The sequence below is a fragment of the Lissotriton vulgaris genome, chromosome 12 (genome assembly GCF_964263255.1).
Source record: "Lissotriton vulgaris chromosome 12, aLisVul1.2, whole genome shotgun sequence".
NCBI classification, from domain to species: domain Eukaryota; kingdom Metazoa; phylum Chordata; class Amphibia; order Caudata; family Salamandridae; genus Lissotriton; species Lissotriton vulgaris.
In genome coordinates, this window is record NC_141700.1 from 811,465,534 (window position 1) to 811,588,007 (window position 122,474).

At 47.3% G+C, this 122,474-nt stretch overlaps 1 protein-coding gene across 4 annotated transcripts; it reads left to right on the forward strand.

The window, feature by feature from the left end:
• The first annotated feature begins 1,326 nt into the window (after nucleotides 1–1,326).
• LOC147678853 (uncharacterized) lies at nucleotides 1,327–93,982 on the forward strand. 4 transcript variants are annotated; one of them, XM_086946283.1, is made up of 6 exons: nucleotides 1,327–1,592; nucleotides 17,163–17,277; nucleotides 18,002–18,642; nucleotides 23,139–23,948; nucleotides 90,293–91,102; nucleotides 91,376–93,982. In XM_086946283.1, the coding sequence occupies exons 3-6, from the start codon at nucleotides 18,231–18,233 to the stop codon at nucleotides 92,167–92,169; spliced, it is 2,826 nt and encodes a 941-aa protein (XP_086802409.1). In that variant the 5' UTR covers nucleotides 1,327–1,592; nucleotides 17,163–17,277; nucleotides 18,002–18,230; the 3' UTR covers nucleotides 92,170–93,982. The 4 variants fall into 4 exon arrangements, with proteins under 4 accessions (XP_086802409.1, XP_086802410.1, XP_086802408.1 ...); XM_086946284.1 differs by having other exon boundaries at nucleotides 18,161–18,642; XM_086946282.1 differs by lacking the exon at nucleotides 17,163–17,277.
• The last annotated feature ends 28,492 nt before the right edge of the window (nucleotides 93,983–122,474 follow it).

A 122,474-nucleotide genomic window follows, 5' to 3' on the forward strand; every position in this document is an offset into this window, starting at 1 on the left:
TTGAATACTCTGATCCCCTCCGGACCTAGATCATGTAGTAAAATTGTAAATTGATACTTGTAAATCCTTCTTTTCCTTACACTCGTAAATACCTCTTCATTTTCATCTTCCAGGACTTCAATGTAATTCGAGATGTACTCTCTCCAGTCCTCCCACTTCATTAGGGGCTCTCCCGGTTTTGGTAGGAATGGTACTGGTGCCGTTATCGAGGATGACTGTGCGCACATGGTTTCTCGCTTCCCTGGCGTTACACTCTGGCTCTTGGGGCTGCCTGGTGCACTGCTCTCCTCTCCTTTTTCTGGCAGGAGTTGGGGACCTCCTTCGTCTCCGCTATCTCTGTCCCCTGATTCTGCCAGTGCTTCTGCCCGGTCGGGGTCTTCCCACAGAGTGTAACCCCTTTCCTGCCCTTCCAGCACGTGGTGGGCCTAGGGTGTCGGTCTCCCTCTGTCTCTCCTTCCTAGGGGCGCTCCTTCCTCCCTGCAGCCCTGGGTGGTGAGTTGTGCCCCTGTACCTGGGCTCCTCGAGCTGTTCTTGTAATTTGCGGAGTCCAGCAGCTTCTACCGCGCTCTCTGTGCTTCCTAACCCCTTCCTGTGGCACAGCTTCGTGGTGCAGGCCTCTCTGCCTTCTTGCTGTGCTGTGGGTATAGGGGTCCGTTTTTTTTTCTCCTCTTCTGTTTTTTTCTGTGTCCCACTCTCGTCGCCACTGTAATAATGGTGCTGCTGTGAATAAGTACAGTACCCTTCGTGTATATTTAAAGGGGTTTATTTAGTTAAATCACTATTTGCACAGGAGCGCCGAGCGTGCTGCCTCTGCACTGCTCTGGCACCCGACTGATCGCGCTCGGATGCGCGATCCCAAAATGGCCGGCGTTCACGCTTCGTGATGACGTAGCGTGAACCACTAGAGCGGCGACTCTACAAATCCTCGCCTCCGTGTCCTTAATAGAATTGAAACTTTCCTTCGTGCTAACTAGGAAATTTCTCATTTGTATCTCTTCCTTGAGTGACTTTACAACTTGTACATTTGCAATTTTCTCTGTTTGTATTTCTTCCTTGAGTGACTTTACAACTCGTACATTTGCTTTTTTCTGTTTGTATCTTTTATGTAACTCATGTGAGAGAGAGAGAGAGAGAAGAGAGAGAGAGAGAGAGACGCGTCCCCGGAAGTAAAACACTCATTACAGAGGGACGAAGAGCCAATTAGAGCACTGGAAGAGACACGGATCATGTGCACATGCGCGCTGGACCCATCGCGCAAGGCTCACAGGAGACACGATCTCCCGCACATGCGCAGTGCCACCTACCCATGCGATTCCGCCCCGGGAAGCCTTTTCCCGCGGGGTTACTCCCCAGCCCCGCGGAAGCGTCCGACTGCGGGGAACAGCCTCGTCTTTTCCGGGTTATTCCGCATTCTAGCGGAAAGAGCAGTGTCTCTTCCGGGTTATTCCGGCTCCTATGACATGGTTACTCCCCATTCCCAGCCAGGAGGGAGCTGCGTCTCTTCCGGGTTATTCCCCATTCGCCCCGCTTGTCCCAACGAGGGAGCTCGCTGCAGGGACCGGAGCCAGAAGCCGCCGCCCGTCCCGGCCGAGGTAGGGAGGGGCCTGTGCCGAGGGTCAGCGCCCCAGAGTGCACATGCAGGGGGGGGGGCGCTGTGTGTGCGGGGGCGGGGCAGTGGTGACTGCCCCTCCCCCGGCAGCAGACCGCCCCCGGGGGCCCCGAGAACGGAGAGGGGGTGGGGTGGGGCCTTCTTCATCCTGTGTGTACAGTAAGAGGGAGGGGGAGGATCCCTTCTGCCCATCAGGCCGGACCCATGTGTCTACACATGTACTGGCCCCTCCACATGTGTGTGCATATTTGATAGCACCGCCCACTGCACTTGTGTGTCCGTGTGCGACCATGTATGAGGACTCTCCCAGTGTGTACATGCATCCCCGGACCATACCACTGTCTGTGTGAATGTGTACAGGGGCTGTTTCACTGTGTGTGTACATATGTGACAGAACCATTCCACTGTGTGTGTGTGTGCATGCGTTATAGAACCATTTCTCTGTATGTATGTATGTGTGCGTGTGTAAACACATAATAGGACTACACATAACAGGACCATTCCAGTGTATTTGTGCATATGTAAGAGGACAATTCCACTGTATGTGTACATATATAATTCCACTGTGTGTGTATACATACATAACAGAACCATTCAACTGTATGTGTGTGTGTGTAAATATGTTATAGGACCATTGCACTATATGTGTGTACATATGTAACAGGACCATTCTGCTGTGTGTGTGGAGTGGGGGCTGGCCCGTGACCCCTTCCCCGGTGTGTACATGCAGCGGCCGGTACGGGAGTCAGGACCTCTGTGGAAGCGGGGGGGGGGGGGGGGGGGGGGGGGGGGGGCTGTGGTGACATATGTAACAGTATCATTCCACTGTGTATGTACACGTGTAACCGGGCTATTCCACTGTTTGTGTATATACATATCAAGGCAATTCCACTGTGTGTGTGACTATATATATTCTACTGTGTGTGACTATGTTGGCTTCTAGAACTGTTTCAGTTTATAAACGTCCATTAAGAAATGAGGAATTACAGAGGGAATCCGTAATCCCTGGTCCAATTTCACAGCTATTTTCATTTTCCCCTGTAGTTTTGGCTGTTTTCAGGAGCCAGAACCTCTGGGTGAAAGTAATGAGATCCACGGTTTTCCACTGCATCTCCTTATTCCAATGAGGCCAGTAACTGTGTTAACAGCCCCATTGGAGTTAAGAAGCCACTCGTTAACGGTGGCATCAGATCCTACTTGTTACTGTCCTTTATAGTGTTAGTAGCCGATAATCCGTTATGAATGGCATAGTCATGTTACCATGGAACCCACCACTACAAAATACCTCTTGGCCTTCGGTCACTTTCAGATTTTTACATCGACCTTGGAGTTTACCAAACTTTGGAGGGTAAAAGTGTCACATGGTCTGCCATGCAGCCTGCTATGTGTGTAACACGTCTTTAGTGCTGTTTTGTCACCGGTAACTTTGTAATGTGGTCCAATATTGCCATTGAGGGGTTCTGGTGACATCATAAATCACGAGGCTGGATGGCTTCTATATGCTGCCAGGACCTTTAAGATGGCGAACAGAACCATAGTGCACATTTTACACATTGTGTTTTTTTCTAACATTACAAGCTTATTTTAGGGTGGTTAGCTTGAAAAGACTGTTTTCTCCAAAGTGCAGTTAACAATGGGCCCTGATTGACATTAGGTTTCATTTTGTTTACATTCGGTGAATACATTGTTAAAACAAGCATTTGCAATGCAAGAGGTCTCGCATTAGGAAAGTTTGAGTTTTAGGTCTTGTAAATGACAATTTTTTTATTTGTGTTGTTTTTGAAAATGGCTAAATTAATAGCTTTGTCATTTACAATGCCAGTAGTTATAACTTTCGCAAATGTGACACCTATAGCATTTGTAATGCAACATGTTTTGTATTTACGTGACTTATATATAATGATATTACAAATATCAATGGCTTGTAATTTTTTTAACTAAATTAATACTTAAATAAAAGTGATTGTCATTTATAATGGCAATAGCTTAAAGTTTTGTAAATAACTTTTGTGAAGATTATGTCCAGTGTATTTTATTGTGACGAAAATCCAAGAACAGAAGTGAAATATTAACATCTTTTTGTGACATTTGTAATAAAGCTTGAAACATTGAGAGAACATATTTGAACCAGTGATGCTGTGGTTGTGCTGTGGTGGTGCTGAGTGATGCTGTAGTGGTGCTGAGTGATGCTGTAGTGGTGCTGAGTGATGCTGTAGTGGTGCTGAGTGATGCTGTAGTGGTGCTGAGTGATGCTGTAGTGGTGCTGAGTGGTGCTGAGTGATGCTGTGGTGGTGCTGAGTGATGCTGTGGTGGTGCTGAGTGATGCTGTGGTGGTGCTGAGTGATGCTGTGGGTACGCTGAGTGATGCTGTGGGTGCGCTGAGCGATGCTGTGGGTGCGCTGAGTGATGCTGTGGGTTCGCTGAGCGATGCTGTGGGTGCGCTGAGCGATGCTGTGGGTGCGCTGAGTGATGCTGTGGGTGCGCTGAGTGATGCTGTGGGTGCGCTGAGTGATGCTGTGGGTGCGCTGAGTGATGCTGTGGGTGCGCTGAGTGGTGCTGTGGTGTTGCGCTGAGTGGTGCTGTGGTGTTGCGCTGAGTGGTGCTGTTGTTGCGCTGAGTGGTGTTGTGGTGGTGCAGAGTGGTGCTGTGGTGGTGCTGTGGTGCTGGTGAGTGTTGCTGTGGTGAGTGGTGCTGTGGTGAGTGGTGCTGTGGTGAGTGGTGCTGTGGTGGTGCAGAGTGGTGCAGTGGTGGTGGTGCTGTGGTGGTGCTGTGGTGGTGCAGAGTAGTGCTTTGGTGATGCTGAGTGATAATGCGGTGGTGCTGAATGATAGTGCGGTGGTGCTGAGTGATAATGGGGTGGTGCTGAGTGATAATGGGGTGGTGCTGAGTGATAATGTGATGGTGCTGAGTGGTGAGGGGGTGGTGCTGTGGTGGTGCTGTGGTGGTGCTGTGGTGGTGCTGAGTGGTGCTGTGGTGGTGCTGAATGATAATGTGGTGGTGCTGCCCCCTTCCCTTCTTGCCTCAAAGTGAGAAAAGACAGCCCCTGCTGCTGTTACACTCTCTAAAGAGCGACCAGGGAGGCAGGAGGCTCTTGTGTGGGACCTCCAGTATGGGCAGGGGCGGGAAAGTCACCAACTACTCTTCTGTTGCGCTTGGCCAGCTCTCGCCCTTGCTACTCCAGTTATGCTTCTGCCATAGCATGAAACAGACAAGCAGTTCCAACACTGGCCTAGTCCCTCAGTCTCCTGGGCAGCTAACAAGAAGGCTGCTTAGAAGCTAGGGGAAACTATCTGCAGGAAGAAGCCGGGGCAAATAAAAAACCATACCAGATCCCGCAGTGGAACAAATGCCTAGATTTATATGTGCACCAATACCAGCAAAGGGCAGAGAATTCAGTTATTAATGGATCGAGGTGTGGTGGGGTTGGGATTGTGATCAATGATATCCTGGAAATGTATGAGCATGCTGACGAACACTCAGCATCTTGGTGCTAAAGTAGCAACATGTAACATGATACTGAATGTGCATTGACTCCCTGATTTCTCGTTGTTTGTATTTTTGTCTAAATAAAGAGTTATTGAAAAAGAAAAAAAAAGATACCAGGTTCCAACTATTCATGCAAACAGGATACCTTCAAAACTGCCAGTATTCCATCTTGAGCAACCACAGCTTGCAAAGACAGCCACAGGCAGTCACATCTGTGCACCTAGGATATCCTTGAATTAAGCCACAGTGCTCCAAATCAAACCTTTTACCTCTTTGAGTTAACCCCAGATCTGTTGTATACACAGGTTTTCTCATACTGCCAGGGTAGATGCTCAAGCAGGTTCTTGCATGCCTACAGCTTGGAATAACCCCCTCCCTCCCAGAGGCACCCTCTGTTACCGCATCCTTGGGGAGGGGGAGGTGGTGGGAGAAGCGCTCAGCTGCATGCTGTGGTACCACCCTCCCAGGCCAGCAGGCTCCAGGCAGAATGGATCTTTAGAAAGACCTCGTTAGCGGCATAAGGCAGGCCAGTCGGTACAGGAGGGCCCGAACGCTTAAGGGGTGGGCCCCCATTCAGCCCAAGATCAATGAATACCAGTGAGATATGGGAGACTCAGGGGCCCCATCACTTAGCCTTACGCCAATGGACCGAGGTTCGCAAAAATGTTAAACTGTGAATGCACACAAAAGCAAAAATATGCACAAATATCTCAAAGTAGTAATCTGTATTTGATGGACAAATTGAGTAAACCTGTTCGGTGACATTCATGCAGCTGGATAGGTCCCTGTAAAATATGAGGCAATATTTTCAGACAAGAATGACAAAGTGTTTTTAAAAACAGGAGAAACCGAAATGCAAATCAGTTTTGAACATAGCAAATTCCCATTTGACTAATACATCCATGCTCTGAGAAGATGTTATCTCCTTTGCAAAAAAAAATACAATGGTGTAAAGAAGTACATTAGAAGCTTAAATATCTCACTAACATCTTGGATGTAGTAATTTAAAAATAACAGTAAATGAATACATTTTAGGAGGGCTAGGTAATAAAAAACACCCCTCGGAGTTCCATTTTCTCTGCTCAACCGAAGAAATTTAGGCTATCCAACAAATAAAAGCATGTGTGCTGGGAGGGTCTGAGCGCTGCAGATAGAAGCCATGATGGTTTTAAGTTAGTTAAAGATCAAAAAGAGATGGATGCCGCTCTGCTTTCCTTAATCTACATCATCATCTAGATCTATTTAAAGATACTTTGTGCATTAACAAACGTAGTTAAAGGCTTCGATAACATCAGCAGAATAATCTGCATCATTACACCGAGTCGGTATCAATCAATACAATCACTTGTACTGGGAAGGCACTGTTAGGCGCGCGCATTCCGGTCATTAATATTGTTTAACACTGTTCCCAATCCCTAACCAGGGCAACAAAGGTTCTGTCTCCTTACGCCGGGAAGTCAGCAGCACAGCTACCTTTTTGATAGCATTTTGAGATATTTCACAGCAGGCGAATACAAGCACTGGGCAGAGAGTATTCGGGCTGCGAGGAGACGTGGGAGGGCAGGGGTTGCCCGCGCATGCGCCATTCATAACTTTCGTTATGAGGAGCCCGGAGCCTGTGTTGCAAATTGCGCACCTCATCATTGTTGTACCCTGCGCAAACAGTAATTAGCATGCACTTACCTTGCAATCGGGGCCTAAGCGGTGATATTAACTTGGTGTGTGAGGCACCTCCAGCAACTATTATGTCGGGGTCCAGTGTGAGTTGGACTCAGCACCACCTCAAATCTACTACCCTCCTATATGCGCACACCATGTTTACAGCTGTACAGTGGCTTCGTGTCATGTGTGACACCTCCTCCCGATCTTGACTTTTTAAAAAAACCAACAGTTAGGCACACTCACTTTACCTCAGTCAGATAGGGCAAAGTCTTTGGAAACGCCATTCTCCGATCTCGCCATTCAATGAGGAGCCTAGTGCATTCTGGGAGCTGTAGTCTTTGCTAACATCGAATGAACCAACTGGACTAAGGTATCAGACTAGTATGGTTTCTACAATGAAAGCCCAGTATTTGAGCAGCATGCTGTCTTAAGTGAGATGACGTCATGGGTCACCCTACAGAAGGGTAATCCACTCAGAAGGTTGTCCGGGAATCCTTCTGTAGGCCTGTTAACAGAATAATCCCAGCGGTGCAGTACTGAACGTTATTCTAAAGCAACACAGGCCTAGCGCTTTCTAATGCTGTGAACCCCGAGCCCACCACGTCATTTCCGTTGAGCATTGGCCTACACGTCCTATCGTACTAGTATTTGAAAATGAAACATTTGGTTAAAAAAAAAGCACTGGACAGAGAGTATTCGGGCTGCGAGGAGACGTGGGAGGGCGGGGGCTGCCCGCGCATGCGCAACATGTGCCATTCATAACTTTCGTTATGAGGAGCGAGCCCGGAGCCAAAACGAAGTGCGGGAGCAGAAGTCCCGGGTCCCAGGAGGGGGCCCGGGTGAAGAGCAGCGGATAGCACGGCGGGGTTCCCATGCCTAAGGGGAGAGCCCCGCATTGTGGTAAATTCTAATTACCGGTGCTTAATTTCTATGCGGTAAAATCAATAAGAATAACTCATAATAAATAAGAGGCAAAATCCGTGATATTTGAGGTTTCTCAAAAGGGTTTTATTCCTATAAAAGGAATTGGGTGATTAGCATATTGGCTCGAGCCAAGGTGGCATACCATTCCGTCACCACATGGGTTCGGGAAGGGACTGACAGACAGAGTCAATGGTAATATGCGAGTATGCAAGTATGCGACAATACATTATTGACAGACATTCATATATATAGTCAATGCATTACAGTAAAGGCATATGCAGGAGGCGTAACAGCTGAGAAGAGAGATAAGAGTGCATGTACGTAATACAAAAGGCGTTACAATAGGCGTGCATGAAGGCGTGAACAAGAACGTCATTGAGCATGATGTCACAGATAGGCGGATCCATGAGTGAATCCGGCAGTGTCAGCAAAAATACATGGCAGAGATGCGCGCGCAGCAGTATGACGTGTAATGTACGTGTAACTCGAGGGGTGAAGGGGGGCTTGACATTTGGCCCTACAAGTGTAGACGGATGTCTGGATGTCAGATCAACCTAATCCCAAATCGTATCTAATATCTCATGTTTAAGGAACTGTATTATCTGGAGGGAAAAGGTCTCTCGGACAAGAGGCTATTCTATACTGGCTATGAGTGCGTGTATGAGCGTCTACGTGTCTGCATGAGACGCGAGGGGTGCGAGGGAGGGCATGGGCCTACCATGGAAACAGGGCCATGAATTACTTGCATAGAGACAGTGAGGCCTAACCCTTTGCTCTGCAGCTGGAAGGATGTTGACGTGAATCTCCCAGACAGGAATGTATTTTCAAGGAGTGGAGCAGATAATTCGAAGGTTGAATACAGTCTTGGCAGGCAACGGGCTGAGCCGAGCACCGTTAGCCGCGCAAGAAGTAAGGCAGGGGTCACTGGTACAGAGGTAGCCTGGGCTGAGGCTTTCAGAGTCAGAAGGCAGGAAAAAGGCTCGATGGCAGAATTCAGGCCTACTTCGCCAGAGCTGAAAAACATGTGCAGTATACCACAAAAAGACGTTGGCATAGCATATTTAGAAACTGAATATTCAATCCGTTCATGGCGGATCTGAAAGAGAACATGTTAACGTTGGACGCAAATGTATTTGCGTCTTCATAGCTAGCACAGGAGGGAAGTTACATGCACTTCAAGCTAGTACATGGAGTCGGTGGGGTCTAAGATAGGGGACACAATCGATCATAACATTTATTTTACCTCAGCATCGTGCTGCCAAAGGAGCTGGAGTACAGAGATGAGGTAAGGGGGGGAGCGTGTGTGTATGCAGTGTGTGTGTGTGCGTACGTACGTGTGTGTGTGTGCCTGACTGCCTGCCTGCGTGTGTGTGTGTGTGTGTGTGTATGTGTATGTGTGTGTGAGTGTGGCTGTGTGTATGTGTGCGCGCGCGACTGAGAGAGGCATGGCTGACTTCCTGGGAATCTGAGATAGGATATGTGCATGGCGCCGGCCTGTGCGTGCGTGCCCACGAGGTGCAATCAACGCGTCTGGCCGAACCCTGTCTCGGATTCCCAAGAGACTGACAACAATAGTTGTCGAGCTAGATGCATGCTTCGCATGGGAACTCTAGCTCGACCTAACAACAATGGATAATGATGAGGGCTAGTAGATTTATATGATTCCTTTGCTGCAAAATTGACTGCATCTTTACAGATTTACCTCATATTTTGTTGATTTGCAAGACATGTTGCTTCTAGCTCCATTGAGTCTAAATCATACTGGTAGAGAATGTGTGCATAGTTTGCTCTTTGTGCCACAAAATGCCTTTTTAGCACCATTTTGTGCTCTGTGACGCATAATCTGTTTTTCAAAGAGAGCTGTGAAATAGTTTACATAATTTGTTCCCTAGTATGAAGTCAACAAAAATTAATTATCAGAACAGTGTATCTGTGCTATGGGCTTTAGATGCCTACTATCTCAATGTTTTCCATGCTGATGGCGGGTGCAACTGTTCCGTAATCTGTGTTCAGCTCATATGTAATTCTTAGTCCCAGGAACAAACTAGCACATGCTGAAGGAAGACTGCTTTCTTCCCAGCATGTCTCTCTGTTGAGCTGTCTCCAGTGGTGTCCGTTTGAAGGTACATCTTTAACCCCTCAGCGTTGTCAGTGTCATCTGTGGTAAGCAGGACAGTACGTTGCGCTCATAATGCTAATGAGGGAAAGGAGGTGGGTGGATGAGTCATAAGAGTTAGGAGTGGTTGTCAGTTAGAGGTGAGTGCTTGTGACTAGCTTTGGATTCTTGACTGATAATAGCTGTAAGTGCAAGGAGTTGGGTTTGGGTGGTATGGCTTATTGGCTGTGGGTGAGAGGTGTGGAGGACTCTGGGAGACATGTTTGTGGCTGCGCTGTTAATTCATGAGTTGAAGTGAATGCCTGAGTGATTAAGTTAAGTATTGAGATGTAATTGTATTTATATAGTGCTTACTACCCCATACCAGGCGTTAAAGAGATTTTCGGCGAGTGGCACGCTACTCCGGACCCCAAAAAGAAGTAGTGGTGGATTAGTATAGTGAAATTTGAGTTAATTTGAGCCGTGGACAGGTGAGTTTGTTACTTGGATTGAAAGGGTAATAGAGGAAGAAAGAAGAATCTAGAAAGTGTGCGAGAAGAAATGTAGATGGATTTGCCTGAATGAGTTTGAGTTTGCAAATGGCTAGGGTTGTTTGGATTTTTAAGAGGAAATGCAGATTTTATAAGAGGAAATACAGATTTTATAGCAGTTAGCAATGTTGTGTGAGTGGATCGGTAAATGGATGTAAGGAAGTTTACATTTAAGACACTTGGGCCCGATTGCGAGTGAAGAAGAGTGGTATCACCTTGTGGGATACTCCTCCTCACAGTCTCATCCTGCACACAGACTTTCTTGGGGCGGAACACTGTGCCAAACTTTGGACATTTTTTTTCCGACTGTTAAAATTCTGTCAGTAAAAAACACATGCTGTTCGGGCAGAGACCGTAGCCGCAAGCGCAGCCGGACCCTCAGCCGAACCTAACCTATGGCACAAGGGGACCGTTAGGCTTGGCCCTATCTGCAGGGTCGCCCCCAAACGTTTTGCCTTCACCCTTCCTGTTTTTTGCTGAATTCGTTTTTGTAGGCCTTAGGACTCTTGCACTGGTTGGTAGCATTAAAGTGCACATAGTGGGCCACCAACTCAAGTAGCCCTTTCAAAATGTCTCATACCGTCCATTGCAGCCTGTGTGCAGTTTTTAAACTGCCACCTCGACCTGGCAAAATAAACCTTTTGCAAAAGTCCTAGGTTGCCTGGAAACAGAGTGCAACAACAATATACACCGGTAGGATAAATCTCTACAGTTTGTACAATTTACTCATTAATAGCAAATATATTTGCAAGAACGACTCGTGTACAAATGAGACAAATCGTCTGTTTACTGAATCATTCCATAAACCAAGTCCATTCAATATATAATGCAGTTGGAAGCTGTGATTGAATCAATCCCAATTCATTTCAGGTGGCCTGCACCATTCTCCAGGGGTAAATGCGAGATAATGTGATGTATGTATCGATCACTTATTTTTAGGTCAAGCCTAAGCGTATGACCTCTTGTATACTTCTCTTGTGGACTTAAAGCCATCTCCTTGCTTTTGATTTGTTTGTTTCAGTGTCCTTTAACAATCCTTGCTTGCTAGTAGTCAATCCTGCCTTTTTGTCCTGGGACTAACTACTATATCACTTTTGTCATATTTGTGTGTTCTTTAGCCCCTTCGAGGCTGATGACGAGCTGGGCTCGTCATGGTGTAGCCTCCTCAAACACTGATGACGAGCTCAGCTCGTCATGAACAATGGGTTTTTTAAAAAGTCAGCATAGAAGGAAAATCAAAGCAGCGCGCATGTGGTTAGGGGTCTTTTTTTCGTGGTTTCCTGCTTGTGTTTAGGGAAGCTTCCCTTTTCATTTGCAGAGCATTCTTGCTCTGAGCTTAGCTTGTCTGCAATGCTGTTTCTGTAAACTGGACTGTAAATCATGCTGTTATCTCCGTCACAATTGCAAACACTTGCTTCACTTACGTTTTATTTATTATGGCAAAAAAATGCACTTAACTGTTACCGCCAAGTGCTTACAAATACTCAGCGTTTGTAGATAAAATGAGTGTGATTTATCTCTTTAATCTCTCTCGCTAGCGTGTGCATCGCCCACCATCTCCCAGAGGCTTCTTTTCATGTCAGAATATTCCATGGTGCAGTAAATAGTGCCCAGCGCTGTCTTTTGTGTATTGTTGTTTCATCGCATCAGCTTCTCTCCTTATTACCACAATGACTCCCCTTTGGCATTCTTCCAGTGTAGCTGGGTCCAGCTGAAAGTGGGTACATTTTTGCCACACCGTATCAAGCACTTTATTTTTCTCAGCTTGCTCTTTATTTGTGGCCCCACAGATGTATTGTCTCGAACCTCCCCCCCTCACTCTTCCCACCGCTTTAGGAACCAATCTGGTCCGAGAATGCTCAAAAGTTGACAGTAAAAAGGAACAATTAAGCATATTTGAATATATTGTATACATTGACATTGACCTGACCTGACCTGGTCAGACCCGGTCGCTCCTCCCGCCGCCGCTGCCAAGCCGAGTCTCTGCCCCTGTGTGGAGTGGCCCCCTGTCCCTGCCCGTTCTCTTGTGCCTGCTAAGGTTTGCCTGTATCTATTCGTGTTTCTGCTCGTGTTTCGTTTTTTATTGTCGCTCCCCTGCCGCCTGTGCTCCCCAGAGTGTTCCCCTGCCCCTCCGCCTGTTGTTGCCCTTCTGCTGTGCCTATTGTGAATTTTGCTCCGTGTCTCTCGTCTTAGCTTTTGTGCCGTATTTTGCCAGCTTGTTCCCCTGCCCCACCCGCTCCCTGCCGCTGCTCCCCCGGGGCCCCACCCACGCTCCCTCCGCAACACCTCACCACTCCCCACCCCCCACTCGCCACCCCGCTCCCACCTCCCAGCTGCCCCTCCCTCCCACTAAGTAGTACTTAAGCTGGGCGCTCGGGGCGAGGAGCTGTGACCTGACCTGGTCAGACCCGGTCGCTCCTCCCGCCGCTGCCAAGCCGAGTCTCTGCCCCTGTGTGGAGTGGCCCCCTGTCCCTGCCCGTTCTCTTGTGCCTGCTAAAGTTTGCCTGTATCTATTCGTGTTTCTGCTTGTGTTTCGTTTTTTATCGTTGCTCCCCTGCCGCCTGTGCTCCCCAGAGTGTTCCCCTGCCCCTCCGCCTGTTGTTGCCCTTCTGCTGTGCCAATTGTGAATTTTGCTCTGTGTCTCTCGTCTTAGCTTTTGTGCCGTATTTTGCCAGCTTGTTCCCCTGCCCCACCCCGCTCCCTGCCGCTGCTTCCCCGCGGCCCCACCCACGCTCCCTCCGCATCACCTCACCCCCCCACTCGCCACCCGGCTCCCGCCTCCCAGCTGGCCCTCCCTCCCACTAAGTAGTACTTTTTTTTTTTTATAAATTTTTATTGCAGATACACAAGGAGCCAATAAATGGAGCAGTCTGAAGGTACAGTAATGCATCACATTCAGTGTGGTTCACTTATCTAAAAGAGATACACAGCCGTGTAGCCCACATCCCTGAGGTTGGGCGGCAAACAGAATTAGTGCGATATGTGTACCAGAGCTGAGCTAGCTGTAGGTTGTTCCTGGCAATTCCTGTGTCTCCTTTTTTTCTCTTCTTGATAACGCAGTAACAAAACACCCCTCCCCCCTCCCCATAGCTCCCCCGAAAAGGACAGTAGAAGACATACAGGCCGGGAGCCTTCACAGTGTTCAGAAATTGAAAACTAGAGATACATTGGTTACGCACCCTCATCCCTCCCCTTTCCTCCCTTCTCTCTCGTGTGTCCGAATGGTCCCATCCCTCAGAGTGGTGGATTACGGCTCTCTACAGGATCAGCATAGTCAGTCGTGAACTTAAAGGCCAATGTAGTGTGTCCACCCAGTTGCTTCCCTTTTCCCCACCATTTGGAAGCCTCCTACATCCCCCCATCCAGCCCACGGGAGTGCCTCCATTTTGACCAAACCCTACGGAATTTCTTTGGACAGCCCCTTGCCTTGTAGGTGAACCTCTCTGCCGCCATATATAGGTCTAACCCTCGTCTCCACTCCTCCAAATCCGGTGGGTCCGGCGCGCCCCAGCGTTTTGCGATGTCTCGTTTGGCAACCACCAAAGCAAGGACTAGGAAAGTGAGTAGTGGGCGAGTCAGGTCCACCTCATTTGTCATTCCAAGTAACGCTAACTTGGGGTCCCGTGGGAGTGAAGCCCACTAAGTAGTACTTAAGCTGGGGGCTCGGGGCGAGGAGCTGTGACCTGACCTGACCTGGTCAGACCCGGTCGCTCCTCCCGCCGCCGCTGCCAAGCCGAGTCTCTTCCCCTGTGTGGAGTGGCCCCCTGTCCCTGCCCGTTCTCTCGTTCCTGCTAAGGTTTGCCTGTATCTATTCGTGTTTCGTTTTTTTATCGTCGCTCCCCTGCCGCCTGTGCTTCCCAGAGTGTTCCCCTGTCCCTCCGCCTGTTGTTGTCCTTCTGCTGTGCCTATTGTGAATTTTGCTCTGTGTCTCTCGTCTTAGCTTTTGTGCCGTATTTTGCCAGCTTGTTCTCCTGCCCCATCCCGCTCCCTGCCGATGCTCCCCCGTGGCCCCACCCACGCTCCCTCCGCATTACCTCACCGCTCCCCCCCCACTCGCCACCCCGCTCCCAGCTGCCCTTCCCTCCCACTAAGTAGTACTTAAGCTGGGCGCTCGGGGCAAGGAGCTGTGACCTGACCTGGTTAGACCCGGTCGCTCCTCCCGCCGCCGCCGCTGCCGAGCCGAGTCTCTGTCCCTGTGTGGAGTGGCCCCCTGTCCCTGCCCGTTCTCTCGTGCCTGCTAAGGTTTGCCTGTATCTATTCGTGTTTCTGCTCGTGTTTCGTTTTTTATCGTCGCTCCCCTGCCGCCTGTGCTCCCCAGAGTGTTCCCCTGCCCCTCCGCCTGTTGTTGCCCTTCTGCTGTGCCAATTGTGAATTTTGCTCTGTGTCTCTCATCTTAGCTTTTGTGCCGTATTTTGCCAGCTTGTTCCCCTGCCCCACCCCGCTCCCTGCCGCTGCTCCCCCGCGGCCCCACCCACGCTCCCTCCGCATCACCTCACCGCTCCCCCCCCCCCACTCGCCACCACGTTCCCGCCTCCCAGCTGCCCCTCCCTCGCCCCGCCCCCCTCCATATATGGCAGAGCGCATGCATACGCGCAGCGGGTGTGCCGATTGTACGCAGAAGACGTGCCAAAGGCAAGCCCGTCTGCGCCTGGACCGCGCACAGCGCCAGAACCCCTGGCCCCCGAAGATGCCAGCCCACCCGCCGGACTTACGACGCCACCACCCTCAACGCACTCAACACCGACCGGACCCCGGCTGCCACCGAGCCACCCCAGGACGCACCCATGGACCCTTCACCTGCCAATCCTGCAAGTTCTCCTGCATCCGGACCTGCATCGAACCCGCCTGCTCCTGGACCTGCATCGAACCCGCCAAGACGAGCACCAGCAACAACCACCTGAAGTGCATCCTGCTCAACACCCGCTCCGTCCACAGACACGCCGTCGAACTCTGGAACCTCCTCGACTCCACATCTCCAGACGCCGCCTTCCTCACGGAAACATGGATGAACGCTTCCTCAGCGCCCGACATCGCCATCTCCATCCTGGACATCGTCAAAGAGCTCTCGAACCCTAGCGCCGGAAACAACGACATCTCCCCATCGCGAGAACTCTGCAACTCGCTCGCCTCGTTCTTCCACAGCAAGATCGCAGACATACACAACAGTTTCAGCACACAGCCGAGGCACCCTATGACCACACCAACGCCCCCCACCACCATCTGCGCCTGGACCCCGGTCAGCAGCGAAGACACCATCCGCACGATGAACACCATCCACTCTGGATCACCAACCGACCCCTGCCCTCACCACATCTTCAACAAGGCCGACTCCATCATCGCACCCCACCTCCGAGACCTCATCAACACCTCCTTCGACACCGCCACCTTCCCAGAGAGCTGGAAGCACACCGAACTCAGTGCCCTACTGAAGAAACCATCAGCGGACCCCACCGACCTCAAAAACTACTATCTCGCTCCTTCCTTTCCCTGCCAAAGTCATCGAGAAGACCGTCAACCGACAGCTGGCCGTCTTCCTCGAGACAAATGGATCCCTCGACCACTCACAGTCCGGTATCAAAGCCAACCACAGCACAGAGACCGCCCTCATCGCAGCCACTGACGACATCTGAGCCCTGCTCGACAACGGGGAAACAGCGGCACTCATCCTCCTGGACCTCTCCGCAGCGTTCGACACTGTCTGCCACCGCACCCTAGTGCAGCGCCTCATCGACATCGGAATCCAGGAGAAGGCACTGGAGACAAACATGACGTCCTGGGGTGGTAACGGCCAATGGCTGTCAATATCCGGATGGATCTCATATGGGTCAGAGAGTTGGCGTACTGGGTCCCTTCCTGGGCAGCGTGATGGCTGGAATCACGCTGCCCAGGAAGGGACCCAGTACGCCAACTCCATATGAGATCCATCCGGATATTGACAGCCATTGGCCGTTACCGCCCCCGGACGCCTTGTTTGTCTCATCGAAGTTTAATCAGGCTCCAAGTCTCTGCTTGAAGGCGTACTGAAACGATCGCGCTATCCCCCAAGACGCCCTTAACCAACATTGCTTGGAAAATGCGTCACAACAAATCAGGCAATAGTACAATAACTGGTCCTGAAGATGATCCTAGTTTATAATTGGAGCTAGGGATCGAAACGTCACGTCGATTTTCTTGACAGAACTGCATTTTATCCAATGTGCAAAATGTATTGTTGTAACTGTTGGGTAGAGCTTACGCTAAATTGTATCATATTGTAAGCCTCCTTTTGCTCCACCCTGTTTGCCTGTTACTTTGTTCCCTCTATTCCTTTTTCTCCCTTAACTCGGTACAGGCTTGTGCCCAGTTTATATTTTGTTCCGTGTTCCACGTATGTTCAAATTCCTTGCATTGTTCTCAAAATAAATATTCCCTTGTCCGGCTGGACATTGGAAAAAAGAGCCATAGGTCTTATTTAATTCTATGTTTGAAATCCCCTTTTTTATCAAAAGCTAAGCCAAGGACCTTTGTTCTTTATAATAATCAATTACCCGAGGTCCGCAGCTACCTAATCGGGTTCCCTTGTTGATTATACTGTCCTATCACCTTAGAGCGTAATGTAACTCACCAAAATCTTGCACGGAGTCCCACTGTAAGGATCATGGCAATTCCCATTGCTATCTTTCTGACTGATGATGGGTGAGAGCGTGCTAAAATAATTCACAGTAACGGATGTGCCAGTTAAACCTTTTCGTGGCACCAATTTCATCCCTGGATCATGTGTGCCACATTCTGCTTTGATAGATTTTTACTACATCTAATGTTAATTTCTTAACATACTGTATTGTTTGTGGAACAGGAGAGAAAGAGTGATTCCTGACAAAGTAAACCTTTTCCATGTACAAATGGAACATGTACAAGTGCCTGAACCATGGTCGTGTTTAAGATGGTCGTTCTGCTTCCATCCCAGAAAGGTACTTTTTGGTGGGTTCTGTCTATTTAAAAATGTACATCTACCTTTGAATGGTAAGAAGTGAAAATGAATGTGGTTGAAGCAGGAACCGTAGCACTTCACAGTAAAGCAATAGTCATTGATACCAATATTGTAAACTTGATCAGACATTGGATAACAAAATCGCAGTGCCAACTCTTAGAGACATATGCCAACAGCTCAGATTAAAAAAAAAAAGTAGTTCGAGATAAATTTCATAAGTATAAACGTGGACATCTCTAATAAGTATTTACGAAAAATCCGCACATTTTTACATCGCCGTGACGTATTGCAAAATTATTGGTGGTCTGATAGATTACCTCTTGAATAAGCTGAGCACAGATTTATTTGTGTAGCTTGGACAGATCACGTTTTTATGTACTAATAGGAGTGTCTCCTTATTCTTATAACTGTTGGTCCACCTGGACTCTTTCCATCTTGAATCACCTTCCATGAGGTGCATGGGCTTAACACAGCTGTGGTAGCAGATTCAGTGTTGAACTGCTCTGGTGCTTCTCCTAATCTTTTAAAGGAGGAGGACATGGGGGACAGATAAAATGTTGAATATTAGTTCTCAATATTGGCACCTGTGTACAGTAAATTTAGCCTCATACTTGTTGGTCTGACTATGTCTCTCTTTTTCCCTCTCTTTCTCCCTTGTTGTCTCTTTTTGTTTCTTCTCGTTTTATTGCCCTCTCCATTGTCAGTTTTTCTCATCACTCTTTATCTCTTTCTTTCTCTGTCTCTCTTTCTGAATTTCGTATTCACCATCACTCTCATGGCTGCTTTTTCCTTTTGCTCCTTGTTTTTATATTTTCTTTCTCTTCCTCTCTTCCCCTTTTTTCTATGTTTTACAATTAATGTAGATCGAGAAAAGGATATCTTGACTGGCAGAGATAGTTGGAGGAAGAGCACAGCTGAACAAAAGAAGACTGGATGAAGCTGGCAGAAGAGGTCGAGCCATCTGCTCCGGATTCTCCTAGCTCTATGGACCAGCCGAAGAGTGACAAAGTGCAGCATCAGCCAACAAGCGAGTGTGGTGAATCCCTGGTCCGGGTGAAGACTGAAGTGTACAACGAGTCCTCTTACAGTGACTGTGAGAACTCTATGAGCTCTCTGCATATTCCAGTGGAGGAAGAACCTCCTGTTAATGAGAGACATCCCTCCACAGGCTGGGTGAAGGTTGAAGTAGCAGAAGATTCTGCACGCAACGATTGTCAGAACCATATTGTCCTGGTGAAGATTGAAGAAGAGGACGGGGCTGAAAGGGAACCTCTGGATCGGCTCCGTCATGTGAAGGGCCCTCAGGATTTTGATGAAGGAGCCCGGTTTGATAGCTCGGCATCAGGTAAGAAATAAACACATAACTAACGTGTTCCAATAATATGTTATAATTTTCCTTCCATAATATCCGGGATTCACCAAAAACAGGCATTGAGTAAACAACTGTTTTACCCTTAAAGCAGGCATTTTGTGCAAAATGGAGACAGGTGCGCAGTCATCTACTGGATAAATTGGCTGATGCTCCTACCAGTTTTCTTGGTCAAGCCTTGCTACCCAGGAAGGTTGGGGGGGGGGGTATCAACCAATCTTGTTGGTGCACTGCTCCTAGTCAGTTTGGTTAATGTATGTAATTGGGGCATGCCAACGTAATTATTATGAATGTATTCATTTATTACAGCAGTGTTGTAACGCACTGGCTTGTTAACTTCATGTTGTCTAATATGGAGAGGTTCTTTATCCCCTTGGGCTGAGGGTCTGCTCAGCAGCATGTGTGGGGCCACCATGTCTTCAGGTGTTGGGCAGGGGGATCAGTGTGATGATGAGGATCTCGTTCCAGGGCAGGCTGCCATGAAATGCTGCCAGATTCCCTTTTTCCATCTCCAAGCAGAAATACCATAAACCTGAATGATGCATCTTGGGTGTTTTCTCCTAAGTGCCAGAAGTAAGCCTAGACTTTGCCTTCGCAGGCGCAGCACGCAGTGCCCATCCATGAGAACTTGATCTTGCATTCAACTCAAAGCCAGTGTAGCAATGTCTGTGTGGCTGCTTTGTGGCTGCCTGGTTATGTATTTTTTGATTGGTATTTGTATCACACAAACCTAGTCAGAAGGCAGCAGAGCCTGGGTGCTCTGGAGATATAAAAGCTGCGCTTTTCGCTTTGGAGTTGTCTTTAATGGAAGTCAAAGCGAATCGTGGTTTCTATATCAGGGCAGTGCCTTTGAAGATGGGCAAAGCAACGGAAATTTGTTTTTGTATTTGCTGCACCCCTGTAATTGCATACAATTTGTAAAGCATGTTAAATGGAGCAAAGATTCAAACAAACTCCAGGCACAACATTGAAATAGAAGGAAATCCAGCAATGAGATGATTAACATATGGGCTGCAGCCCAATCTTCGTGATATTTTATTGATTAGCCAATTGCTGATGAAATCCATCAAGTGTTAATTATTAGAATTTGTTATTAAACTAATTTTCTTTGTTAAAGACTCGGAATAGAGTAGTGAGAGTGAGACTCTAGCAGGTGGCACCTCAATACTTCTCTATTTCTGTCCTATCGCACGTCCTCACCTCCTAGATGTACTTTTTTAGGCTGTTTTTGTTCTGCATCATGATTTACTCGTTATTAAATAGAACACAGCGTAAAGCAGGGAAAGGAGCACTTTGAATTGGATCATCAACCAGTGTAGAAATGGCAGTGATTTGCGTACTTTACATTTTCAGTTTTTGAGCTGTGATCTTGAATTATTACCTATCCCAGCTTAAATCGGACACTCATTGGTCTAGAACAGGGGTACTCATAGTACGGCCCGCAGGCCAGTGGCGGCCCGGCAAGCCTTCCCCGGCGGCCCGCGGACCTTTCAGACATCATACCCGAGTTTTTTTTTTTTTTTTGGTTTAAAGGCTGTCTGCAAACAGAGCTGATTCCGAGACTCTGCTGCCTGTGGGGGCCGGGCGATTTCCGCCGTAGTCAGAGTGGGGCTGCAGGGGTGCTGAGAGGTGAAAATAGCCTCATTAACATGCTAATGGTCTTTTAAAGACCTGTGAATGCTTGGGTGCGGCTGTGTGCGCGCGCCTGGAAGCTGTCACAGCCCGGGGCTATCTGGCTTCCCTTGCCCTGGGCTCCTGCTTTGATATGCTAATCCGCCCGAGTCCAAAACTCTGCAGAGATCATATTAATGTTGCTAATACCGAGCCCTGTAAAGCGCTTCAGCCGCAAAATCTCAAAGCGCTGTATTGGTAGTTGGTGTTATGTAATCTATGGATTGTCGACTTCTTATTGGCCCCAGAGAGATGAAAGGTCGAGGGGGTGCGCTAGAACTGGAACCGGTTGTTTGCAGGCTGCCCACTTGCAGCATGTGCATTATTCCACTGAGCAGATTTACATGGTTCCTTTACATTCGAAGAAAGTGTAAACTGCCTTTAACTATAGTCGGGGCGTTTAATACTACTCCCTTGTTATTCTGCATGAAAACTCTGCCGCCTTTGGAGCGGCCACTTCTAAATATTTGGATAAAAAAAGATAACACGCTGATACTTGGCCCCTGTCATTTGTGATGTGAAGTCTGGATGACAAACTCCAGCGAAAAAAAATCAGAGAAGCTACGGTTTGTCTGTTTTTGTGATCACGCAGCCGTCCTGCCCCAGGCATCTTTCGATGCTTAAACAGCGCTGTCGCCCCTGGCCCAGGAAGAGAGGCCCCGACAGCCACGAGAGCGCAGAGAGAGAGAGAGCTAGAGGGAGGGAGACAGAGAGAGAGAGAAAGAGAGAGGGAGAAAGAGAGAAAGAGAGAAAGAGAGAGGGAGAAAGAGAGAAAGAGAGAGGGAGAGAGAGAGGGAAAGAGAGAAAGAGAGAGGGAGAGAGAGAGAGAGAGAGAAAGAGAGAAAGAGAGAGGTGTGTATGCCGGGTATTGTAGCTCAGTGGACGAAGGCGTCCGCTGCAGGGACCTGTGTTCAACCTCATGGTCGCAGTTTTTTTTTTGTTGCTCTAGGCCCGCCCCTCCCCCACTGATCCCGCCCCCACTGGTGCGGCCCTCGCACACAAACCACACTGTAAATTTGGCCCCCGAGAGAAAGTTTGTGAGTACCCATGGTCTAGAATCACATCAATCTCACACTCTGTCATTGTCTGGGATCACATCGCAATCACACTTTGTCATTGTCTGGGATCACATCGCAGTCACACTCTGTCATTGTCTGGGATCACATCGCAATCACACTCTGTCATTGTCTGGGATCACATCGCTGTCGCACTCTGTCATTGTCTGGGATCACATCACGATCACACTGTCATTGTCTGGGATCACATCGCTGTCACTTTCTGTCATTGTCTGGGATCACATCGCTGTCACTTTCTGTCATTGTCTGGAATCACATCGCTGTCACTTTCTGTCATTGTCTGGAATCACATCGCTGTCACACTCTGTCATTGTCTGGGATCACATCGCTGTCGCACTCTGTCATTATCTGGGATCACATCGCGATCACACTCTGTCATTGTCTGGGATCACATCACGATCACACTCTGTCATTGTCTGGGATCACATCGCTGTCGCACTCTGTCATTGTCTGGGATCACATCACGATCACACTGTCATTGTCTGGGATCACATCGCTGTCGCACTCTGTCATTGTCTGGGATCACATCGCGATCACACTCTGTCATTGTCTGGGATCACATCACGATCACACTGTCATTGTCTGGGATCACATCGCTGTCGCACTCTGTCATTGTCTGGGATCACATCGCGATCACACTCTGTCATTGTCTGGGATCACATCGCTGTCACTTTCTGTCATTGTCTGGAATCACATCGCTGTCACTTTCTGTCATTGTCTGGAATCACATCGCTGTCACACTCTGTCATTGTCTGGGATCACATCGCTGTCGCACTCTGTCATTATCTGGGATCACATCGCGATCACACTCTGTCATTGTCTGGGATCACATCACGATCACACTCTGTCATTGTCTGGGATCACATCGCTGTCGCACTCTGTCATTGTCTGGGATCACATCACGATCACACTGTCATTGTCTGGGATCACATCGCTGTCGCACTCTGTCATTGTCTGGGATCACATCGCGATCACACTCTGTCATTGTCTGGGATCACACTGTCATTGTCTGGGATCACATCGCTGTCGCACTCTGTCATTGTCTGGGATCACATCGCGATCACACTCTGTCATTGTCTGGGATCACATCGCAATCACACTGTGTCATTGTCTGGGATCACATCGCTGTCGCACTCTGTCATTGTCTGGGATCACATCACGATCACACTGTCATTGTCTGGGATCACATCGCTGTCACTTTGTCATTGTCTGGAATCACATCGCTGTCATTTTCTGTCATTGTCTGGAATCACATCGCTGTCACTTTCTGTCATTGTCTGGGATCACATCGCAATCACACTCTGTCATTGTCTGGGATCACATAGCTCTCGCACTCTGCTGTTGTGGTTCTTGTATTGTCTTCTTACCCATTTAACGACTCAGTGTTTATGCTTTTTTTTCAGTGGGCTTTGAGTGTACAATTTTGTATGTGATGGATAAAGACAGATGGCTTTAACAGTTGCTTCCACAACATCTTGGTTGTTGCTCGTGACTTGTGTTGTGTGCGTGTGTGTGTATGTATGTGTGTGGCTTATTTTGAAAAATATTTGATGCATGTTAAAATTTCTGTTCAATGTGTTCTCTTGGATGTTAATGTGTGCTGTTTTGTGTTTATGTGCAATGGTATGTCTAAAGAGCTCTGTTGGATGTGTTGGTCGTGAATCTTAAGGCTGTTTGTTGACATATAATAATATTAATACATTGAATATATGCTTATTTGATCAGAGAATGAAGCCTTCACCAAAACCCAGAGCTTGTGCATTCACCGGAGCATCCACACTGGGGAGGATCTGGGCCCGTGCACAGAGTGCGAGAAAACTGTTGGTCAGAGGTTGGACCTGTACATGCACCAGATGGGCCATACTGCCGAAGGACCCTATGAGTGCACAGAACTTAGTAGGAACTCGTGGCCGGCGACACAAATCATGGATAATCATAGTTCCCACACAGGAAACGGACAATTTGCAGAGTGCGAGCAGAGCTTCATTAATAGCTCTCATCTGAGACGGCATCAGAGGATGCACTCTGAGGAGGAGCCCTATTTGGGCATACAGAATAGTAAGAACTCGTGGCCAATTTACCAGCTTGCAGGAACAAGAAGCAGGCACGGACTTGAGTTTCCACAGCAAAGAAAAAGGAAAAAACGGTTCAGTGAAGAGGAGCTGAGCATCCTGGTGGAGGAGGTTTCCAAGGACCATGATAAACTTTTTGGTAAATCTGCTATGAAAGTCCCTGAACGTACCAAGAAGGCCATCTGGGTGAGGATCCAGGGTATGGTGAATGCAGTTGGCATCACCCACCGCACAATTGATGAAATCCAAAAAAGGTGGTACGACATACGCCGCCGTACCAAGGAAAAAATCTTCACCAATATAAGCGAATCAGCAGGTACAGGAGGAGGGCCCAGCCAACAGTTGCCCCTCACTAACGCAGACAGTCATGTGGAAACAATACTGGCCAAGGAGGCCGGCCAAGGACTAGTGGGTATCGACACGTCTGCACTGGAACACTTGGATCAACGCTCTGAAACTGACGGTGAGTGCAGAAACCCCTTTAGGTTTACACTGTTTGTTGGGCATATGCCCCCATAACACGTGCCAGGCTACCTTGAATGTGCATATATTTTTTGAAAATCTGAAACACGCCTGGCATCACTGTCACACATCATGTGTACAAGAAACTGCTGCACAAGTTATTGCATACAAAGCAATTATCCATCTATCTAGTATATGCACCATGCCAACATGCTTGTGCCTGTACAACCTGTTTCAGGATGTGAAGTGCGATGCTGTGTAGATTTTTAAATCCATTCCTAGTACTATCACCTCTCACCCCTCGTGTGTAGATAATGCTTGTTATCAATTCAATCATTTTTATTTGATCTAAAAAAAGCATAGATCATCAAATTTTACATATTAAAGTAATATTGTCCTTCTTAATGCAATAAACATTAATAAGAACTAACAATTAAAAAGCAAGATAAAAATTACAACCCGACAAAGAGTATAGGATTAAACTGTGCAAAGGTTTGCAGTTCAGTATCTATAGTTTGTGTAATACGCACAATAGAGGGTTAAATAAAGTGCTACAGCTTTCCGATTACCATATGAATTGATAAATAGTTAAAAGGAAACGTATAAAACCTACCTGTGTCACATAATTTTCATTTTATTTTCGGAAGCTCGAATGAGGGTAGCACTAGGGATTAACACGGCTTTCCATTTCTAATGTCTCTTTCGCTTGCAAGCCCAAAGGAATGAGGCTGCGCAGAAACATACAAAAGGATCATAGATTTTTTCCGGGAAAAATAGGCCGACTCGACATTGCTTAAAATTGTACCGCCTTAAAAGAGGTAAAATGTACTTGGTTCTCTAAAACAGTCCCCACGCTTTGAGACAAGGAGACATAAAAAGGCTAGTTCTAAACAAAATCTGTTCCCTTCATTGGGGCATTGTTCTTAAAGAAAAATATGAGCCTTGTAAAAAGTGTTTTAAAACTAGTGTAGTGTTCACATTATCAGCAATAGTAGAGGGAATTAAGAAGAGATTATCGGAAGAGAATTCTGGTCGAAAGAAAATCTTGTTACGCAGATCGAATACACCCTCCGAGTGTCGTTGAGATGAGTTTGCTGCTCAAGATTCAGATCTAATTTAGCCCACATATACCTGATCTTTTGGGTTAAATTACCGTGATAAATGGCCTGCGGTTCATTACAGTCAATCATTGCAAAGTGTGATGGAGAATGAGAAGGGCTCTCAGGCCAAGAATCCTCTTACTAATTTACAATTTGATATATATATATATATAGTGCTTATTACCCCTGTTGAGGCAGTGAAGCACTTTACAGTAAGTAGCACGCTATCCTGGCCCACAAGAATACGGATGAAATCCAGTGGTTATTTATTATTGTCATTTCCTAGGATTAGTTTTGTGCTCCCCATAAACTCATTCTGTGCATTTCCTTCAGTGTTTTTGTGGCAGGTTTCAGTAATAGGGATGGGGTGTGATCATTAGCAGGGGACAGGCTCGTTCCTGCGCATGGGTGGTGGATGCAGAGCTGGGCTGGATTCATAGGTATGGTTTAAAGAAGAGGAGACTGGTCAATAAGATCAATTTGCAGAAATACAGTAAACAAGATTAAGAGAGACCGGCATGGGAATTGGAGTGGGTGACAACCAGACCTATATAATGCAATGGATGGATGCAAAGGTGGGTCATTCAAAAAGAAAAGAACGAGGCGCAATTGAAAGTTTTTATGTCCAAATCACATTTCTATGCAGGTTTTAGAAGCTTAATTGTCGAGGGGGCAATTTGGACAGCATGCAATCTGAAGATGTGAATCTGTAGAAAAAAATGATGTGCATTTGAAAGTGCTATAATAAGTATGTTTGGTTAGCATTAGTACGAGGCAAATTTCTGGTGCGACTGTCATGTCCCATACATTGCATACAGGCTTGTGCCCCTGCTGTGAGCACCTAACCAAGTGTGTATCTGATATTCCGGCTTTTTGTTTTGGCTCTTGTGTTGCACTAATCTAGCATGTGCGGTGGAAACCTAGGCATGCCCTGGATAATGTGAAGCCCAGGGTCGGCTTGAGACATGTGGGGCACAACAATGGTGTACCCAGAGTGGACAAATGACTGCCCTCCTCGTCTTGGTGTTAGTGTGTTAGGCAGTGGTTGCAGCATACCATAGTTTACGGTCTCCTATAGATGACCAGACCTTTCTATGTGTGACCGGTCAGGTGCTGGCCAATGACACCCCTCATGTAAAGTTAGCTGTAATCCTTTGTGTTTGTGGAGAGCGTGTGTGAGAAAATAGGGTTCTGTTGCAGTAATCCCACCACACACGTTTGCCTGGCATTTGATGCAACTTTGACTGTAGAGTCCTGGGTCCCTGCTGTCCAGGTTCCCAGTACCAATGTTCTTCCCCCTAAAAACACATGTCCACAATTGGTACTTCTACCTTCTGTAAGTCCATAGTAAGTATTACCCATGGTACCTAGGGCCTAGAGGCTGAAGAGGGTACCCAGGGACCCCCTCAATAGGACCCTGCCTCTGCTCCTGCAGTTGGCATGCCGCTGTGAGGTGAAGAAACGACCAAGTCAACATGGCATGCTACCGCTGTGTTTCTTTTTAGAATGGGGGTTACCTGCCCTGATTGTAGGAAGTCTGGAAATGCCACTCGGAGTACTGACTAGAAAAGAGAATGGGAGGTGCACAACTGGATAGTTTAGAAAAAGTTCACGAAGTGTATATGAGGTGCTGGGTGCACTTGTGGGCGGTGTTTCCGTCAAAACACCAAATCTTGACAACCTAAGTAGTGTAGGCACAAAGGTGCTAGTACATCCCCACGTTAGGCACGCCTGATATGGTCCCCTTTGCTCATTAGTACACAAGACTGATTCACTCCTTCCTTTGTTAATTCTATCACATTTCCCATTGATCGGCACGTTTAAAAGTAGTCGACGATACCCCAGCTTGGCCCCCACCCTGACCCCAGTCTTTATCTTCCTTTCAGCGCTCCGTGATCAAGGGCTGTCCACCCGAAATGCATAGGAGGAGTTTATGTTCTGAATGAATCAAAAAAAACGTTTGGATTGATATGATGCTAATATCATGAAAATAATGATGAAAACAATCTTCTAAGAATAAAAAACATTTAAGTCAATACTTTTGGAGTCATGTTTATGACCATATCAGGAGTGCCTAACGTGGGGATGTACTAGCACCTTTGTGACTACACTACTCGGAGTACTGAAGCATTCCCTATCTTAGTCCAGAGAGGGAGTAAAGACTTTTTAATGTCATTGAATAGGTTAGCTTGTAGAGGGTCGCAGAAGTGGTTTGATGGTTTGTGTTGTTGAGATATTAAGAATGGCATTTTCATCAAAGGTTTTGAAAGTGTCCCACGACGCTTTGTTTTTGAGGGAGAGTCCGTATGGGTCTTGGTGCTGAATGATCATATGCTGACCTGGGGTATTCGGGGGTATCACTGGGAGGAGCTTAATTACTGTTTAAAGATCACTTTCAATCCCCCTGTGCTTGTACTAACCTCCAAAACTAGGCCCCTGAAAGCAATTTACTTACAATCAAGCAGTGTGGCTCCAGACAGTCGCTGCCTCCATTGGAAAGCATTGGGTCAAACTGCAAGTTTTAACTCTACACCCGGCCGCCCCTGTGCCGCTGGTGGCGCAGTTTTGGTACTGACCTGAACCCTGGCCCTTGCCGATATTTGGCACCCAAAGTCGATTTCCAACAGCCATTCTGTGTCGGAAAGTCTGGCACAGAAATTCTGTCAAAACTGAACATTGTAATCCATCCGGCGGAAAGAGCCGCTCAAAGGATTACTGGCTGCATTCTGACTGGCTGAACGTCTCTCCAAGCCAGTCGGAATGACAGATCGGATCCCTTTCCGAAGCCTCCATCATAATGAGGCGGTCGAAAAGGAATCTGACCGGCCTATTGCGATGCGATTGGAAAGGCTCTGACCAACGGTCGGAGCCGTTTCCAAATGCATTATATTATTCCCCTTAGACGTCAAAGTAGTTAGTCTGTAGAAAGACTTAGATTTTTTTTTTTCAAATCTCTAATGAGACTCTACTTACTTCAAACACCATGGCTGATACTCCAGGAACCAGCCAAGAATCCAACTTGGGTGCCTATGCACCTCTTACTGTTTCCTAACTTAAAGATTTGTGCAAAGCATGGAAAATTGAGTCCTAAACCAATAAAGCCCATCTTCAGCAGTTGCCGCCAGAGCATGACAAGTTCCTGGCCACACAGGGGAAGAAGTAGTTGAAGATGATGAAGTCGATGGCAAGGATGTTGATTCTGTCACTATCCCCTCAGACAGCAACACTTCTGGTTGTAGTGACACCAGTAGTGTCCCAGATGAAGCAGGAACTGAAGATGCAGATCTCCAGAAACTGGCAAGGAGAATAACTCTAGAAGCTAAACTCCTAGCCATAGAAAAAGAAAGAGCGGCGATGGGCCTAGAACCAATCTCTGGTGGCAGCAAAATAATAACTAGGGAGGCAGATTCTGCAGATGCCAAAATCCCCAAAGGGATTGTCTTTAAATATTTTGATGGTGATGATATAAGTGGGTCATTGCTTTTGAGAGAAACTGCCTTAGTAGACCGGTCCACAGGAAGCTGCGGAGTGCTATCCTTTGAGAAATGTTCTCAGGAAAGTGCATGGCTAGACTTCTGACACTCACTGAGAAAGATGCTACATCCTATGACCTCGGGAAGGATACCCTCACTTAGGGCTTTTGGATTCAGCACTGAGGAATATAGGATCAAGTTCAGGGAGGCCAAGAAAACCCAAGGCCAAACCTGTCTATGGCGGTGCAAATCTGGAAAGTGACCAAGTAGTTAAATCCTCTGCACAGCGCCGCCTGTAAATCCTCTGGGCAGCACCGACTCAGATCACGGCAAACCAGACCCCTCGTACATGAAAAGAAGATGGCACGTACATGACGGCTCGCCGGATGACTCCCAGTGCCTCCATGCAGCCAAGTGTCTCGGAACTGTGAAGATTGAACACAGCTTCCAAGACGTCACAGAAGAACACACTGCGGCACTGAGCGACAACCGAAACCAGGCAAGGTGCACACGCTTAATTAGTAATTCAAACCAAGGAAAAGGTTTAAACGGCCTGACTGGTAGATCGTCAATACAATGGAAAAACAAAATAAACCTTTATAAAGAATTCTGCTCGCGTTGTTTCAGACACAACTGTGACCATAAGACATTCTTTTTTTTTGTTTGTTTTTTTTGTTTTTTTGTAAGACCTTTATTCATAGCAACAGCCAGGAGCCTACAACCCTGTGGCCGGCTGCGATAGAATTAAAGTGCGTTTTCAACTTGAGTTATACACAGCCATACAGCCGACAACAACCGTCCAGCGGCGTAAAGTACATAAATGAGGCCTTGTTTTTGGTAATTTTGTTGGTGTATTAGAACATACACATTAAACACTAACAATAAACCCCAACAATGAGACCCTCACATTTCAATCGTCCATATCAAGAAGTACAGTGTAACCGCTTTGTTTCATCTTCCCTGAACACCTCCCTCTTCAACCCCTGTCTGCTTCAGTAACTTTCGCACTGATCAACAACAGTGCCCCTTGTCACTCCGTGTCAGTCTCCAACGTGACCAAATATTCAGTCAAGTATGTCCAAAAATCTTTGGGCCTAGATCGTGGTGGCAGACTTTCTTCGTATGTCAGTAGTTTGTCCCTACAGCTGGACATATCCTGGAACTATTTTTTTGTAGTGGGCACCTGTGTAGAGTGCCAGCATTGGGATACTTGCCGCTTGGCCAACAGTAGGGCGATAGCACAAAATTTGCGCTTGGGTGATTTAAGCTGTGGCACAATGCCCAATAAGCAGCAACGGATCGTGCACTCCACCTCAGTCCCCACCATTGTTGTTAGCTTAGTAGCCACCTCTGTCCAGTACTCCTGTATTTTAGAACAACACCAGGCCAGATGGATAAAATCAGCAGCCTCAGCACCACACCTTTTGCATCTGGTGTCATCCCTCATGCCGAACCTACCCATTCACGCTGGGGTGTAGTATGCCTGGTGCAGATACTTGTAGTGTATGATTTTGAGATTTCCGTTAGGGTTCAGAATCTGTGTAAGCGCACAAGCCTGTTCCCACTCCCTCTCTGTCAATGGGCAGTCTAACACCAAGTCCCACCTAGTCTTGGCCTTGTCCGTGGACTGTGGGATGTCAGCCTGTGCAGCGGAATATAACCTCGATGTTAGGTGGGACAGATCTTGTGTTGTAATGATAAGTTGTAGTGCATCTAGTGAAGCCGGTTCCTCCGGAAAGGTAGGGTACAATTCCATCATGGCTCTCTTTAGTCTGTAATGAGTGAAAGAGAACATCTGTGTCTTGTTGTGTATGTACTGTAGTTCTTCCACATCTACAAATCTACCCTCTTTAAATAAGTCACCCATCTGCTCAATGCCCACCCGTTGTAGTAACGACATTCCCACCCTCTCACATGTGACAGATAGTGCTGAGTGATTATGTAGTGGCATGTTACGTGCATAGAGCGGTATTTTGTGCGCCAATCTCCCAAGTTCATGCCATGCCTTGATGGTAGCGTCCACCGTGTTAATGTCGCGAGCGTGTAACGGTGGGCGTTTGTACGACAGGATGGCGGTGAGAGGGACCGGGGCCGCATCACACTCCTCAATCGCTTTATGGGTCAGATATGGCACCACATGGAACCAGTAAGCTGCATATTGCGCCTGCGCGTACAGGTAGTACAGTTTAAAATCTGGCACACCAAATCCCCCCCTGGCATATGGGAGCGTCAATGTCTGAAGGTCGATCCGTGCTTGCTTCCCTGCCCAAATGAGCTGCAGTGTCAGTGACTTAAGTCTACGGAATATCTCACCGGGTGGAGTAATGGGGATATTAGTGAACAGATACAGCAGTTTGGGCAATATATTCATTTTAACTATTGCGATACGGTCTGCCAGAGACAGCGGTAGCTGTATCCAGCGCCTTACTTTGTCCTCCAGCTTGGATATAGTTACGCCATAGTTTGCGCGCAGCACTATGTCCGGGTCTCTATGGAATTGCACCACCAGATAACGCACCGGTTCGTTCTGCCACTCCAGTGGGTAGTCAATATCAAAGGGAGCCGTAGTGTCTGTGAGGGGAATGATGGTGGATTTTGACCAGTTTATCGTTAATCCTGAGTGGCCGCCGAATTTGATGTACTCTCTCAATAGCTGGTTTAGGTGTACATGTGGATCCCGAACGTAAAGCACCATGTCATCCGCGTACAATGAAATGTGCAGCGGTCGGGCGGGGAACTGGAGGGCAGATGTTTTATAGTTCTGCCTTATAATACAGGCCAGCGGTTCCAATGCCAGGGCGAATATCAGGGGGGAAAGCGGGCAGCCCTGCCTGGTTCCGCGCTCCACCGCAAAACCGTTGGACAAGTGCCTGTTTATTCGGACCTTGGCTCTGGGTTTAGTATAGATTAGGGACACCCATTGGACAAACCTTTTTGGGAAGCCCATACGATGTAACACTGTGATTAGGTATCTCCATTCGATTGAATCGAACGCCTTTGCACCGTCTAGTAATACTGCAATCGCCTTCGTCTTGGGTTAGAGATAATGAGCTAGGGCAAACATCGTTCTGGTATTATGGGACGTGGATCGTGTCGGGACAAAACCTGCCTGGTCAGGCAGCACCAGGTTGGTCATCAATGGTGTTAGTCTCATAGCCAGGATCTTTGCTAGAATCTTGGAGTCAACATTTATCAATGATAGTGGCCTATAGGAGTTACATTGGGTTGGGTCTTTGGAAGGTATCAGTAGGGCTATAATAACTGCTTCACGGAGTGTTGAGGGAAGCTCGCCTTTGTCGAACGCAGCCCCGTACATTTCCGTCAGCCTGGGAGCAAGAATATCCACGTAGTGTTTATAAAATTTGTTCGTGTACCCGTCGGCGCCCGGTGCCTTGCCATTTCGTAGTGTTTTTATCACTTCCGTGACTTCTTCCACTGTGATGGGTGCCGCCAGGTATTCCCTCTGGTGGTCAGACAGCCATGCAATGGCCACATCCCTAAGGTACTCGTTGATGTCATCTGTTGAGGCTATTGGCTGTGATGCATATAGTGTGCTAAAGGAAGTTACAAAACTTTGTAAAATATCAGATGTTTGTGTTAACATGACATCGTTCTCAGTTTTAATACCAAGAACTGCGGTGTGTTTCTTTCCCTCACAGATTTTTGCTGCCAGTAGCCCGCCCGGTCTGCCTCCCTCTCCAACATTTCTAGCCGTGTGTTTTATATCTATATATTTTATTTCGTCGTCTACTAGACTCTGATGTTCTGTGTGTAATGTGCGTAGTCGCCCCAGAATCGCAGCATCCTGAGTGGTTTCGTATTCCTTTTCTAAATCCCTCATTTGTGTGCCACATTTTTTAATCTGTTGTCTGATGTCTCGAAGTATGCCAATAGTAGTGCTCATGCAGACCCCCCGAACCGTTGCCTTAAAGGCTTCCCACAATAGGCATGGGTCATCAACCACCGGTTCGTTCAACAGAAAATAGTCTTTGATCGCTTCATGGATAGTGGTAGCGTATAGTATGTCAGTTAAAGCCCGTGAGTTAAATCTCCATTGAAACGGAGGTGGGGTGTGGCCTGGGATAGCCAACGTCAGTAAAATCGGGTTATGGTCCGATAGCGTTCTAGGAAGGACCTGGACGTCACTAGACCAGTGGACAATATCATCCGTGCCTAACCAATAGTCTATACGGGACCAACTGTTATGGCATGCAGAAATGTGTGTGGCCCCTGAGTTCGTGGGAAATTTATGCCTCCATATATCCGTCAGTCCCACGTCCGCCAGTATGTGTTGGAGTTTTGTTCTGGCCTATTTGTGTGGTTCGGTGGATTGAACAGAGCTGTCTATCCCATCAGTAAGAGTCACGTTCCAGTCCCCCCGCATATAATCTTAGTATGTGTAAATTGTTGTAAGTGACCCCACAGTTCATGAAAGAAGTCTGGAGAGTCCACATTAGGGCTATATACATTAAGCAAAGTCAGTGCCTTACCCTGAAGTGTACCCGATACGAGAACGTATCTGCCCCCCGGATCCTGTAGTGCCCGTAAAACTTTGAAATTTAGTCCTTTCCTCAACAATAACATTACCCCTCTAGAGTAGGACGAATACGTTGCGACATGTACAGATTCGGCCCATTTAAGGCCTATGGAGTGATGCGTGTTAGGAGCTATGTGTGTTTCTTGTAAAAACGCGATGTCTATGTGGTGTCTGTTCAGATATGCGAATACGCGCCTAATTTTCTGGGGCTGCGTTAGTCCTCGCACATTCCACGTTAGTAGGTTGATGTGCGTGTTAGGCGGTTGTGCCGGCCTCCGAGTCATCGGTGAGGCGCGGTGTATGCAATTGTTGCACATCATAATAACACCAGGGGATCACCGAGATGTGTCCAAGGGTAGTGAAGTGTAAAGAAATGTGTACCAGATCTTTCACATGCATATGATAGACAAAACTTGACTGTAAAGGCCTCAGAACAGCAATAAACAACATTTCCCTCCCACTCCAGCAACCCAAACATGCCGAAGCCATTCTCCCCCCCCCCCCCCACATGCCCTCGATACCAATTCGGGGCTGAACATCATAACCATCCCTGCAGAACTGTTGTGGGGAACTCCCTATCGGAGGTCCGCCGGGGGCACAACTCACCACCCAACCAAATGGATGTGGACGGCATTCTTGATGTTAGTGAAAAGTAGTCGTGACATTACTTAATACCCCTGACCCATCTCAGCCTCTGCATCTGAAATAATTCAAGTGACCACTGGGTGATGCTACGCTGTCTCTTGCTGCCAGCCCCCACTCTCTCAATGGTGAGTTTATAAATCTGTACCGGGTTCATGTCTGTGGTATTGGTGGGATTGTAACATGCTGTTTCAATTATTAACCATCTCGAGTCTCTTATCAACAGGCTGACAGTGTATTGACCCAGTCTTCCAGCTGCCCCTTCAAAACAAATAACAATATTATGCATAGGTAGCTAAGCTCCAAAGTGTGTGCTGTGGGCGGAGAGTCAACTCCGTTCCATGGCGTACCTGCATCTGTCTGCGTTCAAAGCCTCCCACCGACCCACATAAATGTACATTTCAGAGCCCGCCAATCAGCTTAGCAAGACGCCAAAAATGTCCGCTATAATGAAGCCCGTCTCTGGCGATGGAGCATGCGTATGCAAACATTTTTAAAGTAGACGCTTACCCAGGAAGAGCAAACAGTACCATGCGCCAAGCATAGTGACAGCCGGTCGGCGCTTAGCACACACCTCAACGCTCAGGCAATTCAGCTTTCCATTAAGGCGCCACCCGTGAGTCCTACTTCAGTCTTGTTCCACCCCTCGCATTAGTCAATTCTTAGTCAATGCCCAACGTGCCAAGAGCCCCTTGAACCACAGTTAGTGCCAAACCCACAGTATGTCATTGGCTCCGACAGCAACCGGGCTTGGCCCGCGCCGCTGGCGGGGACCTGAAGAGACTACGTGGCGACCAGCCGTTACATACTCACAGAAAGTTTCATTCAAACGTCGTCCCCTCCAGCTCAATCCGAGTCCGACTGCTGACCATTGCGTGCCTCAGCTTTTTTCTGTGCAATGACCTGTTTCACAAATTCATGCGCCGCCTTCGGGTTCGCCATTATCACCGGTTTTCCTTCCCATTGCACCCGTAGCCTGGCTGGGTAGAGCGTAGAATAAGGAATCTGGAGGTCTCGAAGCTTGGCCTTTACCGCTGTGTACTCTCTCCGCGCTTGTTGCACTGCTACAGTGTGGTCCGGATAGAATTCCAGTTTATTACCCTGATGAGTAATGGGCCCCTTCCCCCTCGCCAATCTCAAGATGGTACCCCTGTCTCGATAGTTCAACACCCTGGCCACAATCGGCCTTGGCGACTCTCCTGGTGGCGGGCGGGGTGCAAGGGACCTGTGTGCACGCTCAATGACAAAGATGTGTGAGAAAGAGTCGTCTCCAAACACGTCCTTGCATAGTTTTTCAATATATTGCTCCATTTTTCCGGTGTTGGTGGATTCCGGCAGCCCCGCGATGCGTAAGTTATTGCGCCTTGAGCGCGATTCCAATTCCTCCTCCTTTGCCTTTATCACCTCCAACACCTTCTCCATGGCCGTGCATTTGGCAGTGGTAGTGTGTGACTCGTCCTCAACCCCTGAGATTCTTGTTTCCGCGGTGTCCAGCCTCTCCCCGTGTTTCTCCAGCTTGGCCGCCATTCCATCCATTCTATACGTCCGGTTGTCCAGTTTACCTTTGATGTCCTGTAGGTTGGACTGAATGGCCAAGAGGATCTTCTCCATGTTGCTGCCTGCAGCTGGTTCGCTTGGTGTTTCGTTCATTGCAGGAGACCCTGTATCTGCAGTTTTCGGCGTCTTTTTAGCCTCAAAGGATATCTTTTGCTGTTGTTTCTCCGGCCTCACCATGGTAGTTGGAGGCGGCGTGGTCAGAGCCCTGAACCGTGGTGTAGAGCGCGTTCTCCTGTTGCCTGTCGCCGTTTTGATGCCCTTTATTGCTCTTACACTGGATTTTGGGGGCTCCCTACACCAGGGTGATACCAAACGTGAGTCGGCGCCACCTTTCAGCTCCAGAAGCCCTGTGTTCGCGCGGTGCGTGAGAGGCGAGGCCAGTGCTCCGAGTTCGATGTCCGCAGACTCTCCTACGCGGGCAGTCAGCGCTGCACTCCGGAGGTTCGCGTGTTTGGCGGGGCCCCCGCCTTCACATCAGGTCTTTATATACCCGCGGGTCGTGTGCGGCGTTAATTGACTCCCACCGTAGTGCCAGCAGACAACACCATCCCGGGGGTGCGCAAATCACGTACGGAGAGTGATTGTGGCCGGCGCGCGTTTCCCCCTCAACAGGCCGCCTCCATAGCCTTCCCTTCGAGCGCTGCCATTTTGTTCTCGGCAGCCTGAAGCGGGTCCCAGCTACTCCGTCCCTCCGCCACACGCACCGCTCAGCACATGAGGGCTACTGCACATATGTCGCTGTGCGGACATACCTGGGAGCCTCGTCCGCTACCTCCGGAGCAGCCATGGCGGTCAGAACGCCGCTATCAATGCGGGCGAGCAGGGGAGAGCGATGGCCGCCATCTTGTCCGCTCCCGAGCCCCGGAGCTGAGATCATCGATTTTTCTCCGAAACCGCTTGTGTCTGGCCTCAGTCCTCCGCGCATTACATGCACGCCGTCTTCATACCCCCAGTGGTCCGTTTTAGGTGGCGATTGTGGGCATTAGTACGGCCTCAGGGCGCCGCGATTTCAGCCGTCCGGCGGAGCTGTCGTCTCACCCAGCCATTCCGCTGTGCGCCCCCTAGCGCCTCCATAAGACATTCTTTAAGCAGGATGGCTTAGAGTCTAAACTTTACTAACAAGCGCATGCAAAAAGCTGAACAAAGAGGTGTGCCTCACTTGAAAGTTGAGAACAAAAACATATACTTGCTTGTAGAAGTAAGGCCACACACTTCACCTCGCTTCGTGTCCTCTGAAAACACGAGTCCATCACTTCACAGAGTTGAACCAGCAGGCATATTTTCAAACCACAGGTAATCAACGCTAATAAGGCACACGCTGCATTTGTAAAGCTTGTAGAAGCTACCAAACCAGGCTGTAAGAAGCGTACTCAAGACCGGTGTAGCTTGCCCCGAATGTTTGATGTCCACAAGATGAATAGTGAGCACAGCACGCCAAGGCTGGGGCTGTCCGGTGTGAAGGAAACTGGTGGGGCTGTGAGGCGTGCTACTCCAGTTTCCCATGTTTCCCATGTTTCTTGTGGGTCTTGTTTCAACACTTCCTCCTGGAAGTGTACAAGCGCTATCTGTGTGATCAATTGTTAACCACTGTCTCTCAGAACTGTTCTGTGTGCATTTCTGCACTTGTAGTTTATCTAGGTTCCTACCAACATGAAGACTACCTTGATACATGCTCTTTAACTTTAATACCACTTTTAAAGCGAGAGTTAGTCTCCAGATCGTCGCCAAAATGTAGTAATGAGGTTCCAAGCTTCGAGATGATGTAGACGTAGCCGAGTAGTATCTTTGTAAGTTGTTTATTAAGTCCAAACCTTCAGTTGTAGCAACCCTACCAGGGGCAGCCTCCCTGCTGCTTATCCCATCTTCAACTTCAACACTCACACCAGACTCCCAAGCCTTCCACTCATGCCCATCACACCAACATTCCACACAGAACACTCACACTGGCTGAGCAGCTAGTAACAAGGGAACATTGCAAACACAACAGGTTTAGAAAAGGAGGAACTGTGGTCTTTAATTATAGCTCCTCCAATCTGTTAGTGTTTTAGAATCAATAAGTCGACTTGCGGTTTCCAAGACTTGATGATAAAGTAACGCTCAGATGGGTGAAAACATCTACCCTTTCGAGTGGTATGCCCCCAACTCTAGTCTGCCCCTGAACATTCTCTGCTTCTTTAGTATCGCTCACTTTAATTCGCTCTTTTTTATTCCAGCAGCACATAAGGTGATACCTTCTGTAACTCTGACACCCAAAGTGTATCCCAAAATCGCAAGGTTGCTTTGTCGGCTAAATAATTCCAAGCTGGCAAGTTTCCTTCCAGCCGTATTGCCTGGCTCAATGCACCTTTTGGGAGAGCTAATAATTTTTTCAAACACTTGCTCTCACATCTCACCCAACTTCCCTCCATAATAGGGACAATACCTCAGCTCTGTAGAGACAAAAAGTAGGGACCATTGCATTTTAAGCTGTCGACAGGGGAGACCAGGAAGGGCCACCAAAGTGCTTCTTAAAACAAACAAGGCCCCCTATCGTTGCTGCTGCCCTCATCTCCACCAACTCTTTTTGCAAGACGCAGTTCAACTGTAAATGTCATACCCAGGTACCTTATGATGACATAACCTCAACCCTTCTATTACCTAACAGCCACTTATACAGCTTCCCGGGATTATTTTTATTTTTTCCAGATTCACCTTTAATTTATTAACCTCCCAATATTTATTGAATCTGGTCAGCTTCCTCTGCAGGCCTACTTGGGTCAAGTCTAAAATTGCTTAAAGTAGGCACGAGACCTGTCTACCTCCTATTTTTGGGGGAAAGGAATGAGTCGCTGCGAACTCCCCTGGAAGGTTAGCTAGGAACAAGGAGAACAGTGTTTTGGCCCAAACCCAGCCTGGCCTTAACCCATTTCCACAGGGATTATCCCTGAGAGGGCCCCATCTAAATCAAACTCCACTTGGACCCAATTCCCAGCGTGTAATTCCTGCAGGATTGCTAATAAGCATTGTGGGATACCTTGTTGTCTTAATTTAGCTGTCTACCAAATCGAAAGCTGAACTAAAATCAACAAAACAGCAGAATAAACCCCCAGTTGTTTACTTTGCTTTTTGCCCCAAGGCCCATAAGCTGAAGCAGTGATCTATTGTTGAGTGCCCAGGCTTAAAGACTCCCTGCTCCATGGACAATTCAGTTGCTCCAAATCCAATTCCTTAAAGACCAGAGTATAACCTTAGAATACAGTCTTGCGCCTACATCCAACATGCTCTCATGAAAAAGGAAGGTGCACCAGGAATGGAGTCTGAGTCATCCAAGGAGGTCTAGCAGTTTTCTTTATTTATTGCAATATTTTAAAATGGCCTTCAGCCAAAGCGTTTTGTTCCTTTGGAGGAACTTTATCAGGGCTTGAATTTATAACATGAAAAAAAACATCCTTGTGTTCATATTTATCAGCTCAGGCAAAAACCTCTCAAAAAGGCCAAAACACAACTCCTACAATGTCTTGCTTTTGGACCAAGATCATTCCACGCTCGAAGAATCTTATTAAGGATACTGTACAGACTATTGCCAAACCCGTACTGTTGGGCCATTCAATTATTGCAGCATTTACCTAAGGAGGCATACCCTCCTATCTGATATTTCAGGACATAGGAGGATTTGCGTTTTGGCCTTATTGAGAGGTTTGAGACCTCTTTTCTACGTCTAGCATCTGCAGAAAGAGAGGCACTTGATTTACCGAAACCCACTCTTCGGGCTCACCAGATTATAACAAGCATTAGAAATGCAATAGGTCTCGCAGCATTAGAGTTAGTGCTTTTAGAATTGTTTATGGGTTTTTTTGTAAATCTTTAGCATGAGGTTGAGGGTGAGTGAGGGTGAGTGAGGGTGAGTGAGGGTGAGGGGTTGAGGGTGAGTGAGGGTGAGGCTGAGGGGTTGAGGGTGAGGGTGAGTGAGGGTGAGTGAGGGGTTGAGGGTGAGGGGTTGAGGGTGAGTGAGGGTGAGGGGTTGAGGGTGGGTGAGGGGTTGAGGGTGGGTGAGGGGTTGAGGGTGAGTGAGGGTGAGGGTGAGTGAGGGTGAGGGTGCGTGAGGGTGAGGGTGAGTGAGGGTGAGTGAGGGTGAGGGTGAGTGAGGGTGGGTGAGTGTGAGTGTGAGTGAGGGTGAGTGTGAGTGAGGGTGGGTGAGTGTGGGTGAGTGTGGGTGAGGGTGAGAGATTGAGGGTGAGGGGTTGAGGGTGAGTGAGGGTGAGGGGTTGAGGGTGAGTGAGGGTGAGGGGTTGAGGGTGAATGAGGGTGAGGGAGGGTGAGGGGTTGAGGGTGAGTGGGGGTGAGTGAGGGTGAGGGGTTGAGGGTGAGTGAGGGTGAAGGTGAGTGAGGGTGAGTGAGGGTGGGTGAGTGAGGGTGAGTGTGGGTGAGTGTGGGTGAGTGAGGGTGAGGGATTGAGGGTGAGGGTGAGGGGTTGAGGGTGAGTGGGGGTGAGTGAGGGTGAGGGGTTGAGGGTGAGTGAGGGTGAGGGGTTGAGGGTGAGTGAGGATGAGGGGTTGAGGGTGAGTGAGGATGAGGGGTTGAGGGTGGGTGAGGGTGAGTGAGGGTGAGTGTGAGTGAGGGTGAGTGAGGGTGAGGGTGAGTGTTAGAGGGTGAGAATCATTTGAATGGATTTCATACCACTTCTCATTTTAGAGAGCTGCAACGAGACTGAAACGTATTAACCCGCAAATGTCCCATGCCGCCCTTGTTGACGCTGCTGGCTCTTGATGGTAGCTGATGTCGATTTAACAAGGAGCTGTGGTTTCTCATTGTGCATCGGTACTTGGCCGCATGTGGTATGGCCTCGTAGGTGCTAGGAATGCCAAAGCATTCAAAATGAGGTGGCACTCCTCTAGATCAGCAGTTAGCACAGGCTCACAAATTGCTGCATGTATGGGATGTGTAGGAAGGCTAATAGGGTATAGGCTTCAATCTGGGAATGGGGAATCCAAAAGCGTTACTTCTATTAAATCGCAAAATGATGGCTTTAAAGAGGAGACGTCTACTTCAAGACTTTAGACTAGCAGGCCCGCCTTTCACATTACGGATCTGCTGCTTGATCGGATTACCAGCCCAGGCTTGTACACAATTACAAGCGGCCTCGAACATTGTTCTGACATAAAAACGTTACCAGTGATTCAATACTTTCGGACTGTTACACATTTACAATTATGCAATCAGCTCCGATATAAATAAAAAAAAGTAATAAATCAAAACTCAGCACCACTACCGAGTCATAACGCGGTCTTTCCATATCATACCGTATGATGTTAAAGCGAAAAATGTATTTTTAAGAGGTCTCCGCTTTCTAAAGAAACCCTCCGGCTGAAAGCAATTAATCATACATTCGGTTATCTAAATGTTAATCAAAACCGTATCTTTCAAAGAGTGTACGCTCAGGATCACAGGCGGCCTCAGCACAGAAAAGGAGAGGGCGGGTCGGCATGACAGCTGCTGGTATCATGCACCCAGATGACCCAGTTAACACAAGCTGGAGGGAAGAGAGGGGAGGGGGGAGGAGAAGTGCGACAGGGGAAAAGAGGGGAGGGGGGAGGAGAGCGAAAGGATCGGAGACACGGCGACACGGCGGGTAAAATAAACAAAAAAAAAGCCGGAGGGAAGAGAGGGGAGGGGGGAGGAGGTGCCTGGAGAAGAGATGCCTCTCCATGACAGCTCAAGGCCCACATCCAACAGTGGGAGTGTTTACCGCTGTTCTCGTCTAACCCTCTCTTTCATTGAAAGATGGATGCAGGCCCGCCTTTCACATTACGGATCTGCTGCTTGATCGGATTACCAGCCCAGGCTTGTACACAATTACAAGCGGCCTCGAACATTGTTCTGACATAAAAACGTTACCAGTGATTCAATACTTTCGGACTGTTACACATTTACAATTATGCAATCAGCTCCGATATAAATAAAAAAAAGTAATAAATCAAAACTCAGCACCACTACCGAGTCATAACGCGGTCTTTCCATATCATACCGTATGATGTTAAAGCGAAAAATGTATTTTTAAGAGGTCTCCGCTTTCTAAAGAAACCCTCCGGCTGAAAGCAATTAATCATACATTCGGTTATCTAAATGTTAATCAAAACCGTATCTTTCAAAGAGTGTACGCTCAGGATCACAGGCGGCCTCAGCACAGAAAAGGAGAGGGCGGGTCGGCATGACAGCTGCTGGTATCATGCACCCAGATGACCCAGTTAACACAAGCTGGAGGGAAGAGAGGGGAGGGGGGAGGAGAAGTGCGACAGGGGAAGAGGGGGGAGGAGAGCGAAAGGATCGGAGACACGGCGACACGGCGGGTAAAATAAACAAAAAAAAAGCCGGAGAGGGGAGGGGGGAGGAGAAATGCGACACGGCGGGAAGGGGAGGGGGCGGAGCGGGTCAAATAAACAAAAAACAAGCTGGAGGGAAGAGAGGGGAGGGGGGAGGAGAAGTGCGACAGGGGAAATGCGAGACGGCGGGAAGACGGACATGCACGCGCCCGTGACTTTTAAGGTCAATGCGCATGCGCATAAGCTTAATGCGCATGCGCATTGACCTTAAAAGTCACGGGCACTGCAAGGAATCGCCACGATTCCTTGCAGTGCAGATAAAGAGTGGATAACTCGCAATACTCTCGCCTTGCTCGATGCGCATGCGCATCGACAGGCGAGACCTAAAAACTACTTCTCTTATGGAGCCTTATTTAGATATAGTTACTAATCCTCAACATCGCGTCCTCTTAACGAGATTCAGATTTAACTATCTGCACTTTCTTTTAGCTGAACCCCTGGTCTGGAGAAAGATGGAGGATCTGGGACCCTGCTCCTGCGATAACCTTTCGAGGCAGGATACTTTGCACTTTGTCCTGTTTTGTGATCACTATTTGCACATTCGCAAACGTTTTATTCTTCCAATTTTAAAGGACGGCGTTTTTTTGCAGGCCCTAACATTCTTGCAGACGCTGAGTAGTCCTTGGGCAATCTTCCACATTGCTTGCTTTTTAGTAGCGGCAGTCAGAGCAAGGAAAACAAAGAGGGTCCTTGTGATCTGACGTATTAAATGTATACCCATTTCTCTTTAATGTGAAATGGCCTTCTCTCTTATAATATGCACTTTATATTACATTGTTTGATCTTTTTAGAGAGTTCTCTTTATCGTGTGTATATTCTTTTCTCCTTAAATGTGATATGGTCTTCTCTCCTACAATATGCATTTTACATCACATTGTTTGAACCTTTTTAGAGAATTCTTTTTATCATTCATATTTTTAACTGGGAGGGTATTTTAACTATGCTTGATTTTTGTTTTATGATTGTGTAATAACTGTTTTTTATGTGATGGATATTTTAACATGCGTTTATGGTTTCAAATAACCGAATAAAGTGATTTTAACTGACTGATATTAACCTTTTTCAAGAGACCTGGGCTACTTGCCCTGTATCGTGTGGCGGTTTTGTATGTCTTTCAGTTGCCACCACACCCTCTCCTTATGGCTGTACCAAGGGTGTCTATCAATTTGGATGTATTGATCACTTAACATCTCAGTGTTTGAATTGGATACTTCTTCTGCCTTCCAGGCTGTGTAATTAAGGACTCCACCAGCTCCTTTTGTTTTTACTGGATTCATTTTTAGGTCGAGCTGGTGTAGCAGCGTAGCTGCGTCCAGCGAAGCATCTATGGTTACTCACTTCCTGGGAATGTGAGACCGGGGATGTGCACGCGCAGGCGATTCCCCCCCATTTGAGCGCCAACATTCGCCCACACGCCATGCACATCTCCTCTCCCACATTGCCAGGAAGCGGATAACACACGCACACACATGCACCCCCTCCCCCTCCTCAACCCTTCTGTAAGCGCACGCAACTTATGTTCACACAGCCTGCCAGCTCTCACTTACTGGCTCCGTCCTTGCCCGTCTCCTGGCACGCCGCAGGGCTCTCCTCAGCACCCGGGAGCCCCGTGTTGCCTCTGGTGCCATGCAGTCTTTGCCCGGTCCCTCTGATGGGGCCAGGGACTTAAGCATTCAGGCTGCAGTGTTCTGGACGTTCTCCCGGCGGTTCCTTCCTGTTTCTTGTGCAGGCCCCGCCCACGTCCCAACGAAGGCTGCCTGACTTCCGCGATGTCGCACAGCCAATGCTTGTTTTTATGGAAGATCCTCCGTCGCGAGACGGTAGGTAGGTAAGTCTTGCTTTATTGATGCTTTGAGTAGGTGAATTTACGGCAATTGATTCTTGCACGGCGCGGGACTTTATTTGCGAGATTTCTCGCTGGCTGAAAGAGTGAACATGAGTGGCTAAAGGCTGGAAGAGCTACAAAGAAGAAATAAGTTGTTAGGTGGAACTTGTTTTCAGACGATAGAGTTGGGTCGCATGTCAAGACGGTAGTGTTCACAATTTTCATTCTGAGTTTACACTTGAGCACCAAAAAGTTAGACTACCTCGCCCTGCCAAGTGAAGAACTCTAATATGTTCTCAGTCAATACGGAAAATGGGTCTAATGTTGTGGATGGACAGGGTATCCTTCTAAGATTAAGATAAAGAACAATATTTACTGAAATGTTTTAATTAGTGTAAATATTTCTAAAATACTGTGATTAAACAACACTAACCCGTCTCTTGTCATGATGTTAGAACGATGTGACCCATCCAGGAGATGAAGAGTGGGGCATATTATTGTTTCTTTCGTTTCTCTTTAAACTCATAGCAGGCATTCACATCTCAAACTACAATCCGTATTTTATATCCACTATGCGTATTATTTGTATTGTCTTTTACAGTATAATACCTTTATTAATATAGCATGTGAGATATAGCGGTTTTGCGTTTCTAAATGCGGTCAATTGTGTTGCTGTTACCCATTTCAATGAATGTTATTACATTTATAAACTTTAGAAGAAATGTAAGCGGAGTTACCTTTGTTGGGATAACATACAGGACCTCCAGTACTCCCACACAGAAGCCAGCAGTGAGTCATTAACTAATTAATGGACCTATCTGACTGAATCAGTGTCAGCCATGATTTCCTCATGTCACTAGGCAAAGAGGTGACTACAGTAAAAAAAATTTATTGTACCTGGCAGAGAATCAAAGCCTATATTACCTCTGCTTCCCTTGTCTCAGTCAGTACTTTATGTGGGGAATCCTACCTCCAAAGACCGGAAATAAACTAGAAATGACCACCCTAAAATCTCCCCCTTTAGCTGGGTGTCATAAAAGACAGCATTCCCAGCCTCTTTCTGTTTTTGTTTTCTGTCTTCAGGGTCAGGGACAAGAGATGCTGAGTTTGCGGACTGGGTTTTGACCTCCATCATAGTCCTCTGGTCTCCTCTATTGCCAGGCCTGGGACGAAACCCTAAACCATTGTGTGAGCTGCCACCATGGAACATGTGAAATTGATTATCAGCTCGCTGCCATATGCTGGAGGCCTGTGGCGGACCATACCTGCATCTGCATCTTTCAATGTTGCTTCGTCATTTAGGGAAATACTAAATCTTGTGATCTCTGCGTCCTGGGATACCTGGTTATTGATGCAGATTGCCTCTGTGTTAATTTTGAATATGCTAGCACTTTCGGTCTGTTATGATCGATGCAATCTATTTTTATTTTGACAATGAATGCCCCCTGCTCGTGTGGTTACAGCGGCTGGGGCTCCATGCATGCACGGTAGTCCGTAGAGGCTGTTGTCCCTGTGATGGAGTGGTGCATGCTTCGGTTTCTATGCAGCTTAGGAAATTCATGTTTAGTTGTTCAATAGGTAGTAAAGCCGGGTGAAGGAAAACCAAACATCTCATAATTAGACAGATTATTTTTCATTCAGAAAGCATCAATCCAGATCATCCACTTCTAGAAGGACAGGATCCCCTTTCAAACAGCCGTCAAGGACACAGCAAAATGATGATTGAAATTATAAATCGCAGAGCAGGTCATTTTCTGGGAAATTTCAGTGGGGACGGAAGTCAAAAGATATTGTTTTCTGACTATGCTGTGCTGCAGGGAGATGATGGACAAGAGTTGCAGGTGGTTGGGATGATCCATCACTTCCTATTGGAATATGATAAATCCACTTCAGACTTGTGTGACATGGACATTCTTCACATGGGGTTATTCGATAGAGTTCATATACACACCACATTAATCTGGGACCACTCTTATGCCCTGTCCGAAATGACCAGTAAAGAAAAGAACTCTGTAGATCTGCAAAGCTGCAATAGCTCCAGTCCCAGGGATGGAGAGAGGTCAGGAAGTGTATTCAGTTTCGATCCTGGTACCCAAGGTGAAGGGAAGGCATTGGATCTTAATAAACCTGAAACGTCTAAACAGGTATATCAAGAACATTCCCTTTGAGATGGAGACGCTCCACTGAATCACTCTCTTAATCTCAACAAATCGCTTAATTTGCACAATAGGGTTGATAAATGCATATTTTCATGTTCCAATTGTGTGATATTGTGAGATATTTCTCAGGTTTTGTGTTCAGAACCATTTTTGGAAGATCAGAGTTGTCCTCCTCAATCTGATCAGCCCCATGGGTGTTTACAAATGTGGCAGCTCCTCTAGTTCCTTTTCTTTACCTGCAGTAAGTCCCAATCTTCACACACAATTGTTTGATTCATGCTCTTCAGAAGAAGAAAAGGGACATCAATAACTAGAGATTACTTTGATATTCCTGAACCTGCATTGATTTTTACTGAATGTATGGAAATGTCAGCTAACTTTGTCAAAAATATTACATGTATGTGGTAAAGTTTCAGGATGGATGTGGACAAAGTATTAATTCCCTGAGATAGGGCAGCTCACTGTTGCAAATCTTCTTTCAAAACCACTGTCATGCCAGGAAGCCTCAGCATGGATGTGGTTGGAAGTATAACAACACATGGCATCATGTATGTGTCTTCACAATTCTGCCGTTAGATAAGACCACACCCTCGACCTATGATTTAGCATCTGCAAAAACCTTGGCACCGGAAATCCCAATCAATGGATATGTCCGTTCAGTGACAGAGGAGCTCAAGGAGCAACTTCACTAGATTTTGGTACTGGATAAACGGTTATAAGGAGTGAGGATACATCAAGATCCAACAAAAATTCTAACAGTGGCTGCTGTGTTATATGAATATGTAGAGCTTGGCTAATCACCCGTGAGGATATTGAGGCGCTGGGCAGGGCAGTCCTGAGGGGGGAGGAGGAGATCATGCCTGTTTCTTATGGAAAAGCCATGTCTTGAGTTTCCTTCGGCAGTCCATATAGAAGGGGGAGGTTCTGAGATGTTTTGAGAGGTCGTTCCAGGTCTTGGCCGCAATGTATAACCAGGAGCTTCTTGATGCAAGGGAGGTGCCTGGGATGCTAGTCGAAGGTGTTTAGTTGGTTGGAAGAAGTTGACGTGGTTATTGAGGTAAGCTAGACCGGTGTTGTCGAGAGCTTTGAGGGTTTGGGTGAGTAGCTTAAACTTACATCTTTCCTGGACTGCGAGCCAGTGGAGATTTTTTCATGGGATGTTAAGGGTGTTTCTGGCAGCAGCGTTCTGGGTGGTTTGGAGATGGTGTAGTACATGGGCTGGCATTCCGATGTAGAGGGCGTTTCCGTAATCAGGTCGGCTTGTGATAAGTGCTTGCCTGACTATTTGTCTAGTGTTCAGTGGGATCCTCTTGAAAATCTTGCGTAGTATTCACAAGATGTGGAAGCCCATTTGATTGGTTTAGGAACAATTTAAGACTTGTCAGTGTAGGCCAAGTGGAACATGACTGAGATGTTCAAGTCACTGAACTTGAGTGATCGGAGTGCAATATTCCAAGCTTTGTACCACTTTAAACATCAAGTTTAGCGAAGCAGTGTATTAGTGTAATCAGACATCACAGTGCCTGTGGCTTACATAAACCATCAGGGCGGCACAATTTTGAGATCTTTCAACCAGGTGGCAGTATTTGGGGAGATGGCCCGATAATCATCTAAATTTGATTTCAGCGATTCACATCAAAGGTCGGAACAATGTGAAAGCTGACAAGTTAAGCAGAGATTTTTTTCTTCCTCTCAGAACAATATTTCTGAAGGTTCTCAGAAGATTTGATGCCATGTATCTGGATCTCGTTGCATCTGTGACAAACTCCCTGCACCCCAGATTTTTCTCCCAATCATGAGGTGGAAGCATGTAGAGAGGATGCACTTCTAATTAGCTAACCAAGGAAAGGGTTTGCATTATTTCCTTTTTTTGTTTTCTCCCAAAGGTGCTTCCGAAATTTCATAAGGCGAAAGCAAAATGATAGCAGTGGTTTCCTGTCTGCCATGCAAATCATCGTTTCCACTTCTCTAATCTCTGTCCGTATCTACTCCTTGGATCCTTCCTCTGAAACCATACAGTTTCTCTTCCTTTTCAGTTGTGTTAGTCATTATGGAAGTTGTAGGGAAGAAGTTTCAAATAAAGATATTTCTTTACATCTAGCTGAGAGAATTCCAGTTTCGAGAAGGTATTCGACTTTGAACTCGACTGTAGATGCTGGTACTTTTTTTCATAAATGGTTCTCGTCACGTGCAGTGTTTCCTACTACTTCTCTTTCTTAGGAATTATAATTCCTTTGGGATGATTTTTATGAAAATCTGGTTCTATCTACTCTTAACTCCTTTAATGTGGTTGATGTAGAAGTGTGGGAATGATGGGTGGTTGGTATTTCGTGGATTCCAGCAGATTCTGGAAATGTCCCTCACAATAATGTGATAAAAATGCAGGATTTTAGCCAAAGTTTGAAGTTTGCAGGACATTTTGAGTAGGAAAACGTAGTGGTATCCTCGCAAGTCACATCACCCTAGACTTTCATGCTTGTCTAGTTAGATCTCGCCTGAGCCAATGCGCTTGTGCATTGCTCTGGCGAGATTATAGTAAGCGGAAAAGAAAAGTCTAACAAAACAGCTGCGGATCGCATACAGTTCATGTGATCTATGCGCGTGCACACCATCGCCAGCCACATAACACACCACCATTTGTCTGTGCCTCGGCATCAGACTTCAAAGGCTGCCGCTCCCCCGCCCCCTGCGTGCACATCACGCACCACCATTTATCTGTGCCTCGGCATCAGACTTCAAAGGCTGCCGCTCCCCCGCCCCCTGCATCAGACTTCAAAGGAATGGGCTCCCGCCCCCGCCACAGCAATGCAGAGAGCTTGTTTCTGGACAAAAGTGAAAGCCTACCGTGCTTGTTTACAGTAGCCTTGCTCCTCAAATGCTGTTGCTGTGTTGCCATCTCTCTAGGGACACTCAGCTTGAAAACACTCGACTTGCTAGCTGCAATGCTACATCCGCTATGCTTTGCCTCTAGACACGTTGATCCCTCGCAGACTGTGCTGACTCTGCCTCTCCTGATTCTGATACTGACCAACGCAGTCACCACGAACCCTCACACACCCTCACACCCTCACCCACCCTCACACACGCTCACTCACCCTCACCCACTCTCACTCACTCACCCTCACTCACCCACACCCTCACCCTCACACACCCTCACACACCCCCTCACACTCCCACACACCACACAGCTCCAGAACACCACCACATCACTCAGGGACACCACCACATCACTCAAGGGCACCACTCAGGGACACCACCATATCACTCGGGGACACTACTACATCACTCAGGAACACCACCACATCATCACTCTGGGACACCACCACATCATCACTCTGGGACACCACCACATCATCACTCTGGGACACCACCACATTATAACTCTGGGACACCACCACATCATCACTCGGGGACACCACCACATCATCACTCGGGGACATCACCACATCATCACTCGGGGACACCACCACATCATCACTCGGGGACACCACCACATCATCACTCGGGGAAACCACCACATCACATCATCACTCGGGGACACCACCACATCATCACTCAGGGACACCACCACATCATCACTCAGGGACACCACCACATCACTAAGGGGCACCACCACATCACTCAGGGGCACCACCACATCACTCTGGGACACCACCACCACATCACTCTGGGACACCACCACCACATCACTCTGGGACACCACCACCACATCACTCTGGGACACCACCACATCACTCTGGGACACCACCACATCACTCGGGGACACCACCACATCACTCGGGGACACCACCACATCACTCGGGGACACCTCCACATCACTCAGCCCAACCACATCATCACTCAGCACCACAACAGCACTGTCCATGCTTGCTACCAACAAGCATTCCCATAGCCAATAGGACTCGCATTAGGAAAGTGTAAGCTATTGGCTTTGTGAATAACAATGCTATTAATTTATATATTTTCAAAGCCAACACATATTAAAAAAAATTGTCATTTACTCAATTCAATTCAAAAATTCTTTATTTCGGCCAATTTGGCCATAAAAGAGTACAGAATAAAACATGAAAAGAATAAAAAATAAAAATTACTATAAAATTAATTTACATGCACATAGCAGAATTTCATACAGACAGATTACCATCTCTTTTTAAGAAATAACAGTAAATTCAGACCAATCAATTCATGACATTAGAGCTAGCAATCAATATCAATTAGTTGTCGCCGCTTGCAGCACATAGCTAGCAAAAATTTAGAAAGTGTAAAGACAACAGGACTCGATGCATTAGTTTTAAAAATTCTAAAAGCATTTCAACAGTGTTTGAAACCTAAATTTCTGCACAGTGGTAACAGCCAATATTTTTTTGATTTAATGTAAGCTGGACAGAAGAAGAGTACATGAAGCTCATCCTCTGTATCACAGCTACAACCAGAGCACGACTTATTAGAAGAGGCCGACTACTTGCTTGTTAAAACTTTGAGAGGTAAAGTGCAATTTCGCCATTGAATAAAAAGTTTCCTTGTTAAAATCGGGAGACGACATTCATGAAGTCCTCGAAATAATAATTTTTGAATTCTAAAAAAGAATTAGTCAGGGTACCGGGATTAGGGAAAGAAATTAGGATTCCAACTTTTTTTCTTTATAAATTTTAGTAAACATTTTGCGGGATATCTGACCACAAGCCCTATCCGGATTCTCCCACATAGATTGCAGTCCTATACTTAACAGTTCATGCTTGATGAACGACAACCAGGGAATTTCGCCTACGCAATTATAACTAAGAATCTGTTTGAGTTCTTCCCTGTAGTTTAAAAGATCTGGGGTAGACCATAATCTATGCCAGAACCTAAGGGGCTTCATTGTTAGCTCGTCCAAAATGGGTGACAGTCCCAAGTCTAGCCTCAGCGGTGTTAGAGGGGTGCTCTGAGGAAGCGATAATAGTCGCTGTCAAAATTTAGACTCAGTTTTAACGATTGCAGAGGCGTTAGAATGACCCCAGAGTATTTACAATACCAATAGCTCACACTTTCCTAATGCGATACCTATTGCAATGCAAATGCTTGTTATAATGATGACATAAGATCCACGGACAACCACCTTCTCTTCATAAAACAACTCCAGAATTCGCTCTTCCCCACATAAGCACCAGAAGCAAACAGAAATGTACATCATATTCCTCTGTATATAAGCATTTATGTGCACTATAGATAAATACCTATATATGTGTATTGCTATGTATAAACATGTAGAATAATTGTTAATTTTTTTTATTTTTTAAGTACAACACTTGAAAACCAGAGTTTATCTAATGCATTTTAAATCTACATATACTTACTTCTTTTATACCTCCATATACCTTCCATGTACGTGGATCAATATATTTGTTACTTTTCTTCTAAAAAGCATATTCAATGGACTACCCCATTTCTCACCCTATACCTCTATCAGTATCTTTAATCTACATATACTTACTTCCTTGATGCATCTATATACTTTCAATTTACTTATTGATCTATATATTTACCACTTTCTTCGAATTCAGCATATCCAATGAACTAACCTATTTCTCACCCTATACCTCTCTCAATGTATCTTCTACGTCAACTCTGACTCCTCTCAAACCTCTTTCTACTACTCTTTCCAATGCACTACCCTATTGTTTACCCTATACCTCAATCAATATATCCTCTACATCCTCCCTCTCATTCATCCCAAACCCCATACCACTACTATGATCCCTTTTCTAGACTCTCCCCCTCCTTGCATCATCTGACACTTCTTTTACTATGCTGATCCCCTAAAACAAGCCTTTACAAATTCTTCCCTCTGACTCTTTTACTCCACATCCCTTTTTACTCACCCCAAGCCTCCTCTTACTGCTATTACCTTCAGAACAAAAAAAGTCTAAATCCTTCCCTCTTCTATCCCTCCAATATCTTTTTCAATCAAAATAACAGTCTTAACATGTCCACTTCCCAAATTTCATATTTCACTATACGAATTCACCACTAATCCTTGGGAGGACTCGGACAGTAGAGGATCTGAGTTGGTAGCGGGTGACCTTGTTAATTTTGTTCAACTTTTTGACAAAGGATTTCCCCAGTGCCAACTTTTAGAGGACGAGGCTTCTCCCTTACAGTAGATTGTATTTTTTTCCATGCTTAATTTGTCCTCTATTTTTATTGCGGGCTATAGCCTAAAAACTAATTGGGGCGTTCATAATGCCTGGTGGTAGTACAGGGCTCGATAAGTCCACTCGACCGCTCGCATATGCAAGCTAAATTTAGCGAGGTAGAGCTGCTTTTAGGGCCTACTCGCCCTTTCTGGCGAGAAGGAAGACAAACTATCTGATGTCCTCTGTCTGTGAAAACAGAGCAAATATGACAAGATAACAAGATTTAAAGGCATTTGTATTGCTCATAAAGGTAATAAGCAATAAAGATGCCTTTAAATATTGTTATCTTGTCACATTTACTCCGCTTTTAGAGACGGAGGTCAAGTAGGTTGGAGTTAGGTCGAGGAGATTTTTCAAGGTACTAGTCCTGCAGGACTAGTACCATTTTGGGATTTTTCGAGCCTGTAGTAGGGCTTTTCCAATACAAAAAGAGGTTTCCCCGAAATGTCTTCTTCAAATGATGGCTGCAGACTATGTTGGTTCCTGCCAGTACCAGGGCCTTTTCTTGCTTCCCTCATTGCTAGTCACTTGGAGATTTTCCTCGACTGCTTCTCTGAGGTTACTGCGGAGGAAGACAGGTTGGGTTATTTTGAGAATCTTAGTTTATGCATCAAAGAAAGCTTCATGAAAGATGGGCTGACTACTCCTGAGTGGCCTAGATGGTTTAATACTGAATGCTCTGTAGCTAACGGCAAACGAAGGAAGGTCTTGGCAGCTAATCCCAGGATCCAGGCTGTGGTAATGAATGCACATAAACACAATAAAAGTATGTTTAAAAAAAAAAAAGAAGAAATGAACTGTTAAGGGCGCACTGTGAACAGCTGGAGTGTTCAGTGGTCAATAAGAATAGTAACATGTTTTGTAATGTAGGCCTGTCTGCTAAACACACTGTGATGCAGCATCACCTGCAGTGAGTGGGTTTCCCGTTGTAGGTCCCTTTATTAAGCAAATGAAGTTGAGAGTCCCACCCAGCTATTAATGAGCAGGGTGAAGGGTGCAGCATGTTGGTCACTTGCAGCCCTTGGCTATCAAGCAAAGTCTGGGAGTCAAGGCATCAATTTGAGTGAGTGCAAACCCAAGATCTGGGGTCCTTTGCTTACCACTGTGTTTATTGTCTTTTTGAGCAACCGGCTGGCGAGTTCATGGGCACTCAAGGTGAATGTCTCCGTTTTTGAGAAAGGTGACTTAGACGCCCCCAAGTGCTAAAGATGCGTTCATCTAATTGACAGCGCTGTGAAGATCTTAAGCAGTGTTGTATTTTGGCACCTCAAACGTCTGAAGAACACAAAATCTCAAACCCCTGTCCGTTTTGTTTCAAGGCAGCGCTGGGTACAGTGGATCAGTGTATGTTGGGCAAGTATAACATCGCCAGGCGCTGCCACCATACCCAGCTTTTGTGGACCTGTCCACTGCCTTTGCCTCAGTCATTCATACCAAGTTACTGTTGCTCCTGTTGAATATGGGGGTAGAAGTTTCATTGGTCATTTTTCTCCATTCCCTTCATTTTAACTTGGCAGTCCGAGTTTGTTCCTGCACTTTGGCAGAACTGGCTGCTCCTTTTGATCTCTCCTGGAGTGTTTGCAGAGGTTGTATCCCACCCTGTTATTGTTTGCTCTTTATATTAACAATCTTATCCCCTGACTTGCCAATGCCTCTAATGATGTACTGGTGATGGGGTGACTCGTGTTGCACTTTTGTTATACGCGGATGATTCAATACTTCTGGCCCGCATACTGAATACTCGCTGTGGCACTTATTTTACTTGACTTGAGTGCCATATTTGACACAGTGTCACACACTGTGTTGTTGAAAGCTCTGCAATCCTTGGGTATTGAGGGCCTATCTCTCAAATGGCTTGACTCCTTTCTTACTATCCACACGTTTCAGGTTTTCTCTTCCACAGCCAGCTCTACACCCCATTTGTCCTCTTATGGAGTGCCGAGTCAAAGCTCTGTATTGAGCCCTTTGTTGTTTAATATTGACGGTCGCTCACTGGCAGATGTTGAACAAGAGGCGGGGCTGTGCTTATTCTCCTATGCTGATGATACACAGATAATCTTTTCCCTCTCTTCAGCGAAGGAATCTGAATCATCGACTCTCCAGTCAGGTTTGAGAAAAATTGCGTCTTGGGTGCAAAACAATCTACTCAAACTCAATGGAGAAAAAACAGAAGCTCTGATCTTAGGGAAGCAACAAGATCTCTGGGGTCCCCAGCATTGGCCCTCGGAAATGGGTGCCTTACCCCAGCCTGCTCATCAGGTTCATAACTTGGGTTGTATCATCGACGACCAGTTATCGATGAAACAACAAGTCATGAAGGTGGGTTCAACTTGTTTCCCCATTCTCAAATGGTTAAAGAAAGTTCTTTGGATGCTACCCCTCTCTACTCAGAGAACAGTAGTCCAGGCCCTTGTTACATCTAGGCTGGACTACAGCAATGTTCTCTATCTGGCTTCTAACAAAGCTGTGCTTCAAAGATTGCAGGTGGTGCAAAATGCGGCTGCCAGGTTCCTAAGACTGCCCCTATCTCTGGCTTTCTTCGCAATCTTCATTGGCTAAAGGTGGGAAATTGTATCAAATTCAAAGCCCCGAGCTATATGTTCAAAATCAAAACTGGTCTAGCCCCACAATATCTGCAATCTTTAGTCCAACTCTATATACCCTCACATCCCCTCCGCTCCACCATTCCGTCTAAATTCACGGTTCCCAGAATCAAACTTACGTGTAAGCACGGTCGATTTTTTGCTTACTTAGGACCCTCCCTATGGAACTCTCCCCATTTCATTACATAAGGAAACCGTTTATGGGAATTTTCGCAGATGTCTGAAAGCTTGGCTGTTCAATCTGTAATGTCTTTGTTCCCTATTTCCTCTCCAAGCAGGCTGGTGCCGGGAAACCCCTTGGGGTAGCTGTGCGCCGTATAAATTGAAATAACATAACATAACATCATGTATTTTTGCCCCGGTAAAACTAACATTTTAAATGTACCCATTGGCAGTAAAATCTTGACTAGGGCCCATAGTTTTCCATACATATGAGGTTTTTTCCCCGACTCGTCGGATACTTGACATAGTCCGTTTCTAAATGCATGTTTGAAAATGTCTAAATCTACAAAAGCCATTTTTTACTTATAGCCACCTCAGGGCAACACAGCAGTGTGCTGCCTTTACTCACAATCTATAAAGTTCAGTGTCCCAGCTGTTTTATATGGGGCAGGTGGTTCGGGTTATTCTAACATATCATCGCTCCAGTGTGAGGGAGAAAGTCTCTGTAGATGAATCCTTTCAGTTCCACCAGTCGGCTCACACGGTGATCTGCATACAGAGCTGTCATTGCAGTATATCTTGCTTCTAGGGCTCCTGGCACCTTTGATGCTTTAAGTATTAATTTGACCTCGCAGGAAGCCATACTGTATAAGGAGATTATCAAAGATTGCTTATCCTGTGAATATGGGCTGAGGGTATCCTGGCTTGCTTACATGAAGGATTCTAAGATAGGCGTCACGGATTTTTTGAGTCTTTTTTTAAGCAATATAAACAGCTGGTTAACCTTAGTTTTCTTAAGTTTAACCGAACACAGAGGCTAAGGGATGAAATAATGAAGGATTATATTGCACTTAGGGGAAGTAGTGCCACAGTCTTGTATTTAGATCTGCCCTTAACTTGGCGAGAAAGGTCTTTCCTAAGTCCCTTTAAGGGCAGGAACAGTTAGACTATTAAGTTTCCCTCTTGCACCTGGTTTGTTTAGTAGTAGCCTGCCGAATTGTCTGTGTGATGATGCATCCTTCTTGTCTTTACTACATATTTTGTTCTTTTGTAAATAATTTAGGCTGTTTTCTGACTTATATTTTAAACCTTTATGAAGCCCCTGGAGTCCAGGCAGTGTAGAATATCGGTGCTATATCTGCAACCTTTAGATGACGCTGAAGTGTGTTTGTTTTAAAGTTCGCTACATCCTCAAAGCAGCGGTTAAAGCACGTAAATCTGTGGAAGAATAACTGGTTATTAGTATTTCTCTTTTGTATTTTAATCTAGTTGTTTCTGCGTTTTTAAGGTCTTGCGTCCGTTCCTTCTGTTAACTTCCCGCACGGGCTCATCCTTACATTCTGTTTATAGCGAACCCATAGAGGGTTTTGATATCGCCATGGTTTGCTGCTGGTGGGATTTGCCTCATCTTTTGTGCTGTTGCAGTCAATTCTGATGCATGACAAACTTTAGAACTATTTGTAGGTTGTCATCTTTTTTGTATTTATTTATTTTATTTGTTTTTATTGCCTTTTTAACACACATACATCCAATAATCACAATATTATATTTTCTTAGTTACGTGCATTGCAGCTGTGCTTTTACATTTAATCCTCCTAGCATGTGCTCAAATACAATTCTATAATTTCCTCTCGAACATAGTATACAATTTCTCCCAATGAGTCTATTTCCTCTCAGGTTGCAACGCTCTGAAAGGATAATAAGCCTTAAATTCAGCAGTATATAATTGTCCCCCATACTAACTAAAATAACAACTAACATAACCCCCACTCTCCTCCCGTCCCACCCGCCGCCCCCAGTGTGTCTCAATCATCAAGCTTCCATGCAACCTGGAGCAATCCCTTCACGTCAACTCCATGCCTAGTAACACCAATATCATCTGGCCTAACCTGTATATAACTTACAGTATTGGTCGTCTAACATGTCTGCACTGGAGCTTTCCACTATTCCTGTACCCCTGAGCAGACCATTTTCACCGACAGGGCTGTGTACCTTCTGCCTCCCCATCTTGATCCCGCAGGACCTGAACAAAGGCCTCCCATGCCCTGCAGCTTCCAGCGCCTTCTCATTATCTGTGCGCCGAGCCAGTTGGAGTCGAACCGTTCTTTCGCTCGCTGCCCATTTTACTAATTCGGCCTTCCACCTCAGAAAGCTGTGCCCTCCCCTCGACTTCCAGTGAGCTGTATTATCCCTCTTCGCCAGAAGCAATCCCAGGTCTAGGAATTTTACTTGTTACCTTTGTTTTTGGAGTGTGTGGGAACCAATGTAGTAAACACGTGCCCATGTCGGCCGATATTCGGCGATCTGTAACATCGCATAGTAGATCAACTACCTCTTCCCAGAATGTTCAGGGTTGTCGGCAACTCCACAGCATATGCTGAAACTCCGCCCCTCCACTGTGTATCGCAGGCATGGGGCCATATCCGCTCTAAAGTACTTGATCTAAGCTGGAGTATGATAATCACTGTGTAATATAAAAAAGTACACCAACTGAAATCTGGCGTTTCTGGTGCCCTCCCAAGCTCTCCTAACTATGTGGGTCCATGCCGACTCTGGTATCTCTTTGCCCAGGTCCACCTCCCACTTCCTTCGCAGGTCCCCTAGTGGCTCCATCCTCTCCCCTACCATGCGCCAATATAAACATGTTACCGCCTTGAAGGTCCCTGCTGCCATCACTACATATTGGCACACCGTGTTCGTCGGTGGTTCCGAGAGCCCCTCTCCCCAATGCTTCTGTACTGCTGTCACTACTGTCACTAGGGCGGAGTGTAATAGATAATTGCCCCGAGGGAGACCATACCTATCTTGAAGAACCTGATATGGTAGTAGGGCCCCATCTTCATACAAATCCCCTAGCATATGTACTCCCAACACACCTCCTATTCCGCCAGCGCTGTCCAGTCTCCCCATGTGGGAGGGCTGTACACATACCCAGCTGTATCTCCGGAGCATAGGGGCATGCAGTTCCTACCCCCTGTTGACTTTGTAGGTTGTCATCTTGTACATTATGTATGCCCTTTATTATGATTCCTGGAAACTTCCTCTGCATCTAAGACAATGTTCAGACCACCTACAATTTAGAAAGCAGCTTAAAACCACTATTTTCTGTCTGTGATGCTGCAATTCAGCCTCGTGTTCTGCCGCCCGTCCAAGGCTCAGAGATACCCCTTCGGGGGTCGATTCAGGCACTATATCAACAAAGAAATAAATAAGTGGTTTTAAAAAAATGTATGAATGACGCACTTTGTTTTGTGATTTTATGTCAAATCAAATAAAGCTTTTTGACCTAAACTGACAGGAAATGTCAATCAGAGTGGTGCCAGGAACCATGGTATGTGATTAGCCCTCCATGAATGGTCCGAGAGAACAGCTGTCGTCGCTGAAGGAGCATGCTTGAAGTGCCCTGTTTCAGAGATCACGGGACCCTAACCATTCATAGTTTCCTTTATACCTTTTAACATGTGAATTAATGACAGGCCCTCATATAACTAGAAAACAAATAATGATTTGTGCAGGGATCTCTCTGACACCAGTCGAAGGAGAGCGGTGAAATCTTAGTGTTCTATTAACTTATACTTTAATTTTCTTTTAAACTCTACAGTTTTTCTCGTCCTTGTCAAGTAGCGGCTCCGGGGTTAAGCCTCATTTGTTGGTTTCATGCCGTATCTACTGGGCAACTGTTGTGTTGACTAATTAAATGCACACTTTTTAGATCGACCTCTCTGCCCACGTAGTTAGCCTATCACTTTTAAAATGGATCCCTCATTCCACCTTCTTTCTCATCATTATCTGTGGGGGCCAAAAACCTTAACCCGACAATAGCTGGAACCTGACAACCACACTGTCTAATAAAAGGATACTGTTTGATGGATCAAACGTTCAAAATATAGAGGGGTAATGGTGCCAGTAGTAATACATTGATAACAGTACAACAATAGTTAAAGCTGATGGTGTCAGCAGAGCTAACAGGGATAAATAAAACAATCCTCACAAACAGAAGACAAAGATATATATTAGAATAAAGAAAGGGACAGGAAGGGGGAAAATGGGACTAAACTTCTCAATAACATTTTATAATAGAGGTGAAAGTTAACATCACAAGGAATGTGTTACAGTGAATGTCAGAAACCGGCCTGTGGTTGATAAGTCTGTCAGCAAAAATGGAACATCAGGTAGTCCTGCCGTCAAGATGATTCATTCTCCTTAATAAACGGACAAGACCTCGAAATATGAAACTTTAACTTAAGTGGGAAGCAGACTTATGGTGTCCTGGAATATTTTCAAGATGTTAATAAAAATATCTGTGACAATGCTGAACAAAAGGAATAGCCTAGTTAACTTTTGTATAGTGAGGGGAAAGGGAGGTCTTTCTTCATGATGCCCTCACACACCCCGAAGGATGTCATGCTTCATCATTGGGCCATGCTCATCGTCGGGCGGGCACCCATAAACGGGGCTCTTCGGTGGAGAACTTTTGAAGAAGCCGTAGGGTGTGCGCGGGTGTGAGGGCTGGATGGTGCACAGGGTAGTGAGTTAAAATAAGTCTAGAGCTGTCCTACTGTCATATGTTTTATTTCTGTGGTAGGTTAAGCTTGATTAAAATATGAGGGAGCCCTACACAGATGTAATGTAATGTTCCTATAGGGCTGAGGAGGGGTAGTGGGTCAACATGTTTCGTGCCTGCGTAGCCTTTAACGGGTCTGGTGGAACTTCAACAGGACCAAGTAGAACAAGCATTGGAAATGCAGTAGGTCTCAGATTTATTTGAGTTAGAGCTAATGGCATTGTAAATGGCAATGTCTTTCAGTCATGTGTTATGGAGTGTATGCATGTGGTGTGTAGTGGAATTATGTGGTAGGGATTGGAATTGTAGCAATGGTGGTATGCTGCACTTTAGATACTCATGCTGTCACTCTCTCTCTCTGCTGTCACTCACTCTGCTGTCACTAATGCTGTCACTCATGCTGTCACTCTCACTCTGCAGTCACTCTCACTCTCACTCTGCAGTCACTCTCACTCTGCAGTCACTCTCACTACAGTCACTCTCACTGCAGTCACTCTCACTGCAGTCACTCTCACTGCAGTTACTCTCACTGCAGTTACTCTCACTGCAGTTACTCTCACTGCAGTCACTATCACTGCAGTCACTATCACTGCAGTCACTCTCTCTGCTGTCACTCATGCTGTCACTCTCACTCATGCCGTCACTCATGCTGTCACTCTCTCATGCTGTCACTCATACTCATGCTGTCACTCATACTCATGCCGTCACTCATACTCATGCCGTCACTCTCACTCATGCTGTCACTCATACTCATGCTGTCACTCTCACTCATGCTGTCACTCACTCACACTGTCACTCTCACTCACGCTGTCACTCTCACTCACGCTGTCACTCTCACTCACGCTGTCACTCTCACTCTGCTGTCACTCACTCTGCTGTCTCTCACTCTGCAGTACATAGTGGTCACATTTTCTGCAGTGAACAGAGCAGCTTATTTTTGCCTGCACTTGAGATAATCTAACAGTTTCTCAGGCTTATGATAAAACTAGCACAAAGCTCTATCTAGCCCCTATAGATTGTGTCACTTCTACTTCTAGGCACTACACCTATACCCTTTTAACTACCTAAATAAAAGTTCTTAAGATTCACAGAAGTAACCAGGCATTTATATATTTATGTCATACTCTGTGATATTAAATGGCACGTACAGAGTATCTGCACTTATTTCATTTAAACGGGAGAGTACTCGAACGTCTGAGCAGAGGTGCAAAGCTTTTAACCGGAGTACTGGTGCTTCCCACTAGCAAAAACGTACTCTGCCATTCCATAGATGCATTATAATCAGTTGTCACGCTATACCCGAGCTTCCAGCCTCTAGCAGGTGGCCCTGTCATACCACTAAACAACCATCAGGCGGAAGAGGCAGCGCGCGGTTTGAAGAGTTTCGGCCCGCAGCTTTAAACGGCGCATTTCTCACAGCGCCAAGAAACCTCTCTTATGCGCAGGCTGAGTTAAGTAACATTGGATTTGAATGGAGGACCTGTAATGTTACTATATTTCCCTGGAAATAACAACAGGACACTTGCTGTGGGTAGATACGCTGTTTAATTATATCTTATCCAGAGAGCGCCGAGCCGGCAATCTCCGTGCTCCGACACTCGCGCCGTTTCTCCTGGGGTGCGCGCGCATCCTAAAGATGGTCGCCGTCGCGTCGTGACGCGACGTGCATACTCTAGAGCGCAACTCTACATATCTCCCTTTTTTCCAAACAATGGAAACTTATAACACACAGTCCGCTGCTCATGTCAAAGTCTTGGAACCTAGCCGGTCTCATCACTGTTCTTCCCCTTCGGGTCAGTCTTACCGGAATAGCCATGGCCTCTCTCCCAGGAGTCTCTGCGCTGCCTCCTCTGTTGCTCCGCGCCGCCTGGCTCTCCACCTGTCTCCCCATGTACATCTCCTTCTCCGCTCCGGGGCTACCTCCATCACCTTGCTCCTCACTGACTTCTCCACTTCCCATGTCCATCTCCTCGTTGAGTTGTTCATCTCCTGCCTCAGGCTCCACCGCCATTTCCAGGTCTTGACCCCCTTGGCTCCACTGCAGCACCTTGTTGCATCTTGCCATGCGGTCCTGAGACCACACGTTGCCGTCACTCAACAAGGCTGCTCTGTCATATACCTTCTTAACTTGCAGGGGTTTACTGTATTTGCTCTCCCCCTTTCTTTGCATCGTTGCCAACTTGACTCGCACCCATTCGCCTTCTTCTAGTCCGGTATCCTTCACGTTCCTTCGCCTATTGTAGTGCTTTGCATATATAGCTTGTGCCCTCTCCAAGTTCGCTTGAACCACCGCAGGGGACCACTTACTTATTATGGTTTTCTCCTTCCACACTCGATTGTCCTTCGTGAAGGGGTCACACCCTCTCAAGATTTGGAATGGACTATACCCGGTCCCCGTGGGGGTGATTCTGTACGCCCAGACCATTTGCCATATCTCTTTCTCCCAGTCCTTATTCTGGGATATCGCCGCTTGCACAGATCCCATCACCACACGGTTAAACCGTTCCACTAGTCCATTTCCTGCCGGGTGATAGATCGACGTGTGCTTGGAGAGGATACCATGTCTCTCCATGAAGCTGGTCCACTTGTGTGAGGTAAACTGGGGGCCGTTGTCGCTCAGAATGGATTTAGGAATGCCCTCTCTCACAAACGTGTCACTCAAAAACTTCAAGATGTCTCGGTGTCCATTACTTCCTCCACCTTCATTTCAGGCCATTTAGAGTATCTGTTGATGAGGACGCACACATACTTTTGGACTCCTTGTCCATCTAAGATTGGGCCCAAAATGTCTATGGACAACTCCTCCCACGGGTTCTGTGGGGGGTCAAATCTTCCTAGCGCCGGGCGCAAAGGCTTGAGTGTTTTGTCTGCTCCTTGGCACTGTGGGCAATCTCTGACATATCGTTCTGCTCGTAAGTCCATGCCTGGCCACCAGTACCCTTCTTTAGTTCTCAATTTTATCTTGCCTATCCCTAAGTGGCCTTCGTGGAGTAAGGCCAGTAGTTTGGGGACTATGCCAGCTGGGGGAATAACCTCGTCTCCCCTAGACACAAACACTCCTTGGTCATCCATTGACAACTCTTCTCTGACCTCATAGTACATCCTCAGGGTATCACTGGTGTGTTTCTTCATCCCTGTACTATGTATTTCTTCACCTCTTGTATCATTAGGTCTTCACTGTAGGCTTCCTTCCACTCCTGGTTGCTGATGACTTTCTCCTGGTCATCTGTCAGGGCCACCATCTCTTCCCCACCTGCCGAGTCATCTCCTCCAGGTTCCATGGCCGCCGCCCTACTTAGATAGTCTGCAACTTTGTTCCGACTTCCGGGAATGTACTCCACATCATATCTAAATTCTAGTAGCTTTACTGTCATTTTGGAGATCCTGGGGGTGGCACTCGCGTGCCCACTAGAGGCGAGTACCTTCACCAAGGGTTTATAATCCGTCTTTAGCTGAAATTGCGTACCCCACAGGAATTGTCTGAACCTGGTCATTGCCCACACTACCGCTAGCATCTCCTTTTCGATGACGCTGTATTTCTTTTCTGTGTCACTCAAGGTGCGAGAAGCAAAACTTAGTGTGTCCATCACCCCTTGTCCCCGGTCTTGCATTAACACCGCACCCAAACCTTTGTCGCTGGCGTCCGTCGTGAGTACAGTCCTTCCATGAGGATCATATCCTTGCAGGGGTATGGCTCTCACCACGTCTTCCTTTACCCTCTCAAATTCCTTTTGCGCTTCTTCCGTCCAGCAAAACACTGAGCTCTCTCTTGTTAACTTCCTCATGTGGTGGGTCTTTGTTGCGAAATGTTGCACGAATTTACTATAGTATTCGGCCATTCCTAAGAAGGACCTGACGTCCTCCTTGCTGGTGGGTGGTGGTGCCTCGTTGATCGCCTTCACATTTTCCGCCTTGGGGGTGATCCCTTGCACTCCGATTTCGTGCCCTAGGTAGGTCACCGATTCCATGCTGAGGCGGCACTTTTCCCACTCCGCTGTGAGGCCCTTACTGCTAATACTCTCAACACTTTGGTCAGTTTGGCATCGTGGTCTAATCTGTCGCGGCCCATCACAAGGATGTCATCCTGGAAATACTGGATGCCATCCATGTCTTTAAACAGTTGGTGCATTAATTTCTGAAACACCGCTGCCGCCGATGCCAGTCCAAACGGCATGCGGCGGAACTGGTAGCACCCGAAGGGGGTAATGAATGAAGTCAACCTCCTGCTCTCCGGGTGTAATGCAATTTGATGGTACGCTGAGGTTAGGTCGATGGTAGAGTACCACTTAATCCCTCTCGTCTTGGCTAGCATCTCCTCAATCCTTGGTAGGGGAAACTTCTCTACCACAATGTTCTTAGTCAATTCACGCAGGTCCACGCATAGTCTGACCTTTCCGCTGGGTTTCATGACTACCACCAATGGTGCCAGCCACTCAGCGCACGTGATCAGTTCGATGATTCCTCTTCTTTCCAATTCTTGCAATTCTTCTTGTACTGCCTCTCTCACTGCGAGAGGTACGTTTCCCACCTTGTGAGACACCGGTATGGCACCTGCCTTGAGGACAATTTTGTGTGCAAACTTTTCGAGCCTCCCCACCGTGCCTCCAAACACCTTGGGATACTCCTTCTTCTTTTGTCCAGGTTTGGCCACCCTTCCGTTTCGGTGAGGAGGATCTGCTCTTTTCCTCCGGGGTCTAGTTTGATGCCCAGGTACCCTTGGTCTAGCCTTCCTAGCACTGATGGTCCCTTTTCAGAAATGTACAATTTGCAGTAGGCACTGCCCCCTCTGAATTCAAACTTTAACGGTCGGAATCCTAACATGGGTATGCGGTCTCCGTTGTACGTGACCGGCCTTATGTCTAATTTCTCCAGGTCTGGGCCCAAGTGTGGACTGAAGGTTTCATTCCACACTGTTCTCTGTACAATGGTGTAGGGTGATCCGGTATCCGCCACTATATTTATCGGCACTCCTCCGATCGTCATGTCCAGTACCGGCTTGGTCGACCTTTTGTTATCCACACTCAGTACTTGGTCGTAGATGCAGAGTACTGTGTCCTCGTCTTCGTGGTCACTCCCTTTCTTGTCCTCTTGTCCTTGGTCGATGTATTTAACCATAGTTCTGGAGGACTTCCTGCGGCATACTTTCTCATAGTGCCCTATGATTCCACAATACATACATTTGGCGCGGAACGTCGGGCACTTCCTGTCATGGGCTTCATGTGCCCAACTTCCGCATCTGTAGCAGGCCTTTTTGTTGCTCCTCGTTTGCTTTCCCGGTGGGCCCGTATTCCCTTGCCACTTATTCGGTCCCTTCGATGTGGGCCCCTTGCTTCTGTTGTCCTTGCGGGGTTCTTCGTCTTCTATCCTGTTCACCACCGACATTGTTGCAGCCTCTCTTTTTGCCGCCTCTGCGCATCTTCGCGCCAACTCAGCTCTCTTGACGATTATCATCACTTCCTCTAAAGTGGCGTCGCCGCTGGCGCACAGCTTGTCTTGCACTGCGGTGCTTGTGGTGTGCATTACGATTTGATCATTGATGAATTTGTCTTGGAATGTATCGTATCTACACGTTGATGCCAACTTCTTTAACGCCGCCACGTACACTTCCACTGATTCCCCAGGTTGTTGTTTTCTTTGCTGGAAGTTATACCTGTCAATTGAAACACAAACCGCCGGTTTGTAGTGTTCGTTCAATTCTTCTATTGCGTGGGCGTATACATCATCATCTGTACTCCCCCCGTTGTTTGGGTATTAGAGTCTGGAAGATCCTGAGCCCCTCCGGGCCTAGGTTGTGTAATAATATTGGCCTCTTTCTCTTACTTGAGAACTTTTCTTCATTTTCGTCTTCTAGCACTTCGATGAAGTTGTCAATATAGTCTCTCCAGTCTTCCCACCTCATCAGTGGTTCTCCTGGCTTGGGCAAAAATTGCACGGGGGCCATCGCAGACGCTGCTTGCGCACAAATTCTTTCGCGCTTTTCTGTGGGCGGGGTGCCACTGTGACTTCTGGGGCTGCCCGGTGCACTGTTTTCCTCTAGCTTCTCTGTTTTCAGTTGGGAGGTCTCTGTGTCTGCCCCTTCGCTCTTCCCATCGGTCGCCCGTGCTCCTGCCCTTGGTCGTGCTGCGTCGTGGGGTGTCCTGGGTGGTCTTCCCTGTGCACACCCTGCGTTTCTTACCCGGTGCTCAGATCTAGCTCCCCTCGCGTAACTGTGGGCTCTGCCGTGCTCTCTGGTGAGCTGTGGTCTGTGTGGGTGCTACTTACAGGCCACCTGTGTAGATGCTTCGGATGTCTGGTTCCCAGCGTGGTCCCTATCTTGTCTAGGTCGTTTTTTTTTCCCCAGAAATAGTATGCCTCCTTAGGTCTTCATCCGACCTCGTTGGCATTGTAATGTTACTATATTTCCCTGGAAATAACAACAGGACACTTGCTGTGGGTAGATACGCTGTTTAATTATATCTTATCCAGAGAGCGCCGAGCCGGCAATCTCCGTGCTCCGACACTCGCACCGTTTCTCCTGGGGTGCGCGCGCATCCTAAAGATGGCCGTCGGCACGTCGCATCGTGACGTGACGCGACGCGCATACACTAGAGCGCAACTCTACAGGACCGTGCATTTTAAAAGCAAATTTGCTTTTATTTCAAAATTCATACCATCTAAACATTTACGAATTTGTAAGTACTTGTATGTTTGAGTGAGAAAATGCGGCTGCTGTTCACAAGTTTGGAAGAGGTGGTAGGCATTTAGACCTTGAAATACCGTAATTTTTTCATTAGATTTCTATTAAAAATGCGAAAGTACTTTTTTATTTGAAAGTATAGATGTTTTGTATTTGAAATCGCAGGGATGTTTGTTTTTGGAATTCCGTTTATTTTGAAATTTAAAGTTTAGGGCGTGTCATTGAAAAGACACGTATTTTCTAAACTGAAAACCCTGCATTGGTCGTGTTTGGAAATGTTTTTACATTAAAAGTGCAGCCGTTGCTTGTGTTTAAAGGTGCGTTCGTGCTTTTAATTATTACAAACGTTTGGGGCATTTTATTCTTTAAGGTACTGTGCGAGCCGAGCAGTGTACAAGTCTGTCGCAGTACAGAGGGCTCAAGATGTTAGTATGCTGGTGGCGGATCGCCCTTTGGAACCCCCCTGAGGCGGGTCTGTACTGATGTGGCCCCACCCCCCTCTGCACCCGTGTTGTCTTCTCTGCCTAGCTCCTTGAACAAATGCTACATGTGGCGCTAGCAATTACAATAACAATAATGTAAACAAAGATTGTGTTGTGGTTATTACTAAAATAAGTACCACTATGCTGTCACGATAGGGCAGTGAGGTAAATGTTCACCGCTGAAAGTTCAGAAAATTGAGGGCCACTAGGTAATAATAAGGCTGTGCTTTACAGTGCTTAGAAACGGTAGAACTTGAAGCGATTAATTAAATCTACATAAATCCAAATGTCTATTCCTGTTCTTATTCTTATGAACGGTGTTATTTGTAACACCTCACAGAGGACACGTATAAGCCTTTAATAACAGGGGGGGTGCTGGGCCCAGGAACGGAATTGTGCGCTTAGAAGCCGGTGTTGTGGTTAACTAGTCTAGTTCTGCTTTCCCTGTCGTCCCAGCAAACAGTTTTTGCCCCTTACCCTCTCCAATGTCCCCAAAACAGGCACCTATGATGCAAAAACGACAGCCCCAGGCGAAGGGGTCACGGTTGAACCTGTGCGCATGAGGAGATATCACCTCCTGCGTGTGAAAGCGTGAAAGGAAGGTGCGTGTGTGCATGTGCGGCCCATGTTCACTAGTTCTCCGGCATCACTCTTAGCTGACAATACTCCGGAGCTTATAGCTATACATCTCAACAGAAGTAGTGCGGGGAAGAGCGTGACACCAGGGCTCACAAGGACTTCCCCCACACAGGTAAGTACACTAGAGCGCGAAAGGCCTTGGAGTCAGCTTTTAAGTAAGTCAGCAACGGCTCCACAGAAATGAAGTGCGAGGAAACCCGCCCTGGGAGTTATGCGCCTAACTCCGTGTTATAGACTTTCTAAGCGCTGCATTGCGCCACCAGGAGCAGTGCGCGCTGAGTCGCGTTTAGATGCGGCGGCCAACTCAAAAAAACAGCAGTGTCTTCGCAGAAGCGACAACGTGTCCTTTGTGCAACCCTTATTATCACAGTGTATGTTTCTAACTTTGCGAGTGCAATTTTTGCATTTGGGATTCATCATCCCAAATGCAAAAATCGCTATTTAGAAACTCACAAATTTGCGAGGAATAGCATTTAAGGAATCTCTATTAGAGATTCCTTAAATGCTATTCTTGAAACATTTTAAAATTGCGAAATCGCAAATTTCGGCCGCTATTTACCGCGAGGTCAAACCTCGTGGTAAATAGCGAAAACTTAGAAAAATGCTTTTAAGAGCATTTTTCTAAGTTGCCTGTTACACACACACATGTCCTTAGGACATGTGTGTGCGCACCACCTGTTGAAATGTGCATTTAAGGGGTGCTACAGGGTGTCCTTTGGACACCCCTAGCACCCTTCAAATCGCTATCTTATTTGCGATTAGCAATTTGCTAATCGCAAATAAGGAATCCTGTAGGAATCGCATTTAATTTTGCGATTCCTACATGAATCCCGTTTTGCGAGTCTGTAATAGCGATTCCTTATGAATCGCTATTTCAGACTCGCAAAACGGGTCTTTAATGAATCTGGCCGTATGTGCTGTAAATAGCAGGGTTTCTTATTGCTCAATGCAATGCAATGCACTCCTTTTTATCTAATATGGAAGGGCGAACTGCGGATTGGCACTGCCCGGTTGGAAGAGCTGCAGGTCACACCAGGTGTCAGCAGCGAGCAGTCGTGCTGGTTATGCAGATACACTCAGACATATTTTGGACACTGTGCGCATCCATGACAGGGCCAGGTTTGTGACATATACAGACAGCGTAAGTAGCGCTCGGCTGCCCCGAGGCTGCAACAGACCAGGCACAGTGCTCAGCGGGTGGTGGTGACACAGGCAGCATGGGGCACAGAGGGGGCATCATAGGATGGATCCAGCAGCCGGCAGTTCTTAAAGCATTAAAAGTGTGGGAAAGTATATAGACTAGTGAAACACTAACATGTCGATCGCGAAAGCGATGGTCTTGTAAAAAAAAAAAATGCTCGCGAATGGCGCACGCCCCACTGCGGGCATATGTCTTCAATTACCGCGGCACTGACAGCCGCGATAATTGAAGATATAAGGCCTTCTGGTGCGCGTAACAGACACCAATAGGCCATGGGCGGAGCTTCGCGACCGCCCATGGCCTATTGCGTGTTCTGTTTAAAAACAGCATGCACGGGAAGGCCTATGAAATTGGACCTTGCATTTCACAACGGATGAGCGTTGTGAAATGCAAGGTCCAAGTTTAAAACTCCAAGAAAAGGATTCTGGGCCACACCCACACTGCTATGCAGTGTGTAGGCTAGGTCCCGAGACCTAATAAATTAAAAATAGTGAGTGGTGCACTACCGCTGGTCTGGTTCTCGAATTCGTGTCTGATGACCAGGCGCAGTAGGGTGACCCCCGAGTAGAATTAGGCCCCCGTTAGGATGACGGGCGGACTTTGTCCGCCCTTCATTCTACCAGTGAAAGGGACCGCCCGCCATAAGGGCAGGGGTCCCGTGGTTGATATTAGGATGCGCCCGCCTCGGTTGCGGGCGCATCCCGTATTTGTAGCATTGCGGCGGGCGGTTCTGAAAGCACCTGCCGCCACGTTGTACTTTGAAATGCAGGGGGGGGGTACCATAGGTACCCCTCCATATGCACCCCCCGGAAGTCCATGGGGCCCACAATGGGCCCCCAAAGCAGACTCTGCATGCCTTTCCCTGACGGCATTGCCGCCACGAAAAAGGCATTTGTAAATGCCCATTGCAATATGGCTGGCGGTGTCTGATAGACACCGCCACCATATAAACCATATAAACCCTTTTCTGCCCCGGTCGCAAGGCGACCGGGGCGTAAAAGCGCAGGAAGGTCTTTCTGTCCGTCTTGGACCCCCCAGCCATGTTAATATGGCGGGGGTCTTTGCAGCATGGATGGCAGGCGACTCTCCCCCGCCAGGCCAGCGGTGGCTACCGCCAGCCTGGCAGGGGCGATCCGCCTGCCATCCTAATGGTCCCCTTAGTGTGAGAAAGTTTCTTAAGACCTGGTTCGATTAGCACAGAACTGCACAAGGTATGGAGGCCCATCACATATATACCAACACCTCAGGCGTGACACTACACAACAGTACTTCCTATCCCGGATAAATATTTATTCTCATAAAAACGTGTTTCAGTACGGAACACCTCAAACTTTGACTTTCGGGTTAATAAGCTTATTCCACCTTATGCCACCATTGATGCATTTTGGTGAATGTTTCATGCTGAGCTGGCTGCTTCCAAAACAACCCTTCATAAGATCATCAACCATCGATGTAACCAGCACAGATGAAATCCCAGTACTAGCAGATGAAGGCGTTACATCTTTGGCTGCATTGACAGGGCTTCCATGGAGTTGCCACTGCTGACTGTGGTACAGGATTCTTTGAACCGTGTTCCAACTTCTATGCTTTATGATCAGTGGGCAGATTTCTGACACATATAAGATTGAACCCTGCAGAGGCATTTGATTGTCCTCGGCCTCTGTTGAACTGTTCATAGAATCCGTAGCCATGAAAATAATAACAGAAGCCGCGTTTCTGCTGTTTCAAATAATGGAGAGAACCTTGCATTAAACTCTGTATAGGCAATATATTTTTCTCCGTTTCTTTTCTTGCGGAGATGTGGCCTAGAGTCTAGAGCTGCTGACTTTGGAACACTGGGTTCCCGGTGAAAGCCCCAGCCCCGGCTTAACGTCCTTTAATGCTGGGCAAATCACATAGGGACAGATGTAGGTCGCCCAATACCGATTGGTAACGGCCGAAATTACTGTACTTCGGCAGTTACCGACCGGTATTGGGCTTTCCAGATGTAGGTGGCATTTTTTAAGGATTCAGTATTTTACCGAATCGGTAATTTAAGGATTCAGTAAAATACCGAATTCTTAACATACCGATTCGGTAAAATACCGAATCCAGGATGTAGGAAGCACTCAAGTTAGTATTCCTCAGTTATAAGGATTTATTATTTACCACCAGCTAGAAGTTGGTGGTAAATACTGAAAACCCTTGAAAAAAATTTTTTTTTGCTTTTCCAACAGTGCCATGTTGCAGACATACATGCCCTTAGGGCATGTATGTCTGCAACATGTGCACCCATACACAATTGAGGGGTGCAACAGGGTGTCAAAGTGACACCCTGCCACCTTTCAATGTTTCCCCCAATTACCGAATTGGTATTTACCGATTCGGTAATTGACAGGAATGAATGGCAATTACTGAATCGGTAATTACCGAATTACCAACTTTATACAAACGAAGAGGCTTCTTAAAACATGAACATCTGCCAGTAACATTTAATATAGAATAAATATTATAAAGCTTTTGTTTGTGCCAAAGAGGTCTTTCTCTTTGAGAACACTCCAGCAGCATGTGGCCTCACGGGTCTTCTGCTTTAAACCACTAGGTTCAATGTCTGGAGTCTCATGGAATGGAAAAACCACAAAGTCGGCACAAAGGAAACTAACCACCACACAGGACTCTGCGGCTGGGTTCTCCCTGACAGTGAAATATGTTTTTGGATAACACAACTAAAAGGCTTGAATAATTTGATCAAACTATCTCCAGCAAAAATGCTGAATCCGTTCCATAAAGGGATACCTCCGCCATTTTAACTTGGAAGGCCAACCCTCATTAATGGCGCAAAAAATGTGTGCAAATAATTGTAAATGTACGCTTCAGTAATCTTTTAGATCCATGATTGTTTAGCATGACAAATTTTCACAAACCACCTGGCTTTAATCAATAAGAGGTGGGTGATTTTTTTAAATATAACTATAGCATTCTGTGGCCGTGCACTGTCATTTTTAATGATAAAACTATATTGCACACAAATGATAATGTGTGTAAGTTTGGTTTCAATTAATATTTATAATTTGCGCATCATAGTTGGGTAAACACTACCATAAGGTATTATTCAAAATCTTTACCTATATGGAAAGATCCAAGCAGGTGCAGCTATTTGAGGATACACGCTCGAGCCAACTTCGGAATAGAGAAATCGAATGCTGTGGACAGTTACTGAAAGATGACCAAATAAAATTGTATGAAAATATGAATGAGGCATCACCAGTGAAACTGTCTATGTGCAAATAGTTTCAGCTGAAATTTAAAAATGTTACATAAGTTTGAGTATTGCAGTTAAACTCTGTCAAATTGTAATGATATTTGTTTAATGCTTACTACCCCTTACTAGGCATTGAAACGCTTTTCAGAGAGTAGCATGCTACTCCGGAACCCAAAATGGATTAGTATAGAGCAATATCACTTGTTAAATCGCGTGGTGGACATGTGAGTATGTTAGTTGGATTTATTAGGATAAAGGAGGGCTACAGGAAGGAAGAGTCAAAGTGTTATTTGGGAGATGATAGTAGAAAAATGAGGTTCGGGATGAGTGAAAGCAGAGTTAGAACAGGTCTCATAAAAAACACTCACCCGCTCACATTTGCGTGCCAGATTTAATTGGGGTGAGCTATTTTTAGGTCCTAGTCGCCCTTTCTATCGCGTAGGAAGACAAACTGACTTTTGACCTCCGTCTCTGAAAGTGAAGCAAATTTGACAAGAAAACAAGATTCAAAGGCATCTTTCCTGCTCACAAAGTGAATGAGCAATAAAAATGCCTTTAAATATTGTTAACTTGTCACATTTGCTCGGCTTTCAGATACAGAGGTCAAGTGCATCACAGTTGGGTTGAGTCGATTTTTTTAAGTGACTAGACCTGCAGGTCTAGTTACAATGGTCTGATTTTTCGAGCCCTGTAGACGAGGGTAGAGCCTACAAAGGGTTATTAGGGAACTAATAGTAGAATGAGGTTTGGGTTGAGTCAAAGGACGGAAGAGTCTAGGTAGGGTTATTAGGGAGACCATAGTAGTACAATGGTGTTTGGGATGCGACACACCGAGGGTTGAGGATAGATTGAGAGAGGTATAGGATGAGGTATAGAGTAGTGTATTGGAGAGTGTCAAAGGCCTTTTTTTTCTACAGTCGGCATTACAGAAATAAATATATAGAAATGGAAATATATTGGAAGGCATACATGTATATGGAAAATTATAAAGAGGTATAAAGTTGCATTATATAGAGTCCCATATGTACATGGATGGATAAAGAGTAAGAAACTCTGACTTTCAAGTGTTACTGTACATAATGTTAATTTATTTGTGTATTTGTATAAAACAATTGTGTGGAAATGATAATATTTTAAAAGTGACTGTTATGGATACAATTGTTAGGATTATATTTACACATTGTGATAGATAAAATTAAACAGAGACCCATACGCATCTAATCAGATAACTTATCACACAATGTGTCCTATTGGACTTAAGTGCAGCATTTGACACCGTGCTGCACACCACGCTGCTGTCTCGGCTCTCAGACATGGGAGTTAAAGACTCTGCTCTCAATTGGTTCAAATCATACCTCTCTGATAGAACTTTCCAACTTCACTGCCCACCCTTCAAGTCATCACCTCGCAATGTTAGCCATAGGGTTCCACAGGGCTCAAGCCTGAGCCCTACCTTATTTAACATCTACATGGAACCCCTGGCACACATTGTAGAGGAATTTGGGGTGGGCATTGTCAGCTATGCTGACGACACCCAGTTGGTGTTCAAAATAACGCCAGACAGTAGAGACCTAGCCTCCAACTTCTCAAACTGTATGCTAAAGATAGCGTCATGGATGAACGCCAACTGCCTCCGTTTAAACGGAGATAAAACAGAGGTACTGATTGTAGGGAAGAATCCCTCCGTCTGGTCACACGCCTGGTGGCCTAGCGAATTGGGAGAACTACCTGTGCCTGCAGAGAAGGTGAAGAACCTCGGAGTCATGCTTGACCCAGACCTCTCGGGTAGAGCCCAGGTAAACAAAGTGACAGGTAAATGCTACAGCACCCTTAAAGTGCTGCGCAAAGTACTTGACCTGCTGCCAATTGAAGCAAGAAAAACCATAGTCCATGCCCTAATATCTCCCCATCTGGACTATGGTAATGTTCTTTTACTGGGTCTCAATCAAAAGAGCCTGCACCAGTTACAATGCATACAAAATTCTGCAGCGCGACTGGTGCTCGGTCTCCCTCGCAGAGCATCGACAAAAAATGCGCTTGCCAAGCTTCACTGGCTCCCTGTCAAAGAAAGAATAATATTTAAAACTCTCTGCTACACACATCGCATTGCCCAAAATAAAGGCCCTAGCTATCTAAGAGGCCTCATGACCATCCACAGGCCGATCAAAAATCTCAGATCAGCAGGCACGACGCTGTTTCAAATCCCTCGCATCATCAAAGCTAAGATGGGAGGAAAATCCTTCCGTTATTTAGCCACTAAGTTCTGGAATGCCTTGCCAATTCAGCTACGTATGGAGCCATCTGAAACAAGATTCAGAGCCAGACTCAAAACCCACCTATTTCCCTAAAAATAATCCCCGTTCGCCTGATCTCTTCCTCTAGATGGTTTGCATTTGCAGTCAGCGCGGGGACACACAGTTTTGTGCAGCCAGGCGCTTAATAAATGCTTATTATTATTATTATTATTATTATTAAAACATAAGAAATAAATCAGCTCGACTTAACTGTGCCAGCCACTTTACCTGAAAATTTTAAGCCAACTGTCAAAGAATTAACAAACATCATTTTCTAATCTATTTGGAGTAAAAGGTTGGAGGAACTCAATAAATAAAATAAACTCCAAAGATAACCTTCTGTGGCAGCTAAGAAGATTTCCTCAGTATGTAAAATGCTCTGCTGGATGCAAGAACGTTTGCAACTCCTGCTGATACATTGCCCTTCGTAACTAATCACTATACACTACTGGCAAAAAAACATTTCTGTAGTGGCCTTGGATCAGAGTGAGCTTTTGTTGGACTGCAGAGTTCTCAGAAGGTGACAGTGCAGACTATGTTAATCTGTAATACAATATTGAAGGCACTCCTTTACATAAGAAAAGCATGGAGCAGTCCAGAAGTATCATTGGCTCAGGTTTAGAGGCTCTGATTCAGTCAGTCATGTCTGTAGACACAGCAGCGTGCACCCTCAGAGGCACAGAGTGCAATGTGATCAGTGTGCTTAAGGTGATTGGAAAACCAGTAATCGATGACAAGTTCTAGTAGTAAACTGTAACCTTTATGCAGTTAACCTCACAGCAGCAGTACTTTTGTATGTAGATTGGAAGGTGCTGAAGGGCGACCTGGCTGGAGGGTCATAGGTCTTTAGGGCTCCATTTGTAGTCACAATAGCAGGGTAAACAAGCATTTGCAATGCAATAGGTCTCGCATTAGGAAAGTTTGAGCTATTGGTATTGTAAGATAGAGTGAGGGCGGAGTTGGAGGGTGGAGTTGGAGGTGGAGGGTGGATTTGGAGGGTGGAGTTGGAGGTGGAGGGTGGATTTGGAGGGTGGAGTTGGAGGTGGAGGGTGGATTTGGAGGGTGGAGTTGGAGGGTGGGGTTGGAGTTTTGTCTTAACTTGACTTAGATGTATTGATATTACAAATAACAATGGCTTATCATTTTTTAAAATAATTAATACTTAAATAAAAGTGATTCTAATTTATGTCAATAGCCTAAACTTTTGTAAATAACTTTTGTGAAGATTATGTTCATTTTATTTTATTGTGACGAAAAACGACGAACAGAAGTGAAATATTAACAACTTTTTGTGACATTTGTAATAAAGCTTGAAACATTGAGAGAACACATTTGAATCAGTGATGCTGTGGTGGTGCTGAGTGATGCTCTGGTTGCGCTGAGTGACGCTCTGGTTGCGCTCTGGTTGCGCTGAGTGACGCTCTGGTTGCGCTGAGTGACGCTCTGGTTGCGCTGAGTGGCGCTCTGGTTGCACTGAGTGGCGCTCTGGTTGCGCTGAGTGGCGCTCTGGTTGCGCTGAGTGGCGCTCTGGTTGCGCTGAGTGGCGCTCTGGTTGCGCTGAGTGGCGCTCTGGTTGCGCTGAGTGGCGCTCTGGTTGCGCTGAGTGGCGCTCTGGTTGCGCTGAGTGGCGCTCTGGTTGCGCTGAGTGGCGCTCTGGTTGCGCTGAGTGGCGCTCTGGTTGCGCTGAGTGGCGCTCTGGTTGCGCTGAGTGGCGCTCTGGTTGCGCGGAGTGGCGCTCTGGTTGCGCGGAGTGTTGCTCTGGTTGCGCGGAGTGTTGCTCTGGTTGCGCGGAGTGTTGCTCTGGTTGCGCGGAGTGTTGCTCTGGTTGCGCGGAGTGTTGCTCTGGTTGCGCGGAGTGTTGCTCTGGTTGCGCGGAGTGTTGCTCTGGTTGCGCTGCTGAGTGATGCTGTGGTTGCGCTGCTGAGTGATGCTGTGGTTGCGCTGCTGAGTGATGCTGTGGTTGAGCTGCTGAGTGATGCTGTGGTTGCGCTGCTGAGTGATGCTGTGGTTGCGCTGCTGAGTGATGCTGTGGTTGCGCTGCTGAGTGATGCTGTGGTTGCGCTGCTGAGTGCTGTGGTTGCGCTGCTGAGTGATGCTGTGGTTGCGCTGCTGAGTGATGCTGTGGTGATGCTGCTGAGTGATGCTGTGGTGGTGCTGGTGCTGAGTGGTGCTGTGGTGGTGCTGAGTGGTGCTGCCGGGTGGTGCTGTGGTGGTGCCGGATGGTGCTGGGGTGGTGCTGTGTTGGTGCCGAGTAGTGCTAGGTGGTGCTGTGGTGGTGCCGAGTGGTGCTGCTGAGTGATGCTGATTGGTGCTGTGGTGGTGCCAAGTGGTGCTGCTGAGTGATGCTGATTGGTGCTGTGGTGGTGCCAAGTGGTGCTGTGGTGGTGCCGAGATGTGCTGTGGTGGTGCCGAGATGTGCTGTGGTGGTGCCGAGATGTGCTGTGGTGGTGCCGAGATGTGCTGTGGTGGTGCCGAGTGATAATGTGATGGTGCTGAGGGGGTGAGAGTGTGTGTGAGGGTGAGAGGGTGAGAGGGTGTATGAGGGTGAGGGGGTGTGTGTGGGGGTGTGAGGGTGAGGGGGTGTGAGGGTGAGGGGGTTTGAGGGTGAGGGTGTGTGAGTGGGGTGTGTGAGGGTGAGTGAGGGGGTGTGAGGGTGTGTGTGTGGGTGAGTGAGGGGGTGTTGGGGTGTGAGGGTGAGGGGGGTGTGAGTGAGTGTGAGCGTGAGTGAGCGTGAGTGAGCGTGAGTGAGCGTGAGTGAGTGTGAGTGAGTGTGAGTGAGTGTGAGTGAGTGTGAGTGAGTGTGAGTGAGTGTGAGTGAGTGTGAGTGAGTGTGAGTGTGAGTGAGTGTGAGTGTGAGTGAGTGAGTGAGTGAGTGTGAGTGTGAGTGTGAGTGTGAGTGTGAGTGTGAGTGAGTGTGAGGGTGAGGGTGAGGGGGTGTGAGGGTCATAGAACAATCTCCACTGCAGAATTGTACATATCAATTAATAATAGTGCCTGGCAATGGTCATCCTATACCCATGATGGAGAAGGAAATGGAGCATCCAGTATGTAGAAGAAAATCGAGCGGAAACCAGAGAAAGAAAGTGACTTGCTCTCCGTGGAAAGAATGAACGCGGGAGATGAGGCGAATACGTCACAATGTTAGAAGACATAAAACCACATCACTGGTTAGGCAGCTGATTCTAGTACAGAGTCTGCCATGAATAGGATTATACATTTCGATTTCGGGTACCTGAGCACCAGAGCTGCTGATAACCAGCCATGCCCTACAGGGGGAGCCAGCGAGTGGGAGGGAGGGCCTGTCCTTTTGGAATGTGTAGGTGCTAAGATCGGAGTTGAAGGAATATGATAGCGATGAAGGGGGGGAAAAAGGAGTTGGGAGGGTATAGAGAGAGAGTTAGCCGGTTCCAGGGTGTAGTGAAAACGAACAGGCAGCTGTTCCTATGCACGGGACGACTGGATGCTCCTCTTCATAACCACAATGGAGTGAGTCAGCCAGTCCCACCACACTGGAGTAGTGTACAATATAATCATGATAAACTCTGTGTCACAAAATTAAGCACCCAGGCTCTCCTTGTAATGAGCTGCATTCATACTCTAGCCAGGTGTTTATTTTAATGTTCTGTAATGAAGGAAAACACAAAACTAATAGTATTTAATTAACTAATCAGGGGGCATGAAAGTGGGTTGATTCTGAACAAAGAAATGCAAGCTCAAAGTGAAAGCTGCAACTTTAATAAATAAATAAAGGCACACTGCCATGAATTGTGTTAGTGGCGTTCACCTCTGCTACTCCTTTACATTAGTATTGAAAGCGGCTCAGTGGAGTTACATTTTAAGTCAAAGTGTTGCCGTGCAAACTCGGGAACTAAGAGGGAATGGTGCGTGGTGTTTCAAGCTGCTTGCATAGTACTTACTCAAAACTACGGTCTACAAAATAAACCAGCAGTCAAAGAACAACAAGGGATGAAGGGTGACGAGACGCATGGGGAGCAGCAGCCTTTGATGTGCCGTCCGCCATGCAGTGAATAATTAGGGGAGGAGAAATGCCGGCCTGAGGCCGATCGCAAAGCAACAGATGGCGGTGGGGTATGACAAAAGGAGAGAGAGCCTGTGAGCTTATGAAGCTACAAGCACTACACGATTCATAGCACTGTCCATGACTCAACACCAACCCCATTAGCTCTATGGTCTCTACACCCCATCTTAATATTATGGCCAAATACCAGTTATGTTGCAGTGCCATTTTATAGCCGATTTCTAATCCATATCACTTCATAGGCATATTCCCAATCTGCTCGCACAAATCGTTCCCCTGTGGTTAAATACATTTCCAAAGTCTGAAAACAGCCCTAGGGCAGAGTCCTAAACTCCGTAATCACTGCGTCCATCTCCACAGTGAACATCGATAAACTAATGACAAATTCTGAACAAACACCCTCCCCGTGAGAGAATCCTGTCGCTAGACTAACAGCAATCTATTCCCAAGGTACACCCCATGGACAAAACGACAAAGTCTCAGACGTCCTCTACAGCGAGCTCACCTCCTCTGTTAAAGTGTTCCCTCGTGTATCCTGGTCCAGAACAGAAGAGACAGTGTTGGGAGAAGTGCCAGTTTAAATACCCTGTCTAATTAGAAAAGTCCTGTAACCAAAACTAGGTCTGGGCTCACAAATATTGCCGTTTGTTTTTTAGGGGGGGTTATTGATGACCACTTGGTCTACTGATTTAAACAGTACACCTCAGGACACTTTTTTTAGTCCAGAATGAATCCATTTTAATTTTTTCAAAGTTCAGCAAACACAAAATTCATAAAGATTTCATAAAATTCAACAATACACTGCCTATACCACTCAAAATTCTCTCATACAAATACAGTCATTCACTCATCCACACAACCTGTACAAAAAACAAACATAGAAGTAATATACAAAAAACCACTATACATCAGTTATTATACATTTTCAATTAAAAAAAATCACAATATATACAGCAAAGGAACAATTTTTTCGCAATTAGAATATTTTCCTTTTTAGAACCCTAATACTGTAGGAAAAGGTTTCGATGACCCTTTGACTCTAGGGAAATCTCGTCAGGACCACGTAGCTCACAAGTGCTCGTTACTCTGTTGAATCAAAATAGGCTCCTCATTTAGAGAGCAAATCACGCCTGAAGTGCCCTTTTAAGGAGTTCGACGCGGCAATATGACAACGCGAGGTCAGCAGCAACCACACTAGTCTCTCGTACTTGAAGGCAGAGACGGATGGAGGAGTTCCCTACGGTGCTTCATTGACCGGGCACTTCAGGCGTGATTTGCTCTCCGCCCTCGTTCCAAATTAAAACTTCATGCCGAGGAACTCCGCCGAGTCACAAAGTCCATTCTCCTGATAAATAGGCTGGGATAAATGAGGAGCCTATTTTGATTCAACAGAGTAACGAGCACTTGTGAGCTACGTGGTCCTGACGAGATTTCCCTAGAGTCAAAGGGTCATCGAAACGCGTAGACCAAGTGGTCATCAATAACCCCCCCTAAAAAACAAACGGCAATATTGGTGCTCGGTATTGGTTTTTTCAGTAATTAGAAAAGTCAACACACCTGTGTACCCTAAACTTTCCATGATAAAGAGTGAGCACATATTTATGTATTAGAGAGCCAGTTTTTAGCCATACTGCATAAGCTGGTAGCACATACAAATTCTGTATTTGCAATACCCGAAAGTAATTAACAAGATAAGGAAAACAGGTGGCTGACGGGCGTCCGGTGCTGCTTTTGATATGCGCGCAGCCGAAACCGAAACCTAACTGGACAATGGGGCTAGGTTAAGAAATGGTGGGACCCTCTGAATCACCCTCACAGTTTGAGCCCTCAGGGCTCCCTTCAAAGGAACATGAGCATTGACATGGTAAGCACTTTCAACTTTGTGCAATTTCAGAGTGGCAGATGACGTAAGTGCTGGGATCCTGAGGGGTTCGTACATCTGAAACAAAGAATGACAAAGAACACAACTTTTACAGCATTGGTACAACACAAATGTGCTGCGATTGTTCCCAGGAAGTAACCGTACTGCAAAAAGTTTGACCCCAGGCACTGGTAACTACTGCACACTCTCAAACGATCGTGTTGCGGTCCTTGTGAGAAACAAAAACACAAGACGATAAGCACAGGCTATTGCTGTCAGACTATATGAATGGAAGCGTCTGAAAAGCCTCTAGGTGGTGCAGTCGCTTAGCCCAACTGAGGAAACGTATCTATTTCTACATGCTTTGGGGTATAACAACAGTGAGCAGACTAATGTACTAATCAATTAGTGAAAACGAATTTGTGCCCAAGGAGATATTAACCATATGACTGCAGCAATAAATACACTATTACATCACCGTGCAGCAAAACAAACAAGAAACTCTGAGCAGGAGACATCACAGGCACACGGAGATCTACCCAAACAGCAAAGAGAGTGGTAGAAAAGGGCAGAGACCATAGAGTCGGGGAGAGAAATAGAGGGAGAAAGGGATACGAAGGGCTAGAGTTGGAGAGAAATGAGGGTGAAAGAGCGAGAGAGAGAGAAAGAGAGAGGAGGGGGTGAGGGGGGATACGAAGAGAGAACGAAAGAAAACCAGGAAAGTAAAGAGGAGGGGAAGAGTGGAGTCAGGAAAGAAGCTTTTAGGGACGGGACTGCGGATCCCTTTGAAGCACGGCCTTGCGGCCGTGAACAGGGATGTAATTAGGGAGATAGTAATTAGCAGATAGTGCAGCGACTCTCGGGTACTGCATGAAGCAGAATAAAATGTAACGTATTGCAGGAATAAAGTGGGAAAAGCAAAACGCCCCCTATAATACAGTTTTTTTTTTTTTAAAGACAAATGTGAGTGTGCACTTGTGAGGGCTTTGTGGCAAAAGAAAGTGAGTGAATTGTGCGATGCGTGGGCAGAGAGGAGGCAGGCGCTGTAGAGGGAGGGGGTGGGCTGCCTACAACTCTAGCTACCATATGGAGAGGGAGGGGGGTAGGCTGCCTACTAATGCGTGTGGCAACAGAGAAAGAATGGGGCGCGCGCTAGAGAGGGAGGGGGTGGGCTGCCTGGTTAGTGCGTGTGGCAACAGATGGAGAGGTAGAGCAATTAGGGGGTAGGAGCAGTGAGGCCAGCGCGAGGCTGATGGCTTTGATGTGGGTAAATGCGCGTGCTTGTGGTCACGTGATTCACGTGAACTGGTGGAAATCGGCTTTTTGGGAGACGTGGGTTTAAGTGTTGGTTTGACGGCATTAGACTCGTCCTATTCCATTCCTGCGGAATGGGAATAGGCCGAGACCTAAAAAAGTGGTACGTTTTAGAAAGTAAGAAGTAATATTTGTCAGAATAGATTGGCACATGTCTGCCTGCAGGATGATCCGTTCTCTCTTGAGATGCATGGCTTCTCCCTTTCGCCCTCTGCCAGCGGGACGATGTGTTCACCATTCCCCAGTATTCTCTGTTTGTTCCAGCATCTGAATCCTTACTTTTGTAACCTTATCATACAGATCCGTAAATTGTACTTGTTTTTTTTTTCTTTTCAAAACAGATTTTATTGATAGATCACATAGACAATCGCAGATCTCTGTACCCCAGAGGTATCCGCCAGATATCAATACACATATAAAACAACGCAATCCATCATTACTTTTGTAGTTGGAACAAAGGGATTATTGCAGTAAACTCATCCCCCCTCCCTTCCTCCCGTCACCCCCCCAACTGGCCCCAATTCCATCCCACCCGGATCCCTCCCCCCCTGCACGACATTCAACCGATCCAACCACTCACCCACACACAGCCTACGGCAGAGCTCACTCAAGCTTCTAATTCCAGATCTTGCTCTGTCGGGGGCTCTAGCCAGAAACCCCTGTAATCGGCCCACCTTTTCCAAATCTTGTAATGCTTACCGGGGCAGCCATGGGCAAGAAATATAGGCTTCTCCATCCCCATACAGAAATCTAGGCCCCTCTTCCAAGCGATGAGTGACGGGGCATGCGGGTCCTTCCAGGCCCTAGCTATATCCCGCTTGGCCACCGTAAGTCCCAATATTAACAGATGTCTCTTGTAAAGGTTGCCTCCCACTCCCTCCAGCAAATGCAACAGACCAAAGCGCGGCGTGCTCGGGAGCACCCAGCCCAGCGCCTCATCCAGACCATTCCAGACACCACTCCAGAACCTATCCAGTCGCCCACAGTTCCACACTGTATGGAGGAAAGTACCTTCCTCGCTCCCACACCTAATGCACTCTGGGTATGCAATGAGTCCTGCCCTCCACAGCCGTGTATAATATACTCTGTGAAAGTATTTGAATTTGATCAGCCGGAGGCGGATCGAGATGGCCGCACCTCTAGGACTCGCCAGCGCCTCGTTCCAATCTTCCTCCTCCAGCGGCCCAACATCAGCCTCCCATTTCTCCTTAAGTTTGTGTAAATCAGTAGAGCAGTGTATAATCAGGGCTTGGTAGATGCGGGAAATATTCTTAGTGTCCAACTCCCCCATAAAATCTCGGGCCTGGGGGCGTGGCCAAGATGGCGGGGTGAGCGGACGCTTCCTCCCGTAGCTCCTCCGGCCCAGCTCCGCTTGAGCCCCGATTTCTGCGCTTCTCTCCCCCCGCGGCTGCACCGCGGGTGAGAGGACTGTGCCGGAGTTCCTGGGGCACATTTTGGTGCCACTTTGGCTTCTGTGGCCCCGGGGGAAGTCCCCGAGAAGCTCATTCTGAGATCGCTCCGAGGAGTGGAGTCCGGGTCGCCCCGAGGAGAAGAGCTTGGAGGCGGAGCGTAGTGCGGCGCTGTCCGCGCGCCTCGGCTGGCCCGAGTGCTGAACAGCGGAAAACCTGTGATCCCGAGGGAGCGGACTAGACGGACTCCGCGGAGTGAGGTGGCTCCCTGGCCGGTGCCCTGGCGACGGGCACCATTGCTGGACGACGGACCTTAGCCCTGCACCGGCGGTCCCCCCCCTACCCGGGGCCTCGAAGGGTGACGACTTGCGAACTCCGCGCCTGGAGGCGCTGGATGGCGGAGTTCGAGCAGTGCCCGAGCCGGACAAATCAATTGGTGGTGGAGGGAGGCATTGGTTTCATGCTCTCCGGACCCGTTACCGTTTGAGACTCGCCCATGGACTTGCTGGCCCGGGCTGCCTTCTTGGGTCCCACCCTACCGCCATCTTGTCTTTGTGTGGTTGAGCCCAGTGATCCCTGCCCGCGCCCTTCTCACACGGGAGCCTCGGCTGGTCCTGGCACCAACTCATCTGCTGCCCTCCCTGGGAGCACGAAGCAGGAGGCCTACACTTCGGACGTTGCTGCCTGTCCTACTGGCCCGGGGGCCGTCTTGCCCAGACCCAGGCCGCCATTTTGTCGCCTGTGACGCACTACCCTTGTCTTCGGCGAAGGCCTCACATCTGGTGCCCGCAAGCGGCGGAGCTCGCCTACAGCAACTGACCCTGGGCTTTGCCGGGCCCCAAGATGACTGGAAGACGAGGCGCAGCGCGAGGAGACCGCACTTTGCCGGAAATGCTCGGCAGGTCCCAGCAACTACGCGACAGGACGCAGCCGTCCCCGGGGGCCTCCCGGGCATCAACGGACGCAACTGTGGGCGAGCCGCCGGTCACGCGGTCCTTCATGGAGGACCTATTCAGCTCCCTTAAGGAGGAATTTCAAACTCTTAAAACCGAAGTGGCTGGAGAGGTCCGGGAGGTGCGCAGGGAGGTCGAAGGCCTGGGCGAGCGGGTCGATACTGTGGAGACGGCGGCTCAACGCCGCGATGAGGAGATAACCCATCTCCAGCAGGATGTCCTCCGCCTCCGGGAGCAATGTGTTGAGCTCCAGGCCCACTCGGAGGACCTCGAGAACAGGTCCAGGCGGAACAACATCCGGGTGCGGGGTGTTTCATCCGCGGATGAAGGTGCGGACCTAATGGCTTACCTGCAGGACCTGTTCCGCGACATCTTGGGGGAAGGAGCGGATTTCCCAATCCGCATTGACAGAGCACATAGGGTGGGCCGCCAACGCCAGTCATCGGCACCCCCGCCTGATATCCTGGCATTCTTGCCGGATTTCCCCCTAAAGGAGCGCATCATGACGGAGGCCCGCAGGAAGCAGCCACTGACCTTCCGAGATAGACCTGTGGCGCTCTATCAGGACCTGTCCGCCATCACACTACAGAAGCGCAGGTCCTTCCGCATCGCTACGGACTTTCTGCGAGAGCACGAGACAGCCTATTCCTGGGGTCACCCCTTCCGTCTTATCTTTCGATGGAATGGGGTGCTGCATCAGCTGCGCTCCTTACAGGATGTCTGCGGAGTGCTGGGTCTTACTGCTACGGAGGAGGAAGGGGCTACACCCGCATGGCGGCGCCCCGAGCGGCGGGGCCGACGGAGGTCGAGAAGGCGCCCATCGTCAGCACCGGCGAGTCGTCCAGACTCGCCCACCATCAGATCTGAAATGGCGGAGGCCCTGAGGACTGCGGCCAGGAACTTGCCTGAATCTACTGGTGTGGCCTTAACGGCCTAATTTTTCTCCGGGGGGAGAGGCTCTTAGCTTTGACGATGCTGGGCTGGGGGCTGGGGGGGCGAGGGGGGTGGTGTGTGGCTGGACGTCCTCTTGACTGGTTTCTGCAGACTCGCCCATTTGGGCTAGACTGAGACTATGGGGTGTTGTTTTCTGCTTTTTGTTTTGGCTGGTTGCCATAAGGGGGTTTTGGGGGGGTTTCACTGTTGGTTTGTTGTGGGGGGGGTCCCGTCCGAACTTGTCCGAATGTGTACGATGCCGCTTTTGGCCTTCCCTGCACCCCTACCCCGCGCGCCCCCTCCGCTGATCCCCCGCCTGCGGCATAGCGCGTTGTTTCCCCGGGGGCGATGCCACCCCTGAAAGTTGTGACCCTTAATGTTAAGGGTCTGAATAACCCCGTGAAGCGGAGGGCGATCCTTTCCCTGCTGGAGGGGTCGCAGGTGGATATCTGCCTCCTGCAGGAGACCCATTTACTTTCCAGGGACTGCCATAGGTTGCGCTCTGCTAAGTTCCCCACGCAACTCTTTTCCTCTGCTGCGACTAAGACCGCTGGGGTGGCCATTCTCCTAGCCAGCTCCTTTAGGGGGGAGGTGTTGTATAAACATGCTGAGCAGAAGGGGAGACTTTTAGTGTATCGCATGCGCTTGGGTGGTGTTGCCTTTACGGTTGGTTCGGTTTACAGCCCAAACGACCACCAGGATCGTTTCCTGGAATCGGTGTTGGTGGACGTTACTGCCTCGCCCGATCGCCATATCATCTTGGGGGGAGACCTGAATATGGTCTTCGACTCCACTCTAGATAGGTCTGCCCAGCGCTTCCCGCAGACGGGGGAGCTTTCTGGGGCGGTACAGGACCAGATTGCGGAGTTGGACCTGCATGACCTCTGGCGCACCATGCACCCCATCGATAGGGACTACTCCTATTTCTCCCACGCACACCGCACTTATTCGCGGTTGGATTATCTTTTGGTGAGCGGCCCGCTTCGCTCGGCCGCCATGGCGGCGGACATCGGGGTCTTGTCCCTGTCCGATCATGCGCCGGTTTCCGGAGTCTTTGCGTGGCCGGCGGCCCCCCCCTCCAGAGGGATGTGGCGGCTCCGGGACACGCTTCTCCATAAGAAATCGGTGGTGAAGCGGGTGGAGGAGGTCATCCAGGACTACTTGACCCACAATAACAACTCTGACACGTCTCTGGCTACGCAGTGGGCGGCTTTGAAAACAGTCGTCAGGGGAGAGTTTATCTCCATTTCCTCGGCGGAAAACAAGGAACGCCAGCGCAAGAGGGAGGAACTGACAGCGCAGGTTAGGGAGCTTGAGCAGGTCCACCGCCGTACGGGGGCTCCTCGTGTTTGGAAGCAACTGAAGGCGGCACGGAAACTCCTCTCTGCGTTGGATCTGGATCGGGCGGAGTACGCAGCGCTGCGCCTGAAACATGCCTTTTACACCGGCGGGGACAGGTGCGGTAAGCTCCTGGCCCATAGGCTCAGGGCCGCGCAGCAGCGCAATGTGGTGAAGGAGCTGGTGGGAGTGGGTGGGATCCCGGTTTCCGGTGACGCGGAGGTGGCAGGTACCTTTCGTTCCTTTTACGAGGAACTGTACGCTTCAGAGCCTTCCCCACCGGGGGAGGCTGAGGCCTATTTGGATTCCGTGACCCTTCCGGCCTTAGACCCCTCCCAGGCGGCCCACCTAGAGAGGGACATTCACGTGGAGGAGGTCATCTCCGCGATCGCACGGCTGAAGCATGGTAAAGCCCCGGGCCCGGATGGCTACACGGCCTTGTTTTACAAGACCTTCTGTCCCACTGTTGCTCCTCTCCTGGCCCGCTTGTTCAATTCCTTCTCCGAACCGGGTGCCATCCCACCGGACCTCCTCTCGGCGACTGTGTCGGTTATCCCCAAGCCGGGGAAGGACCGGACCTTGTGCGGCTCGTACCGGCCCATTTCGCTCCTAAATGTGGACCTCAAGCTTTATACCGGAATCTTAGCGGCCAGACTGGGTCTCCACCTACCAGGTTTGGCGGAGGCGGATCAGGCCGGTTTTGTACCCGGTAGGCAGACGGTCGACAACACGAAGAGGGTGACGCACGTACTGGAAAAGGCCTCACGCGTCCCGGGGGAGAGGATGCTTCTATCGGTCGACGCGGAGAAGGCCTTTGATAGGGTTCATTGGCCATATCTCGAGCTGGTTCTTGGGAAACTGGGGATCGGCGAGAAGTTCCGCACAATGGTCTTTAACTGCTATAGGCGACCGTCGGCGTCAGTGCGTGTCAATGGACACAGCTCCGGCAGCTTCGCCATTGAGCGTGGCACGAGACAGGGCTGCCCCCTCTCGCCGCTCCTCTTTGCCCTTTATATGGAACCGTTTGCGCAGAGGATCCGCGACAACCCGGATGCTATTGGGGTGAAGATGGGGCAATACACGCACACTGTCAGCTTATACGCGGACGATGTCTTGCTGACCCTGGATGACCCCAGGCGGTCACTTCCTGCCTGCGTCCAGGAGCTGAACGCCTTTGGCCGCGTCGCGGGCTTTAAAATGAACATGGCCAAGTCGGCTGCGCTGGATGTGTCGCTTTCTGCCGACACCAGGCGGGACCTTCAAAGTCTCTTCCCTATGCAGTGGTCCTCCTCCACGGTGACCTACCTGGGCATTTTACTCGCTCCCTCCCTGCCTGCTATGGTCGCGGCTAACTATTCCTCTCTGGGCAAAAAGATCAAAGAGGAACTCGGCCGATGGAACAAGGGCCTACTTTCGTGGCTGGGCCGTATTGCGGCGGTGAAGATGACAATACTACCCCAGATCCTGTATCTTTTTCGCGCTCTGCCTCTTCAACCCCCCGTGGGTTGGATACGGCAGGCGCAGGCAGACATCTCCCGCTTTGTGTGAAAGGGCCGTAGACCTCGGATGAAGCGGGTCCTCTCCATGCTTGCCCCGGAGGCGGGAGGTCTCGGAATCCCGGACCTCCGGAAGTACTTCCAGGCGGCACAGCTCCGGTACCTGGTGGAGTGGAGCCGGTGGGAATCGGACAAACACTGGCTTTTTCAAGACCAGGCAGTTGCAGGCCGTACCCTCCAGGAGGTCCCGTTCCTGCGGCGCATCCATCGCCCACCTAATCTCTACGCTTCCTTTATCACCCGGGTCCCGCTACGAGTGTGGGACGCGGTGTGTGAGCTTCGGGAGCTCACCACCTTTCCATCGCCGTTCACTCCCATTGCTGGCAACCCGGACTTCACCCCGGGTCTGGAGCCGGGGGCCTTTTCCCACTGGGTGAGCGCGGGATGTAGGGCGCTTTTCCAGATCTACGGGCCGGAGGGCGTGCTCCCCTTCCAGCAGCTCCGACAGGAGTTTGGCCTGACAGAGGGGGACAGACTGCGTTACATGCAAGTCCGCCACTGGGCTCTTCAACCCCCAGTGCGTGACGTCGCCGCCCGTTCGATTACGCCCTTTGAGCGATGGTTGGTAACCCGGGCCTCGGACGCCAAACTCATCACTGATTTGTATAAGTTTCTCCAACCCCCGCCGTTTCATTACCCTAACCCAGGGAGGGAACGCTGGCACAGGGAACTGGGCAGGACCCTGAGCCACAAGGAGTGGGACAAGATTGCATATCGGGCGAGGCACTCTGCGTACCACACTGGGCTGACGGAAACCTTCACTAAAGTGTCCACCTATTGGTATTACACCCCGGAGCGGCTCTATGAGATGCGCAAAATAGGCGATAAGGGTTGCTGGCGCGGCTGCGGACAGGAAGGTACCCTCACGCACATTCTCTGGGAGTGCCCGGTGCTGTCGGCCTACTGGAAGGAAGTCTTAGATGAGGTGGATAGGCATTTTGAGATCGAGCTTCCGCGCTTCCCCGCGTATGTCTTGCTTGGCCTCCCCAATGATTTGATGTACCCGCTGAAATCCCGTAGGGGCAGGCAGATTGCGATTGCGCTGGGCTCCGCCGTCCAGAACATACTGGTACTTTGGCGCACCCCCACTGCCCCCTCTATCACTGGTTGGTTGCATAGGCTCTGGCAGGTACTGGGCATGGAGAAGATATCGCTAACGGTGGCTGGGAATGTTGACCAGTTTGAGGAGCTCTGGCATCCCTTTTTGGCACTGCTGTCCACGGAATTTCGCGAGCTTACGTGCCCACGGTACCTGCGCCTCCTTAGGCTGACGCCGCCGGCGCCAACGGCGGAGTGAATGTGCGGATTGGGGGTCGGGGGTTGGGGGTGGGAAGCGGAGTTATATGCTTCTAATGCTGACTTTCGGACGGGGATGTTGGGGTATTGTTTTTTCTTCCTTCTTTCTTTGCTTTTCTTTCTCCTTCCTTTCTGGGGTCGAGGGGCTGGTGGAACGGTATGCTTCTCTCTTACTGTGTCGCGGAGTGTTATTTTGGCTTGACCTTGCCTAGGGAGTGGGGGCCTACAGGGGGGTCGTACAGAATGCCTTATTGCCTATGTCTTTGCTTTGTTACCCTCTGGGGCATCCTGTCTCCCTCTTTTCCTTCTTACTCGCGGCAACGTTTTGCTTCTTGTATTGTATGTTTACCTGACTTCCTGCTCCCCTCCCCGTGTTTTTCTTATGCCTTAATAAAATACTTTAAACCTAAAATCTCGGGCCTCTAGTGGGCTAAACTCGGGAAGCGACATCAGACCCTCCAGATCCGGAGCCAGGGCATGGCGAAATTGTAAGTAATGGAAGAACTGCGCGCGGGGCATGTCATACTCCGCGCTTAGCTCCTGAAACGACTTGAGCGTCATCCCTGTCATAACATCCCCCAACCTAGAAATGCCAATGGCGTCCCATCCCGCAAATCCCGATAGGGATGCCAAACCTGAAAAGCGGTCATTGCGCCAAAGGGGGGTTTCTTCGGTCAAGGTTCGCCACCATCCCATTCGCCGCAACGCTCGCCGCCAGACGTCGAAAACTACCTGTGTCACCGACGGCAAGGCCCTGCGCTCCCTTGGTGCATAAAGCAGCGTGTGGAGCGTATGTGGCGTCATCAGTAGCCTTTCCAGAGCATAGGCCGGGTCTCCCCTGTCCCCATACCACCATTCATTTAAGACTAGGAGATGGGACGCTTAATAATAAGAAAGAACGTCCGAGGTCGCTAACCCACCTTCATACGTTGAGCGAAAGCACATGCTCAATGCCACCCTAGCGGAGCCACCCACCCAGAGGAACTGTCCCAGGATTGTGTTTACTCGCTTAAACCATGAGGGTTGGATCAGGTACTGATAGTTCTGCAACTGATACAGCAGTCTGGGCAAGGCCACCATTTTAAATATGGTCGATCTACCATAGATGGTCAGTGGCATGCAGGACCATATTTTAATATCTGCCTGAGTCCGCTCCCAGACCGGCACCACATTACGCTTCCATGCAACAGCTGGGATCTCGGTCAGGAACACCCCTAGGTATTTAATTCCTCCAGTTGCCATCTGGAGCTCCAATGCCCAATCCCCAATCGTCGGGCCATTTAATTGTACTTGTTTTTGAGCAATCACAAGAGCCTTTTAATGTGTTATAACAGAATACAGGGAACGTGCATTATATTTAATGTTCCACAGAAGACCATATGATTAACTGACATGTAACATTTCTTGAAACTTGGGGGAAAAAAGTCTCAACTCCGTTCTTTGGGTAAAATAAAATACTTCTTAATCGGTCATTTAAATGTTCTTCCGAGACCGGGTTCTATACCCCTTGTGCTACATTTCTGCCGGTGCCCTTGGGTTCACCCTTCAACTATAGTAGAGGCCACCTTCACAGACCTGAACGCTTTGTTGTTGCTTCTTAGTTCATTCATGAGCACAGAGCGTAGAAAATATTCCAATAATGTTTCTTTCTAGTGTTTGTTTATCGGCTTTAAAAGCTCATACTAGGATCTGCGTTTACTTGATACAGTGAGAAGAGGCAGACTGTTTAATTTTATTACATTATGTATTTTAAAATAGAACTTGGAATTTGTGCCAAAATGCTCTCAAATCATATATTTCTTTTTATTCTGAGACACGTGAATTCACTGAGGCTCATGGTATCTTCGTTAGTGAGGGCTTGGGCGAGTGGATTAAAGTTTCACGGTTTTGCACTAGGTCTGCGAGTCCTAGAAATGCCTGACCACACATAACCATCAATCTCTGTTTGTTCCACAGAGAACGAAGCCATTATCAAGACCAAGGGTCTGTGCATTCACCGGCATATCCAGAGTGGGGAGGAGCTGGGCCCGTGCAGAGAGTGCGAGACAACCATTGGTCAAAGGGTGGACCTGTACGGACATCAGGTGGTACACACTGGAGAGGAAGCATATGAATGCACAGATCCAGGTGTGAGCTCATGGCCATCGTCACAGTTGGTGGATAATCACAGACCCCATGCAGGGGATGGACCGTTTACAGAATGCGAGAAAAGCTTCATAAATAGCTCTCATCTGAGAAGGCATCAGGGGATCCATTCTGGGGAGGAGTCCTATGAGGACGCAGAGCAGAATAAGAACTCCTGGTCATCGTATCAGACCACAGACCTAGGAAGCCAATATGGTGTTGAATCCCCACAGCAAAGAAAAAGAAAAAAACGATTTAGTGAAGAGGAGCTGAATATATTAGTGGAGGAGGTGACAAGGAACTTCAATAGACTCTTTGGCAAAGCAGCTATGAAGGTCCCTGAAAGCGCCAAGAAGGCCATTTGGGTGAGGATCCAGAGCAGGGTGAACGCTGTTGGCATCACCCACCGCACAGTGGATGAAATCCAGAGGAGGTGGTACGACACACGACGACGCACCAAGGAAAAAATCTTTATCAGTATAAGTGAGGAAGAAGGCACAGAAGGAGGACTCAGCCAACAGACGCCCCTCACACATGCCGAGAGTCTTTGTGAGACAACGGTTTCACCGGAGGCTGCACATGTATTGATTGGGATAGACACTTCTACTGTGAAACCCATGGAACAGCACTCTGAAACTGAAGGTGAGTGCAAAAATATCCATTCACTAAGCTTTGTGTGTGCTGGGTCACCATGGAGATGCCTGCACCGAGTAAAACATGCCTCATGCAAGCACCATGCCAAAATGCACTCTTGTGTCTGTTATCTGTTCTTTGTCCAGCCTGTTGCATGATGTAAAGTGTTGTTCTGTGTAACAATGTGAATCCATTGCCAACTTTAACCTTTTTTGGTGATATGTGCGCTATATAAGAATTTATAACTTATGACTTATGACTTACTCTCACATGTGTTCACAGATCAAGGAAGCAGTGGTGCTGCTGAGGCAGATGTGCTCGAGAAGACTGCACCACAGTACATGTGGGACATTAACCCAGCCACCTCATCAAGACTTCCAGGGATACAGGTTGCCCCCATTGAAGATGTTGCTAACACCAGTGGAACTGTATTTTCAACCACCCCAACACAGAGACGAGGACGTCAAAAAACACCCTCACACCCTATTCCACCGGATGCTAAATCAACCATTGACCAGGTCCGCGTTTTAGAATATTCCATGCTGCATGTGCAACAAAAACAGCTCCGTGCTATCAATGGCATGGGAAGAGAACTCCGCGATATGGGCAGCAGTGTTGCTGGGGCTTGTGCTTCAATGCAAGGCACTCTCCAGAAAATATCTGACGGTATAGACACCATAGCTCAAGCCATGGTTAAGCTCGTTGAGGGTCATACTGGAAAGAACGCATTAGCACGAAAACAGCTGAATGATCGGACTATGTTGCGTTCTGTGGGACGTTTGGCCAATGCAACGACTCTGCTCAGCAGGCGCACAGTGGCTATGCATAAGGACATGGTTAAGTGCAACACTGATCTGACCAGGGGGTTGGTACAGGTAAATACTGCAGTAGGTGAGATGGCTATTGCCAACCAGCAGATGCGTGAAACACCCCCACCACCGCTGCAGAGTGAGGAATTCAGTTCAGCGAGCAGTGCATCAATGGTGAGAGCTCCTGCCACAAGGCCAGGGACTAGGAGGAGGGATGAGCCAGGTGACAGTGACACGCCTGCTCCTCGCAAGAAAGGCAAGCATTGATCATTAAGTAACTCTCACCAGTGTGTAATCTCACTCTGGTCACCTCTGCTGTTTATGGCATAGAAATGTACTACGTATAGACATTCTAGGGACAATTCTCATAGATTGCAGGCCTTCTTGGATCGATCATGCTATGGTTGTGTTCTTTTCTTAGCCAGTGAAGAAACTGAATAAATGACCCCGCTGACGCCGATCATTTTATGGTATCTATTACCCATGATTGAGCTTTGGTTACCATAAAAAGCAGTTGTGTGACACTTCACCTCTTCAGGCTTTGTCCCGACAGTGGCTGTGATCCATGAGTTGCTTGACATCCTCAACTGCACCTTCCTCTTCAGTCTCTACACGAAGACCTTTCCAAATGACAGTCATGGTGGTATTAAGGATTCCCTCGTTTTTGCAGTGGCGGAATCTGGATTCAAATGATGCAAATATTGTCGGCTCCCCTGCACACACTTGATGGATGGGCAGTGCTCAAGTGTTGCTGTAGCAGGATGCCGAGGCTGATCAGTGATGTGAGCTCCACCTTGGTACGTCGAATGTTGTCTTATCAAGCACTTACCATGGTATTCACCATCACTTAGCTTCCTACTTGAAATTCTTCAGTGTCTGCCACTGTGCTGAACAAGTGTGAGTCGTGTGTTGTGCCAGAGCGTTACTTGTCTTCATTGGTGAGGATATGGTTGGCGTTTCACACCACTTCTTGTTCAGTCATGTTCTCTTGTCTTGCAGGGCGTGTTTTCCATCAGTGGCACTTGGCTTCTATAGGAAATCTAGCACCACCGTAAAAATCCTCTTGGACAGTTACATGGGTGGGTGGGCATGGTCCTTAGAAACTGGAGCATTTTTCTCCTACATGTCAAGAGATGTTGAGAGTTCCCGTGTAGAACTACACAGGAATCAAAATGAAAACATTGAAGGAGCATTTTTTAGAACACCTTAATGAGAGCTAAACCACGATTGGAATACCCTGGTGCAAAACACTACTATGAGATGAACATTGTTGGGACTGCTTAAACGTTCAGTGTTATGAACCTCTTAACCCCCCCCCCCCTCCCCTCGCCACTCACTTCACCGTGCAACTGTTGAAGAGATAGAGCATGACATTGGGAAAACTAATATGACTTGGTAACAAGTTTACGAGTCCGATATTCATTTAATGGCCATGAAATGTTTTTTTTCATCGCCAATGCATTACAAGGATGCCTCTGCCATCAAAGATGACTCCCACGTAGAGACCTTCATACCCTGGATGAAGCTGAACTGTCTATTAATGTAGCTACAACATTTTGTTGGATTCTGTCAAGAAGTGCCTTCACAATACATAAAGTCATAGTATAATAATTGGCAATACGATGTAATCCTCTTTAATCCCAATATAAGACCTCACAGAAGATGTGAAGATTGGATTGTATGAGGATTACAGACACTGTAAAGGTGTATATTGTGTAAATTCCCAATATGACGTTGCTATGTTTTCCAATCGAATGAAAAGGCAACCAAAGCACTAAGCATCAAGGGACCATTCACAGACTCTTGAAAGAGTGTAGAACAGCAAGGGTGCCAAATGTGGATGCAGAGTTGAATGAAGATAAATTGTTGCATATGCAGTTGTAATATATAGTTTCATGTTCCCAAATAACTGGATATGGCTGGTGAGAAAAGGTATGTCTTTTGGTAACGTATGTATGATTCTGTACAGCCTCCAAGTGAATTCAAACAGGACACCATGAAATCTTGATCCAACTTCCAGAAAGAATAACATGAGGTTGATAATAAATGTGGGATTATTAAAAGAGCAGTATCAATGCAACCAGTGTATGTCGTTATTCACTTTGTACACTCTTTTCACTCAATAAAGAGTAGATGCACCAAGTCTCAGTCACTAGAAGTTAGTGAAAGGAAATGTGGAAGAGCAAGTCAGCGTTCACAGTGGCTGAAATACTGTCCTGTCCTCTGCCCTGTAACAAATTGGGTTACTGGTTGAGGAGGGTGAAACCATATTCAAGCAGGAACCACAATCCTTGTCAGGTTGAGGCACGACCAAACCCAAAATAATCTGCGCTCAACCCGCTTGGCACAGAGCAGGCAGGCATAACTTAAAGGCAATGTGTAAAATACTTACTCAGCACTTCAAATAGTAATAAAGTGAAAACAACATAAGAAAAACCCCACACCAATTTAGAAATATGTACATTTTAATTAAAAAAACAAGATCAAAAAGACAAAAATTGAATCAGTAGAACCGGAGATATGCAATTTAAAAAGATTTCATTTAATATAACTCCAAAAAGCACAAATCGTCAACTGTGTATATGTGCTCACGCAAGATCGGGACAAAGCCACAAGTGCAGGCTGACCATGATGGAGTGCGGGCTGGCTAAAGGGACCAAGCTAGGCCTGCTGAACAAGAGTACCTTAAATCCTGGTTGTGAAGAGTTGTGGAATCCTGCGTCGGGGATGCGCCACTCAGCCGTCCTGGTCAGAGCTGCATCATGTTGCATCAGTTCAGAGAGCTGCAGGTGTGTGATGGGGGGGTTCTGCGTCGTCGTCTAGGATGATGTAGACAATGGGTCTTGCGATGCACAGTCCTGCACCAGGGATGTGTTGCACACCGGCTGGTTCTGAAGAAACTGTGGGGCTTGGGATGCGGAGATCTGCATTGTTGTTAAAGTTGCTGTTGACGAGAGGGTTCTGATGCGAAGGCCTGCATCGGAGATGTTTTGCATAATTGCGGTTCTGATGGGGCTGTGATACAAAGTCCTTGAATTGAGAAAGTCCATGCCTCAGAGAGGATGCGTTAGTTCTGCTTGGGGTTGCACTGTGCAGCAGAGGAGATGCACATTTCTTTTGGATCCACATATGTGCTAGAAGAGCACCTTCAGAGCCACTTCCAAAGGTCCAGGACTGGGGTGGCACCACTTGGCAGGGTAGGATTCACAGTTGGCAGAGTCCAGGTGCTGGGTTCAAAGGTTGTTGAAGCCTTCTGTCCCTGATGCTCTAGTAAGAGGGCCAGACAGCTAGCCCTTGGAGTCACTCTGGGGTCCTGAGTACAACCGATGCAGGCCAATCCCTCTCACTCAGACAGGATGGCAGCAGTCCTTCAGAGCAGAAGAGTGGTAGCATCCTTCTTTCTAGCAGAGTCCACATGTCCAGAAGTGTACTTAAGAGTTTGGGCTTGTACCTGGTGCCCAATTTGAAGTAGAGGAAGCTTCAATAGGTTTCCCCCATCATGAGGTGTCTGTATCCCCTTCATCCTTGTCTTGGCCCCAGCTTGTCTGGGGTCACAATAGACTAGTGACCATCCCTTTGTGAGAGTGCTCATGCAGTGCCTTTGTGATGTGCAAGTGTGGTAGGTGACAGCTCCTCCCCCTCTTTAATCTCTGAGTGGCCACCTATCTTTACTTTTTCTTGATGTCTGGGAACAATACACAAAGACCAACTGCCAGCTACACCTAGTCATGTGACCCTGGAACAGGCTGCTGAAACCAAGTGGTTAGGGGAAGAAATTGGCAACTTTCTGAAAGTGCAATTTTTAGGTCTCAGCCTAGCGTACACTGCACAGCAGTGTCGTGCAGCCGAGATTTTATGTTAACAGTATTGGGGGCTTAAACCCGCCCCTCTTCTCTATTGGCTGGCTTCCTAAATGGAGGCCAGCCATTGGAGGAGAGGGGCGTCACTCCGTTCAAGCCCCGTCTTTTTCGGATTCGGGGCATGTTTTTTGCAGTTTTTAACTCTGTGACGTCATCCGTCATTCAACAGCAAAAACCACGCCCCGAATGCGAAAATGGCGGCGCATTTCTGATGCCATTTCTGCCCCACCGCCGCCTGAAGAAGTTGAGAAGCTGCCGAGTCCTCCGGTGAGTGCTCGCTTTTCTTGCCTCTCTTCCCTGATTGTGCCTGTGTGCTTGCCTCTGTCTCCTCGTTGTGCGTCTGACCCCTCGTTGTGTGTCTGCCCCCTCGTTGTGCTTGCTTTCCGGCCCCCCCTCGCTGTGCTTGCTACCCTGGCCCCTCGTTCGTTGTGCTTGCTCTCCTTCCCCCTCGTTGCTTGTGCTTGCTGTCCTGCCCCCTCGTTGCTTGTGCTTGCTGTCCTGCCCCCTCGTTGCTTGTGCTTGCTGTCCTGCCCTCTCATTGCTTGTGCTTGCTGTCCTGCCCCCTCGTTGGTTGTGCTTGCTGTCCTGCCCTCTCGTTGCTTGTGCTTGCTCTCCTGCCCCACCTCCCTTGTTGGTTGTGCTTGCTCCCCTGCCCCCTCGCTGTGCTTGCTCCCCTGCCCCCTCGTTCTTTGTGCTTGCTCTCCTGCCGTTGCCCCCTCGTTCGTTGTGCTTGCTGTCCTGCCCCCTCGTTGCTTGTGCTTGCTGTCCTGCCCCCTTGTTGCTTGTGCTTGCTGTCCTGCCCTCTCGTTGCTTGTGCTTGCTGTCCTGCCCATTTGTTGCTTGTGCTTGCTCTCCTGCTCCCCCCCTCGTTGGTTGTGCTTCCTCTCCTGCTCCCCCCCTCGTTGGTTGTGCTTGCTGTCCTGCCCCCTCGTTGCTTGTGCTTGCTGTCCTGCCCCCTCGTTGCTTGTGCTTGCTCTCCTGCCCCCCCCCCTCGTTGGTTGTGCTTGCTGTCCTGCCCTCTCGTTGGTTGTGCTTGCTGTCCTGCCCCACCGTTGCTTGTGCTTGCTGTCCTGCCCCCTCGTTGCTTGTGCTTGCTGTCCTGCCCCCTCGTTGCTTGTGCTTGCTGTCCTGCCCTCTCGTTGCTTTTGCTTGCTGTCCTGCCCCCCCTCGTTAGTTGTGCTTGCTCTCCTGCCCCCCGTTGGTTGTGCTTGCTCTCCTGCCCCCCTCGTTGGTTGTGCTTGCTCTCCTGCCCCCCTTCGTTGGCTGTGCTTGCTCTCCTGCCCCCCCCTTGTTGGTTGTGCTTGCTCTCCTGCCCCCCCCTCGTTGGTTGTGCTTGCTCTCCTGCCCCCCCCCCGCCCTCGTTGGTTGTGCTTGCTCTCCAGCCCCCCCTCGCTGTGCTTGCTCCCCTGCCCCCTCGCTGTGCTTGCTCCCCTGCCCCCTCGCTGTCCTTGCTCCCCTGCCCCCTCGCTGTGCTTGCTCCCCTGCCCCCTCGCTGTGCTTGCTCCCCTGCCCCCTCCCTGTGCTTGCTCCCCTGCCCCCTCACTGTGCTTGCTCCCCTGCCCCCTCGTTCGTTGTGCTTGCTCTCCTGCCCCCCCCCCCCCCTCGTTGCTTGTGCTTGCTGTCCTGCCCCTCGTTGCTTGTGCTTGCTGTCCTGCACCCTCGTTCGTTGTGCTTGCTCTCCTGCCCGGCTATTGGCATTGTAAATGACAATGCCATTTATTTATGTTTTAAAAACAAAAGCATAAATAAAAATAATGTCATGAGCAATGCCAATTGCTCTAACTTTAAGAATGCCGAGACATTGCATTGTAAATGCTTGTTTAGTTTTGTGATTAAAAATCCAACATTACTGTTAAACAGGGCTTTTAGTTACAATTCTTTAGACATCAAACTGAACTTGTCTCACTGTTCCCAATTGCAAGTGGCTTATTACATCTAACAAGGTAACTTCAACATTATCCTATAAGAGAAGCAGGCCTCGCAGTTGTGATAAACAAATATGAGGTTTTTTGCTACCAAGACATGTAAACCTTAAAACTACATGCCTGCTTTTTAAATACACTGTACCCTACCCTCTGGGCTGCATAGGTCCTACCCTAAGGGTCACTTATTTATATATTAAAAAGGATTGTTTGGGACGAGCAAAAGGTTTATTTTGCGAGTTAGAAATGGCAGTTTTAAACTGCTCACAAAGGCTGCAATGGCAGGCCTGCAACATTCTTAAAGGGCTACTTAAGTGGGAGGCACAATCATTGCTGCAGACCCACTAGTAGCATTTAATTTACATGCCCATTGTGAATGTACTACCACTTGACTAGGGTCTTGCAAGTAAATTAAATATGCCAATTGGTAGTAAGCCAATTCTACCATGTTTGAAGGAGAAAGTACGAGCATCTTCGCAGTGGTCAAGTGTGCAGAGTCCTTAAAGCCTACAAAAAAGGGTTCATAAAACAGAAAGAGAAAATGCAAAACATTTGGGTATGACCCTACAGAAAAGGCCACGCCCAGGACGCACCATAATCCTATTTAGAGTGGATTAAACATCCATAATCTCTGCTCTTGTAACAACAGTATAGCCGGCTTCTTGACGAGAGCTGTAAAAATCTGACCAACTTTAGTGTCATTTACTTGACTAAAGATTTGAGGAGCGAGTGTAGTATCCAATAAGACATTGCCCGGATAAGTGAAAAGTCACTGTCCAGCGAAGAAAGAAAGGCTAGACCCCCACACAATTGCCTCAGTTCTAAAGCCAACCAAAACTCCATACAAAAAAGTGGTCAAAAACGAATTAACTTTCTTAAATTGAACAAATGGGAACAGCATGAAAAGATTTTCTGATGGATACTTCTCCCTGCAGAGTCCTCGCCTTCTGACTACCTCCCAGCTCCACACTGTATCCAGAAAACGTTTGCCAGGCAATATCTGTTCAGCGCTTCAGATGAAGCCATGTTCTTTCATTTGGCCGCAATGTGGCATCAGTTTTTGCTCTTCCATGCCTCATCGATGTGAATCTTGAGCTCCTCCTGGTATTTTGCAGATTAAAATGCTAAGTAAAAACTGATGGCAACGAGGTCAGATGTGGTGGAGTGGTGTGGCTCACTGGTTAGAGGCGGCAGACCCGTAAGCAGAGAACGGCGAGGGACCAGGGTTCAATTCCCGGCACGGCAGGGTCGTGGACCAGGGTCAAAACAGACTCGATAATTCTCGCCTTGGTGCCTACTCTAACCAGGGAACACACTCGGCAACTCTGGGCATTAAGCTTGCCTCATCTCTACAACGATTCAGAAAAGGGGGTGGTGATGAACAGAGTGTCTGAATTAAGCAGACCACTCTTACCCAGACCAAAGATCAGGGCTTGATCCATCACCGTTATTTATCTCACTGCACCATCCCAGCTCAGAACCTGGCTATATGCAAATCAGTCTGTCCCTGGCCCAGTGCATCATGGGAACAGGGCAGACTAAACTACCAAGCCAATTCTTCACCAGAAAGGAGACAAGCTACCGGGGACCGGTTTCTGGCATTTCAGCCGTCTTCGGCCTGGCTTGCTTGAATCCTGATGGTGCAGTGAGAAAGGGACTCATGTCTGAGTATACCCTGCCACACCTATAGTGGCCAAAAACGATTCAGAAAAGGGGGTGGTGATGAACAGAGTGTCTGAATTAAGCAGACCACTCTTACCCAGTCCAAAGATCAGGGCTTGATCCATCACCGTTATTTATCTGACTGCACCATCCCAGCTCAGAACCTGGCTATATGCAAATCAGTCTGTCCCTGGCCCAGTGCATCATGGGAACAGGGCAGACTAAACTACCAAGCCAATTCTTCACCAGAAAGGAGACAAGCTACCGGGGACCGGTTTCTGGCATTTCAGCCGTCTTCGGCCCGGCTTGCTTGAATCCTGATGGTGCAGTGAGAAAGGGACTCATGTCTGAGTATACCCTGCCACACCTATAGTGGCCAAAAACGATTCAGAAAAGGGGGTGGTGATGAACAGAGAGTCTGAATTAAGCAGACCACTCTTACCCAGTCCAAAGATCAGGGCTTGATCCATCACCGTTATTTATCTCACTGCACCATCCCAGCTCAGAACCTGGCTATTTGCAAATCAGTCTAAACGGTGTTGGATCTAGCCCTGATCTCTTGACTGGGTGAGAGTATTCTGCTTAATTCAGAAACTCTGTCCATCACCACCCCTTGTTGTTAAATATTTTGTCCACCCTAAGCGTGGAAGGGTATACTCAGATGTGAGTCCCTTTCTCATTGCACCATCAGGATTCAAGGAAGGTAGTCTACGATAGTTGTTTTTTATAGGTAGACTCCAATGCAACCCAGTGATGTATAGACAGATAGTTGGGGCACCCCACTGCTTCTAAGTCAATAAAAAGTAGTGCGAGTCTAGTAGTTTTAACTAATAGCTACTAGTAAATTCTTATCTGACCAGATAAGAATTTACTAGTAGCTATTAGTTAAAAGTTATTAGTTAAAACTACTAGACTCGCACTACTTTTTATTGACTTAGAAGCAGTGGGGTGCCTATTAAAGTTTCTTGCCTCCTGTCTATCTAATTTTAACAACACTATTTTTGTTTATCATCACATTTTGTTTCACATGCACTGCTTAACAGTAATCTCCTGCTGCCCCAACTATCTGTCTATACACCACTGGGTTGCTTTTGAGTCTACCTATAAAAAACAACTATCGTAGACTACCTTCCTTCGTGGTATGGAGGAACCCATATGATGATAAGGGTGGCACAGGTCGAATACTGATGGGTATTTTCTTCAAACCTGAATGAAGTACCCCTGGTAACCAAGTATGTCAGTTGCAGAGTAAGCCATTTCCCTTCTCTTTTTGACCCACCGCTATTCATTTGTTGTTACTGTATTTCTGGGGACTATAGCAGTGTGTGGTCGTTAAAAATACCCCTGGACCCTCCAATACCTGTTTTGTTTATGCAAGATTAAGACCCCCAATATTTATTGAGGAGGTGCATTTTGAGTTATTTTGTTAATGCTGATCTAGGAAGGGTTACATCGCAGTTCTTTGGGGAGGGCATTCCAGATGTTTGAGGCATTTCCGGAGAAGGAGCTGGATTGTTGGATTTCTTATTTAGCAGGGGTGGGACTAGGAGGGGAGCGTTGGTGCTCCTCAAAGGCTGTGTGCTGCCTACTTTGCAGATTTTATTAGCGAGGTATGGCGGTGTGTCCTGATAGTGGACTTTGTGTGCATTGCACGCTGTTTTGTAGGCTGATCTGCCTTCAATGGGAAGCCATTTTAGAGTTCTGAGGGCTGGGGAGATGTGGTCGCTGACGAGCCTAGCTGCAAAGTTGAGCACCGATTTGAGTGGAGCTAGGTGGACCTTGGGGATTCCGGTGAGAATGGCGTTATCGTAATCCATTTGCGGATGGACAAGTGACTGGACTACTAATTTAAAGTCATCAGTTGGAATAAAGGGTTTAATTTTCTTGAGATGACGGAGAGTGAAGAGGGGGTCCTGCAGAAATAGGCATCTGAGGTGATAACTTGCATCAGCTGGGTGTCCTGCAGAGAGAGGCATCTGAGGTGATCACTTGCATCAGCTGGGGGTCCTGCAGAGAAACATTTAAAAAATATATATTTTTATTAAACATTAAGAAAAAGAAAAACAAGCTTCAGATCAACATCAGTTACATTGTAGCAGTACAGGATGAACAATATCACAGGCATCCCAGAACATGACGAATGTCTTTGACGCATACTAGCTGGTATTATCCGTACAATCTATGAAGATAGGAACCTCTTGTCTCTAGGACAATTACTAGAGCACCCCCTTTGACACTGTCTACGGACCTCGATATTGCTCCCATGCCCCCCATATCTTTTCAGCTTTACTTGGGCAGCCCTGACTCTGATATATCACCCACTCTGCACCCTGACCCCAATCCATATCTTTCTTCCAGGCTTCCAGTGTGGGGGTCGTCGCCGCGCCCCCCCCCCCCCAATGCCTGGGTGATGTTTCTCTTAGCCACCCCTCTGCTAAGGCCAGCCAAGTCTTGGTCCATTGTGACCATGTTGTCTCTCCCATCACTCCCAGGATATGCCAACTTGGTTCTAGTGGGACACTCACTCCCACCACCTCTGTCATCAGGCGGGTAATACCATCCCAGTATCCTTGAATTTTGGGGCAGGACCATACAATATGAAAAAAGGACCCGGACTCCCCACATCCCCGAACACACTGTCGTACAGCTATCCATGCGTATATGGACCATGCAAGATGCATACGATCTATGGAGAATATGAAGCTGGGCAAGCCTAAAGCTTCGAATGGCGATTTCTCCAGGGGTCTGTAAAGCTTTGGCCCAGTCATCGTCCTCGAGTAGACCCACGTCGAATTCCCATGACTCTCGCAGAGCGCCCAAGCAGTCTGGGAAGTTATTCACAAGCTTCTTACAAGAGAGAGATATTGCTTTATCAATCATGGGATCTAGGAGGAGGCGGTCCTCCAGTGGCGAATACTCCGGCATTGGAGTGCCATCCTTCAGGTGACAGTGAAGAGCATGTCATAGCTGTCGGTATCTGAGGACCCCCCCCCTTCCATTCGGAACTCCTCCCTCAAGGTGTCCAAATCTTACATCTTGCCTCTCTTCCAAACATTCCCCAATCGATCGATCCCAATAAGACCCCATTGCTGGAATCCCTTTAGTCGTTTCAGTTTACTCAAACAGTCTCCATCCCATAGAGGTGTCTGCTCCGTGAGCTTGGCCCCCCACCCTGTTATCTTAGTCTCCTTATGCCATACGTCTCTAACTGTATGGGTGTGCACCAGAAGGAGTGGATTGCCTCTTTGTTTTCTATACAGCTCCATCCAATAGTTACCACTGCTCATTGCTAGCCGGTCCACTCTGTATGGCGGTTCCTCAAGTGGGGAGAAGACCCAACCATTAATATTGACAAGCTGGGAGGCCCAGTAATATAATCTAATGTTAGGGACAGCTTGGCCCCCATCATACACTCGTTTCTGGAGTTTCTCAAGCGCTATCCTGGGGCTCCTTCCTCACCAGCTCTGATACTGACGTTCGGGGAGGGTGCTCTCCCTCCAACTAGAACACTAGAGATTTGTCACAATTAAGACAATATCCAGAGTATGTTCCGAACGATTGTATGATATTAATAAGCCATTGGAACGTTTGGCGTGGCCTGTGGGCGTACAGTAGAATATCGTCAGTGTATAAGGCTATTCGCTCTTCCCAGCCTCCACCAAGATCAATTCCTCTGACCAGTGGATCCCCCGAATCCAGACCGCTAATGGTTCCAATGCGAACGCAAACCGAATCGGAGACAACCGGTAGCCCTGCCTCATGCCCCAATGGAGCCTAAAGGCTCAGGCTATATTCCCATTGACTCGCACTCGCGTCATTGGGACGGTGTATAATAGGCAAATCCACTGCCGTAGCTTCGGACCCATCCCTATTTTATCCAGGACAGCAAACAAGTATGTCCATTCGATGCTGTCGAACGCCATCTTGGCGTGGAGCGATAGGAGGGTGGCAGGCACATCCCGATTGCCTTGGGTCATCTGCATGACGCCGTAAAGGCGTCGCAAATTAAGCCTGGTACTCCTATGCAGCATAAAGCCGGATTGATCTTGGTGAATGAAGGACTGGATAACCAAGCTCAAACAGGTTGCAATAACTTTGGCCAATACTTTGGCTTCAAAATTCAAGAGGGCGATAGGTCTGTATGAACCACAAAGGTCATGTGGTTTACCTTTCTTCAAGATGACAGCAATAGTTGCCATCCTCTAGGAGTTGACCCTCGTCCCTTGCACCGAGAAACATATTAAGCATGTGCGGAGCTAATTTGCTCGCAGCGCACTTGTACATCTCTGTGAGTAGTCCATTTGGACTTGCCGCTTTCCCGACTGCAAATCGCATATGGCATTCTCTACTTCCTCTACGGTAAAGTCAGAGTGAAGCGTCACTCTATCCTCCTTCTCAAGCGTTGGCAGAGCCATGTCTTTGAGTAACTCGTAGGACTCTGATTCCCCCGCGTGGTGCGTGATTGATATATGTTCTTGTAATACTCAGCAAAGACCTCTGCTGATTCTGTACCCGTGGCCCCCCCTGAGCCGCCCTCAGTCCAAATTTTGGAAACCCAATTACGACTCCTGTCCTTCTTTTCGAGCCAGGCGATTAATTTGTTAGTCTTGTCTCCCAGATCATAGATCTTCCTCTGTATCTAGTACGTGTGTGCAAGCAGCATTTTCCTCGAGATCTTTAAGCTCTTTTTTGCTTGAGCTTAAGTATATGTTTGTGTCCTGTATCTCCCATGGGCTCAGAGGCTATTGTCAGCTCAAGATCCAGAATCTTTTGTTCCAAAGCTTCACACTGAGCACGTTTTTCCTTATGTTTGGCGCCACTCATTGCCTGCGCCACCACCTTATACACCTCACAAAGGATACAGTCAGAATGTACCAAGCCCACATTTTCGGCAAAGTACTGGTCGGTGCGCTCCGCAAACAGGTCCTGAAATTCCTGATCTTTAAACAGGAAGGGGTCAAACTTCGGCGGGAGAGACCAATCCCTCCTATGGCCATATAGCTGAACCTCTACCGGTGAATGATCCGATATCCCAAGTGCCTTATGGCACCCCCACCCCCGAAAAAGACTCACCAATACTGTGTCCGTTGATACATAGTCAAGACGTGAGATATGCACGAAAATCTCTCAGGGTAGGATTGTGACACCTCCAGAGATCCGTCAGTCCTAAAGCCCTTGCGAATGTATGCAGATGTTGGGGGTCCCAGGGGAATTTGTATCCCTGTCCATGTCAGGGTACATTGTGTCATTCATGTCATACCCAGAATTAGAGTCCCCTGCGGTAGATCGAGTAAGAGCTTACTAAGGTCAGGGAGTGTAGTCCCGTGAAGGCGTAGGGAAATGTAGACCGAGCAAACATTTTCCCCTTGACCCTCCCACGTCCCAGACAGGGTGACAAACCAACCCAAATGGTCAGACCAGGTGCGGTGCAAACAAAAGGCACCGAGTTTTTAGTGATTATGGCTGTGCCCCTAGAGGACGTGGTGAACCCAGCATGCGCCCAAAGTGTGTACCCAAATCAATTAAGTGCCAAGTAGTTTGTGCCCTGGAGGTGCATCTCTTGTAAGAGCGCTATGTCTGGGGAATGCCTTCGAAGGTATTGTAGAACCATAGTACGTTTTATCTTCTCCCCCAGACCGTTCACATTCCAAGAGAGAATTGTCAGTTCACCAGCCAGGTGTACTGCCATTTGGGAACCATATGCGTCTCCTCCTCCCCTCCCACTCGCAAGCTTGCCCCCACCTCCCTTGGAGAACATGTAAAATGTAGGGTCGCAGATCGCAACCCGCCGATGGCGGAGCATTGTGTCTGAAGCATAAACAATCAAACAAACAACAAAAAGTCCCTTAACAAAATCACCCCTCCCTGCCACCCTGCTTTGTAGGCCTGAAACTACCCACATCCCCAATAGCAGAGCGCCTGTCGCCCTGAAGAACAAGAAAGTGTTATAGGGCTACCTGGCAACAACACCCAGGAGTGCCCAGGCCCGCAAGTCCGCCCCTGAACAGCTAGGACAGCTGGATCATATATAGCCCAGGCCCTTTCAGCCAAGATCCGGTCATCAGTATATCCGAATACGGACAGCAGCCTCCCCCCAGGACATTAAGAGAGAGATTTATACCTGGAGTCCAGGACAACCAATATTACGGAGCATTGAAATGAGTTCAGTCCTTCATTTTCCGGGGTACCTCGCTTCACTCATAGGATTCCCGGACCAGGAGCTCAGGGAGCCGACCTCGTCCTTTCTGTGCGTAAGTCCGGAGATTCAAGAAAGCGGTAGCGACTCCCATGCCAGTTCGTCTCCTCCCTCCGTCGGTGAGTTAGGGGTGGACCCCTTCCAGCCATTGTTGGACCTCTGCAGGTAAAGAACTAGGATTTGTCCCTGAGGGCCCGTTGACCCCGTTGAATGTGCGCCTCTCCTGTTGCCCTTTTAGGGTAAAGTCCAGGAAAAACCGAACCGTTGCATTCTTGTATGCAAGGTCACCTTGCTCTCTGGCAGTCTGTAGGATTGCATCCCGGTCTCAGAAATTCAATATGCCCTCGATAATTTTCTGTGAGGGGTCCCCCGTTTCGGTTTTGGGATCGAAGCTCTGTTCGCCCTTACTACAGAAAACAGAGAGGACAAACTCTTAGGCTTGAGGTGATTTATGATCAGGTCTTCAATCAAGAAGTCCATGATGGGTCCCTCCCCCCCTTGGGCACTCCCACTGTAGTGTAGTTCCTATATTCCCAATAGGCTCTGCGCATTGGAATAGTATATACTGTAGTTTAGACTTGGGACTGAGGTCTACTAGGTCTCTACCGAATATATTAGACTTAATTGTGAGTGCCAGCTAGCTCAGAGGTCACTAGAAACGTTCTCGAATTCACAAGAAGGGATTAGTTTCTGACAACCGCATAAACATGACAACTTTGTTTCCCAAGAATAAGAAATCAAATCTCTAGAGTCGCGGAAACAATAGATAACTGTTTTACTCAGTCAATTGTGCATGCTTCGTTTCACCAGAGATGCAGAGAAATAGAGAGACGGGCGTTTTCAATAAAAGTATTTATTGAACAGTCTTCTTTCTCAAGCATTGGAAATGAACTGCTACACTCGTAATACTGGTTATAAAGTACAATGCATATAATACGAACAGTATTATAAAGTAGTACTGTAAAAGCATGATATGGTTTCTAAGCCATAAAGTGCAGAAAACGTATAAAATACATACAGTAATAAATAATGACTAAAAGTACTCAACTGGTGCTTCTAAAATACGCCTACCCCGGTGTACCTAACCTGAGTCTAGTACTTGGGAGGAAGTAAGTGAGGAGTAGCCTAAGTTTAGTAGTTCTCTGCCAGGAATCTATTCCAAGAATTCTCTAAGAGAATCTGCTCCGTACCTTGGTTTTAGAATGAAGGAGGTCTTGTTTCTCCAGTATTAGGGGTGTCTTTCATAGATTCACATGCTTGAATATTCCCCGTCGTCGAAGTGGGAGTCCCACGGTACATAAAAATAGCAATAAAAATGCTAAAATATATATATGTGAGGACATAACATAAGAAAAAATATAAGTAAATACACAAGTAAAACCTCTAAAACAATCCTACATAGAAATGCATGATAGAGAGAGAAAAACCTAGCAACATATCCCTATCATTATGTTAGTCCAAACTACAGCCAATCGGGCGCCAGCACACTCTAGAACCTTCTCCTCAGAAGCTCAAGCCCTCAGATTTTCTACCGCACGTCGTGTGAAGGGAGTCTCCCTGAGCTCTGCTCAGTTTTTTCCTCAATTACTTCTAGTTTCCAATCTTCTCATCATGTCAAGTAAGAAGTCTTTATTCCGACCTTGTTCTTCTTGTGGGAAGTTGCGTCTTTTTAAAGAGGACCCCCACAAGAAATGTATTTATCGTCTCTACCCTGAGCATGAAGTTGGCAGCTGCAAGTTTTGTAGAACCTTTTCTACAAAAACTCTTAAGGACAGGGAAGGCCGTCTCCTCCTTTGGCTCCAATGTCTTAAGGACAAGGATTCAGCTCTGTCTGATGCTGAGAGTTTTCAGTCTGGACCCTCCACTGCAGCATCTAAGCGTAGTAGTGTGCAGGATGTGCCCTCTCCTTTTCTGAAAAGGAAGAAACTTGCCCTGCCTTTGGTCTCTGTGGTATCCCTACCAGCTCCTACTACTTCTACGCCCACGAGACCTGGCTCTCAGGCGTCTTCTGCTGCCTCACAGCATGTTTCCATACAAAAACATGCTTCGTCGTCAACTGGAGCGTCGACGAGTGTCCCGACGACGAGATCATCAGTGTCTACATCGTCGACGTCAGCTTCTACTTCGTCGACTACGGTCTCGTCAACAGCCTCCACGTCTACGAGAGACTCATTTGCCTTTAAGACTGTCTCGTCGACGATTCCTATCACCTCATCGTCGACGAAAGCCATCAAAAGTCTTCATCATCGACGAAGACTCCGTCGACCAAAGCTCCGTCGACGAGGGCTCCGTCGACAGGGGTTTCTTCTGCGTCGACGCTGGATCCATTGAAGTCCTCTTCATCGACGGCCATATCAGCACCGTCAACGATACCGTTGACGGCATCGTCGACGATGGCACCATCCTAGTTTGCCTCATTGCCTCTAGTGCCTTTGCCATCTTCAGGTTCTGCATCTGTCGCCACAGGACCATCACCATCGAAGTCCATGCCACCAGTTGTCTGCTCCAGATCCGCAGCCACCTTCACCTATGTTTGCCACTGGCTCTGAGCATGATTCGGACTCTGGTAATGATGTGGATGACACTTTCAGGGCGGCACACAGTCCGTCAGATCTGATCATCAAATGCCAAGATTATGGCAGTGACGATGACGGTGACGACCAGGAGTCTCTAGCTGAGGAACAGTCATCCAAGTTCCAACGGCTACATTGCCTTTGTCTCTTATTTCAAACCTCCAGCATATGCTGGATGACTACAACCGGCGTTTTCCACCTACGCCGCAAGGTACTCCTAGACCACGTCTGCTGCGGCTGCGGCAGCTCCAACCTCTGTTCCACCACCTTTGCCACCGACGCCTTCACCCCAGGTTCAAACATCGGTCAAGATACACACAACTGTGTATCCACAGGATGATGATGATGTGCTTCCAGAACGGGAAGATGGAGAGGTCCACGATGATACAGACAATGATGATGCCGCAACCGGCATGGCAGAGTGGGACGAGCAAATACAGACACCTTCCCCTCCGCCAGGAGAACCTGGAGAATCCCCTCCAGTAGATATTATCAGTTTTCATCAGCTGATGGATAGAGCGGCTCTGCGCTTCAAATTACCAAGGACACTGAGAGAGGAGGACTGTTTCCTCTACGATTTAAACATCAGCCATTCAAGCAGGTCCACACGGTTCTGATCATCGATTTTATTTGGAAGGCGGGACCGAAGCTCATGCAGGCTCCAAATTCGTTACCTGCCCAAATGCCGCGCCTTGAGAAGAAGTATAAGGCCCCAACAGGTTCACCAGCATGCCTGGTCTCTCATCCAAAACCTGATTTGGTGGTAACTCAGGCGGCACAGCGTCGGCCCCGTAATCCAGCGTCACCGATCACAGCACCTCCAGATAGAGAAGGTCGGCGCCTAGACGCTATTGGACGCAAATTCTCCACCATGGCTTCCACAACAGTTAGGGCGGCTAATGCCTTAGTCATCGTAGGCCGCTATGACCGGCAGATATGGTCGGACATGTCTGCCTTTGTCAACCTCATCCCTGACGCTTCCAAAGATGACGCTTTGCAACGCAGTCGATATTGCAAACACTGGTTTCTGTCAGCTTGCTAGTGCGGCTGCCCTACGACGCCAAGGTTGGTTGAAGTCCTCCTCTTTTCGGCAGGAAGCCCAGTCCAAGATCCTTGATATGCCATATGATGGTGAATCGCTGTTTGGGACAATAATTGACGAGGCTCTAGAGTCCATTAAAAAGGACATGACGGCTCGATCATTGGGCACCTTGCAATTTCTTAAACAGCCATTTCGGGGTGCACGTGGACGCGGCACTTCTTCCACTTTTCGAGGAGGACAATCTCAATATCGCTCCTACAATCAGAGTAGCCAACGTTACTCTTCCAACCGACAGCAGTCAAACCGACAACAGTAGACAAAGTCATACAGGGTCAAAGTCTTCATATCGGGGATCCACTCCCAAACGCCAATGACTTTTGTCTTCCCCAAAGTGTTGGAGGTCGAATCTCTCTGTTCTATTCTCAGTGGTCCTCCATCACCTCAGACCGCTGGGTTTTGGACATTGTGATGAAAGGACATACTTTGGAGTTCATCAAGATTCCTCCTCATACTCCACCGTCTGGCACGCCTCCTCCCCATCTCAAGGAGCTTTACCATCAAGTCCGTCTTCTTCAAAAGGGTGCTGTCGAAGGGGTTCCAGTGTCTCAGAGAGGAGAGGGGTTTTACTCTCGTTTTATCCTCGTACTCAAGAAGACGGGAGATTGGCGACCTATTCTAGATTTGAGGGCTCTCAACAGATATCTAAAGAGCCAAACCTTCTGCATGCTTACACTACTGGAGATCCTGCGCCTTCTTTCCAGCGGCGGCGAAGTGTTGCCTTTCGGCCTCCAATCCGCCCCTCGCGTGTTCACGAAGGTATTGGCTCCAGTGGTGGCTCACCTACACCTCCAAGGCGTCCAAATTTTTCCATACTTGGACGATTGTCTCCTAAAATCTCAATCCCGCCATCAACTAAGCCAAGACACTCGTCTTTGTCAAGATGTGTTTCAATCCCTCGGCTTGGCCATCAACGTCGACAAGTCACAGTTTGCAACAGCTCAAACCAGGAGTTTCTTAGTGGCAACCTTAAACACAGTGCTTTCAAAGGCATTCGTTTCTCACAAACGTCAACAGAAGATCCTCCGCTTAGTGGCTCTCATTCGATCCGGACAGTCCGTTTCTGTCTGGACATTAAAATCATTTCTGGGAATGGCATCATCTTGTATTGCACTGATCCCACATTGTAGACTGCGGACTCGTCCCATCCAGGAGGCACTGGATGTACAGTGGCGTCAGGTCTCCGGTTCTTTCAACGACCTGGTGGCCGTTACCGTTCGCATGAGGACAGCTCTGTACTGGTGGGCGCAGCCGACCAACCTGGCGACTGGAACGTCTTTCCTCGTCAACGCGGCAGATCTCACGCTCACAACGGACGTCTCTCTGGACTGCTGGGGCGCTCACCTTCAAGGCCTCTCCATCAAAGGCAAATGGTCTCTGCCCCAACGCTCTTGGCATATCAACAGGCTAGAGTTGATGGCAATATTCCTGGCACTCAAGACGTTCCTTCCTGTGGTTCAAGGGGAGTCGGTGCTTATTCAGACGGACAATACCACCAGTATGCACTACGTGAACAAACCGGGCGGGACCAAGTCCCAACGTTTGTCTCGACTTGCTCAGTCGATCTGGGATTGGGCTATCCGTCATCAAATAACCCTGATGGCGGTGCATCTGCCGGGCGTTTCCAACATGCTGACGCATTCCCTCAGCAGGTCTACATCATCGACACACGAGTGGGAGCTACATCAGCCGACTCTGGAACTCATGTTTCACCGATGGGGTCGTCTGTCTCTGGACCTCTTTGCGACACCAGAGAACCGGAAATGCCCGTCTTACGCAAGTTGGCATCCCCACCCCGGTTCGTGCGGGAATGCCCTTTTGATCGATTGGTGCGATCTATTCGCTTACGCTTTTCCACCGATCCCGTTAGTGCTGTGGAAGATGCGAAGGCAGCCTTGCCACATTCTCCTGATCGCCCCTCGATGGCCCCGACAGGCGTGGTTCTCGGAGTTGCTCCTTCTGTCCCAGTGCGAGCCCATTCCTCTTCGTCCTCGTCCAGACCTCCTCACGATGGACAGAGGCCAGATTTGCCATCCAGATCCATCCACTCTACAATTGTCAGCATGGAACCTGAGCACCTTGAGTTTGCGCAGTTAAATATCTCACAAGACTGCAGAGAGCTCCTCGCTCATGCTTGAGCGCCATCTACCATCAAAACTTACAAACTCAAGTGAAAGAAGTTTTGTCATTGGTGTGTGGCGGCAAATGTCCATCCAGTCATTCTACTCCGGAGCAGCTCCTTTCGTTATTTTGAGTCTAGCTCAATCTGGGCTCTCGCATACTACCTTGAGAGTTATCCTAGCTCCAATCTCTCGTTTCCGGTAAGATGGCTCCTCCTCCCTCTGCTCGTCCAGAATTATCCGTCAGTTTTTCAAAGGTCTTTTCCAGAAGTTCCCGCCTCTTCGGCGCCCTCCTCCAACGTGGCATCTCAACGTTGTTTTAACACAACTAATGAAAACGCCTTTGGAGCCCATCCATAGGGCGGACTTAAAGTTCCTCACCTGGAAGGTTGCTCTTCTCCTTGCTCTGACCTCATCTTGTCACGTGAGTGACCTCCACGCCTTTACTATCAAACCACCATTTCTTCAATTCAAACCTGACGGCGTGGTGTTTCGCACCAACCCATCTTTCCTACCAAAGGTGCCTACGGACTTCCATCTAAATGAGCCTGTGTTTTTGAAAACTTTCTTTGCTGAGCCAAAGTCTCCAGCTGAACAGCGATTACATTCCTTGGACATCAAACGATGCCTTAAATTTTACATAAACAGAACTGCCCCCTCCCGCAGGTCCGACCAACTGTTCATTGCTTACGGATGTATGCGTAAGGGGCATCCAGTTACCAAGCCAACGATTGCCCGTTGGATTTCTTCAGCCATTGTCTTCTGCCATCAACAAGCTCACAGGCCTTTACAGTCTTCAGTGAGGGCTCATTCTACCAGGGCTATGTCTTCATCCACCTCCCTGTTTGCTGGTGTGCCGCTTCATCAGATCTGCCGTGCAGCCACATGGTCCAGCAGGCACACATTCACCAAGCATTACTGCTTGGACGCCATCAATGAGGCGGATACGGCAGTGGGACAGGCAGTGCTTCGTCATCTTTTCAAATAAGGTGAGCCTCTGTTCCCTCCTCCTTTATTTTTTTCTGTGATTGCTATCAATGCTTCCATGACTGTATTATTACTGTCTTTGAGCTTTTTCCATGCTGTGCTTAGCAATCTCAGCTCTTCGGAGGTTACTGCTCTCTACTCTATTCAAGCATGTGAATCTATGAAAGACACCCCTAATACTGGAGAAGAACAATTGTTACTTACCTGTAAACAGGTGGTTCTCCAGTCATGGTGTCTTTCATAGATTCACATGCGACCCACCCTCCTCCCCTCAGAGGATCTCTTCTCTTCATGCACTCTGGGTCAATTTGGTGCTACGAAAATCTGAGGGCTTGAGCTTCTGAGGAGAAGGTTCTAGAGGGTGCTGGCGCCTGATTGGCTGTAGTTTGGACTAACATAATGACAGTGATATGTTGCAAGTGTTTTCTCTCTCTATCATGCATTCCTATGTAGGAATTGTTTTAGAGGTTTTACTTGTGTATTTACTTCTATTTTTCCTTATGTTATGTCCTCACATATATATATATATATATATATATTTTAGCATTTTTATTGCTATTTTTATGTACCGTGGGACTCCCACTTCGACAACGGGGAATATTCAAGCATGTGAATCTATGAAAGACACCAATACTGGAGAACCACCTGTTTACAGGTAAGTAACAATTGTTCATCTCTCTCTCAGAACTCGTTTTCCCAGTAACCCGCAAGGGTAGCCTGGAAACACTGGAGCTGGATTTCTCGGCAAGAGAAAAGACAGCGTCTTTCTCAGTGTCAGCTGGAGGGTCGGCTCCCTTCGGCACTTGCTGCTGCAGGGCGTCTGGCAAGTAGATAGTCGATCTGCTCCAAACCACCGTGTGTTTGACTGGGCAAACCTGGGCATATTTATACTTTGAAGGTGCCGAGTTTGACGCATGTTTGGACTTAATATCGTCACTCAAAGGCTAAATTCTTGGAAAACGCCAGTTCTTGGAGAACTTAATATTCAAGCAGGGGAAGTTCCTAGCTGCTGAAGGCGGGTTTTTCCAAGAAATCATTGTTAATTCTCGGAAGCTAGTGGAAGTAGCCATGCCGTATTTGGGCTGTATGGCTGATACCAAATAGGGTAGTGATTTCTATGCCTATATAAGGATATGATAAAGTATACCTATATAAGGGCATGAATTGGGAAAATTACACTAGGGGCCTAGATTCGATTACAACACCCACTCAACGATCTTAAGTTCAATTAAGCTAACCTAATAAGCTCTGAACATATCTAAAGCTAGTGTTTACAATCCCACCCCAAAATACATAAAAATGCACATGAAATGGATTGTACATGATAAAAATATTGAGCATTTCTACAGTACGCATTTCAAGGAAGAGATGACATTCTAAGCATATAGTGTTGTATCTAAATATGCAAACTGAATGTATAATGAATTTACATTTATGAAAATGGCTCTTAAATACAGAAAAAAGGTCAAGACCTTTTCATAACATAACATATCATGTCAATGGTTATATGAGGACAAAGCCAAATATATTCTCTAGGCAGTGTTCAAAAAGGGAAAAAGAATTTCTTGTTCTCTATGAATAGTTCTACTTTAAGCAGATTAATTCTGAGCCAAAAAAGTTCAATTTTTTTTAGAGAGAAAAAATTCAAATGGTTGTGAAAAAAAAATTAGAGTCTCAAAGTTATAATTCTTTGTTTTGAAAAATTGAAGGCCGAATTTCAGAGTTCAGGGAACGCTGTGTGCATGAATCAAAAGTTATTCTCGGTGTAAGGAGAAAACATTAGATCATCAAGGCTGGCAAAGAAATAGTCTACCCCAGTAGGTGAAAGTGGAACCATTTGATCAAGCAGATCAAATGTGCACAGATGAGAAGCATTGCCGTCAGCGCCCGGTGTCGCATTAGCAGTGTTCAAATCAGATAGTGCCTGTGTGCCTGTTGATTCTCGAATCGCACCCTCAGTTAGACTTACTGGTGAGATCTCAATGAATGCCGTCATCTGGATTGGTAGCCGTTTGGGACAACATGATGCATGAGCCGTTACAGGACCTAGCAAGGCGTCGACATCGGATGGCAGGACTGATGGAAGTGAAAGACAGATGTCCGAACACTCATTCCTCTCCGCAAAGCAGGCATTGAAGAACAGGTAAGATTCAATCTTGCCAGATTGGTCTGAACAATAGAAATCAGGCAGTGTTCAGATCTCTTAAACGAGCCAAGCCAAGAATCTGTGAAATCCTTTCACGATACCTCATGGCAAGGAGGGTCCCTTCCATGTTGGACTCTGTATCGTTGGTTGCTGGACTTGCCATATCGGAGCAGAAGGAATAAAAATAGAATTCCTGCTACGAGTCCCAAGATGAGAGGCAGGCCGCCGAACACAGAGTGCACGAAATTTGGAAAAATGCAGAGGACTGCTTCAAATGGTGTTAACAGACCCGAAAAAATCGTCTTAAATACATGTGCGATGCCACTGGTATCAGACATGTTTAAGATTTGACTTAACATTTCTGCGAAATGTACTGGGCAGTTTGTTGATAATAATGCATGTATCTCTGCAGATGTCTTCGCATCTTGCAGATCATACGTTTCTTTAGACGAGGTCAGTGGCACAGACTTTTGCAAAAGAATGGCTTTTATTCTGGTTAAAGTATCAATTCATATAGAAGAGATATTCAGTGAAGGCCATAATGTAGTCCCACTGTCTTTTGAGTTGGATACAATTCTTGCATACAACAAGTGACCATGGACGACACACTAACGAGAAAGTTTTCCTGGCATCATGCCACAGCAGCTGTGATCCTTCAACATAGCGTAACTGCCATTGGATAGCTGCCTGAAAATGGGTTCTATCACAGTCGAGGGAGTACCGTGCAGGTGGCAAGAGAGGTTATTTGCAGAACCGTCGCAGGCTCCGTGTAAATTAATACCTTTGCACAAAAGTGTACCACTTAGTGAGTTTTTACAATTTTTTCCACTAAGGAATACCTCTTTTCCCTTGTTCCAACATTTGTGTGTGTAAGGTAAAGTCCATGTCGACTTAATGTATTCTTTACCTAACCTTTCATACAGGCCTGCTGGCATATGCTGTAGACAATACTGAAACTGAAAAATCGTCACTGGTATCATGATGGTGCCATGAATTATCCATTCAATTTCAGGTTTCTCAGAAACTGTCAATGGTAATCTTTCCAGTTTTTCAATGCTCAGCACTGTATAGTCTGCTCCTCTTTGTGCCAAAGAGATTTGTTTATCTGTAAGGTTAAATACAGCAAACAATGACGTTGTGTTGATTAGACGCCATGGCACGTAGCCTGAACGAAGGTTTTGCAACGTCCAGCCTAACTGCATTATAGAACGTAATTGAGACTGGCCATGTTTTAACATTAGCAAGTCCTGTTCCATTATGTCAATTGCAGAGGATACAATGCTGTCCAAAGAATATATTCTGGAGGATAGAGTCGTTAACCCATTGTCCACTACAGAGAGAGCTTTCTCTAAATTAATACGATCAATTTCTCGTATTCTTTCTGCAGTTTCTATTTGCGTTATTTTCCAAGCTTCGTTGTATGCAGCATATATACCGGCGTATATAAAACGTTTTTGCCGTGGTTTGCGAGGCCCCATTACGAAATCTTGCAAATCATTGCTTTCTTTAAGTAAAGATAAGTGTTGTTTGATTTCAGGAGGTGTGGATGTCTTTAGCCACTCAAGGCATAGCTTTCCTACACTATATGTTGTTACTATCCCTGAATGTTGTCTCTGGGAGTATCTTGGATCTGGTCTGTTCAGTTTTAATCCCTGTGTTTTGTTCAGGAATCTATCATGACAGTTATTGATGTCTGTGGGCCAGATTAACCATTTTTTCCTATCAGGATTAGTTCTGTTTTGTGTTCAAATAAATGGTACATCTACCTCCTTTTCTATTGTGTCATTACTTTCAGAAGTGGGTTTAAGTAAAGTCAATTTATTCAAATCTTTTATCTTAGCCAGGCCAAGACAAGAAGTCTGTTGAACAGTATTGTTTAAAAACATTATTTGTTCTGGTATAATGCAGGCTCTGAACAAGGCCTCTAAACCTTGTACCTGCCATTCTTTTGTGCCCCAGACAGTTTTTGTCTCAATGTTGTCTTTCCAAAAGTCAAAACCTAATGTAGACAGCTGAGCATACAAGTTTGCAGAATAAATTTGTTTAGTATTGGTCAACATTGTTTTCATTCCTGTCTTATTTACATTTTTAAAGTAAAACGTTTCTGGATTTGTGACATTGAATCCTGAGAAGTATGAAAACTTTTCATGAAATGTTTCTGAGCTACCTTTTGGTGGCGTGGGACAATGTTCCCATTGATTATATGTAAAGACATTCCTAGGACTTGCAGATTTGTGCAAATAGTGGTGACCATAGTGATTGAAACAATATATTTGTTCATAGTCTGATGACCCTTCTAAATAGTCATGTTCAGTAAATTTTGCAGACATTTCTAAATGTGACATCATATTATTAATAGTCTCAAAGTCCCAATCATCAGAAAATGTGCTGGGTGATACAAAGTCACTTAAAGAAACCTTGAACTGGTGTGGAATCTTCAGCAGCTCCACCGGGCCAAAGATGTCATAGTCAGTTCTATCCCATGCTATACCACCAGGTATAGGAACGGCTGTGATGTTCACTGACGAAAGGTCTCTTTTTTCATGATGGGATAATTTGTGAGGTTTTAGGACCAAGTTGATTTTCTGACTTGCTGTGTCCATTGTACTGTATTTTCCATCTATCATTTGTCCCAAGCTTAGCCTAAAATAAGCCAGAGCAGGAGAAAAAATACACCCAAACCAATCCAAAATTCAATCCATGGTGAAACAAGATATATTTACTCCAGTTGACGAAAGAGTTCTGTTGTTTTTTCTTTGAGAGTTTTCTTTGGTGGCCTTTCTTCGGGTTCACTGGGATCCTCCAAAAATGTATCAAAGTTGATAAAATAGCCAGAGGCAGTTCTTTTAATTGTTGGAATTGCATCAAGATTGTTATTAATCTTTGCAGTTGCTTCTTCCTTTGTCATATTGGTATAGTCAGACGCTACACCATTGTAGACAGGTGTTTCTTGACGAACTGTTATTTGGGTCTCAAGAGGTACGAGTTCCATGGCTTCGTTGCATAGTCCTTCTTTTCTTACTGCAGGTTTATCAAACGTCATAAGTCTTTCAGTCTGAACCTCTTGGATAGTAGCAAGATTTGGTCTTCTGCTACATCTTGGAAGTCCACTGGGCCTACTACTTATTATTGGCCACATGTTGTGGTTTGACCAGGTCGATGGACACGACTCGGTTCTCCTTTTTACCAGCAAGGGGCGGTAGTACTACTGATCTTGTTCCTTGGATTGCTAAGACAGGTACTACTTTTCTGTAAGAAGGCCCAAATTCCTTCTTCACCGCTATCTTTTCCCAGACTAGATCCCCAATCTTTGGAATCCAGACAGGTCTTGCTAGGACAGGTGGTTTTTCTTCAGTGGCTGTTGGCTTTTGTGTTGTGTTACTCAGACTTCTTCTTGTTTCATTTAAGTCCTGTAAAACAGCCAAACGATCTTTGACATCAAAGGGTTTTTGTTCCACCACTGAAGTTTGACAATCGAGGTCTTTGATTATCATTCTAGTACAAAACAGTAATTCATAAGGAGTGATTCCCCCCAGAGAATTTCTTGGCAGATTGTTAAGACTACGTTGGACACTTATTAAATGTTTGACCCACCCATCACCCGAACCTAATACCTTCGCTGTCATGGATTACTTTATGTCACGGTTTTTCTTTCCACTACCACATTACCCTCAGGATGGAAGGGACTAGAATACCGCAATTCAACGCCCAAGCTAACCATAGCGTCTTAGTAAGCTTGAGAGCTAAATGCAGGACCGTGGTCAGAATGTGACATGCCGATTGCATATGTGCCGATAAAGACTCGCAAATCCTTTATAACAGTTCTGGCGTCAGCCGAGCGCTGGGGCCATAACCAAATAAATCTTGTCCTAGTAGTTGTGGGACCGCATCTGTCTGTAGGGACGTCTGTATGTAGGTAGCAGAATGCTGTCTAGCAATGGTATCTGGACTGGGCTGACTACTCTGTAGTCAGGTATCTGGTGGCTTTCGCTGCTGCGATCTCTGTTGCAGTTAGGGCAATAAATTGCGACATTGTACACATCAACTCCCAGTCCCAGCCACCGGTACATCTTTTCTAATTCTATTAGAGATTTCAAGATCACTTGATGTCTCAGACCCTCTCCCATATGTGCTTCTTGAATCAAGTAAGCTCTCCGCTTCCTGTTTGGAATTACTCTGTCCCCCACTCCAGGGATTTGAGCAAAAGGAACGGAGTTTGCATCAATTATGTATGTATTACCGAGTGGATAGTTTAGAGGTAACGCTGCATGATTGCCTTCCATTGAGGCATTTACTGCTAGTAACGTTTCACCATCTATAACTTTTTCGCGTGAGCGATTGTAGCTACGGAAGCCGTTTGCACAGCTGCCTTCGCGGCTTCGTCAGCCAATGAATTCCCTGCAACGTGAACGCCATCACGCTGATGACTTAGTGTATGAATCACGTGAGTCTTTTGTAGTTCTTTCTGTAAAAGAACTACTTGTTCCCAAAGCGTTTTATGCTTTATTGTGCCACCCTTTGAATTTTTGAACCCGTTTTTAACCCAGTTCTGCAAATTTTTGTTGTAAGATTCAACGCAGAAATACGAATCGCACACAAAGAGTGTGGGGAATTCGCGATCGGTATTTTCAAGTGCCATCTTAAAAAAAATGTACTTCAGCTCGCTGAGCTGTACAGTCTCCGAGTGATTGAGTTTTTGTGACCATAGGTCTGAATTTGCCTTCGCGCTAGCGACTTTTAACAATCGCGCACGCAGCACTATAGGCTTGTTTACCCCCAATTGCGGGTTGTGCTGATCCGTCTGTATATATTATACATCCATAATGTTCAAGGGGCAGAATTTCGGTTGGCAGAGGTTGCAGCAAGAGAGTTACCCCATTGTATCCATCTTGGATGTAAAGCTTTAGCATTTGGGATGCTTGCCTTTGTCACTGCCTCTAAGGCAGGTACAGGTGTAACGATCATTATGCGTTTACCCTGCACGAGAGCTCTCTCTTTTGCTACTGCAGTTTGAACCGGTCAGAATTTTCTCAGTAGAAGTGATCTTCATTTTAGCTTGTGTGTACAAGTGTGATTTGCATGCTATTGGTACCGTTTCTCCCTCATTAAAGGTCAGGTACGTGAATCCGCATCTCCCTGGGATGATTTGGATCACAAGATTGCGCACGTTTTCGCGTGTCTGTAACTGTGTTTTTGCTAGCATGTCTGTTTGGACTGAATGCAGAATTTCTGTGTGTGTTTGAGTTAAATTAGTTGGTTTGAAATCAGGTTTGATTAGTTTGTAGAGAGGTTTAACCCTTTCTGCGTAATTCAGAACATAAGTTCTTCCAAAGTTCAGGAAACCTAGAATGGACTGTAAGTTTTTCAGCGTTCTTGGAGTTTGGAGTAGCGCACATTTTTCTAAAAAGTTTGCTGCCAGGCTTTTTCCTTCACTTGATAACTCGTATCCTAGAAATAGGACATTGAGATGGGCAATTTGAGATTTCTTAAAATTGAATTTATACCCTTCAGAGGCGAACCCAAGTATTATGGTGTTCACTCTTTCCAAGTGTCTTTCCAAGTAGTCATCTGTAAGATAGATGTAATCGACATAAGATAATGCCTCATCATCGTACGTTTGTAGTAACTCTGTTACCCTGGCTGAAAATAACCCTGGACTATTCTTGAATCCTTGGGGGAGACGGCAAAATTGTTGCTGTGTCCCCATAATTGAGAAAGCGGTCAGATGCCTGCTTTCAGGTGCAATGTTTTGGCAGAAAACCCCATTTGAAATATCTAATGTGGTTTTATATTTTTTTCGCACAATGTTATTCATCAGTGCTGCACTATGTGCATTTCGTACTGCAAAAGTTTTGCAACAAGAGTTTGTGTCTGTAATCCAATACTAGACTATATGAATTGTCTGGTTTGGAGACCGGAAACAAAGGATTGTTCATTGACGAGGTGCATGTTTCAATCACCTCTTGATATTCAAGTTGATTTAAAATCTCCCTGACTTGTTTTTTTAGCTTCTTGCTTAACTGGGTACTGCCTTTGTGCAGCAGGTTGATTGTTTAATTGGATTGTATGGTGAGGAGAACCCTCATCCCATCCCACATGATTTTATATAATGCTGGTGCCTGAGCTACTGCCCATTTTCTGGCATAAGTCTATTTTTTATGAATTGGAATATGATTTGAGAAGGCTGGCATAATTATCTCTTAAAAAATAGAGAATGGATTGAGCACTGCTTCTGTTCGTATCTTTTTTTCTGGTTTACTGTGCTCCACGGTCCACTCCTCACTCAGGAGTGGTTAGGTAACAAAAAATTAAGCAAGTCTTTGTTCAACTTGTCTCCCTGGGCACAAGTATGGGCTGGATCTCCAGCAATGATTTAGTGAATCAATAATTCCATAATTGATTTCTATAGTTTCATTTTAATTGTAATCCATGGTATTTTCCATATTTCATAATGTTAATTCACATCAATCCAATTTTCACAATATGTCAACAACTTGACTTTCTTTATATTATTGACATTAGATAACCTCCCAATGCATTTCGGCGTGGAGGCGCCTTTGTCAAGGGATCTGTGAAACAAAGTTTAAATCATTAATACTACTTACTATCGCCATCCGTACAATGCTATACCTAGCTGCTAGCATGACTTAGAAACAATATAAAGTGTAAAGCGCATTCTCAAAGCCCAATGTAGCCCAATATTAAGGTTGTGATAATAATTTTGAGAATGCGCTTTACACTTTATATTGTTTCTAAGTCATGCTAGCAACTAGGTATAGCATTGTACGGATGGCGATAGTAAGTAGTATTAATGATTTAAACTTTGTTTCACAGATCCCTTGACAAAGGCGCCTCTGCGCCGAAATGCATTGGGAGGTTATCTAATGTCAATAATATAAAGAAAGTCAAGTTGTTGACATATTGTGAAAATTGGATTGATGTGAATTAACATTATGAAATATGGAAAATACCATGGATTACAAATAAAATGAAACTATAGAAATCAATTATGGAATTATTGAGTTACTAAATCATTGCTGGAGATCCAGCCCATACTTGTGCCCAGGGAGACAAGTTGAACAAAGACTTGCTTTATTTATTTATTTATTTTTATAATTATCTCTTCGCCATGTGGGCACTCCCTGACAAATTCAGGTGGCCAGTCTTGTTCAGCTAGAAGAATGTCATAGCCCTTAGAGCTTTTCCCAAAAGAGTGCTCTTATTTTTCTAGTTATGTCCCCCTCCATCCGGAGTGTTACTTCATATAACTTGTGGTGTACACTAACCCTGGTGTCTGCAGTTTCAACCTGAATGCATTAATTCAAGTCCACTGTCTCCAGAACATCCATCAGGATCCTGCCAACTATGGTGACTTCTGCTGCGCTGTCTAGCTTTGTTTGAGCCCATTCCCCGTTCTTGAGTTGTGTTCTCAAAATCCTCGGCATGTCTGATCTTTATGCCTGCTACCTTCTTTTTAGGAAATTGAGCTTTTTTACTTTGGTGAACGCGTTCTTTGTCTTTGGACTTGACGCGTTCCTCCTTGTGTTCTGACCGTCCTCTTCTTTCCGATTTCTGTGAGGAAGTCTGAAAAGATCGAGAGGGACGTGTATCATTATCTTGATATCCGTCAGGTTTTTTCAAATTATCCCTATTCCTAAGGTTATACCTTTTTTCAGAGGGCTCCCGTTGGGGAGATCTACCTCCCCTTTGGGGAGATCTTCCTCTGGAATGAGAATGTTTCTCTCTAGGAAGAGTCTGTTTAGTGTTTTCCCACTTCTTTTTAGGAGTAGTGAGATTATTTTTAATAAACACCTTTTTTAGGATTTTCTGTTAATTCAGGTTTTATTGGTTTCCCACCCAAACTATCTCTTCCTAATTCTTCATAAGATTTTTCAATAATTCTAGCAAGCTCATATGGTTGATCTGTTATATCTGTGTTTTTTTTACTTTTGGCGGATTGCCACGAATGCTGCTTCACCTTTAATGTTAGCTAATAATATAGCTGAG

Bases quoted from the DNA above. Each gene is read 5' to 3' on its own strand.
- LOC147678853 (XM_086946283.1), top strand. From the start codon at position 18,231: ATGAAGCTGGCAGAAGAGGTCGAGCCATCTGCTCCGGATTCTCCTAGC. The intron at 18,643-23,138 runs GTAAGAAATAAA...TTATTTGATCAG, and splicing joins GTTTGATAGCTCGGCATCAG to AGAATGAAGCCTTCACCAAA. The intron at 91,103-91,375 runs GTGAGTGCAAAA...ATGTGTTCACAG, and splicing joins ACAGCACTCTGAAACTGAAG to ATCAAGGAAGCAGTGGTGCT.